The following is a 144179-nucleotide window of genomic DNA, read 5'->3' on the forward strand; positions in this document are numbered from 1 at the left end:
AGCACTCTGTCAGTGAGAAGGCATATCTTTAACATGGCTCAGGCACAAAACTCTGGCTGTGAGCACAGAAGCCCCACTCATCTGCTGAGGGGCAGCCAATCAGAAGAAGGTTGGTTAAAGGGATGGAACTGGAAGCTAAAAGATGAAAAATGCAAATGTTTGCTTTAGACAACATGAACTGAGTGGCTTAATGAAAGCCCAGCACTGAGGTTTTGCAGACACGTGACCACTAACTTGACGCTAATTTGTCCAACATTTTGGACATTAATAAGGTTCCAGCAGAAAAACTGGAAGAAGGCAGCTTTTCCTTTAAGTAAAAGTTGTATTTGCATCACACTTTTTCAAGTCATAGTACCGCTGAGCTAGCAGAACGTCAGATAAGAGACAACAATAAAATAAATATGGATTATTTTGACTTTTGATGCAAAGCTACTCAGCTCTAAGAATAATTGATATTGAAAATATTGAGGTGGAAATGACCAAAACAGATCCCCTTTCACTGATAATCAAAGAGTAAGTCAACTCCTTACGTCCAAGAAGGAACTCTTGATGAATCTGTAGGTGGAAGCTCCTGCAGGGCCTATCAGGATATACTGATATCTCTAAAGACAAAAATACTGTATTTACTTTGGAAACTGCAGTAGCCTGGGTCATTAGGGCAAAAGCAGTTATGATGAGGACGTCTGTAAATAGTATTATTAGATGTTGTGTGTTCATGTGAACACCAGATAATTAATCATAATTGCTGCTCCCTTTTTCTGCCCATTACTTTCACTTTTCTGCTCACTAATTGCTCTAAGTAAGAGTAAGTCAGGAGGAAATATAAACCTACACTCTCAACTTCACTTTTCAGTCATTACTTTGGAAAACTTCAGAAGGGAAATGTTTGGAAACCAAAATAACAGGCCGTACAAACCAACTGTGTTACATGGAAGTGAAGTGAAGTGAAGAATGGGGTTGAAATTAAAACTAAAACTGCAGAGATTTTTTTTATGAGCACCTCTACATCCACCCCAGAGGTGTTTGACAGTATCAAGTAAATAATGTCTCAAAATGGACAAAGGTGAGCTGCACCTTTCACTGCAAGGTGGATTAGAGCCAAATGAATCAATCAGAAGTTAATACCTTCCTGGCTAGTCCTAACCCTGTTTCTGACACACACACTCTCACACACACACACACACACACACACACACACACACACACACACACACACACACACGCACACTATTGCCTACACTACTGCCAGATAACCCTGGAGTGGAGACTGATTCATGAGGCGAGTGTCAAGTACAAACCAAGGACACCTGAGCACCTGCTTACAGCCAGTACAGTTGAAGAGGGTGACACACACACATGCACGCACGCACGCACGCACGCACGCACGCACGCACGCACACACACACACACGCACGCACACACAAACCTAAGCTTATAATATAAACTTATATAAAACACACCTGGCCAGATATGTGCCTTTGGGCTCTGGTGGAGTAACAAACTAACAGGCACTCACACAAACGCGCACATACAAACATTTAATGAGAAGTAATGAGCAGGTCCTGAGGCACTGATCTCGTACAACAGAGGCAACCTTGTGTGAAAAGCACTGCCTTGATAGTTTTAATCTGTTGATTGGAAATCATTTACAGCAGAAAACACAACACATTGATTAAAAGGCTCATCGTGTTATTAAAAGGGTGGTGATACTAATACTACTAACATACTACTGTTTTACTTTATTATTATTATTATTATTATTATTATTATTATTATTATTATTATTATTATTATTATTATTATTATTATTAAAACAGCTACAGACAAGAATATATTAAAAATCCACTTTTGTATACAGGTTACACAAACTTACCCCCAGGACTAATTATTAGATGTTTTTATATATTTTAAGTGCAGTAAGAGGAGAAAGTCTGTGTGCAGGAATCATATCAAATGTTAAATTCATACAAACAAATTAGCATTTATTTAACTGTGACAAGGTTAGCAGAGGCTGCAGAGGTTAGCAATGTCACTTAACAATAAGAAGGCTCTGGATTTAAACGGTTCGTGTGTCTTGGTCATTGTCTTGTAATTAAGATTTGAGATAAATAAATCTTTGAGTTCTGATTAAGTGTTGTAAATGAATAATAAAAGAAAGAGATTAACACATTTGCATCATTATACTGAGGAACAAATTTGTCAGAAGAGCTGTAAGAGCTGTATCCATGAGGTACAAACCACAATGGTCCAAACAAGTTCCCTTTCACGGGTATGCAGTACTTCAGAGGGTGCCACTGCTGTACTCTTACAGGTACAACATGCATTGTTTTAAAATATGAAGTATAATCAATAGTATATTTCTAAAACTGTCTGCTTCGTTCACAAGTTGGTAGAAACCAAAGAGAGCTAAAAGGAAACACAAAACCTGACAACGTAATTGAACAGTGACTCACAATTAACACCATAGTTACGCTGTAGCTTCTGAATTTTAGGAAACTGCTCGAGCTTACACACAGTGCATTAGGAACCTGATATAACTGATCCCAAATAACAAAGCACAGCACAGCATAGCATATACAGCCTCAGCCTGAGAATGGCCAATAGAGAGTCAAATGAATAAGAATACTACTTCCACATGTGGACCAGCTTTGACACGCACACACAAACACACACAAACACACACACACAGATTATCAGGGCAACTGCCAGCTGACACTGGTGGATAAAATCCAGAATTGGCCCAGAACTGATTGTTTTCTGGGGTCCAAGTAACCAGATTTGCCATTTGAGGGTTTGGGTTTTTTTTCCATAAAAATATTTACTGAAATAATAATAATAATAATGTTAAAATGAGTTGAAATCTCTAGTGAGTTGCAGTAACTCCTTTATTTTGTTAATATCCCTAATATCCCAAATCCCTTTATTTCAGCAATGGATGGGTCAAAATAATCTCTTCAGAATCGTCTGTTTTTAATTTTTTCAGGCACCTGGTACCTGCTTACTCACTTAATCTGGGTGGCTGCATCTGTTTACTTGGTAAAACTGTGCAGAAACTGTAGAGAACTCTTGCTGGTGAGATTCTTAGTGTGCATTCAGAGTCTAAATGTGATTTACAGTCAGTGGATTGACTCGTGATCCAGGCACTGAGAGTTCACTATTAAACCTGGAACCACATTCATGACCAATATCACTCACACAAATACACAGCTTATCACACTGTTATCACTAACACATGCACACAAAAAAGTAAAAGTGTGAAACACGTTCTCTCCTGTCTCCCTGGTAGGGTAGGAGAGGTCAGAAGTTGGCACTGCATCAAATTCATGACTGTCTCCTTCCTCACTGGAAAAAGGGGTAGCGTCCGATGGCTTCACGGTGAGGAGACGATGCCTATATAGCAGCTTAGTACTGTCATCCGGATTAGCGTGTCATCAAACAGCATTAAGGTCGTTGATCGTCGTGTGACAGTCGGGAAGGGCAAGCCAATTATGTGAGGTGGGAGACTGAATCAATGAGAACAGCACATTCACCAGGTTCTGTACTGCAGGACAACTTCAATATCTCCACCTGCACTGTCACAGCTGTTCTCTTCACTTGTCCGTAAATAATGTTGGATTTGTTTCTGTTCATTCATCATCAACACATGCAAGGTTCTGCAAAAATCTCCTTTTTGTGCTCTCGGACAGGTTAGTACGGTCCATGGCTGAGAGCGTACTGTAACTCCCCTGTAATTCAATGGAATTTTAATGTAAGTAAAAATAAATAAAATAGAATAAATAAAGATGTAAAAAGTGCAATGTATCTTAATTAAGGAAATTACAATGAAATAATTCAATTCTTTGTATTACTTATAGTATTATTAGTCTGCTTTAATGTAAAATTTATAGCTGTGCAGGACTTTACTCATGCATGATGTAAAATTACTCATGCATGAATTTAATGTACTTATAGTAGAACTATTTCTTTGTTTTGTGTAAAACCCAGACTTGTTCTAGTGTACTCTACTTTAAGTATTTATAGATAGATATAATTACAAAATAATTTAAAATGAAATTACACTTAATTACATGGGAATAATGCCAATATTTGTGGTCTGTATTAAAAAGTGTTGTCAATCTCTGTCTCCATTTTTCAACAGAGCCTATCACAGTTTGTCTATTTCAAAAAGACAATCTACATCACTGCACACACAGACAAACAAACACAGTATTTAGAGGACATGCAAATAACAAACATTAAAGAAGCAAAGTGATTGTTTAGATAAATAAATAAATAAATAACACAGCTATAACATTAGTTAGCGAGGCAGCAGTTCGTCTTTGTGGGGTCTTTTTTTTTCTTACTCCCAAAATATAAACAGGAATTATGGTTTCATAACACCATAAATCTTTTGTGGTAGACTTATGAGACCTCCTTAAAATGATCCTGCTGCACAAGCACACACACACACACACACACACACACACACACACAGTGTTGTGTTCTCAGGTCTGCAGCGTCACAGCATCTCGTCCTTACCTGCAGGCAGGGAGGCTGTGGACAAGCCAGGAGGGAAACAAAGGATGTTTTTTTTTCTCAAAAACTAAGTTGTAAGACACTTCCTAAAACTCCATTTGGGTCCAGACTCCCAGAGGCTTGGACCCAAGTGAAGGATGCCAGGATGTATCTATCTGGACTTACAAAGAGTACTGACACTGTTGAGCATAGCAGGATAGAGAAAACTGAAAAGTCATCACTAGGAAATCTAGTGTATGCACTTTTCTAGTCATAAAAGCACTTTAGAACTATAACTATAGTGTATATTCACATAGCAGTTTATTCTCTACATTGCATCTACCTCACATCCACGGTCAATTTACAATGCATGCAATTAGACTGTGTCAGGAGGCCCATACAGGCACATGGAGAACTCTACATAGAAACACTCGAGCCAGGATTCAACCCAGGAACCTTTTTTCAGTGACAGGACAGCCCACTGCAGCAACATGCTGAAACATGCAGAAGCTTAAAAGAATTCTAAATCAGAGAACACAACCTGAATCGAGGACATTAACTGAATTAGTATGTGTTCTCACATTGAACTTCACAGCCAGGAGTTTACATGACAACAGTCTGTTCCTAAAATGGAGCAAACAAAGCATAAAGGGAAAAGAAACACAAAGAGAAAAGATGGAAAGACAGACGTGCTGAACAAAGAAAGGGCACAGGCTTGGAATCTGAGGAATATCTGCAGGACAAGAACTTCAAACTGAAAAAAACAGTCTAAATCTTCATCACTGCAAACAAACAAACAAAGAATCACGACAAAAACAATATTGTGCTGCACTGGATCACATTTCACATGCTGGACTCATTGTTGCCACAGGCAAGCCAGGTTTCTAGCTGAGGTGGAAGTGAGTGGCTGCCTTGGGCCATGAGTAGATATTTACCTGACTATTAATGAAGAGTGGACTCTCAGAGCCCAGGAGGTCACAGTTCCTCACTGCCAGTATCCACTGGGATTAAACCATTTCATCTGACTCATTGGTTTTCATGTGAAATCCTGGTGGATGTCATTAGAGGATTCCCTGAACTTCCCTTAAAACCGAAGAAAGAGAGAAGGTAGCTTTGTTCGGTTTCATCGTAGTACGTTAATTATGTGTGAATATACAAAATATTGAATATTAAGTATTTTCATGCTGGTGTAACCACAACTTCCATTAGTGGTAATCTGTGTTACATAAGAGGACCCGTAACATTAAGAATGATCTGAATGATCCCTCAGGATACTTGCAGCACACCTGCAGTAATACTGTGGTAGTGATGTTATTCAGTACCACCTGTTGGGCAAATTTCAAAGTAAAATGAATTGCTGAGATCATGCTCAGTTCTAATGCACACCTGCTTTCACCCTGTGTGCTCCAACGATGACATGGACACAGACTGTGCCGTTCAACATTTTATTTTGCTTGAATACAGGATTTGGTTTCTGCAACACAGGCAAATATGGAACAGCAAGGAAATATATGTTCAATAAGGTGATAGTGCATGTAAAGTGTGCTGCGGACAAACATTACTGTCGCCCTACGGTCACTGCAGTTTGAGTTATTATGGGCACTTTGGAAATAAACAATGTGCAAAGGAATGCTGTGGTCACTACTATAAAGACTTGAAATTAATCTATGGGTTATATATACAGACAAGAAAGGTACACTGAAAAAAAGCATCTGACATCACTAAGATGATGCACAACTTAGCTAAACATATAATCTAGTTTTCTGCTAGCTTAATTAGCACAGACTATCTTAATGTCTTCAACCATCATGCAAAAATTATTTGCAATAAAATTGCACAGTATGAAGTCTTCGCTCTAAGACTGCAGAGTCTTCAGCCTTCGGGCTCCTCTTCTGTGGAACCAGCTCCCAGTTTGGATTTGGGAGAAAGAGACCCTCTCTGCATTTAAGATTAGGGTTAAAGGGCTGGATCCAGTGATCCTATATCATTCCTTAGGTCTAAGCCGCTGAGGGCTTCCGATCATGCACTGTGCTTCTCCTTCAGTCATCTTTTCACTCACTATATGTTTATACAGCTCTCTGCATTTAATCATTGGTTGTTATTAATCTCTGCTTCTCTTCCACAGCGTGTCTTTGTCCTGTCTTCCTCCCCTCACCCCCCTGCTGATCGTGGCAGATGGCCACCCCTCCCTGAACCTGGTTCTTCCATAATCTTCTTCCTGTTAAAAGGGAGTTTTTCCTTCCCACTGTCACCAAAGCCTTTACCTTACAATATAAAGATTCCCTGGCACGTGTGATGGGTTAGAAGAACACAAGGATCTTTTTTTGTTTCCTCCTGACAACAGATAGACAGGAAATAATGCACAATGATCTGAACTGATGCATGCAAAGCAGTGCACCTCTTCTGTACACTACTTTTAGGTTTGTCACACTACTGCTAGAATTTGCAGTAAAACCATTCATAGCTCATTCCATCCACCAGTGTCGCACTGTTGTATAACAAACACTGCAGTCTGTAAGGGTCACCAGCAGGGATTAGACTTCCAGTGTTATTTCAGTGGTCAGCCTCCAGATGAGCCCACAGTCTCCAGAGCACCAGGAGGGTGATGAGATTCAGCTGAATATATATGAGCTCATCTGAAATTCAGGTTTGAGTTCAGGGAATGGTCAGGGAAAAGGTCAGTGTTGTCAAACCTGGACTGGACACATTTTGTTCTTAGACCTTTTGTCAGTGACAGCTGAGGGAAGGAGAAGTCTGTGATTCTGGCTGAGAAGCAACATCCATGGCTTTGTGTGAAATACAGAGGCGTGTGTAATTTTCACAATATGCTATTTTTGACATCCGTTGCTGTTTTCCTTATATTCAGCATGTTGTGCAACATTAGGCTATTATTGGTATGTGATTCATGCCTGAGAATGATTCATCTTTAATTCACTTTAGTAAAGATGCATGCTATTTTTTTCCAAGCAGCTTCTTTTTTTTTTCTTTTGTTGTTGGTTTTTGCTTTTGTGAAAACAAAATTAAAATAGATTAAAATAGATACTCACTAATGTGTGAAGCATAGCTCCCACCGCCTCTGTGCTGCTGACAGATTCACACCAGCAGCTACTTTAAATTTCTTTTCATATTCTTATTATTTGCGTTCAGTGACAAATTAAAACTGATTTATAAACATAATTGCTGTTTCTGACCCCATTTTCAGGAGAGAATTAAAGTAATAGTGATTTGATATCTATTTCATAAAGCATAAAAAACTTTTTTTTTTCCCTGATAATAAACAGAAAGTGCAACATTTATGGAAGATTTTTTTTATCTTTAGAATTTTGTTTCAGCAGTGAAGTGAATTTTTATTGCTAAGAAATCAGTCTCTCTCTCTCTCTCTCTCTCATTGGATCTCTTCATGCCTTACTTTTTCTTAAAGATGCACAGCGGGCAGCAGTTTTCAGATTTTTATTCCTCACATTTCCACCCACAGGAAGAATTATTAATAGGACCAAAATTAAGTGCTATTTAAAAACACTTTCTTAAAATATTTTAACCTATTTTTTCCAGGTGAAATGTAAAATAATATTCAGGAAGGAAAGTTACCTGATCCTTGAATTTGAATGTTTATAAGACATAAAAACATTGCATCAAGATGACACAAAAAAAGCTGTTTAGCTCACAGTGATGTAATCACTCCGCCATTGCTGGTCCCAAGCCCGGATGAAAGAGGAGGAGGGTTGGGAGTGGAGTTAGCATTCCCACCCTGGAAAAACCTCAACCGCTACAGAAACGCCAAAAAATAAAAAATAAAAAAACAGGGACTAGAAATCTCTGGAGATCTCCTTGGTGGCCCATACCCTGGGAGGGGCGACAGGCAGTAGTAGTAGTGATTTAATCAACCAGTGTTAAGTGTTCGCACATTTTGATTGGCAGCAGTGCTGCACCTTGGCAGGAAATGTCATGTGGCGTTGACGCTTCTCCTGTTTTATCTTTCTATAATAGCCTTTGGATTTGATAATGGCTGACATAACAATTTTCTTGACAAAGCACACACGAGGAGAACAAGACAACAAGTGAAAACAATCAGGAAATCAAGGGAGGACAGACAGGAAGTGAAATTAACACAGAATCAAAAGGAAACTAACCTTCAAAGTAAAACAGGAAATGAAAGAGGCCAACACAGACATGGATGTGAGCCAGAGGGAGGTACGAGCAGTTACCAAAGGCACTGTTACAAATGGCAACAAAAATAATGACAGGCATGAACTAAACACAAACAGTAAACATATATGAATAAGAGCTGTGGGCCACTGCTTGCACTGTCATCTCATGTGAGGGCCACTTTAGAGTTCAAGTAGTACAAAAAAAACAACCAAACAAACAAGAAAACACCCACAAATATTTCTGAAAATGTTTTGTTTTGTTTGTTTTTTACATTTCAAATATTGTATAATAAGACAAAGCTGCAAATGTGAACACATTTTTTGTTTTTCTCACTCTTAACTAACTGAAGCCTTTCATTGAACTACCAAATAAACACATTGGTACTCTTTTTCTTGCCAGACACGTGGCAGCACTTCTGCTACAATTTTGTTCATATTTATCAAAATAAAAATGCAGACATAAGTGTACACATTAGTTTTTGACTCTCTCACTGAACTAACACAACCAATCCCTTAACATGTTTGTGCTCTCTGCTCATATTGCCTTCATTTTAAATCATTTTTTGCCTTTTAACCCTTTATTGACCATGGGACCACCGGCGGGCCCATTTTACAGGTAAATTTGAAGGGCCGGTCAATAAAGGGTTAAAGAACTTATTTTAACATTGCACTCAACAACAAACAAATCCTCCCTAACAAGAAAAGTAGCTTCAAGGGTCAAATTGTATCATATTTCTTCACTACAACATACGTGGGGGTGACTTGGGCCACAAGTCGCCCCCGGGCTGCAAATTTGAGACCCCTGGTATAAATAAAGTAGACAGGGGAACCTACAACTTCACATCAATCTGACAACCAGACATGCTTGTGTTACTCATTCAGACTCACCTCAGAACAGGAAATAACACAAAATGTAACTAAGATTCAAATATGTTAATTAAGAATTAGAAGCCAGAATCCAACATCTTAGGGACCAAAACCAGAGACTAGCACTCAAGTTCCACTCAGTGTGTTCATTTGGTTCTGACGTTCATCAGAGGAGAAAATGGTGTAAGCTGAGTCAGTGGTTCTGCTCACTGACCTTTACCTGTTATATGCATTTTTAGTTTGAATGAGCTCGGAAAGAAGATGAATGCAGGAAAATGTGTTTGTCCTTCAATTCTTTTTTGGCCAAACAGTTTAATTTTTTTAATTATATTGAACTGAATGTGTTTAAAATATGTGAGTTACTTTGAGCAACCAAATTTGTTCTGTTTACATAACAACAACAAAAAAAGTTTCTTTTCAAAAATTGTGGCCTTTAGAATAAACCACTGCTTAAATGTTTGTCTTCTTTCAACTAAACCACAACCAGTGCTTGGTCACTAAATTCATTTCAAACTGAATCCTTACTATAAATATCAATAATAAATAACTTTATAAGCCTGTTCAGCTTTTAAATTTGATGGACGGGAGGAATTGAGACTTTTTCTTTGCAAAAATATATTTAAAAAATCTTTTTCTTAATACCTCCGTAACACTCCTTCATACATAAGAGCTGCTGTGACACGTAATTACACAAGAAAAAGAAACAGTAAAATCTACAGTTTTCTTACTTCGAGCCCTGCATGCAGTTGCAGTGCAGATGTGTGTGCACCATGTTTACTTCCTTACAAAGAACATGTTAGTGTTTCTTTGCCAGTCCTTATATATATATCTCTCTCTTTAACAATTTTTGAAGTTTTGGAAGTGAAAATTATCACTTTTATGGAAAAATGCCTTGTTAGCTGACTCAAATATTAATCCAAGACTGATATAGCAGAGTATTTGTGAGGCAGTCTCAACTGTCAACATGGTTTGGTTACCATTGTGAGAAACAGAAGCACATACTATAGCAGAGGCCGAATTTAATTTCCTTTCCTCAGCGATTCTGTCTAAATAAATGATGATAAAGATCATTGTTAGCGAGAGCTGGAAACTGTTAGCAAACCAGGAGCGTACACACTGTAAAATGTAATATTGTGTTTAATTAAAAATATTAAATAGGCTGAACTCAATTTTTATCAATTTGTTATTAGAACTCAATTTAAATAAGTTACCAGTACTTTTTATGCAAAAATGCTGATAAACTCGATTAATTTGAGCTGTCCTAACTTAGAAAAACTAAGTAAGCTGGAAGTTTTGCTTCTCAGGGCGGAAGGATGAAAGATGTGTTTTGAAAATGCCACGTGACTACCGTCCCCCTCCCTCCCGGATCAGTCCGCATGTTCATGGCGCCAGCATTTGTTATGGAATATATTGAGCAAACCTGGAGATATTATTGTTGTCATTGCTGTGGATCTTTACTGACTTGGTGAGTAAATGTTTACTCTTATTCAAACTGATTTTGTGGCTTCTCTTAGTTTAGCACCAGGTTTATAATCTTGCTAGCTAGTTAGTGTTAGCCTAGCGTTGCTGCTGCCGCTGTGCTCATGTTACTTAAAAATTAACACCACAGCCTTAAAAACCTTACATAAAACTATGTCGGTGAATTTTTTTGTTGATTGTTTGAAATAAATAAGTGAGATAAGAGCCCAGACAAAATTCTTTGGGAGGTGCAGCCGTTAGGGGTGGGGTGGGTGTGGGGGGTGGATAACGGAGCTCTCCGAAAACGTGGAAGCACTTTTGCAAATATGTGATATTTTGATAAATCAAGTAGATATTTGAGCATTACTCAGCTACATTCTCGCCTGAAAATATCTTAAAAGGTTATTTTGTGACCCAGAAAGGGTAGTCTGGTGAAAAAGAGGATCGCATTTGTCGGCCATGGTTGTCGGAGCCTGTGCGCACTTGTAAGCGCGGCAATGGCGGAGGAGCACTGCTGAAAAACGTATTACTTTTTCTGGGTCACAAAATAAACTTTTAAGATATTTTCAGGCGAGAATGTAGCTGTGTGAATTTCAAATATCTGCTCGATTTATCAAGACATCACATATTTGCAAAAATGCTCCGACGTTTTCATGCTTTGTGGCAGCTTTAGAACATCTGTGGCATCTATTAATGTCAAATCTAGCCTTTATTTAACAACATAAGCAAACTCTATGTTACAATGATTGCATAGCCATTAAGGATCAAATCAGTTTCTGAAAAATGTTCTGTTTTTTCTCCCTCTGCTTGCTTCTTTCTGTCTTTGAGGCTCGGGACCAGCACTCCTGTTGTTGGACAGAAAGACATCAACTCAGTGGTAAGTATTTTGGTTTTCCAATATATTAGCAACTGTCAGTGACATTTATATTAATCAGGCTGAACTTTAATCATACTTTAGATCAGCCTGTTTTACTTATTGTTTTGTTTGTGCTTTGGTTTGGGGAAGTTGTTTCTTTACTGATCTTTTCCTGTCTGTTATTAGACTTGAGATATGACTGCACTGTGCTGTTGCTGTGACTCCAGTTAATTCTACAAGACATGCTGTGTAAGTAAACAAACAACAACAGTTTGGTCTGCATTTCTTGAAAGTTCACATCCCCCAAACTTAGTTTAGAGGGTCTACACTGTATATAGTGAAGTCTGCAAGTTTTCTAACAGCAAAATTTGTTTTGTGCCCAAATCATTTTGCACATCATTAGAATGAAAGTTATTGCCCATGTTTGCATAGCCCTTTTTAAAATGATGCTTTCATGACAATATTGTGTGTTGCGTGGTGGTCACGGCTATCCAGACTGACAATTGGGACATTGGGTCACCTCTCCGGCGGGGAGGGAGCCTGAGATTGTCTAAATTGGAGTCTGTTTTATACCAAATGCAGAAAAAAATGTTTTAAGAAAGCAATTAAGTTCATGTTCCAAAAAATATGATTGTTTGCTTGCAGGACACCAGGAGAGATGAGTCCTCCGTCACAGATGGTTGGTCAGTGAAGATGGTCGCCTGCAGGTTTAAGCTCATTGCATCTCCAACCCACATCCACTGCAACTGTACTTAAGGGAAGTTAAAGACTTTCTTCTGCACCTACATTTGGATCACCTCGATCCATGACAGTCATTCAGGCAGTAATGCCTGGACTGGAAACAAGCCATCCTTAAAATATTACAACATTCCAGCTCCTGTGTTGGAATGAAAAACGAATGTGTTGTTTAAATTAGAGACTGCACTTGTGACAGAACAATAAATATTTTATGTTGATTATATAAGTAATGTAAGTACAAAACAAACTTGTGGTAGACCTAAACTTATTTTCAGAATAATTACATCTGAGACTTTGTTTCATTGTAAGATTATAACAGTGATGGCAATATAATTTTTATTCAGCAGAACAGTGTCCAGTATGTTGGCTGTTGTACTTTGTTGTGTTTGAAAATAAAACTTGTGCTCATTTTAACATCATTACAAAAAGTGTTGTTAATTATTTTTAGTCATAATCAGGTTACCACAAATTGTTTTTTCATTTAGTTGAACTTGAAATGTTTGTCAGTAGGTTAACAATTAGTATTGTCAGAAAGTCAGAAATATCAAGTTATTGTTAATACTGCAGACTTGCAATGTATAAGTTGTCCTAACAGTCATCCTAAGTAAGCTTTACTTAGTTTTTTTGAGGCAACGAGTTTCCATAATTTTTTTGAGTTCTGGGAACTAACACGGCTGTGTACATTTTGAGTACAGTGTACTCAAAATGAGTAAGTTGCCCTAACTTGGTCATCTTACGTAAACTTGATCCAATTTTTTTGAGTTCTGGGAACAAATGAGCTTGTACAGAGTACTCAAAATAAATACGTTGTCCTAACTTAGTCATTTTTAGCTAAGCTTTACTCAATTTTTTTGAGGCAACGAGTTTCCATAATTTTTTTGAGTTCTGGGAACTAATTAGATTTTACAGTGCAGGGTGCAAATGTCACTCAGATAACACTGTATCCTGGAGGGGACCACTGCCCTTTAATGATGGATTATCGTGAGCTTTATTATGATCTGTCGTGGCTAAACTGTGAGGAAGCATTCTTTCCGTGGATTCGTTTTCCTGCAGGAAGACAAATAAATGAGCATCGCATAAAGGAGGGAAAATAAGTAACACAAAAGTTGGATTAGGAAAATTGCAACTGACTCCTGCCATACTGTATAAAACGGGGGGAAATTTGTTAAGGGATGGTATTGAATTAAAATTGTTATTCCTTCAAAGTGATATAAGAGCCCTTGACAGTGTGTAATTGCAATCAGTTAAATTGCTTAATTGAAATGGAGAACCTTGGGGAGCTGCAATTTCCAGGCAGAGAGAGAGCAGAAACGGGTAAAGGGGCGAGAGAGCGAGAGGTTTTATTTATTTTATCCTAACCACTTCTAACTTTGTTTGCATCCATCTATTCAGTTAATTAATATTGCATATTATGTTGTTTTTCATTGTGAGCAATGTGTCAGAGTGACTTATGAAACTGCCATAAAATCAGCTATTATAATTACAATTAATTGTTTCCACCTCACCTTTAGTAATTTTAATAAGCGTTCAGTAATATGCTTCCCGAACGAGCACAAAGGTACGTTTTTAAGCAGTAGTGCATGCCCGGGTCAGTGGGACTGTTACAGTGGCTTGCAAAAGTATTCGGCCCCCTTGAACTTTTCCACATTTTGTCACATTACAGCCACAAACATGAATCAGTTTTATTGGAATTCCACGTGAAAGACCAATACAAAGTGGTGTACACGTGAGAAGTGGAACGAAAATCATACATGATTCCAAACATTTTTTACAAATAAATAACTGCAAAGTGGGGTGTGCATAATTATTCAGCCCCCTGAGTCAATACTTTGTAGAACCACCTTTTGCTGCAATTACAGCTGCCAGTCTTTTAGGGTATGTCTCTACCAGCGTTGCACATCCAGAGACTAAAATCCTTTCCCATTCTTCTTTGCAAAACAGCTCCAGCTCAGTCAGATTAGATGGACAGCGTTCGTGAACAGCAGTTTTCAGATCTTGCCACAGATTCTGGATTGGATTTAGATCTGGACTTTGACTGGGCCATTCTAACACATGGATATGTTTTGTTTTAAACCATTCCATTGTTGCCCTGGCTTTATGTTTAGGGTCGTTGTCCTGCTGGAAGGTGAACCTCCGCCCCAGTCTCAAGTCTTTTGCAGACTCCAAGAGGTTTTCTTCCAAGATTGCCCTGTATTTGGCTCCATCCATCTTCCCATCAACTCTGACCAGCTTCCCTGTCCCTGCTGAAGAGAAGCACCCCCAGAGCATGATGCTGCCACCACCATATTTGACAGTGGGGATGGTGTGTTCAGAGTGATGTGCAGTGTTAGTTTTCCGCCACACATAGCATTTTGCATTTTGGCCAAAAAGTTCCATTTTGGTCTCATCTGACCAGAGCACCTTCTTCCACATGTTTGCTGTGTCCCCCACATGGCTTGTGGCAAACTGCAAACGGGACTTCTTATGGTTTTCTGTTAACAATGGCTTTCTTCTTGCCACTCTTCCATAAAGGCCAACTTTGTGCAGTGCACAACTAATAGTTGTCCTATGGACAGATTCCCCCACCTGAGCTGTAGATCTCTGCAGCTCGTCCAGAGTCACCATGGGCCTCGTGGCTGCATTTCTGATCAGCGCTCTCCTTGTTCGGCCTGTGAGTTTAGGTGGACGGCCTTGTCTTGGTAGGTTTACAGTTGTGCCATACTCCTTCCATTTCTGAATGATCGCTTGAACAGTGCTCCGTGGGATGTTCAAGGCTTGGGAAATCTTTTTGTAGCCTAAGCCTGCTTTAAATTTCTCAATAACTTTATCCCTGACCTGTCTGGTGTGTTCTTTGGACTTCATGGTGTTGTTGCTCCCAATATTCTCTTAGACAACCTCAGAGGCCGTCACAGGGCAGTTGTGGAGCTGTTTTGCAAAGAAGAATGGGCAAGGATTTCAGTCTCTAGATGTGCAAAGCTGGTAGAGACATACCCTAAAAGACTGGCAGCTGTAATTGCAGCAAAAGGTGGTTCTACAAAGTATTGACTCAGGGGGCTGAATAATTACGCACACCCCACTTTTCAGTTATTTATTTGTAAAAAATGTTTGGAATCATGTATGATTTTCGTTCCACTTCTCACGTGTACACCACTTTGTATTGGTCTTTCACGTGGAATTCCAATAAAATTGATTCATGTTTGTGGCTGTAATGTGACAAAATGTGGAAAAGTTCAAGGGGGCCGAATACTTTTGCAAGCCACTGTATTTCCTAAAGAACCTGTGTCGATGATGCAGTATGCAACAGTCTGAGGAGCTTGGAAAGAAAAGCGTTTGGACTTCTTTCAGTTTCTTGAAGACGTTTCACCTCTCATCCAACAAGCTTCTTCAGTTCTAAGAGCAACTGGTGGAGAGTCCCAGACTTTAAACCCTATTGGGAGTGTCCCTAAGAGGGTCGTTGACTAACTATTGATCATGTGCCTCATGACATGAGCCAAGGTGAGAAAAAGTGCGTGGGTCATTATCAGCAGAGGTTTCGGGTGAACCCATTGTGAGTCCTTGTCTCAACCTATCTTGTGACCTGTTGAGATCAACTGATGCAAGATGTGAGTGGGTGTTAATGTATCTGGGAAGGGATCTCAAAACTGGATTGTAAATAGCAGTTGGTGTTGTAAGCCACCCCCTCTGTTTAAGGATGGTTGTTCACAGTGCACGTAGATGGCTTCTTTCTTCTTCCTTGCCTTCTTTGTCCAATATGTAAACACTGGCATCTTCGAAAGAGTGACCTTTGTCCTTTAGATGCAGATGTACAGCTGAGTCTTCATGGGTTTATGGAGTGGCTATTTGGTTTCTTCAGTGAAGAAGAAACTCCTCGCTGCACTGCACAGCACTATGCTGTTTAATTTGTGTTTGGGAGTTTTGTCTTTGGGATGAACCAGTGTTTGTCTGAGTGTATGGCTGGGTCTGAAGTACACTGGCATGTTGTGCTTGGAGGAGACTCTCCTGAGTTTCTCTGATATACCTGCTACATAGGGGATGACAATGTTGTTCCATTTGTCCTGCTGTTTCTCCCTAGTTGATGTCTGATCTTCTTTACTGTCTGTCTTTGCTGATTTGATGAAAGCCCAGTAGGGATGACCACATATTTTAAGAGCTTTCTTTACATGTGTGAAGAACTAAACAAGGTCTTAGAACTAAAGCTTCTCGGATGAGAGGTGAAATGTCTTCAAGAAACTTAAAGAAGTCCAGTCACTTTTCTTTCCAAGCTCCTTAGAGTACCATGACCTGGAGAAACATAGAGAAAAGACAAGAAGAACAAAATGAAATTTACTGGCTTTTGAACTCCCATTCTGAAGTCTTGAATTTAGCATTTAGCACATATTGCTATTTTTGTTTGTTTGTTTAGGAATAAAAGTGCCCATATTTGTTGTGAGAGACTGTGATATCACCTAATGCTAGAAGGAGATATAGGCTAACTAGCAGCACTGGGAACATCAGACCATCCTTCTGCTAAATAATTTTTCTTCCCCCTGGCAATGAACCAGGCTGCTGACTGCAACATCCTACAGAAATTACAGAGTCGCCTCCCACACTATATGGAGATTTGCAGATGTGGATTTGCAAAAAAGGGTGACCCGCTGCAAATGACGCAGTAAAAACCATCCTCATCACTGTTGTCTAAGTTTGATATGAAGGCATCTTTACCATTTCATATTAAAAATCGAAGCACAATTAGCCAAATAGCAAATGGAATGGCAATTTAAATCTTGTGTTAAATATTTAGCATATGTGAGTTACCTTAAGCTCTCAATTAGATTCTGTATAAGTACCATTTACCATTGAGATAACAAAAAATGTAGGCTACCTGGTGTGAGCAAAGTTTGCTGATTACTTCTTACAAAATGAAATAGTGTTAATGTGCATATCAAATGTTACTGATTGCGCTCCATTTTCCCCTCATCTTCTACATGAGGTCAAGTGATTGTGGCAGAAAGAGCTACAGAAAACGGGCACATTGGATTTTTTTTATTTCCACTTATAGTTCAGGAAATCAAACACTTGCAAAAAAATAAAAACCAAAAAACAGCCATATTATTTGTTAGTATTGTAAATTCTCAGAAATGTACCACCACAAACATTGTTGAGAAGTCTACTTGTATTTGCACTAATGTAATCTACTCCACTCTATAATCTACTCTCCTGACAGATGTTACAGGAAACTGGCTATTGCATACGTTTCTTCTACCTGACTGTAAACATATATATTTTTTCTCTCAAGTTTAACTTTTTAAAATACATTTTAGGGTTGTTTTTTTTTAGCATTATGTTGGTAATACAGCGGAGAGAAGTCAGGAATGCTGGGAGACATAGCAGGGGAAAGCCATGCAGTACATGACCCCAGGGCAGACTCAAACCTGGGCCTCTACATTAACCTTATGGCATTTGTCTCGCCTGCTCAACTCAATGAACTAAACCAGGATCCCAAGTTGAACTTTTTAACACGAGGGTATGTGGGCGCTGACACGCATTTGAAGCCAGACTCAAGTAACCATCTAAGAAAATGTAGTTTTGGCACTTCATTGTTTTCTTAATCCTGAAGGTTGCTGCTTGGTTTACATATGATTAAATCATTTTATTGAATTTGTTTGCCGCTACGCTGATTCAGAAATATACATGGGATTCAGTGGACAAAAACCTTTAATGTATTTTATTGCAAAAAAGCTGCATTAAGGAGGTTGTTTTTGTTCCCCTCGACTATAGCTGTTTCTCTAAACTCATCAAGCATTTGAATAAAAATCTGCACTTTTACTGTATTTTTATCATTCAGGCAGCCTCACTGAAGGAGAAACAAAAAGATGTTGAAGGGGTTGAGTTTCACTACATACACAATAGTGTATAATCAGGCTTTAAAACAGAGTGAGTTATGATATTTCACAGGCCACAAAGAGGCCTGTGAAAGTGAGTGTTAATGTAATAAGTAGATAAAGGCAGCAAATGGAAATCTGAAATAAGAGAGGAAGAAAGAAGAAATGTAGGAAAAGAAAAGCAAGAGTTTCATCAGAGTGTTGGGCAAATCAGTAAAAGAATAAATGGAGAAAATGAGGGAGGAGGAACAAAAAGGATAGCTCCCCTCTATTAGTTCATCCAGTTTCCAGTTAGAAGAGAGTCCTCTGATTGAAATAATACATTTGGAGTGTTAGTAATGCCACCTTAAGTGCTGCTTGAGGAGCAGGGCGAATTAATCGCCTCCCTGACTCGATCTCAGCCAATTACATTATCCCCTGATTTATGAAACAACAGGCCTGTATGCCACCATAACCTTGAGAGGAATAGACACTGAATAAAACAGTTTTTTTTTCCAAAGGGATTCCAGAAGGAGAATAAAAGAAATGTTGAACATTAATTGTTAATGAAATTTTATGTTAATAATCTAGCAGTGTCTCCGTGTTGTTTTTGAAGGTCCTGTTTTAAATTCTTGTCCTTGGTTTGGTGTTATGCAGGCATGATGTGAAAGCATATGCACAGGGCCACTGTTATGTATATTGATAAACAAAAGAGCGAATGCATTTGCCAAATGTAACAGTGGTATCCTACGCAATTAAATTGATCAATTGAAATCATTCCTTGAAGGTCAAAATGGAAATGATCTAGAATATAGTGCGTTTATGGTCTTACTGACTATAAAAACTACTAAAAGTGCTTTAGATTACAAGCTCCCATTCATTCACTCATTCATACACTCTACAAACTCTATAAACTTAAAACATGTTAATTGCCTCACATCCATTGCTAACCTTGTTGTTGTGAGGTGACAGTGTTCACCACTGCACCACCATGCCACCCAAATGTGGATATACTTTTACATTATGTGAGAGAGAGACAGGAATCTGGGAATAAATTAAAAGAGCGGGCATAGAAAAACAGCTACAGTGATATAACAGGTGCATATACCAGAGGAAAATATCAGAAACTAGTAAGCAAGTATGCCCTATGCAGCAATACATCACTGTGGAGTGATATCACGATATTGTGATTTGCAGGTATTTGTTTATGCACAGCTGCCTTAAGGTCCCACTGAGGTCTGGATGTCAACTGCATCTTCCCAACGTCTTGATTCTTTTCTTTTTCAGCCGTTCCATTGGATATTTGCTCGTGTGCATGGGATCATTGTCCTCTTGCATTGAATTTTGGCCAAGCTCTAGCTGCTGGACAGATGGCCTCACATGGACAACTCAGTGACTGTAAGGTGCCCAAACCATCACTGTGCATCCTCCATATATGCCATTGTGTATAATAGCCAAACATCTCCACTTGTCCCATATCTACCTGAAGAACAATTTCATTCCCGAACCAACAACAACATGTTGTTTACAAGCCCTTTTGTTTTCAGCTGTAACTTTATTTAAAATGAATAAAAATGCATGCAATTTTTTGTACTTTTAAAAGTAACTGGAAACATTACAAGACTAGCTATTATTAAATAAATTCATCAAAGCATGGCACAACATGGTAGTTTTGTCATGGTCTCTAGTCTGTTCTTGGGTTTTTGTTTCTATTAGACTTTTTTTCCTTGTTTGGTTTTAGCTTGGTGATTGTCTGTGTTTGATGTTCATCATAGTTCCAGTTTATGTTTGTGTTAAAGTTTGTTCCCCATTGTTTCTTGTCTCCCCGCTTAGTTATTGTTTCTCACGGTCTCCTGAGAGCTGTGTCTATTTACCTCCTCCACCTGTCTTGCTGTCTCGATAGGATTCAGCTGTGCCTTGTTAGCTTTCAGTTTTTCTCTGGTTACCCTCATGTGTATAAATAGTCCTGCCTGCTCCTTAGTCTTTATCATAGTATCTTGTTTAGCTTCCTTTGTGTTTCCTTCCCTTTTTCAAGAGGCTTTTTAGACTTTTGCTTGCTTTCACCATTTGGACTTTATATTTTAGACTATTGAAACAATCTTAATGAAAGGTTTGTTTTTTTTCTGTATATTGGCCAAATTACCCAAAAGCAGGACTTTGTACTTTTTTGTGAACTGCAAGTTTCAACTCATACCTTACAGTAGTTTAAATTCAGGGTCAGGACCTTCTGTGTGGTGTTGGTGCGGGTTTTTATCTGTATCTGAAAAACAAATGAGATTCTTATTCAAGAATTGAATAAGTTAGACTCTTGAATAAGAATAAAGTAAACACCCCTTCCCATGCCCATGTTGCCCTAACGCCTAGGTCATTGCATATTTGTAGTATTTGGTAGATTTAACTCAACTACACCTCAGCCCTTACGGTTTCTGGGCTATAAATCTGGGAGTATTAGCCTCTAAGGAATACCGGATCAACTTATGTAAGATTACTTGCGTTTGCATTTTGATAAGGATGACAAAGTGGCACAAAAAGTAGCACGTTCAAGGTTTTTTGTTTTGTTGAGGTTTGTTTGGGTTTGTTTTGTTTTTTTTTTCTCAATTTGCTGTGGCACTAAAAGCAACATAAACTGCACTATGGCTGCTGCTGCTGCTCTTCCACATGTTACAATGACCTGTGATGCACTTAATGCTCTGTATTTCATGCATCACACAAATTGTTAACACCCTGCGTAGAAAAAAAAAATGATGTTTTCTAAATGAATCCATCCATGCTGATGAAGTGTAGCTGACTTCATCAGCTCAATCTGTATATACCTCATTTTCTTTGAGACAGGAAGCAAGTTAGTCTGTATATATTTTTCTCTTAATTAAAACTCTGGGTAAAAACTTTGGCTCCAACACATACTGACATTTGGCCACTCACACCTTCTCTGAAGCACATTTGAACATTTTTCCCATCAGCACTTGGCTCGTTCTCCTCCAAATGTGTTTAAAACAAAGGGTGGTAACCGCACGCACAGAATTTTGATATATTATAAGCTGGTAGTTTTAAAATGCTCAGTGAAAACCAAAGAAAGGGTAAAACTGGTTTTGAGTCTTAGTATCACTTTTGAATGAGACAAGATTTCCTTGAAAATCAATAAGATGGTAAATTTTCTCTAATTTGGTTTCAAAAGTATTTTCCAATGCAGAGGTTATATGTGGTTATGAAAATAAAAACACATGCCACATAATGGTTCTGCTGGGTCTATAGGGAGTTCCCTAAGGTTCCCTCTGTGCTTGTGGGTATTTCTGTTCTTGTCTGCCATCGAAAACATACTTGGTTAACTCTCATCACTGCATTTTTAAACTAGTCCTCCAGATGCTTAATTGTTTGATGGCACAACAACCTCTATTACATCAGCATCATGCTATGAAATGCAGCCCTGATGTTCACAATCTTGACTTTACCAAGTGGTATTTGAGGAAAAGGCTATTTTTCTTTGTGCTTTTCTTTTTTCCAGTAGCACTGTGATTTGTATAGATTTATTGCACTTTTAAACTTTTTTGGTGAAACTTTTTCTCATATCTTTAATTGTCCAATTTTTCCAACCGTTGCTTGCGTTTAATTGGTTTTGACCATGTGGTATTTAAAGCTGCTTTTTTCATTGATTTTAAGCTTTTGCTCTTGATTGCTGAACTTCTCAGTGCACTCTTCAGGTCATCCATTAAAGCCATCATGACTTTGTAACTTCCATAAAGTCAAACTGGGGCAGGGGATCTGACTTTCAGCCTCACTGTTGGAACTTCAAACATCCAACACATACCCAACACATATGTATGTAGACAAATGTGTCAAACATTTCCTTCAGCTCCTTTTGTAAGACGACAGATTTCACTTGTAACGGCATGAGGGTTCCACATGGAGACTTTGTATGGGGAGTTTTGATGAATTACAGAGCTCTTTTTTTAAAGCATTTCTCTACAGAAAGTTGAAAGAGATGTATGTAAAGAGATGATGCTCTTTAAACCTTTCAGTTTTCTTCACTTTTATCTTCCATTGGTTCTGCTATCATTGCCACAACTTTATTTATGGGCGTCGTCTAAAGAAGAAAACCAGAAAAGTCCACGATGGCACCAGCACTTTGTCTTTTGATGGGCATTATGGGTGATTGGATTGTCTGTATCAGCGTGTTGGCGACTGAGGCAATGGAGACCCTGAAGCTGATTAAAGGTTGGCGCCATCCGCCGCCTCCTAAACAGCTTGTGACAGGCTGGAGTCCAGCAGGCTCCACGGAGGCTCCTGCTGCAGCGAGGCGGAGGTGCCATTGCTACTTAGACTGCGTGTGACAGGAGCAGCTTCACAGAAGGATGAACAAAACCCCCAGAAATCAATGGGCGCAGGTTTGCTGCAGTCTGAGAGCTGATCTGATTACTGTTGCTTGTGGATTCATGAGAGAGAATAAAAGCTAGCTCCCTAGAACGTCCTTTTCAACCACTGAAGACGAGGCTATCTGGGTTTTTGAATGGCAGACCCACAAACAGCCACCTAAACGGCTGCACGCAACAGTAAACACACAGCATGGAGCGAACATAATGGCTTGCTACAACACAAAGTCCCTCTGAAAACAAGTTAATGGCTGCTAAAGGCATACAGAGATAGAAAGGCCAGGTATCCTCACAGAATCGGGGAGAAAAGAGCTGTTAACAATAAGTCTTTAATTGTTTGACCTTTTTGTTGGGTTCTTTAAGCTCTAATGACATTGATTATTTCTATAGATATCCAAGTGAAGCCACACAACATTTTACATTCTTTGGCCACATTAAATGAAAGAAAAATACTAAAATAAAAAAGGGCCTTGTCATAGTTTTTCCTTTCTGTTCTGTCTTAACGATGCTTGTTTTGAGCTGACAGCTTTACATGAGCCAGTTTTGTTGTTTCATAAAAAAAAGGTTTTAATAATAAAACATAATAAAATATTAAATGTCTTTTAATGACTCTTAGCATTTTTTATCACATGAATGCTGGACAATGGGAGAATCTACAAAAAGTATATTAAAGATGCATGCTGCCAATTTAAAAGTGAAGCCAACGTTGAAGAAACTATGAAAGACTTCTTTACACCTCACATTAACTGCCTCAGTTTGAACCATGGTAAAAATCAGTAAAGTATAAGATACTCGTGAGCTCTTCTGTCAAGTTGAAAGAACATGTTGCTGCCCATAAATCAGTTAGTATCTGCTAAACGTCCACTTGTTTTTACAACTTTACAGTTAACTGAACATGCTCACAATGAAGAGCATGTAGAGTATATGTTAGGTCTGAAGAACACAAATGTGCTGATACTAATCTGTGTACTGTATTTAGCATAGCTGTTTCATTCTGTCTGCAATGCCTGATTGCAAAGGGAGCACTGAGACATAACTTACATAGATGATTTCTTGAAATGGAAATAGGAAATGTAGGAAATGGAAATAGGAAATAGCAATTTGAAATTTATAAGGTAGAGAAAATAGGGTGGCCCTGCTATAACCCCAACCTAGCAAACATACACTAATGCTGCAAAACACATCGCCTGTGCTGACTCCTCTCACACAGTGAATCATTAGCAAAGACAAAAGCTTGCAGTCCAGACAGTATATGTCCAAATGAACTAATAGCTTCAGTGTTTCCAACTAGTACTCTGCAGATATGCAGGTGAATCAGCTCAGTGTGAGACTTTAACAATGGCTGCCCCTGTACAGGGACTCCTTGCATTCCCCCCTGCTAAGAATGGCTGAGTTGACAGTGCAGGCCACATCAGGAAAACGACCGTTTTCGTATACACAGAGACTTACACTCAGGGTCAAGTGTTGGAGTCCATTATCGAGATCAGCCTGTAGAGGATCCAGGTGTCTAGACACAGAGTGCATTACATGATTAAGGGGAGTTAAGCTGCCGCGCAGGTCGAGTGTGTATGTGCAGACCTGTTTGTGTGTACTGTGCGAGTGTGGCGAAGATGAGGAGTTAAATTTTGTCCAGCTGCATAGAGCTCTCTTTGGACCAATCCCTGGTCATCCAATTTAGGTAGTTTCCAAAAAGACTGACAACAGCTACTGCAGCATATTTTACATATGCAAAATATATATATAAAAAAATCTTACATGGTTATTAAATCCGGGAAAAAACAGAAGTGGAAGCAAATAAGCACAAATTGACTCTAGGCTGCACAGTCTGCTGCAAAGATGCACCTGTGCAAGATGGAAATATTTCAGTTCTAGTGAAAAATTAATACTTTTCCTGAGGCTGTATGACTACACTGCAGGAATGTACAGTGACAAGACGAAATGAGAGAGAAATTTGTCGGGAAATGGCACACCAAAGTGCAATTTACTTAGGTATATATGTTTTGTCTTAACTCTTTCTCATGCACACATAAAGCTTGCTTGCTCTTCTCCACATAAGATGGAACATTTCAATACATTAATCCATGCAAGTTCAAATAAAATGTACTTTTATATTAAAGTGAATCTAATTAATTTCAACCTGAGGCAGTTCATTTTCATGAGGCATTGGGGAGACTAAGAAATTACTCTGTACCTGTTTAGACCAGTAGAGGGCAATATCTATAAAAGGGTATGGCTGGTAGATGGCAGAAGATAACCTTCAGCAATAAAAATATACTCCCAGTGTATCATAAGGAGTAATGCAGTACTGTGACAACAACCATTGTTTTAAAAGATGACTTCATATTTTGGCTCTAGTGATCTGGGCCTGTTGATGCCAGAAGCTATCATCAGTGGCGGTCCTAGCCTGTTTGGCGCCCCGGGCGAACACGCCCTCTGGCGCCCCCCCCCCCCCCCCCCCACACACACACACACACACACACGCACGACAAAACACATATATGACCCTATATATGAAGAGAGAGAGCGTATGCATAGTATGCAAACGGCTAACAAACAGACATCATAATTTGTCATACAATGAGAACAGGACAAAACAACAATTGACAACGACTAATTAATATTATATTATTGTATATATTGTTTGGAGTTTAGTCTCTTACTGTTACTATTTTTACCATTTCTTCTTGGAGGAACTGTAACCCACATAATTTCCTTAGGGATTAAGAAAGTATTCTGATTCTTAATGTTTTACATGACCTGCCATTATCCAATGACACATCTGCTTACCTGTATCTTTTGCTCGTTTCTCCTTGTAGGAGCCATAATTAAATGTATTGAATTTTAATGATCACTGGGTTTTCATTTGTTTGGTTGCTATGGTGATGTGTAACGGGAGTCACGTGGGTGCTAGCGGTGACATTAAGAGGGCGTTGTCAGTCTGTCTTTGACTGGTTTGATTTTGACAGAGAGGAGGGCTGGGTAGCCGTAGTTTTTGTTGACCGCAGCACAACAAGTTTCCCCTTGTTGCATTAGAGCTGTGATGTTTTAAGAGTTTGAATCGCGAGCCGATCACATTGCTCTGTAAACTTTTCAAGCACTTTAATAAACAAGCAAGCAATTCCACCTCTCGCATTATTGCGTACAGTTGACAGCGCGTCAGGCAAATAGGCAGGCTCCATCCCCGGCCTCTAGCGACTGTGGAAGTCGCTACACTCCTCCTCTTCTTTTCTCTTTTTTTTAAACTTTAAAAACGGGTTGTGTGAGACTTTAAATCAACAAAATATAAAATATACATTTTAAATTGTTATTGATCCCTTTACCCCTGGTCCTAAAGTGTATATTTATTTTCTTACTCTTCTTATACTTATTGTTTGTTTACTTGCACTGCTGTAACTGGAGCCTCGTCGTCTCGTCTCTCTATATACTGTATGTAGCGGAGATGACAATAAAGTTTACTTTACTTCAGCAGCGAGCAGACGCACCGAGGGCTCTCGCGCTCACTTTTCGCGTATAGAATTTCGAAAAAACATCGGTGCAAATTATAAGTCTGTATCATGATGTCTGCTGTTTTCGTGTTGTTGGTTTGTTTTTATTTTGTTTTATTTTGCAAGTTGGTTATTAGATGCTGCTCCAGCCAGCCAGAGAATCCCCCACAGCCCCGCCCTCTCCAAGCAGTAGGCGCACCTCGCAAACGGAGGGCGCCCTTACTCCCAGCAAATGGGCGATAGAAAACCGATCGGTGCCTATGCCATTCCCAATATGCGCTGGCATGATGTCAGGGCGGCATGAGTACGAGCATTTTTTTTTTTGCCGATGCCCTTGATGCCGCCCCCCACCACGATGCCGCCCCGGGCAACCGCCCGTGTCGCCCGTATCTAAAACCGCTACTGGCTATCATGCTAAATAATCAGCAAATGCTAGGAAATCTGATTAGCTTCAAAGTGAATGCAATAATTGACGAAACAGGTGTACCTCCAAATTCTTCAACTTCACTTCAAACAGCTTTATAGTTAAAGCTAAGACAGAGCTTATGTTCCAACAGGACAGTGATCCCAAATACACATCAAAACTGGTTTTGGAATAGATAAAGCAGGCTAGCATTTAGCTTCTCGCGTCTTTGTCTTTCCAACTTTCTAAGGGACATTTAACCAAATTTTAGTATTTATGCATGTATATATTAAGCCTGTCTGTATAATTAGACCCTGTGTGCATTAGAGAATGTCCAAATTGAGGTAAATCTTGTGGCTTAGTTCTTGTTTTTTAAAGTAATTATGGATGCATGTTGTACAATCATTCCACCCCCTGGAAAAAGAATAGTGCAAAGAAATCATTAAAAGCTCAAACTTACTATGGCATTCATGGTCATGATGGGATTATGCAAACTTCTGCACAACTGTATATTTCTTTTCATCTTCCATCCTGGACAACTGAAGCATTTTCCACTGCGAGTGCAGTGCAGATAGTTGGAGCATTTTAACCTCCAAGACCCGAACTCTTTCATGGCATGCAATTTTAATTTCTCTTTGTTTTTACATTCATCAGGTCCCAATCAGCCCAAATAGCAAAGAATTACCAGATTTTTTTTTAACCTGATTTTTGTTTCTGAGAAAAATGAGATCCACATATGAGGACATTCGTTTTAAATGTTGATAGAACAGTGCCAGTACAATGTCCTTGTAAGTGGCCATCAGGCCCTTGTAGAGCTAAATTTTGTATTTTGGTCCAGACAACCCAAAATGTGATGTCCACATTTGTGGACACCAGGTCCTAGGAGGATAATCTAAACACTACATGAACCCTAGTGCTAAGGCGCTAGTTGACCTCATGGGTGCAGAAAGCATAATCAAGCCTTCACAACTACCTGCATAATAGTGCAAACTTTAAGCCTCAATAAAATTTAAGCAGGTGGTTTGTTAAAAATTATAATAATTTTAAAACATTACTGTTACCCTTAAGTTTTTATGAATGAAATTAGCTTTAGAGACCAACACAGGCTACAACATGTGTTTATTTGACCCCTAAATTTGGGCAAATTAACATAGGAGGGATTGACTCTCTTTTTCAAGTCAACCCCAAGTGGCCATTTGAAGAACAGCAACTTTTGATACCATACATTTATCAGACTTGAAGGTTGAATTTCACTGCTTATGACCAAGAACCAGTGTAGCTGCAATCTTTTTATTTGTACATTTTATTTTGCAACTAACTGGAAGAATTGAGAATGACGAATCTGCATTATTGTGCTTTATAGTTGTGCAGATAATCATGGTTTTGTCTGCTGATTTCTGCTACTGTCCCAGGGCCAATAACAGTTAACCCTCTCGAGGCAGGCGTTGCCGATTTGCAACAGTTAAAAACTGACAACCTGATTACTCCACATACATATTTTATGAGTTTTTTTTTACTCAGAAGTACCACTGCAGGACTTGGTTGTGCATTAGCAACAAAAACTTAATTTGAGCCTGAGAAGGTTAAATGGATTTGTTTATGTTCTGTTAAACACCAAAAGGTCCCTCCCACAGGCAATTACAAGATCATGCTTGATTTATTGGATGTACGTATCACATTTTCTCTCAATGAATCACTTTAAGAATGTAGTCACATGCTTGTTTGGCAACTCGGATGATGGGTTAAAGAAGAGATGAGATGCAACCGTAAAGAGAGAAGTAAAACCAATGAAATTTAGAGGAAACTTAGAGGGGAGAGAAGCAGAAGGACAAAGGGAAGTAAAGGAGAACAGACAGATACCTGTAAACAGATTTGAATGACCCAACCTTCCTTGTTGAGATGCTCCACATGCCTAGACAAATAACGGCACATCAAAATTCTCCCTGGCTATGAAATCACACATAAACCTTTATCACTCTCAAGCTCTGACATTTAAAAACACCTCAGAGTAAACAGTCCCTCATATAACCAATACAGCCAAAGCTCTGTTTATGAGTATAACCAATATAAGCAAGCCTCCGTTTACGAGCCTGTCGGTTGTTGTGCATCTGACATGCTCATCGTTGTCAAGACTGTGTCTGAAAAATCAATCTCAATCTGAGCCTTCTGAAGTCACCTGAATTTACTCAAAGTCATTGGTCCATTTTACAGTCACCAGCAAAAGGTCTGGACCATCGATCACGTCCATCTGTGTGTTTACTGCGTGTATGACAACAAGCCTGAGTGACCATCGTCTGTCTGATGATTTTTGTTCCACTAGACTAACTGCAGGAAGGAATGGTGTGAACTCTGCTAGGTCAAATTTAAGCACTTCTGCTGTTATTGCAGCAACTTGTAGTTTATCCCACCAGACAGAATGTCTGAAAGAGTCCCTTCAGCCGAACCACTTAAAAAATAAATTCCCCTAACAGTGTTTAGATGTTGGGGGCTGTAGAAAACAAAATGGGCCTTTAATCTCATAACCTTTGGACAACAATCCTTTGGGAATGACTTTCTTCAGATTTACTAAAGAACACAGCATGGAAAATAAAACACCAGTAAGAACACCAATCATGTAATTACCAGTTACAACACGAGGGTGCCTTCATGTATCCTTGTAATCACTGGTTTGACTCCAGGATGTTTGCTTTAACATCAAAGATGAAATTATGTTAATAACACAGCTTAACATGATTTTTACCATAATAAGAAATAGTTAAGGGGGTGATCCTGTTTATCCTTGTACGTACGACTCATGTAGACTTTGTGAAATTTCAGGTTTCATCACCTCACTTGCTAGTTTGTTTGATGTTTGTTTTTTTATAATGCTTCTTCTAGTCCCCACCCAACGTCCAGCCTGGTCTCATGGCTGCTTTTGAAATAGTTTCGTGATTATTTCACAAACTGCTGTGAAACAGGGAACATGGACACAAATCGTTCTCTTTTTTTTTTCATGTTTAAAAGCACAGGGAGTTAAAAGTTTAACAAAGTTGGCAACTGTTATATTTTAACAAGCAACATATTTGTGAATAATAACATATTTAAAATTCATGTGAAGAACTGAGTCAACTTGGGCATGAAAGGTAAAGTAGCTCTCTACTGTAGCACTCATCCAGTGTTCAAATGCTATCTTTTACTGGCCTTTTAATGATTACATATGAGGATGGACTGATGAAAAGTACAAAATAAATGTTGTGTTCAGGAACTCAACTCAAGTCCAGCAACATGAATCAGTAGATTAAAGGTCTGACCACATCAAAATCACTGTCACTGCTCTGAGTAATTCTGTCAGGCAAAGTCAATGGAAACTGTGCAGAAAGGGCTCAAAAAGGGCTGATTAGCAGAAGCACACCTCAGCATCTGTGAGTCTCTGAGTGTGGATGTTGATAATGGGTCAGTGTTTGCTCTGCATTTGCTAATTTCATCTGTGTTTCTTCCAGTTGTTCTACTTTTCTCTTTTTGAATTTACCCTAATTGTTGTGTGGCCTTATTTTCTTTTTTCTCCCTTTGTTTGTTTCACTATGAGCTCTCTTAACACCTTTAGTAACTGAAAGACCGAAAGTGTTCAAAGGATTTTATTGCAAATTATATTCACAAGATCTTGATGAATAAAAGCTAAAAGGCTAACAATACCAAACACAAATATGCTGAGAAGAATATTTAAATTTTCCTAATTTTGTTCAGTATCTTCAGTGTCTTGCACTATCACAGACTTGGCACTAGTGGTGGCAAGTTTCTGCACTGGAACTTTAGCTTTTTAATGCTGATGTCAAATTTGAATGTCAAGTGCCAAAATGTAAACATGAAACTCGTTTGCAATTGCTTAACAGTGCAAGCATAGTTGTTGTTGTTGTTGTTGTTTGTTTGTTTTACAGGGAAGCACTGGAACAATCCCACTTCCCACCCTTGGTCATGCCTATCTGTGTTGCTGTATAGTGTAGAGTTTCCTCAGAGCAGATCTAGGAGAGCTATTCCCATCAGTCCCACTCTACAGTCTGCAGAAACTGCCTGCAATTCATCTACAGATGCACCAGAGGGCACTTTTGATGTAATCTTCTACGTAATAACAAAAAAGTTCACTAAATGTATATATTTTCCACTATTTTGCAAATACATCATATGTATTTTAGGAGATCTCTGGGGTAGTTGCCATCTAGGCCTCAAACTATGGACAGTATAGACAGTGAAATGGATGTAGCTTCTTTGTGTGAATGCCAAGGGCTAGGAATGCTGCAGAGTGAGTGGACTGAGACAGTTTTCACAGTTCAGTCTTTATTGTACACAAAGGAATTACTCGCACAAAGATTGTAACAGGAGTTCACTGAAAGAGGGGGAGAGCGATTAGTCCAGGTGATACATTCGGGGGAGAGTTCAGAATATTGCTCAGGAGGTGGGAGAGCTGGCTTGTGTTCACAGACAGAGTGACCACAGGGAGGGGCACTGGTTTGCTCACAGTGGGTGCTGGAGGTCACAGGAGGGAGGCTAGGCAGGTAACGAAGGCAGAGAGTGTACCGTTGAAAGTTTTCAGCACTGAATTACACCTTGGTTTTGGCAGGTGATATGATCCATGAAAGGGGGACTCTCCTCGGCCATGTGGAGAACACTCAAATACATCAACACAAAGATGTTAAACTAGTGAACTCAAGGGGATGCAGGAAAAGCATGGAGCCTGATTATTACGCAAGGTGTGCAGACAATCTGGGAGAGACTGGATGCAGGAGCTGGGTGTTAAGGGGTTGAGGGATGAAGTGGATGGGCAACAGGTACAAGCTAAAGAGTGGGAGATCACAGCTCCAACCAGAGGTGGAACCATGCCTGCCCAACCAAGCCTTGACCTCAGTGAGAGAGCAAAACACAAAACACAAGCGCAAACCAGAGAAGACCACGACATTTAAAAGGGAAACTGGAGCAGAAATGACATAAACATGGTTTCTTTGTAATGGCCAGTGGATTTTTTTTTTTAATCCTGATTGTACAGAAATGCTCCTACCTTTTCTGTCATACTTTTTCCAAACATACTACTAAGGATATGGTCTCAGTCAGTGGTGTGAAACATTACAGAGTTAAATAGGACATTCGTTTTGTAAATTGTGGCCCTCAAAAAGGCTGATAAAGCCGTCAGATCTACCCTCTTCTCAGGTTTTTAAAAAGCTAAGATGGCAAAAATACTCAAGTTGTAGAATCAAGAACAAGACTTTATACTTCAGTGGGTCATGTGACATGGCTATGTCCATTTTTATATACAGTTCATGCTCCAAACATATTACGGTAGGCCATTCAAACAAACCACGACAATCTCATTGCAAATTTGATGGAGTAGAGCCTTCATCTGGAAAACATGTTCAGGTGCTAATTGTACATTAACTCTCATAACTAACAGGCAGTCATCTTCTGGTATGTTTACACTCAGCAGGTAAAATACCACAAGCCTTACATGTTAGCTCTTGCTTATACTCAGCCTTCAGCAAAAGGAAAGGAAATAAGAGCGTGTACTTTTTCCACTGCTTCTCCAGCCACACCAACAACTTGTCGTCCTTGAGTTTCGATCCTCCTGGAATCTTCACCGCAATCTGCTGAAAGATGAGGTTCATTTATCTTAAGTAGCAGAGACACACAAATTGCTCTGTGAGGTTTCGCTGCTCACAACAAACCACAACCTTCCCCCAAAACAAACTTGCATGCAACATTTCCAAACCAATTACGGGCATAATTAATGAAACCCAGCACCTGTAGTGCCACAACAATCACAAGAGAGGGGACAGTGAAAAATGTAGCAATCAAATTAATCAAGCAAAAGGCACAGACCAATTACTCAGAAATCAGAGAGAGTATGGTGCCTCGCTAGGAGAACAGGTGATAGTTATCATTAAATTAGAGGGAGATCAGCAGCTCGTGTTTCTTCATCATGTGGGACCTTGATGCACCGCAGGGCGGGTGCCGCTTTTTTTGTGGCCTCTGTGGCAGACAAGGCAGCCCATATGTTCAATTGTTTAAGAGGAGGGGAGGTGTTGAGATAGTGATTAATGAAAATGTTAGTCACTCTGCAGCAGAGGCAACACAACAACATGTGGTCTTGTATCAAGACCTCGTGTACTTCTGGGCTCAGTGGTGGTCCTGTACGAAGGGAGTGGGGAAAATACTCGATCATTTCTTAGAACAAAAGGTTTTCTGTTTAGCAAATGACTCTGCAGTTTTAGATGATCAGCACACTCAAATGCATCAGCGCTAACTGCAACACGCCGACACGGCTCTGTGTGAGAGATGATTTTATACCAGAATTAAACAAACAAAAGAGAGACAATCACTCTAAAGCTGTCTAACGCACATAATAGACAATGAATCGTATCCTCCTTCTATAAAACGGAAACTTTTTCTTGTGTTTGGGACTTTTAAGGCAGTAGTGGGGAACAGTTTGCACACTAGTCATGCATTAGATGTAGGTTTCTTCGTCTGGCCTAACCAAGAGACCCACCAAGACTAAGGCCACCAAGGAACATACTTGCGGTAAATGTACCATTAGTGAGCCATATTCTGAGCTTTAATCATTCCAGATTGTTCTTTGGCACTAGCTACAGTAGGTCCTGGTATTTTATATGAATGCTAAACCAAACAGTATTTCTTCCAGGCTAAATGAGTTGGTATAGCTCATTAGCTGATAGCCCGGGGCTTGATGTTTACCCCAGAGGTATGTCATATGATTTAGCAAATCAGCCAGTGCTTCATTTATACTTCAGTTTTTACTGTTGAATTTTTCTTGAATAGACAAGTAAGAGAATATTTCCTCAGACACAAACCTGCAACTGCTGGGTTTGTGAAATTTATTGAGTATGAACAAGATAAAGATTTAATCATTCTAGATTATGTTATGTTTGAGTTTAATGGTTCATTGCCACTTAAGTGCCAATTATTTTCCACTTGAATTTTAGTTTTTTCTAATGTTGGTTGTCTATCTAATTTGTTGGGGTGAGGGTCTTATGTCTTAAGAAAATGTGCTAGTCCACACTCAGGACTGTGGTTTATGGTGGCACCTGGCGTTGTGGTGGTTGTGGGCTGTGTTCAGTAAAGATGTGCTGTGTTAAGCACGATTATCCCTTCTTGACCCACCATCACTGGCTCAGTTAACCATTCATCACCCAGTTTACCTAAGCAACAGCTCCCTCTCTGTCAAATTCTCTCTCTAAGTGTTAAATTATAAACAGTTGCTCACTCGGTGATGTTCTTTTTCTAACTTGTTGCTTAGCGGAACCACCCGATCCTTTAATCCACTAACTTATTGCCATATTTTGTTTTATTAATAGAACTGTTCTAGACATCTTGGCTTCCTAAATTAAGCATAGTGCTAAAAAGAGTTTGGTGTAAAGTGTTACTTTGTAACATTACTTTTCAAAGTAATGTATTACAGAAATCACATTACATTTTTGGTAATGCTGTAATGTAACCCACTATTGTACTAAATGTAGCAATTACATTACAGTTGTAATTATTACCCTTCATTTCAGGTCATTTTATGGAGAAAAAGTAATGTAATGAGTAGAGTAACAAATTACTTTTTCCATAATGTGTTTTAAAAAGAATGAATACTATTTAATGTATTTAGTATTTAGTTTTTCTGAATGTAGATATCGGTGTATTTATCTGAAAATGGGTTGTTTGCACCAGATCACCATTTACAAATAAAATCTGGTTTATAATCCAAATTTTTCAAAGGAACAAAAAACATCATCTTTAACCCAATCTAGAAGATAAAGGTCCAAAGAAAGTGTCGACTGTGTGAATATGAACAATAAAATGGGGTTAATAATAACATTATGTAAGTAAATCTGCTTCTGCTGCTGTCCAGAGCTGTAGAAAATACTCACATGTTAAACTTATACTGCTCATACGAACATGTAGAAATCTTTCAAGAGAAAAAAAACCCCACAACTGAAAAAATGCTAATCCTGCAGTGGAGTGATCTATATACCCTGAAATGTCATCTAATGGATTATTGGAACTCATGTGTAAAGTTAAACATGACATTTAATATAGAAAGTTTAAATATATTAAAAGAAAATCTTACTTAAGCAGCGCAGATTTCACAATGATGATGTGTTCTACAGTAGCTGACCTCAGGGTGTGTAAAGACTTCTCTTTGATACTTAAAACACGGCATTGTTGAAAACTGTCAGCAGTCCACCTGTGAATGTTTTCTGACTGCAGTGACACGCAGCATTTCAAAGGGTCAAAGACAGCAAAGAAACGAATTTGTCTGTGTGGTACGAATCTGATTAAAGCTCATATTGCAATGGTTAATAAATGGTGGATGGCTTCTGCAGCACGGAGTGAAAACAAAGGCAGAGCTGAGAGCACAGGAGTGTGAATGCTGCTGTGCATTTTAATGGTGTGAAGTGGCGGTTCAGCAGAGTAAAGTGTAAGAGGTGCTGTCCGCGCTGCTGATTAGTCTGGACGCGTGTTACAAGTCGGCTGAGTGGAAATGGCTCTGATGGACTCGGTGTAATAAACCATGATGACCTCCTGCTAATTCACACACTGCAGCACAGACCCTCTAAAGCACCAATGAAATAGATGAAATCCTGTCCAGCAGCTACTCTCTACCTACTTTGACACAAAACGGATTTTCATTGTTCCATCCATTAGAAAAATCTTGAACTTCACATGTTCAAAGTCACTCACCCAAATTATTGCAGTGCATTTGACAGTTAATCCTCTTGTCATAGGTAATGGAATGATTTAAAGGTGTAGATTTTTAAAGTACACAGATCCTTATTTTTATAGAAGTCATATTTTTGGTGATAAAATTAAAAAAAATTTAGCTGTTTTTATTCAGAACAAAGTAGAAACTGGGTTTACATGCAGTTTCAACGCACCTTCGGGGTATACTATGAGTCAAGTTCCTCATTTTCACTAAATCTTAACTACTGCAACAATCTTAAATGCTAAAACATCCATGTGCAAAGGTAAACAGGTTTATAGCCCATATTTCTCACAAGAACAAAAGAAACTATCATTGTCAACCAATTCTAAGAGATAAAGGTACAAAGGTGTCCACTGTGGGAATATGAATATTGACAGGGTTAATAATTATGTAAGTAAATGTGTATTTAATTTAATTATGCTGCACACAGCTGCAACTCTATTGTTGTTAAATGGTCTTGGGAGCAGGGACACAACAGATATATTTAAAAAATATTGTTTAATTCAGTCGGTGGTTCACTTGCAAATCATATGAGCTCAACAAATAAAAGGTTTTAGTACATTAATCATTCTCTGTTTTAGTAATATATTGCTATATTATATTTAAAGATTGGGGATTGCAGTTCCCTGTAGAGGAAATATGCACACTTCATACACAATATACACACTTTATTAGTTGCAGCTGGCTAATTTAGGGTTGGACTCCCTTTTACCTTCAGAGCTGCTTTAATTTCTCATGGTATTGATTCAACAAGGTGCTGGAAACATTCCCCACAGATTTCGGTCCATATTGACATGATAGTATAACACAGCATCCCAAAGGTGATCAACTGGATTGAGATCTAGTAACTGTGGAGGCCACTGGAGTAAAGCAAACACACTGTCATGTTCAAGACATGTTCTTCTAATCCAGTCTGAGATGATTTGAGCTTTGTTATATGCTGGAAGCAGCCATAAGAAGTGTGGGTGCACTGTGGTCATAGAGGGATGAACATGGCTAGCAACAACACTCAAGTAGGCTGCGTCATTTAAATGATGTTCAATTAGTGCTAAGGGGTGCAAAGTGTGCCAAGAAAATACCCCCACACCATTGCGTGGTGTTTACAGTAAATGCTTACCCTACCATCTAAATGTCACAGCAGAAATTGAGACTCTTCAGACCAGACACATTTCTCTAATCTCCCATTGTCCAGTTTTGGTGACTCCATGTGAACTGTAGCCTCAGTTTCTGTTCTTAGCTGACAGGAGTGGTACCAAGTGTGATCTTCTGCTGCTGTAGCCCATCTGCTTCAAGGTTTATCATGTTATGTATTCAGAGATGCTCTTCTGCATACCTTGGTTGTAACAACTGGTTATTTAAGTTATTGTTGCCTTCCTGGCAGCTCAAAGCAGTCTGGCCATCTTCTGTTGTTCAATTTGCCATTTTCACTTCACCTGTCTTTCTGATGGTGATGTTTAATTTGAACTTCAGCAGATTTTCTTCACCATGTAAACATGTTTAAATGCACTGAGTTGCTCCCATGTCGTTGATGTGACTGGCTGATTAGACATATCTATTAACAAGTATTTCAACAGATGTAGCTAGCAATGTAGCCAGTGAGTGTATATCTTCATATGGTCATCTAACTCCCACTTTGCAACGAGGTTCCAGGACAAGACTTCCAGGAATGGTGAAGCTGTTTTCTACGAGAACTGGTTTGTAGTAAAAATCTATTGCTTAGTAAGCAAACCCTGATCTTGACTTTACACATTGGGTTCTTCTAATCTACTCTAAGCACCAAAATCATTATTAAGGTCAGACAATGGTTGGACAATAGTTGGCTAAAGCAGCGGTCCCAAACCTTTTTTGCGCCACAGACCGGTTAATGTCCGACAATATTCCGACCGCCCTTAAAGGTGTCGCAGATAAATACAACAAAATAAAACTAGTACCAGTACAAAAAAAAGAAGATTTATTCATAACACAGTTGCCTTGGGTCTTTTCCCCTGAGTTAACGATAAAAACGATAAAAAAAAAATAATGCTGAAAACCGATAAAAACCTCAAGCCTCACCCCCCGCCCCCATATTGTTTTACATACAGTATAGATGTGACCAATGCACTAATGTATCAATATAGCCATTTCCAGAGTCTGCCAGTTTGTATTTCCACTTACCTGTTTCACTTGCCTGTATGGAAGATTTCATTAAACTTAGTGAGCACGAGCTCAGTGTGAATCCATTAAAATTTGGAGGTGATCCAAATCATTTTCTTTAAAACTGTTACATACAGGAGGTCATTGGCCTTGATGAAGCACACACTTTCTTAGTGGCCTTTTATTCTGATATAATTCGACTGAGTTTTGCTATAAGTGAGATGAGTTTCAACTTATACCGTTTAATTGCCCTGCAAAAAAAAAAAATGTCCACTGAAATCTGTTCAGCCAAAAAGGTATTTTGCTCTTTAACGTTTGTAATTCAAATGTATTTGCATCAGGCAGTATTTCAAAAACCAAACAAAATAAACCCAAAAGTGACTAACCTGTCTGCTTGTGACTTGGATCATTTGTGTTGCAGTGTTTTATACTGCTGAAGCGCAGTCAAAGGCAAATATTCAGGTAAGCTCACTAAAAAGTACTGCTGTATTGTGGTGTACATATCAACATATTTTTTTAAGGTTTTGCACAGAGTTTGATCATTCGGAGTAGTCGGTAGAAACAGGCATATATTCTCAGCAGTGTACCAGGCAGGAGAGGGATAGAGTTCATCGCTGGTTCTTAAATCAATCCAGGCTAGAGGCAGTTTTAATCTACCAAATATCTGGGTGGATTAAAACATAAATACTTAATCCATGCTTGCAGGTGCTCATCAAGGTAGCTATAAGTCTGCTTAGTGCCAGTTGTGCACTGTTTGTGTGATATATCACTGTTTGCTTTGCAAACATGAAGTATAGAAATGTGAAGTAAAAAACCAGTTAGGTCAGTTTAATGGTTTATCATCACCCAATTACACAGTTATATATATATATATTTTTTAAGCATTTAAGTCATATAGATATTTTGTAGTTTGGTTCAATAAAATCCTTCAAACAGTGTTTGCTTTGGGTTGTTTCTTATTCATGAACAGAACGTACAGTAAATATTTTCAGCTTTTATTCATACTGGTAGTTGTTAGATTTATATGATACTTTGAGTGTTTGAAATTCACCAAAATTTGCTGCTCAGCACAGATACCAAAATAACCATATTTAAACACCAAGTGGATTCCATTTGGTTGGGATTAGTTTGTTATCTGTACTGTACAGCTGGGTTCAACTGTGCAGACACATTCAATTTTGTGCCAATCTTTGATTCACGCTTCATAACTGGCCCAGCTTTGACACCAGGGGCACACCATCTCATTATACTGAATCACTGATTGTGAACTACATTTGGAAAAGTGACTAATTCGTTATGCTTTTAAAATTTCTCTTTTAACTTATTCTCAACTGGAACAGGAACAAATACATCATTAAATGAGCAGTGTACAAATGTCATCATCATTATAAAACTCTGTTTGATGACAAGAGCTTTCATTAAAAAAACATGCAGTCATTTGTGGCCCTACGTTCCCTTGGTACAAAAATATGACACTAATCACAGACACGATGCACAGTCAGCTCAGGGAAATCTGCTTTTTGCTTTAGGAGCGTTTTTAAATAATAACATACCATTAAAAAATAATAATTGATGAAATTGGCTCTGTGCAAATGCACCAAGCACTTTAAAAGCTTCTACCTTATGATACAACGTCCAAATCAATTTTTTATTAACGTGATAGAGAAGGACAAAAGTGGAATTCAGATGATGTTATGAAAGTTAGCTAGTGAGGAGCTCAGGCTGGATGGATGGGCAAGTAAAACAGTGAAAGTGATCCTGTTACTGGAGCTCAGCTTTTCCTAGCCATGTTCACTGTCTATGATATGAAAGATTCAAAGACTTCCTAGATAGATCCTCTTCAAACCCCTCTAGGTTAAACAGATGTATTGTCTTGTTAACTGAATCTTTAGTCACGTGGGTCTAGAGACTGGTCAGTGAGCCCTGAGGCAACCACCAGGTGCAAAGTCAAACTCTGTATTTTCCAATTGGTTGACAAGTGTCGCTGGGTGAAATCAATCCACCAAACAGGCTGCTGCAAAAAAATCTCCTTGTGATTACTTTGATAAATAGCAGACTGCCACAGTTCAGTTAGTAGTTTGTAGGTTGTATAGAAGCTGGTGAATGCTTGCAGGCAAACTTGCACTTTCTATGCAAAATATAATCTGCTAAAAAACAAAACCATACTAAGGAGGCAGTGGCGGTCCTAGCCTGTTTGGCGCCCTGGGCGAACACTCCTGAAGAGTGTACATTGTTAGGGTTGGCTGTGTGGCCCCAAAATGCAAAACTAGAAAGATGAGAAACAAAAATTAAAAGCAGCTTTATTGCTGAGCTCTTACAAAATACAAAGAAAAGAAGGTTAAGAGCAAATAATCGAACAACTGAGAATCTTTTAGGAAAACATACTATGAGGCTGGACACAGCCATGAGGGAGAATGCAACAATATACACACACACACAAAAGACAACGAGCGAACAGGCAACAGGTGGGAGGACAGTTGAAACCAATCACAGATAATGAGACAGAGGAAGCGGAATTTAATACAAAGCACGAGAGACAAGAGACTATCAAAATAAAACAGGAAATTACTAACACTGAGACCAGGATGAGGACATATGCACTTGACACAGAGACAGAAGATAAACAAACACAGAGACAAGGTTGGAGGACAGAATAGGAATACAAAAGAGTAAAAATAAAACTAGCAATTAAAGCATCCATGCAACTAAAGGCACAGATAACAGGAACAGAACCGTTACACCAGGCCATCTGAAAACCAAAAACACAGACTAAACCTAAAGAACTTCAGAGCAGGAGCACAGAGCAGCATTAAATTACACCGGAGGGAACTTGTATAAGGTAAGGGAAAAAAACAAGACATGTAAACCCTAAGAAATAACACAAAGACAAATATCAAGAATACAGAATGCAGACCCATAATACAGATGTCAAAATAAAAAATTACCAAGTTAGAGAAAATGTAAACATCCCAAAACTCAAAACCATGGGTCCAGGCTCAGGAACCATGACCTAAACACAGTAAAGTTTTTCTTTATTTTTATTTTATTTCTTCTGGGTTTTTTTAAGTGGCAGGTAATTTCAAAAGAAACAAAGAAAATAGCTTAACAGATATCAGCAAACCAACTATGTGTCTGCAAGTTGAAGCTGCAGTTGCTCCCAGAGAGAGGAAATAAAGTATTAAAGAGAGGCTTAATATTGGGGGGGGTTTTCTTATATTAATATGGCATGCAGTTCAGTTAGCTTTGCACAAAAATAACTGGTAGTAAAAATCCTCCAAAAAGCTGCTTTTACTTTTGGTACATAGAGCACACTTCAGAGTCTGCACTTTCCCACTTAAAGAAGTTGACTCGGTATTTCTGTTTTTACCAGAATACTTTTTATCTGTACTTCTTCTATTTAAGTTACGTGCAACCACATCCCAGCCAGTTGGGGGACTAAACATTGTTGCCTAGTGACCAGGCTGTCAGCTGCAGGCCTCTAGTCAGGCTTAAAGTGAAAAGCCTGACTGTAACAGTCGGCCAAACTAAATTCAAGTTCAGGTTTTCTCAAAAAATTATAATCATCATATCAGAAACTGACTGTGTGCACTTATTAATTATGTTAATGTTATTTTATATGTTGTGGTCGCAAATGTCACAAACATAAATACAAATGATTTGTTTTTCCCAATGTAACATTAGTATTTTTTCACTTCTAATCAGAGATATCTGGCATATATTTTCATCTACTATATTCTGGTTTATGTCATTTTTTTGGAAGAGATTTGTTTGATATTATTATCTGCGTTCAGTCAAAAGCAGGACAAGTTTTTTAGAGCTACCAGAACTTTTTCTGTAATTTTACACTTTTATCATGTAGAAGAACTCAGATGTATTGTTGAAATTTCAGCTTCTTTATCTTATATTAACACATCTCAAGTATTAAATGTGTCATTAAATGTCCTTTCACTGATATAAAGTGGAGTTTCACTCATCCGGCCCACTCAAGGTCAAAGTGGGCTGTATGTGGCCCTCGGTGTAAAATGAGTTTGACGTCCCTGCTCTGCCAGGACTTTTGCCTCAACTGCCGTTATGCTCAATTTTGTACTCTGAATGTTTTTACTGACTAAACTGAACCAGCATTTGTTTTGAGTTGTTTGGTATTCATGTGCACATTTTTATGTATTTTCAGCTTTAAAAATAAAAAATCAATGCTCTGATGCTTTTATCTCACAGTTTGAATTGTAAGGTTCACCAAAGTCAGCTGCTCAACACAGATACCAAAATAACTAAATTCTGGCACCAAGTAGATTCCATTTGGTTTGGATTATTTTGTTATCTGTAATGTACAGATGGATTCAACATTTTTGCCATTTTTTTGATTCGCGAGGTTCGTAAAATTGGCCCAGCTCGGACACCGGGGACACACAATCCCATTAAACTGAGTCGCTGATTGTGGAAAGCATTTGGAAATGTGACTAATTCCCATCTTTTTTCTTTTTTTTTTCTTTTAACAGCTTGACTGGAATAGGAACAAACACATCATTAAATCAGCAATGTCCCACTGTCATCGTTATGAAACTCAGTTTGATGCCAACATCTTTCATTAAAAAAACATGCAGCCTTTCAGGGTCCCGTGTTCCCTCTGTATGGAAATATGACGCTAATCATGGACACGGTGCACGCAAAGCCTGGGGAAAACTGCTCTCGTCTTTAGGAGCGTTTTTCAAATAATACCATTAAAAAATAATAATTGATGAAGTTGGCTCAGAGCAAAGGCACTAAGCCCTTTAAAAGCTTTCCGTCGTCTTACAATACAATTTCCAAATCAATATTTCATTAACTGGATAGAGGTGCAATGTTCCTTGTTAATAAAGAAGGTTTGGCTCAGCACAGAGTTAATGTTTAGCTTTAGTGAATTTTAGGAAGGAGGCACTGTAGCTTATGATGTTTCACCTGGCCTCCCACACTTTCAGTATATTCGCTACCCCTCCAGTACACAGTCTCACACATCATCCTCCCTCTTATGGTTTCTGCGCTTATGGGCCTTTTTATGACTGGTGTCTGATGTCCAGCATCGCCAGGCATCCGGTGACTTTCCTGGTGGCAAGTCAGAAAACAAATATGAGCTATTTACTTGTCAGAGAAAATGCAACACTGTAGATACAGGGTGACATTTAGAACGGCATTAGCTTACAGGAAGACACTGCATTCATTGCACTACATTAGCGTACTTAGAATTTTGGTAAAATTAGTCAGATTTATGACCGCAGCTAATAATCATCTCTAACTGGTAAAAGGAGCTGCATCGCATAAACACACAGCTGTGACAGCTACATCGGCATTCAGATTCATCCTTCTATCCATTTTCTTAACCACCAACAACAGGGCTGCAGTGGGGCTGGAGCCTGTCCCAGCTGACAGTGGGTGAGAGGCGAGAAACACCCAGCACAGGCTGCAAGTCCATTACCAGGATAACACAGAGAGACAGGCCACAATTCATGCCAACACCCACACCTACTGACAATTTAGAATCACCAGTTTAACCTAATATGCAGCAAAAACCTAAGCAAGCACCGGGAGAATGACTGCTGATTTAATGAAACTGTACGAGTTGGCAAGTTAATCCCATTTAACCTGGCTTCTTTATGAACTATTTGACCGCAGGTTACATCTTTAAATTTCTGCTTTTAAAAATGTTATTGAGGTGTGTTTAAGGTCATATGATGATATGCTTGATCCTCCACCATGTACATCTGCTGAACGATCCATCCACCCATCTTCTTATCAGGCCTAATGTCAGGGCTGGGTCTCTGGCTCCATCTGCCATTTCCTTCAGCTCTGCTGGGAGATACAGAGGTGTTCCCAAGTCAGCTGAGAGTCATAATCTCTCCAGCGTGTCCTGTGTCTGCCCTGGGGTCTCTTCTGAATTTTATCTTCCCGAGACGTCATACTTAGGCAGGTTCCATGAGGCATCCTAATGCCCGAACCACTTCAACTGGCTTCTTTCAGTGTGGAGGAGCAGCCGCTTTACTCTGAGCCCCTCCCAAATACCCGAGCTCCTCAGCGTATCTTTCACAATAACCACAAATTACCACTTTGGATGAAGCTGAATCTCACTGCTTGTATCTGCGGTCTTAATTAGACAACAGACAACAGTATTGTCTTGTTAACTGAATCTTTAGTCACGTGGGTCTAGAGACTGGTCGGTGAGCCCTGAGGCAACCACCAGGTGCAAAGACTTTGCAAATACAGAGTTTGCAAAGTCAAACTCTGTATTTTCCAACTGGTTGACAAGTGTCGCTGGGTGAAATCAATCCACCAAACAGGCTGCTGCAAAAAAATCTCCTTGTGATTACTTTGATAAATAGCAGACTGCCACAGTTCAGTTAGTAGTTTGTAGGTTGTATAGAAGCTGGTGAATGCTTGCAGGCAAACTTGCACTTTCTATGCAAAATACAATCTGCTAAAAAACAAAACCATACTAAGGAGGTTTTCAGTGCAGCACCTCAGTAGGTTGTGGTCAGTAGGTTGTGGTCAAGGTCAAGCATCCAGCTAGCACTACTGAAGAGTGTACATTGTTAGGGTTGGCTGTGTGGCCCCAAAATGCAAAACTAGAAAGATGAGAAACAAAAATTAAAAGCAGCTTTATTGCTGAGCTCTTACAAAATACAAAGAAAAGAAGGTTAAGAGCAAATAATCGAACAACTGAGAATCTTTTAGGAAAACATACTATGAGGCTGGACACAGTCATGAGGGAGAATGCAACAATATACACACACACACAAAAGACAACGAGCGAACAGGCAACAGGTGGGAGGACAGTTGAAACCAATCACAGATAATGAGACAGAGGAAGCGGAATTTAATACAAAGCACGAGAGACAAGAGACTATCAAAATAAAACAGGAAATTACTAACACTGAGACCAGGATGAGGACATATGCACTTGACACAGAGACAGAAGATAAACAAACACAGAGACAAGGTTGGAGGACAGAATAGGAATACAAAAGAGTAAAAATAAAACTAGCAATTAAAGCATCCATGCAACTAAAGGCACAGATAACAGGAACAGAACCGTTACACCAGGCCATCTGAAAACCAAAAACACAGACTAAACCTAAAGAACTTCAGAGCAGGAGCACAGAGCAGCATTAAATTACACTGGAGGGAACTTGTATAAGATAAGAAAAAAAAACAAGACATGTAAACCCTAAGAAATAACACAAAGACAAATATCAAGAATACAGAATGCAGACCCATAATACAGATGTCAAAATAAAAATTACCAAGTTAGAGAAAATGTAAACATCCCAAAACTCAAAACCATGGGTCCAGGCTCAGGAACCATGACCTAAACACAGTAAAGTTTTTCTTTATTTTTATTTTATTTCTTCTGGGGTTTTTTTTTTTTTTTTTAAGTGGCAGGTTATTTCAAAAGAAACAAAGAGCAAAGAACAAGAAACAAAGATACACTGCTTGTATCTGCTGTCTTAATTCTTTGTTCACTAGGAACAGTTTAAAGCTTAGGTGAGAGAATAAGAACGTAGATGGACTTGTAAATCCACAGTTCTGCCTTGGTGCTCAGCTTTCTCTTTGCCAGAGCAGATCAGCACAGCGTCCACATTACTGCACCAGTTCATCTTTCAAATTCCTGAATCACTCTTGTTACTCTTGTTCCCAAGACCCACAGATATTTCACCTTCTACACTTTGGAGGGACAGCAACTCATCCATAGCCCAGAGTGGGCACTCCACCCTTTTTCAGCTGAGAACCATGGCCTCGGACTTAAAGGTGCTAATTCTCATTCCTGCCGCTTCAGCTGGTGCTGCACACTATTGAGGTATGAGTTGGAGGATATCACTCAATCAAGCCAGAAATGTGCAGACTACTTCCTTGCACCATCCTCTGATCTTTGGCTGTGCCTCCAAATTCTGTCCTCATAAAAATTATGAGCAGAACTGGTGACAAACTGCAGCTTTAGTGAAGTTCAAAAACAAGTCTGACTTATTACCAGATGCTCTGAGTACAGTCTGAATAGTACATGGTCTGAATAGCATTTAACAAAAGGCTCAATGCCAAATACCCCATACTCTGAAAGCATCTTCCATTGGACACTGCATGGGTTGTGTATGAATATTCCAATACACAAAACACATCATGTAGACGGGTTGGGAAAACTCACACATATCATGAAGTCTCCTCGAGAGGGTAAAGAATCAGTGCAGTATTCCCAGACCAGGATCTATCCAATAAGAGGAAAAACTGTAGTAGAGAAATGAGAACCAGTAGCAGACATGTAAATTTCTCCTTCTGTTTGTGACAGTGTTGATGAATTGCTTGTTGCTGTGGAAATACCGTCTTAGACAAGGGAAGGTTGGAAGAAAAAGTAAACACATTATGACTCACCACCACTTGCGTTTATAGCATTATTATTTTCCACAAGTATTAATTATAGTTTCTGAGACGTGTTTCCAAAAGCTCTATCACCAAGATTTCAAATAAATACTGTCATGTTCTGGGGGTCTGTAAATAATCAAACCACTGCATTCCTGCTGTCGCCCAGGGACCTCCTGCAAATGACTTGTTTTCATTCCCTTCCATCAGCTATCAAAGCACAGAAAGACAGAAAACACAGCAGATGCACACTTTGACTGTTCTCCTGTAGAGAAAGTCAAATGTTATAAAAAAATAAAAATAAAAAAAAACAGCAGAACAACTTGTCATCACATTTTTATACCAACATTTGACAGATAATTAACACATTTCACAAGTACAATAGAAAAAGATACAAAAACTGACTGTTGCGCATTAAATGAATCAACAATACTGTGCGTGCATGCCAAGTTCTTGCATGTTGAAATACATGCGAGTTTCTGTTCAGTAAAGGAGAAAACAATGAACTGTAGAGCATCTGTGTGGACATTTGATTAAGTATTGTGCAGCTGTAATGAAATCTTCCAATGCACATGCACACTATTTGAATTACCTCAAAGTCAGTTTTACTGTAACAGTCTTTAATAGTATGTTTCTCTCTCTCTCTGCCTGATGCTCATCGTCTCTGTATTATACCACTTTGTGCTGAGAGCTGCAGCACGCGTGACAAATTGAAATATTGAAATTCATCTTGATGAATTGAAAGACATGCGGTGCGCACACCCAGTAGGATTCTGTCAGATTGGTTTCTGTGTGTCGCTTGGTGGGTGTGTCATGTGGGATGCGATCGCTCGAAGAAGCCTGAAAACACACGGAGGGAAGCTGTCCTCTGCCCCATGTGAAGCGTGACTCTCAGGCCTTGAGTTGCAATATGCAGGTGAAGTCAGTCATGATGCAACAGTGACACCCAGTGCAAGGAAAATACTGGAGGAAACACATCAAGTATTTACTGGTCATTGTGGATTATGGAAATTATTGATAATGTTAAAGTTATCTCATGTTTTAAATCATATAGCAATTTAAACATGCAATGCCTGAGCACTTTAAGCGTGAGGGGTGTGACTAGATTTTATAATGAAAATAAAAAGTGGGTCATACCTTTTATCACCATAATGAATCATTGTAGGGTTATTTTAAAGGACCGGCAAGCAGAGGGGTTGCTTATGTTGGCCCGACTAGGTTTTTAATGATATTCAAACAGTAGATCACTGACACTGTGGACAAAGTTAGAAATCGATGTGATCACTTCTAAAACACTTAAAGAAAAGAGAAGACTGCAATATAGCTCTCATTTGCTGTTCCTTTGCATCATGTGTAAAAACAAATACCTTTGAATAGCCAGAGTGCTTATACTTAAGGCAGATATAATATGATTTAAACTGGGATCAGACTCATATTAATCCAGATGCACATGCTGGCTCACTGGGAGAATTAAGGAGGAAATAGTGATATAGAATAGAACGGGAATGAAGTTTTTGATTGTCTCTGACTCAAGAACACACTGTACTACCACATCTGCGTTATATACTAAGCTATTCTATATAGTTCACTATACTGCAAAACTGTTAATATTTCATTTCTCAAAAGCAACAAGTATTGAAGTATTGCAATGACCTCATAATTCATCAGCACAAAATCACTTTATGTAGTACTTTGTAAAAAAGCTGTGAACTCAAGTGAGGCACATTTTCCCTGACGAGTGCAAAGACTGAATATAAATGTGTAAGATGAGAAATGTTATGCTGGTTATTTTGGTTATGGAGCCTTTAGACCATGATTGCTGTCGGTGTGTAATATGGTTTTATACGGTTTAGGCTGTATGACATTGCAACCACAGATGCAAAAGTGCACTAAACCTGTATTCTCTCTTATGGTCAGTGGGACAAGACGCAGATATCTGTATAACCAGCAACAGGACAGCTGATTGTAGAGATATCTAAAATGCCTTCCCTGCTCTGTGTTAATTGCAATTAGCAATTTTCCTGCTGACACTATGAGCTTATTTGCTAGTCTCAAGTAACATTGAACATAACACATATTGATTTTGTAAATCATGGTACATTTTAAATGTATAAAACCAGGATATGCTCTACTGTGCAACTGACAAGTCACTAGCCTTTGACTGTGCATGCTAGCCTTTCACTATTTCACATCTGCCATGTGGTTGCGATGTCCTTTACTGCCATCATTTACATACAGTCTATGGTACTTATTAAGTAAATCTATTCACCGTTTATTTTCCACATGGCTGTGAAATGACAAACTCAGAGGCATCACCAATATTATTTTTGTGGATGCAGATTTATTGTATTTCATGTGTTTTAGAGCAGCGGTCCCCAACCTTTTTTGCGCCACGGACCGGTTTGTGCCCGACAATATTTTCACGGACCGGCCTTTAAGGTGTCCCGGATAAATACAACAAAATAAAACTAGTACCGGTACCAAAAAAAAGAAATTTATTCATAACACACGTGAAAAGACCCAGGAAAACCGAGTTAACGATAAAAACGATAACAAAATAACGCTGAAAACCGATAAAAACCCTGAAAACCATACATTTCACAACTGAGCCTCAACTCTCGCGGCCCGGTACCGGTCCGAGGCCTGGGGGTTGGGGACCGCTGTTTTAGAGTAAAAAAGTCTACAGGAACATAAAAAAAAAACTACAATTAGAAAAAAATGATGGCAGTATACTGTAAAGTATATATTCTGTATAGAATATAGAATACAGTATTTTTAAAAGACAGCAGATACACTGTAAATCTAAAATATGAGATATTTAGCTGGCAGCACTTTACTCTTAAAGTTTGGAGTACCCAACAAGGACTGGGAATCTATTATACATCTGTGTCTGATAATTATTATTTCATGAACAGAAACAGTTTTAAATGACGAGACAAAGGAGCCGCCTGACAGAGAATCATCTGCCAGAAATTATTCTTATTGTTATGCTGTTTTTATACTGCTGTAACAAATTTTTACAAACATGGGACAAATAAAGCATTTCGCATTCATTTCCTATTCATTCTCATTTTAGTCACAACACCACAAATGCCTTTGAGGAGGGATTGCCCAAAAATCTGTGCTGCTATTTCAGTTTGAGCAATTAGATTTTTTTTTCCAGTCGCAGCAGAACAGAAATCTTACAGCAGACCAAATAAGAGGGGAAAAGACGATGGATGAATGTATAGATGGACAGGGGAAGTGGATTACGGTACCATAAAAGTGTGAGACTCTCCATTTTTCAATGGTGGAAAACACCGGAGTGCGCTCTAGCCAACAAGAATTCAAGGTGACCACACTCACGGTGCAGTTTTTCAGCCCGCTCCTAACCTGCGGGGAATATTTAATGTTCAAAAGATCATAAGATTGTAAGTAGAGTATCCCTCATGTTGAAGAGTGAGGAGACTGTGTTGGAGGCTTCCTATTCATTCCAAAAACAAATAAGCTGTAACAACAGAACAGATGAGGACTTAAGTACTTCACTTTCTGCTTCCTCTCTTTACTCTAAGAACAGATGCGTCCCTGTCACAGAATCACAGAGATAAAGACTATAAGGTAAGGATGTTGTTGCTGTTTTTGTCTTCTTCTTCTAGGGGGAAAGAGGTGAACGTCGTTTCATTGGAGGCTGTCCAGAGAGCTAACAAAGTGTTCCATGTCTGGATTTGTTTCTCAAGGGCAAAGCATCCAGCGCCGGCCAGCAGGCAGCCTGCTCTGCCGCTTTTATGCCGAAGATTTCATTTGGGAGCTAACACTATTTTGCGGCTGTCGTTCTCTGCACACTGCCACCGCAGAGAGGCTGGGAAAAAAAAACATAAAATGGAAAAGTTAAAAGGAAATGAATAACACCCTCAGGCACTCCCCACACAACTGGCTTCTGATTTCTATTTGTTTCTCAATCCGAGCCTCTGCTGAGCCGCCCAGCACACTGACCGACAACAGACATTAAAAACAAATGAAAGAAAGCATCATGGCATCCCATTCTTTCATCAAGGTGTGTGTGTGTGTGTGTGTGTGTGAGGTGGTCTGGGTTGTGTAGCGCATACGCCTGTGTACAGAAGTGTTTTCAATGCACAATTTCACCCGTCATGAATAATAAACTCCAGACAACTTAAATTTCTCCTCAACTTAATTCCCAGTGCTGGCAGCACGTTTGCTTGTCTTGTTGCAGGATGAGTTCATGCTTGGAAAGAGATGATACATAATTCACTCCATGTAACCACCGAACTCCAACATGGCATCCCTGTGGAGGGGCGACAGGAGGGGTGTTGCTGTATAGAATCATAGTTCCTCATTTTTGATCATTTATTTATGTGACGTGTGAAAACCACAGCACACACAAAAAAAACCTCATAAATATTTCACCATATCAGTCACTTTGGACAAAAGGTATTAGGATTCTGGAAACCGTGCATAACTTTTGCATTGACTTGCGTGCTGTTGTGGTTATTGGAGACTAGTCTGAACTGATTCACATGCAGTTTAGTTTAAACATTATTTAAATCACCAAACCAAGCAGAGTCCACTCACTGTGAGAAGTGGATTTCTCTGTCTGTGCTGTTACTGATGAGCCTGGTATCCTGCGTAATCCTGCACCACCACCTTTCCACACGTTAGTCTTCACGATCATAAATACTGATTAGAAGTTTTTTATTTCTGGGAGCTAGGGGAAGAAATTCTGGCATGCTCGTGGGAAACCAGAAAACTCTATCAGGAATAAAAAAAAAATTTTTTTTAAAAAAACCCCAAAAGGAAAGACAAACTAAGACAAACTTCCTGGTTCAATAAAAAACTCATTTTTGTATCTTAGCATTTCCTTAATCTCAATCCTTCTTGCACATCGACATCAGTAAGATGAAGCAGATGATGATTGACTATATTTATTTATTTTTTTACTTTTTATTTGTATTTGTTGATGACCCTCGCAGTAACATGTGCATTTCCCCAGCGTGGGATTAAAAGTCTTTGTCTGTTGGTTTATTTACCCATAGTCTAAATCTAATGTATGTATGAAAGTGTGTATGTTGGAATGAATGTAAGACTGTATGTGTGGATCATGTGTTTTAAAATCCACCCCAACAATATAGGGGCCACATTGAAGCTCAAAATTTAACAGTGAGGTAATGGAACAGACAAAAAATGGTCTGGTTAAATGTGTTTTGTTTTACTGAGTGGTAGTAGCAAATAGCAGTGCCTCACAAATCCTTAAAGAAGTCCACTGCCTGTGCAAACACAGCCAGTGGACCAAACCACTGTGAGGTACATGAGAGGGGTGTGGTGCCACCCCAGCTGCACTTTTAACTCCACCCCTGCAAAGATGTAGCTTTTTATAAGGTTTTATAAACGGATCTACATTTACATACTATGACTTTGGCATAGTGGAAGAAGTATAGTCCCCAGCATCCATTTCCAGAATGTTTAACAGTAACAGAAACAGGATCAGCTGATTCAATTCTGGTTCACAGGGACCCTGGACAGGTCGCCAGTCTGCTGCAAGGCCAACACACAGAGACAGACAAGCATTCACACTCATATAATAATTATAAGTGATGATATTGCTAAATCCACTTGCTTGTCATGCAAATGAAAGTCACCGGTTGTTACCTCTTACCTCTAATGAGGGATTTATGGTCTCCTGTTTGTGTCTGTTTGATTAAGCAAACAGAGGAATTGTGGGAATTCAACAAATCTCCAGAGCCCCTGTGACAGCAAACAGCTACAGCATGTAGATCTGGCCAAGGCACTACCACACCAGGACCTCAATGCTGTTCAAGATCTCTCTCACCCACACACTAATTACACTTGTACTCAAACGTCTATTAATCAGCAGGACTGCAGTCTAACCAGCATGGCTTACCAACCAGATGACCTTCTCCGGGTCACCAGGCGAAATCTTATCAAATATTTTGTACTCTCTAATGGATCGCTGCTTAATTAACTGACTCTGTGTATAAATTCATTAACCGAACTTTACTCAGTGTATTTAAAACATAAATAATCATTAAAACAACTCCTTGCTTAGATAGTACTTCTGTTTTGACTCTTTACATCCATGCACTGTTCGAGGACCAGCTTCTCCAGAGACTGTGATCTGCTCTCCACACTCTGCATCATCCTTCTGGGTCATTAAAGCCCTCGCGTCTCCTCCTCAAATGAAATAGCTTAGCCTCTTTTATGTACTGCTGACCTGGGATGTAGAACACCTCGCTGGCTTCCTACTTGCAAATGGACAGGTGAATTCCTCAGAGCTAAAATGAGAGCTGCTGATACTGGGAGGTGCTGAAAGGTCTCTGTGGGGCAGTAAATGATAAACAATGTATTTATCAGCTTATCTAAGAAATGCAGATTTGATTATAACATGTTTAGATGCATTGATGCTGTCTGGGTGTATGTCACCACCTGGAATAGGCTCCTGTAACCTGTTATAAGATGCATCAGCAGTTAGGTTTATTGATGGATGGATAACGTCATTGATTAGTGTCAAAAATGAATATTGTCTGGTGCAAAATTAGCAGATATTGTAAAAATCAAAGATGAATGTTTGTTTCCATCACAAAAACTCAGTATGACTTTATTGATAGACTTAAACTAGATGCCTACTTGTTCTAAACTGTAAATAAAATCCAAACATGTATTTCTTGTCTCTGTGTGTGTGTGTGTGTGTGTGTGTGTGTGTGTGTTCCTGTCTAGCTATCTTTGTGAGGACCGAAATCTGCATTCTACTATACTTGTGAGAACCAGTAGTCACTTGTGAGGACGCACAACCCGGTCCTCACATTTTTGAAGGCATTTAAAGGCATTTTTGAGGCTCAAAATGGGGTTTTAGTGTCAGGGTTACAATTAGGTTATGGTTAGGTTTAGGGTAAGGGTTAGGGTTAGGCATTCATTTTTAATGGTTAGGGTTAGGGTAAGGGGCTAGGGAAAGCATTATGTCAATGAGGGTCCTCACTAAGATAGCTGAACGGGGTTGTGTGTGTGTGTGTGTGTGTGTGTGTGTGTGTGTGTGTGTGTGTGTGTGTGTGTTGGTACACTGTAAAAAAAGAACATTCAGGTTGTAACCTCAGCTGAGAGAGAATGAAGAGAAAAAAAAGAGGAGATGAAGCCTGTTGCTGTTTTCTGAAGTCAGTGCTTTTGTGTGTGTGTGCGTGCTGTGGGACCAAGACAGCCTCCAACCTGAGATTGAGGGCACTTGTCCGCCGAAATTGGGGCCAGCAAATGGCATTTTATTTGAAAATGCACTCAGAACTGCTCAGACCTGATGTGGGCTTTGGAGGGACAGTGACAGGCAAATACACAAACTCAAATCATGGACAGGAACATAAAAGCCAATTAGGAACAGCAGAGACCAAGGCTCTGGGCTTCGACAAAACACTGCGACCTTTCGAAAGTACAAATTCCCAATGAGGAAACACTTTGATGTCTCCTCCTGAGCGTCATTTCCTACGCATTCAATTCAATTTATTTTGGAGAATAGCAGACATTAATGACGAGCGTGTGTCTGAGAAATCCAAAAGAAAAATGCAAGCAATAAATAGATGAACACATGAAAGACACCGCATTAAGCAAACATAATTGCATTCCTTGGGAGCTTTAGATAAGAAAGCAAAGGCAGCAGAGAAGTGGAATCAAGTAGCAAATTGAGGTTGGACAGTTAACAACGAGGCCGAGCTTTATAAAGACGCCTGTTGCTACCTGTGAAATCTCATTGTAAACACTGAATATTTTTCCTCCGTTCTTCAGACGAGGCTTCCCAGCCAAGCCACTCACTTTCAGCTTATGGATTCCTGCAGCTCTAAGAGTGTCTGCGAGTCAGACTCTCACAGAGCTGGGATCGAAGTGAAGGGATGAAGACCAGCGATGCTGGCAGATTTGCTTCAGGGGAGGAGCCGTAGCAACTGCTGTCACCCTAACATTCTTACCAGATACAGAGGAGGAAGGCTGTGACAGGGTGACACTTGGGGTCTGTTTTCACCTGGGCATGCACTGCAGGGACTATGAGATTTTCTTGAGGTGCTGTAGGATGCTTTTTCCACACATGCAGCTATTTCGTGGCTCACTGTGCGCAGCAGTGGGATGAAAGGCACAGCTGAGGGAGTGTCACTGCTAAATCAGAGGCAAATTGCAGTGTTCATGTCAGACGTTGCTATGGTGTGTGCAAAGCTGTTAAAAGTAAAAAATCCTTTTTTTTTTCTTACCTCTACTCACAAACTTCCAGGAATGTGCAATAGCTTTTAAATTGGCTGCACAGCTGGTTTTCAGCTCTAGATGGCTACAGCACCAACAGATTACTTTCTAACAGATGCTGTGGCACAACACTACCCCCAACAAACGCTGTGAAATCTAAAGCAATATATTTGATGTAGAGCTAACTGCTTCATTATAAAGTTATAATTAGAATATTTAATTTAATCTGTTCAGGGTTGTGGAGTTGGTGAGAGCTAAGTACGCTCTGATCAGGCGACCAGCCCAGGGTTAACACACACACACACATTTACACTTAAGTTTAGAGTCAGCAGTTAATGTAACATGCATATCTTTGGACTGTGGGAGGAACCCAAACTTCTCAAAGAGAACCCACTCAGGACCAGAGAGGACATGCAAACCCCACACTGAAAGGCAATTTCTATAAAGTAATAGAAAATAATTCTATAAAAATGATCATATGTGCATCGCTGACAAGCTTCTGATATTTTGTTTTTAAATGTTATTGTGACATCCTGCAAAACTGCATTTGTATGTCTCCCAGCAGCAAACTTTTAATTCTAAAACAGAATTTTTATTTATTATGAGGTTGCAGGTGTGGACGAAAAGAAGGTCAATCAAAAATGCACAAAACTTAGTTTGAAATGTGTGTTCAGCTCAGCACAGTTACAGCCAAAACCAATACGAGCACTGGAGTTGGTACTAGCCTAAAAAACTGATGTTGATTTGAATTAGCATTTTAATACAGGATATACATTAAAATATATTATTTGGGATGCATATTTGTCAGTCAGAACGAGACACAAAAATATTTTTATTTACATAAGATATTTGGGGCTAATCAGGTGTTTTATTCAAACCCTACTGGAATATACCATCAATATTTTTGATGTTATATTGAAACTTCTGACCGTACCAGCCCACATTTCACTGAACCCTTTGACTTTATAAGCAGATGTTGAAGATGTGGGAATTTCTACCTAATAGTAGGAACTGAAATGTACTCTCCTTCAGTTATATTAATCATATATTTACTCAATAATACACATCTCACTTGTATAAATTCAGCCCTTTCTTTCTACAAAATAAAAGCTTGTTTTTCTGAAAATACACTTGATTACTTTAGGCAGATTATGAAGCATAATAAAAAATAAATAATTCAAGTCTTTTCTTATTTCTGCACGCTAATTGTATTTTTCATAAAAATATTGTTGTAAAAATAAGGCTCAGAAATTCTCTCATGTATTTATTTACAGAAAAAAATGATACATACACATAAAAATGGTTACAGTGAGATTGAAATGGTGTCAGATGTCTGCTCTACAGACTGTGGATGATGGTTCGGTTCTTCAGGGACTGGACGTACTCTTTGGCCTGGTCAAAGCTCGTCGTCTTCTCAATTTTGGGTGGTGCGCCCTCCACCAGCTTGACGAAGTAGTGACAATAAACTTTGTCCATTATGCCAAACATACCCCTGCCGTGGTAACGGATCCGTTTCAGGTACTTGCCTTTGCCGGAATACGACTCAGCTGCAGGTGCGAAGAAAGGACGGGAACAGCGTGAAGTTGAAAGACGGCAAAAGATTAAGAGGAAGAAAAAGAAAAGGGATAAGTTTTAATTTGGAAGAGTGTCCCGTGACGAAAACAGGCCAAAGTAACGAAGGCTGTGCCGGTGGACTTCAGGCTTCTCTGTAATAATGTTTGCAACTCCACATGAATTACTCTGCACAGCATCTCATCTTAAACAAGGCAACAAACTACCTGCTTTCCATTACTAAAGGTCATTTGCTCACTTTTAAAGGCATCTTCTTGCCTTTGGTGAGAGTGTGTGAATTGATTTGACATTTTCAAGTAGTTTCAGAAAAAAAAAACAATCTTTGAAAAATGTTCCAAAAAGTTTAAATATTTAAACAATATTGCATCTTTAACTTAAAAGCATGCATATTTAGTGCATGTTTTTGTTCTTGAATACTTTATGTTAGGACACAAGAGCCTCATAGAGGTTAGCACACTGCATTTACACAGCAGACCATCTACCTAGAGGCTTTGCTCTGGTACTAACGTGCAGACATTCACACTCACCTACATACAGGTTGGATTTGTACTCTACATTGTGATTCTTCACTGCCATCTCCTGAGCTTCAAGAAGGACCTGGAACACACAGGCAAACATTTATTCATAAACTTCAATCTCATAAAGGATGATCTCAGAATGATGTGTGAACACAGCTCTAACATCTGTAGCATAAGCAGTGAAACAAGGAACGCTTTAATCCAACAGGAATTTGATTAATCTTCACTCTGGGATTGTGCGCACACAAACACACGGTAACAGCCAGTTAAAAGGGTGAACATGCAGCTCCAAACCTCTTTCATTATTTTTGCCCCTTTCTTGTCATTAAACTCCAGCTGTGCAATGGCCTCATCGATGCTCATCCCTCTGATCTGGAAAAAAATTAAAAAACACCTGGACTAAATAATCAAATAAAAGTTTCTGCACAGCTGTTAGGACAGCAGGATGCTGGACTGCTTTTTAACTCCGGCACTGAGCTTAAGCCTACAAACCAGAGCAAGTCTATGAGCAGACGTGCCACAAACACAGTGGAATGTGTGCACATACACAGTCTAGCGTTTTGAGATAGAACATATTTAAAAGAATCTGATTGTCTTGGACTAATGTGAAGTATGAAAAACATACTGAATATATGATGATCATGACACAAAAAAGTGATTTTTTAAAATTACAGTGTTTTAAATAAAGAAGCTGAAATAGCTCCTTGAGCATTTCTGATCAGATGACAACTTTTTAAAATATGATGCTAACTCTAAGTTCACTTCATTACTTATGGCTGTACACTACAGAGCAGGATGGAGCTGTTGAATGGTTTGAATATATAGTACGTCTTACCATTTTGGCCAAATACCACATTTTGTCTTTGCTGTACTTAATCTGCCTCCTACTGTGGTGAATCTCCTGTGGGAAGAAAAAACGTCTATCAGCTCCTGTTCAGGACATCTTTTCACTCTGCATCATACACTGGCAGAAAGACTCACTGCTGGTCTGCGAGGCTCATCAGGCAGCTGAGGTGGATACACTTTCAGGTTCCTCCTCTCCCAGGTTTTAGATTCCAGGGATGCGCTGGTGTGGAGACATGAGAGCTGCTGGGAGCCACCACCTAGAATCTGTAACCTGGGAACATGGAGAAAAAGTTTCTGAGGTGGGTTCAGTCCAGTAGTGTGAGGCAGGTGTACACCACATCTGTCCATCTGTTATTTTCCACTTATTTAAAGCCAAGTCATTGTGGCAGCAGGCCAAGCAGGGTAGTCCTGACATCGTTCTCCCCAGGAAGAGAGATGAGGAGGATAGGAGAGGGGGAAGGAACACTCCACTTATCAGTTACTCCCCCTGGAGGAACTGGAAAGTGATGCTTTGTAATAAAGAGTTTCTGGTGTTGTTAATATTGTTTCCACTATTGAGCCAGTAAGAGATGGATCCTGTCTTTGGTGCTTTGGGGTTTTCTTTTATTAAACTTATGTATGCTATTTACTTTTCTCCCCCCCTTTCCTTCCCTTTGGTAACTGCACTCAACTTCACTCAGATCAAATCCCAGTCAGACAGTCATGGGAGGCTTAAGAATGGATTTTTAATTTTTTTTTTTTTTTTTTTTTTTTTTTTTTTTTTTTTTTTTAAAATAGCCTGCAGTTCATTAGCCTTCACAGTAATTTTTTTTAGCCTCTGCCCGTCTAAGTGCATTATTCCGACATGCTTCAGAAAGACAATAATAGTCCCTGTTCCTAAGAAACCCCAGCCCAGCTGCTTAAATGACTTTTGCCCCATAGCACTGATGTCTGTGGTCATGAAAGGTGCTGAGAAACTGATCATAACTTTAATCACTTCCTCCCTGGCTGCCACTCTGGACCCTCTAAAATATGCGCAGATCTGATGTCAAAGAATGACAAATCTGACTGCCAGGATGAGATTAACCACCTGTTGACTGCTGTAAGGGGAACAACCTCAAGATTAATGCCTGTAAGACCAATGAGATGATAGTGTACATTAGAGCAGGGCGATATGACCAAAAATATTTATCACAATATACATTTGAAAATTTGCGATAACGATATAACTGACAATATAATTGACACTAGACAAAATACTTTACAACTCCACAACTTTATTAGTGCAAAAAAAACCCCAAAACAAAACCAAAAAACCCCATCAATGTATTTTCACTTAAACAAGCAGCTGTTTTTTATGTGCATTAAAGTTATATAAAAATGTAACAGTGCAAATGCAAATTCCTTGCTGACAGTTTAACCAAAAGGCATTTCCAGTGGAAATTGGCCGACATATCCTCAGCATAACCATGTATAATATCCACAAAACTTAAAAAGAGGTTATACACACACAATATGGGAGTATTACGTTGAAGCACATTACGTATCACTCCGCGACGCTCCTGCCTACGATAGCCGTAATGCTCCGACAATCCATCAAGCGGTGCGGGTTCGTAGCTTAGCAAAGTCGTACTAAAACATTTGACAGATTTTCGAGCGCCGTGTACCACATAAAATCATTTCGAGGTCAGTAAACACAACCAGAATTCATACATAAGGCACACGGGATTATAAGGGGCTCTGTCGATTTTCAGAAAAATCAAAGGATTGATTTTAAGTGTGCCATATTTTCCAAAAAACACGGTAATAACGACGGCCTGCTAGCATGCTCTACCAAAAATAGTGCTTTGTTGTGTATCTGACGGACGAAAGCTAAACCAGTTCCACACCACTGAAGTTGCAGCATTTTTACAAACCAATTCTGGTTCATCCGTTTCATTCAACGATCCGCTTTCACCCTTCTCATTCTCCGTCACCGCCATGCTTTTTCCGCCATGTGCGTATGAAAACAAAGGGACTGCGCATGCGCGTTTTACCCATATTCTATTGCAATATTTCATTTCCTTATCGTTGCCCAACATTATACCGGTATTACCGTGAACTGTATGATATGGCCCAGCCCCAGTGGACATTAACATGAAACAGCAGAAAAGTTTCCACCCTCTAAGCATTAAAGGAGCCCTGGTGGATAACTGGATAACTTAAAATACCTTGATGTTTACATCATCCTAGACACCCCACTGGTAAAGAAAGCCCATCAATGCCTCTACCAACTCAGATGATTAAAGAACTTCAAATTTCCACCCAGGAAAAACTTCAATAGAGAGCATCATTCCCCAGATAGGGAGGTGCACCCGACGGGACATATACATCAAATGCTGCAGATCTGAGTCAATAGGATCTCACCAGATCCCAGCCACCCTAAAAGACTTCTCCAAACTTCCATCGATGAGATGCTACCATGTGCTGCTGCCAGGACAGAAGAAATTGAGGAGGTGCTTTAACCCTGAAGCTGAACCATGTTGGGATTTTTTCCACTATGCAATGCAAAAAAAATGCAATAATTTATCTATGACTATCAAATATACAATAAACATAACACGAAATATAAAATATTAGAAAATATCAAGAGAAAGTAACGGTCCCCTGGAGTTGTGTCACTGGTGTTACAGTGTAAGAATTTCCTAAAGTTCTATAAGGAATTGCTCGTGGGAAGAACAGAGTCTCTTCTGTCAGGTTTATATTGTTGATTGTCATTTATGCTTAGAAATATTTAACCATATATGCTTAGAGGTGTACAGTCGATTGTGTAGTGATAGGATGTGTGATCCTTAGGAGTCTGCAAAGACTTGGTGTGCATTCCAGAGTGTTCTGGCATGCACACTCACATCTTAGGGTCATGGGAAGAGGTCGGATCTTCTCTTGCTGATATTTGGTATAGCAAACACATTTATATCTGTTTTAGTATAAGTGCCTTTTGTTTAGATGGACTTCTCTGTTGTTTCATAATTTCATATGAAGGTTTTAGCTGAACTCGATGGTGTTGCTGTGTGTGTGCGTTTTCCATATTCAGCTTGTTAATAACTTTACATCCATCAAATTTCCAACAAATATTTTAACTGTTAAGCAAATAAATTGTTGCACAAATATCATACAATCACAATTACAACAAACCTGACTAAAAATAATACGTCATAATGAATCATAATGAAAGATCCTTATTTGTTGCATTATTATTACTATTATTATTACTGATAATAATAATAGTATGGTATGGTATGAATTTCAAAATCCTACGTCACCTTGCTCTTGATATATCGCATTCATGCGATTTTCAGAAAACTTGACCTTGAGACCAAGGTCACTGACATTATAACTTTTCTGTGATTTTGAATAGATACACTTATCGTATCAATTTTAGAATCCTTCGTGACTTTGTTCTCAACTTCTTGCATTCACAAACTTGTGTGTCCAAGCTGCCTTTATGGCTGAGAGGTAACACTAATAATACTACTAGTAATAATAACAATAATAATAATGTGATCACTATATGTGCTATAGAAATTAAGGAAATAAAATATTTAATAAAATACCAAAGGAGTAAGGTAACACCTGTGACAGAAAGTCAGCACATGCAGTCTGTAAGCAAATGTACAAAACATTTTTTTCAAATCATTAAGCTGAAATTTTTGTGAATACATAAATTCAATAAGCTAAATAAAGGTTTAAAGGTTATAAAGAATTTTTTTTCCATATCCTATAAATCAGACATTTCAGTTTAATGACCCTGTTCCACATTAGCGTGCAATATAATGCAGTTAGAGTTGACTGGGGAGTAAATAGTAAGGGTGTTGCTGGTTCTGAAGTGCACTGGGATGTCCTATTTGTAGAAAATATATGTGACTTTCTCTGAGACAAAAACTGGTTTATCTCAAGGACAAAACTGTCACACAAGCTAAGCCACACAGTGCATGCAGTGCAGCAAGGAGTGCTCAGATCTGCACACAGGAGAAACCCAACAGTCGGTTCACAACAGGACAAGACTCGACTGTACATGTGCACCAAAAGCATAAAGGTCACTCTTTCAGTGATGCCAGTGTTCACATGATAGTCATGGTCTCATGATGGGTGATCAAAAGTGGATCAACTACCCTCAGGACTACCTTCAAAGGATATAACCCCAACTATAAAATTAAATAAGCGGGACTATACATCACCATTTCTTTCTTTCTTTTTTTTTTTAAATAAACTGAAGCAACATCATGGAGGTGAAACGTCTTTACAAACCTAAAGAAGTCCAGTAGCCTTCTTTTTCTCCCAAGACTAACTATGCTGAGTTTCTTGGTTACCTAAACTTGAAGAAATAGCGGCTGTAAAATTAAGATAACCTCCTACACTGTCTTCAAATGATACCCGGAATTCCCACTCTAATGATGCAGGAGAAGGTAACATAAACAGCCAGTCTGAGCTGGATTTGTCCTTCTGCAGAGAGCGTTAGCGGTACAGCTAACCTGCCACTAGTATTGATGCACTTACCGTGAGAGTAACACCGAAGGTATACTCCTAATAAAAGAGACACCTGAAAACAAGAAGAGATCGCTTTACTTAAACTGTAGACGAGGTTTATTATAAATACAACGAAACTGTCAACTATTGGCTAATATATCTGCATTTCTCTCACCACGTCCTGTCATTGCAGCCGCCATGTTGGTTTTTTACGACATTTATGACTTCGCTTTATGGCAGTGTCAATATTAGTCTATTGCGTTTTCACAACGCATGTAATTCCTTTACTTTAGTTATTTATCGTCATTTAAACATTGTATTAAAAGGGAAATGAATATATAGCTTTTGTTTAAGTTTTAAATAAATGTCGGAAATTATTGCTTTTAACCCAACAACGGGGGATTTTAGATTGTCCCAGCTAGGCTTCCGTACTAGGCACCGGTAGGATTTACGACACCATGCTGTGTGTACGGTCATAAGTGTTGTAGCTACGATAGTGCAGGTAACATGTGAGAAGTTTGGATTAGGTGTCTAGGACTTTATTAAAGAAAAAAAAAACTATTTTTAAAGTATCCAGGGCGTCATGCGAGAACGGTCGCTTCCCGCCTCTCCCAACTGGTACTGCTCGCGCTGCAGTGATGTCAGCAGTAGCGGTTTGCTGGGCGTCGGGGCCAAAAACATCATCTACTTGATAGATGTGTCTGCATCTTCGTGCAGAGTGGCAGGTGAGTGAGCAGTCACCGCTGGACACCACACATAGCACAGGCTTGACCGTGCCGTTCATGTTTGAGTCCCTGCAGCCAGAAACACCGCGTTAAACTCAGGTACAACTTATCTGCCTGACCAAATCAGAGAGATTAGAGCAGCGGTCCCCAACCCCCGGGCCTCGGACCGGTACCGGTCCGTGAGTCGTTTGGTACCGGGCCGCGAGAGTTGAGGCTCAGGTGTGAAATGTATGGTTTTCAGGGTTTTTATCGGTTTTCAGCGTTATTTTGTTATCGTTTTTATCGTTAACTCGGTTTTCCTGGGTCTTTTCACGTGTATTATGAATAAATCTTCTTTTTTCGGTACCGGTACTAGTTTTATTTTGTTGTATTTATCCGGGACACCTTAAAGGCCGGTCTGTGAAAATATTGTCGGGCATAAACCGGTCCGTGGCGCAAAAAAGGTTGGGGACCGCTGGATTAGAGGATCTCGGGCTGTGATGGGCTGGAGTGACCAATGAACAGTGTTGGGCAAGTTACTTTGAAAAAGTAATTCAATTATAGTTACTTCTTCAAAAAAGTAACTGAGTTAGTAACCGAGTTACAATATTCTAAAAGTAATTAATTACTTGAAAAGTAACTATTGCGTTACTTTAAAAAAACGTTTAACCCTCTGGGGTCCAGGGTATAATTGGCCATTTTTTACTACTTTTGATTTTCCCTTCACATTTTACCTTTAAAAACTATTTACTTTGCCTTGTTTGGTATCATTCTTTTTAGCACAACCTCATGTGCCTGAATTTACAGTTATGTTTTTATTTTGACATACTGTATTAACACAATTGATCTAAAATCAGACAAACAACATAAAATCAGAGTAGAAAAAGTTATATTTTTACTGTAACAACCACAAACATGTTTAATGAATCATATTTCATAACTTCAAATGCAAATATTAATTGTCAATTTTAAAATCATATGCACAAGTTTTGCAAACAACAAAGTTATTTGCAGCCATTTACCTTTTACCCTTTTTTAAAATAACCATTTCAAACTATTTACCAAACAATCAGCTGTTCTGCATTCAATAAGATGCCACACAAATTATTTGTGCCACTCCAAATATTTCTGTCCACTATAAAGGAGAACATCACAGCCTGATACCTGCAGGTCTGACAGCAGCAGGTGTATCACTCCTGTTTTTTACTTCGAGACAGCAGTCGCCTCATTGTTCTGACACACAACACAAAACTATCCACAACACTACTCACTAACTACACAAGACAACACATTAACTACACACCCCAAACACGCTAAACGTCACAAATTTCACATCTCAAAACTCGCTCTCTCTCTTTTTCTGCTCTCTCTCTCTCTCACTCCTAAAACTTCCCCTGTTTTGTTTTGTTTTCTTTGCTCATAAGCAGAGAGTGCTTGCTAGCGCTAACGTGGCGAAACTGAGGAAAAAACATATTGTTTATCATGACTCTGGTTTTACGTGGCCTATCGACACAATTTAAAAAACTGGTATATATCACCTTGTTGCTTTGTCTTTAAGTGGTCATGTGATTGGCTTACCACGACTACTTTATTCTTCCTCAGTCAAACAGCAGCACTCATGCGATTGTTTTGCCCCCTTAGCTCCAGGTGTTGTGCTAGACAGTGATCGTGATTGCCCTCCGCGGGAGCGCGCAGCTGCTTAAAGCTGTACTTACGTAGTCAGCTACTTCCGTGCAACTGATATAAGATGCGGTAAGCTGAACACAGCTTCAACCGTCTGTTTGTTGAAAAATAGTAACGGACCGCGTTTCCTTGTTAGTAACTGTAACGGCGTTGTAACGATAGGAATAGTAATTAGTTAGATTACTCGTTACTGAAAAAAGTAACGCCGTTAGTAACGCTGTTACTTGTAACGCCGTTATTCCCATCACTGCCAATGAAAGGATTTTACAACATTCGATGGAAATAAAAATGATGAACTTACCAAAAGCACCCCAAAAGTCAGTGTGGAAAAAATGCAGTGACAGGCTAATCCATTGTGGTAGTTTGTATGGCCCTCATGTGCTTGAATTAATTTCTGAGAATGTCAGGGCATGCTCCTAATAAGATGATGGATATCCTTAGATATCTGTACCAGGAGCTTGTCCTGGTGCTAGTTTGTACACCCAGGTAGCGTCAGGTTGAAGAAAACATAATGGCCCAGATGTGTTTTAGTGGATTTAGGTGCGGGCCAGTCAGTGTTGTTTCTTCATTCTCCAGGAACTGCTTGTATACTGCCTGTATACTCTTACCACAAGAGGCCGAGCATTGTCATGCCGTTACCTAGCCTGGAGAGGTCTGTGCGTGCCTCCAGGGATAGGTCTCCCGAGACCATCACTGGCCCACCACCACACTGGTCATGCTGAATGATGTTACTGGCAGCATAACGTTCTCCACAGCTTCTCCAGACCCTTTTATGTCTGTCACATGTGCTCATCTGTGAAGACCATAGAGCACCAGTGGTGGATTTCCTGATTCTGCGATTCTCTGGCAAATGCCAGTCAGGGTCCATTAAGTAGAAGGCCCTGTAGAGCAGCGGTCCCCAACCTTTTTTGCGCCACGGACCGGTTTGTGCCCGACAATATTTTCATGGACCGGCCTTTAAGGTGTCCCGGATGAATACAACAAAATAAAACTAATACCGGTACCGAAAAAAAGAAGATTTATTCATAACACACGTGAAAAGACCCAGGAAAACCGAGTTAACGAAAAAAACGGTAACAAAATAATGCTAAAAACCGATCAAAACCCTGAAAACCATACATTTCACACCCAAGTCTCAACTCTCGCGGCCCGGTACCAAATGACTCACGTACCGGTCCGTGGCCCGGGGGTTGGGGACCGCTGCTGTAGAGGACATTGGCAGTGTCCAGCTCTCCTACAGTATCTTTGTGTGTCCTAGAATCTCCTCCATGTTCTTGAGACTGTGCTGGGAGACACTACAAAGCTCCTGGCAGTGAAACTTAGTGATGTGCCATCCTGGAGAAGTTGGCGTACTTGTCCAGGTTCTATAGGGTCCACTGTTTTCTACTGGTACTGACACTGACCCTAGCCAAATGCAATGCTAGTAAAAAAAAAAACAGTCAAAAAAGATGAAGCGGGAAAAATATAATTGGCCTCCACTTGTAAAACCACTCCTGTTTTGGGTTTGTCTCATTGTTGCCTCACCTTTTGTTGTTGTTAAATGAGGGTGTGCAGGATGATGAAGGGCACAGGGTGGTCAGGCGGGCACAGGGTGGTCAGGCAGGCTCAGAATAGTGGCTGTTTTTCACCACAAAGCCCTCACTAAAATAGACATATTGTAGATTTTATTTTCTTATTGAAATACCAATAAAAGTCCTTCATCAAACCATCTGTTTGGATCACTTAAATGTGAAGAAAATCAATCTTTTCCACTTCTCCCACTCACCACTGATTTACGAAAGTGCCAGCACAACTAAATTAAGAAGAAGCCAAAAATAAAGGCATGTGTATGCAGATGGACTGTTTATTTAGATTGGCACTTTAAATCCGGCACAAATCTGTGCTCTCTTTCTAGCAGTGATACTTTTAGCATGCAGGGGTGAGTCTAAAGATGCAGGGGTGAGTCTAAAGATGCAGGGGTGAGTCTAAAGATGCAGGGGTGAGTCTAAAGGGGGCACAGAGGGCATCAAGTTCAGAGCTTTAGTAGATGTTTACAGTATTTTATACATTTCTAATGTAAAGTTTGTATCTAGTAAAACCTCATGATTTACTATTATAGATTAAGTTAGAAGCTGAAAGCAAAAAAGTAATAATTATTAGTATATTTTCTCCAGTTTATCTTGGGTTTATAACTGTTGGAAGCTAAAATCATAATTGAAATTAAACAGATTAATCCTCCAGTCGCAGTGAAATCAGTGTCCTTTTCTGTGTGTTTTTCAGGTGATCTCGTGGGCCATAAGGACTTGGTGTCCGGCTTTTCGTTTTGCCAGCATGCAGGGCAGAGTCACATCTGTGTCAGCTCCTCCAGCGATGGCAGTATCCGTTTCTGGGACTCCAGCAGCAAGACTCTTATTAGGGAGCACGCAGCTCATCAGGTGAGTGTCCTGTTCTGCCGGTCCACTAACACAGAAACAGGTTTTGTGTCGTGCTTGCGCCCCCTACAGGATGTTGTGTGCTCTACACCAGCAGCAGAGGGAACTTGGAAGCAGCTTGTATGTGCGTTGTGCCGTCTCACGTTGTTTTTTTCACATTTATATGAAATGGTCCAATCTCCTTGATGAGACTGGACCCCTGACCAGGTCTGGAGAAAGAAAGTTAAGCACCAGAGTTCGACAGGACTCAGTGGGATGCGCAGCAAAAACATTGTCTGCAGCAGCTCTGTGATTTTCTCTCGAGGGCATTTTTAAAACAGTTGTCAAGGTTACTGAGGGCATTGCATATTTATTTTCCATTATTTGCTTGAGCAGATGCCTTAAAGCAGTATTTTGTCTGTGGATTAATCTGAATAATAAACAGCATGTAATGACATGTTGGTTAAATATCATTGGGAAGATGTTTAAACCCAGAAAGGATATTTATTTGACAAATCATGAAACACATAAAAAACATTAGTATATTGATTCATCATGCCAAAATGTTAACAAAGGGTTTTACATTTAGATTATAATATCTGGTGTTGTTGTATAGTATTTGCTATAAATGTCTTTGGAAACAGCTCACTGCCCGTCAGCACGCACCTGACTAAGAAGAACTTGTGACACACACTCACTCGGGTCTCTTTTTGTGCACAGAGCTCCGTATCAGCGCTGCACTGGTCCCCTGTGGATAAAAACCTGGTGGTTTCTGGGGATGAGAAAGGCGTGGTGGTCTGTCACTGGTACCACACAGGTGACACGACCAGCTTCTTCCCTGAGCCCAGAACCATCTTCTGCCTCACCTGCTCTCCTCATACCTGGAACTATGTGGCTGTTGGGTAAGGATACCAAGAAAGACGACCGCTGGACAGATTAGTCTGCTGGATCATGAACATTCATTCATGCAAGCACTTTGCATGAATGAGGGTAGTTTTTCTGCGTTTTACCAAACTGACTGTCAAAGGTTACATTAACATTATAAAGTGAGTGAAGTGGGTCTACTACTAAGTGATTCAAAGAAGTTTTTATCCATAAAAGAGAGAACTCGCTTTAAATCTTTCTGAGCTCAGGTTTTTTTGAGGAAAAAAATGTCTGAAGAAACATTTTTAACCAGTCGAGCATCTAGATTACAGTTCTTTTAAAGTCTTTCACAAAGCTGTAGGTAACAGACAAAAATCTCAATAAATGTGTTTTCATGATCATTTGAAGTCTTGATTGTAAATGAATCTAAATTTAAATTCAGTGAACATGATGTCGGTAACTGTGACAATGCTGCTGTAGGTACAAAGATGGGATGATCGTGCTGATTGATGTGAGTAAGAAAGGCGAGGTGATTCACCGTCTCCGTGGACACGACGATGAGATCCATGCGCTGGCGTGGTCACCTGTGGCCTGTGAAGATGCCCTCTACACCAGACCTGAAGACGGTGAAGGTAACGTTGTGTTTCCTTGTATTATTGTTGGGTCTTTAGCTTACAATAAAAAGCACCCTGAGGCAACTGCTGTTGTGATTTGGGCAGTATTTAATTTATTCTCTTTTATTTTTCTTTTTAAAATATGTTCGTTGTGCACGAAGAAGCCAATTCAACACAAGTATATGAGACTTTTTTTTTTTTCCTCTCATGTAATAGCAACCAATGGAGTGTCTGGAGGAGATGGCTGCTATCTCGCATCTGGGAGCAAAGACCAGACTGTAAGGCTCTGGAGTACAGCCAAGGGAAAAGGTGGATTTATGTGTATTTTTAAGGTTTTTTTTTAATTGATGCTGCAGAAATCAGCCTTGAAGAAGAAAATGTTTCATTCACTATGAGTGTTTAATATTTCACTTAAATATGAGGGTTAGAGTTTAGGAAAAAAAGCACAGTATATACAAATTCTGATCACCTCTGAAGCTCGTGTTAGATTTTATTTCCCTCCCCACACGCAGCATAAAAAGCTTAAGCTCTTTTTTTTTTTTTGATAACTCCATGATATGACAAAGGTTTACTGCAGGTGATTAGATCATACCTGGTGTAAGACGTAATCCTTTTAGCATCTTCTCCTTCACCTTGCAGGTGTCATGACTCTGAAGCTGCCCTACCTGAAGAGGAGAGGCACCGCAGTCGACCCCGGGGTGAAAGAGCGTCTCTGGCTCAGCGTTCATTGGCCGAAGGGACGGCCGACGCAGCTCGTGTCCAGTTGCTTCAGGTACACTGTGTGTGCTATCAGTCAAATGGTTTAAAGAGGGTTTTTTGGTTGTTGATTGAGTAACAAAATGATCACGACAAGAAATGATTGTAAAACTGTGGCCCGTTTTGAATTTTTCCTCATCACTTTAACATTTACATAACTTGCCTGCTTTAATATTTTTACACAGACTTTAAAACTGACTGTTTTTTTTCCCTCAGTGTCAATGAAACTGAGATGTAGCTGCAAGCAGCAGAAATTGAAGATTGTTATTTCAGGGTTGTAATAAATGGGAGCAAAATCACTTGTAATGGCTTTTTAGACCTTTTTATTTGGCCTCTAATTTTAGGATATTGTCTGGAGGTGTGTTTGTCGAAAGTCTCTTGGCAAAATGTCAGGAACAAATTGAGCAAAATAGAACATAAAACAGACCCATTAAAATGTAAAACGGTAAAGTGCTTTGTCAATGCCAGATTTAGTACTCGCGTTAATTTCCTTTTTTGGGCTTCTTCATTTGCTGTATCTAGGAGCTTGGGTGATAATTGGGTTGATAGGCTTATTTTGGTGTCTCCCCAGTGGTGAGTTGGTCATGTGGGATTTAACCAAGACAGGGAAGCAGAGGTGGACCCTGTTCGGCACATCCTCAGAGGGTCAGAACCACAGCAGGATCGTCTTTAACATGAGTTCGGCTCACCTGCAGGATGGCAGAGAGCTGCTCATCAGCACCTCCATGGACAGAGAGGTGAGTGACCTTTGAACTTACAGTACATGGCCTGTGCCAGTATGGAATTCAGTACAGGCCAGTGGGTGTTTTTTAACTGTAAAGCTCTTGCGAGGATAGCTGCTGCTGCCAGCCCGTATCCTCCTCTGTGGAAAGTAATCGAGCAACAAAACCCAATTGGCAGTGCTCTCACACGACTCAGGAGACCTCCTTGTTGGCCAGAGGGAGAACGAAAGCCAAAGGCAACAACCGTCTGACGCCGCGGTCTGATTAATCTCCCAGCACTAGTTAAGATTCACTCGAAGCAGCTTTTTTAGCCATGAGTGCACTGCTGTGTTCCAGCATTCATCTGGCCTGTTTTTTAAAAGTGGGAATTTTGCATGAAAGCAAATAAGGATTTCTGACATTTATTATTAAACTGCCTTTAAAGAGGGAAGTTCATTGAAAGCTGGTTCATTCTTCCAGGTTAAGTGCTGGGACCTGGCCTCTCTGGAGTGCTGCTGGACTCTGCCCACCCTGGGCGGTTTCGTCTACGCCCTGACCTTCTCCCCCGTGGGTACTGGATGTCTGGCACTCGGTGTCGGTGACAACATGATCCGGGTGTGGAACACGCTGACCACTCAGAACAAGTACGACGTTAGGTCCTTCTGGCAGGGGATCAAGTCCAAAGTCACAGCGGTAAGGAGTTTCTTTTTGCAAAGCACAGCTGATTTATGGTTAACTATTAGTGACAGTTTATACCCAGGAAGAATATAAATGGTTTACTTTACTTTAAAGTCTGTGTGTGTGTGAGGAAGTTTTCTGAAAGACGTTAAAGGATGAGATCTCAGATCAGTAAAGAAACAACTTATTGGATGAAAAAACAATTTGTCGGCTGTCCAAGTGTCTGCTTTAAAAATGATCCAGCGGAGCTGCTGATGAGACTTTGAGAGGACATTAAAGTCAGACTTATGTTATCGGCTTTAAGCAGCCTTTAAATGTTATTTTGTTCTTCAAGCTTCCATCATGTCTGAGGTTGATGATAGTGGCTAAATTATTACAGGCTTGTTGCTGTTCGCTGACACAAAAGATGAAGTGCATAAAGTGTTTCATTTGTTGTAGCTGGCGTGGCATCCGACAAAAGAGGGATCTTTGTCTTTTGGAACAGATGATGGGAAAGTTGGTATCTATGACGTCTTCTCCAACAAGTAAGGTTCATTTCTCTAAGATTAGCTGTCTGACCCCGCCCCCATGCTTATCGTGTTTATTGCTTGTGCCTGTTTCATGCTGTTGCCTTGATAGACGATTGGTGACAGCACATACAGAAGCATATATCAGTGTGCGTCGGTGGTATTCAAAACACTTTCATTGTTTATGAAGAAGCGTATGTGTTAAACTTCGGTGATACATGCTGTGTTTTTCCACAGAGGATCATTTATGTTCATTTGTAAAAGATGATCTTTGCTTGATTCCCTTTTCAAAACATCATTATGTGTCTCACTTTCTTTTAATTGGCTGCCCCTCGTCTGGCTTCCACAACTGGAACTGAGGGCTTGTATGGAACACCACCTCCCCTTTCTTTTCCCGAGATTCCCAAAACAAACTTCAAGCCTTTCCTTTAAAAGCAAAACAAAATAAAACTGATACTGTGATCTACAAACTGCATTAGGCTGTTAGACTTGCCTAATTGTTAATCAAATTTGCACATATGAAAGAGCTTGCAGTCATTAGTATTTACTAAATACTGATGCTTTGGAATACTCCTAAGAAGTAATTTCAGAAGTGTTTTGATTTTGGCACTGGTACCAATCTCTGGGGCATCAGTGAGTGGATTACAGGGCTTTGCCAGTGTCTGAAATGACCATATAGTGAAATCCCATCAACCGAAGTACCCAAAGTATAAGGAAACCACCCATTTAAAATGTGGCAGCTGTAGCTCAGGAGGTACAGCGGGTTGTCTGCTGATCCGAAGGTCGGTCTGGCTCCTCCAACCTGCATGTCAGAGTGTCTGTGGGCAAAAAGCCGAACTCCAAACGTTTCCTCTGATGCATCTGTCTGAGAGTGCGTGAATGTTAGTTTAAGTGCTCAGGCATAGAAAAAAGCACCTGTAAAAATGAGAGTGAATGAGGCTGGTGGTAAGAAAGCACTTTGAGTGCTTAAATTGACTAAAAAAACAAAAAAATCACTGTATACATATAAGTCGATTTGCTTTAAAATGACTTTTTTCATGCACTGATCTTGCTAACTTTCATCCACCAGTATTATACCAGCATTTGACAGAAAAATAGGGAAACGCAGAATAAATCAACTGAATAAACAAATAGAACTTTAAGTAATTTGTAAGGAAATTGCTTTCTTATTAATTTACATGCAAAACGTCAGAACTGTTGTGATTTCAGTTGGAGTTTGACTTTGAAAAGTTTTCTGAAAGTCACTAAGTCCATCCTTTGCTTGTTTTGTGGTGCGAGTCTTGTGGTTTCTTCTTATACTCCCTTGAGGCCTGTTTTCCTGCAGCTATACACATCACACGTCCCTAACCGAGCGTTTGTTCTGCTTCATCTCCTCCCAGGCCTCCTCAGATATCGAGCTCCTATCACAGAAAAACGGTGTACACGTTGGCCTGGGGGCCCCCGGTCCCCCCGATGTCATTTGGTAAGTTCTTAATGAACTCTTAGCAACTGCTGTTGTTTGCTCTGAACGCTCTGACCCAGCAAAAAGCCTGGCAGTGGGACACCAAAAAAGCAGAGAGTCAGCGAAAAAGCCAACCATCTCTGCACGCCTTTTCGTAATCGACCCTGTAATTGAGTGAGCTGAGAAAACACTTACTCCTCACCTCCTTCCTCTTGAGCCGCTCGTGGGGAAATCAAGACGTAGGAAGTTAATTTTACCAGCTGTCGGCAGATGACATTTTGATTAGCGTATCAGTCACTGGGCTTCAAAGCCATAAATGTAATTGTTGCACTGCCAAAAATTCTGCTGATGGCTCCTAAACAAACAAAAGTAGCTGCTAATTAGTTTACCCGCAGCATTGGCACCAGTTCAGCTCCATTCATGGACTTGTGATTGGTTCAGATTGTCAGGATGACTTACAATAGGTGTGCAGAGTAAATCAGGACCAGCTGCTTCTCAGGGCTGTCAGCCGCCATGCTTCCTTTGCTCTTTACGTTAAGGCTTCTACATACCTGGTGTTTACAGATTAGTCTATCTTATCTATATTACCTATAATAATGCCTGTGTATATATTGAATGGGTAGTTATAGTAACCAAGTCTTTAATTCATTTATATCTTTGAGAGTTGTGGTCCTTAAAATGTTTAAGTTTGGCTCTCCTGTGTTAAGATTTCAGTCGTGAAGTCATTTCAAGTTAAAGATGCCATTACAAATTTACGATTAATGAGGTGTCCAATTAACTAATCATTTAAGTTCTAGTTAAACACAAAGTATTTACTGTAATGCAGTAAAATGTCTTTAAGTAATTGGCTTTAACACACTGTTATGTAGCGGTAAACGCTATCAAAAAACACTTGAAACCCACAGTTTGTTCACAGTAGACCCTCCGTCATGAAGACACTGAGTTTTATGTTCTGTGTGGCGTTCAGGGACAGCAGGAGGAAAACCTTCCTTTAGTCTGTACAGCTGTGCCGGCGAGGGCGTCATACTCCAGCACGATCCATACAAGCTGAACGGAGAGGCGTCGGACATCGACAAGCTCATCAGAGATACTAACGACATCAAGGTGGGAGGGGCTTTGATGTGATGATGATGATGATGTAATTATTCAGGCCCTTTATCCTCAGATAAATAACTCAGATTTGGAAGAAGTATTACTCACTGATCTTTTTTGATCCTAACGATTCTTTCTTTAACATGTAGTTATCCATAATGCAGTGGTGAAAACCACTGTCACGCACATGAACGGATCATATTTGTAAGGGGTGGGGTAAAAAAAATCAATATAGGATTATGTGGGGATATTGTATGGATCCAGGGATGACAAATACCAATATTTTATTAATTAAATTAAAATATTCTGGAAATATTACGCACATGAGGGCTCATCTCATTCACCACCTCCCTGAGATAACGTTAGCTTGTAACACTGGTTAACACTGGACACACTTAGAGCTAATTGCAGGATCATAGCACATTCCTGGTTCTACAAACTTGTTTAATCTGTTTTTATATGCACAACATTGCTCACTTCTCTCTTCTCCACTCTTTGTCGTGTGCTCCCAATACGATGAAATCCTTCACTGACAAACGTGGATGCCCTGTGAAACAAAAACTAGCCTTTCTGCAAAAGCGCCGTTAATTTAGAATTTCCCTCTTTTTTTTTTTCTTTTTTTTTTTTTCATGTTTCGAGAGGATGGTGAATAAGTGCTGCTGAGATTAAAATATAATAAAGCAAATCTTCAGCAATCTATTGCTAATCACTTTGGTGGTCATTGATTCCTGATGTCATTCCCAACAACCTAACTTTGTACTGAAATAAGATCAGTTATCAAACAGGACTCTAGAAATAAAAGCCTCTGTTATAAGCTGCATTGCAGATAAAGGCACAAATAACCCAGCCTGACACCCTCCTCACCATCATCTCACTTCCAGCACCAAGCAAAGAGAACTTTGTGTGCAGTTGGTAAGATGGACAGTAAAGCAGTCACATGTATAGAGACATGTTTTTGTTGCTTTGTAGTCTGGTAGCAGGACTTTTATCTGTGCAGAGATTTCATTAAGCCCTCAGTGAACCAGCAACATGTCAGGCAAAATAAAACCTGACACAGTAAGAAAGCTGACAGCACAAGTTCACTCTTCAGGTCCTTCGTGCCTGCAACAGTTTGTTTCATGTCTGCTGCTGAATGTAAATAAAGGAGATTTGAATAAGTTATAAAGGTAAAATTTGCTTCCCAACAGCACAAGCTGTCACCACACACCGACCTCAGCTGGAAGCCAGATGGGAAAGTTGTTGCCATCGGCAACGAGGATGGGTGAGTGAACGGTCGGGCGTGACCCATCTTGTAACACACCATCAGCAGCCTGCGGGAGTCCTCTGAGGGTCCAAATGTCTGCTGACAGTGTCTGGACTCGAGGCTACAGAATAATGAATTTTGTTCTGTTTGAACTGTTGCCCCCTCTTATCTAGGTCGCTTTCAGGGATTATGATTGGGTGCCACACTGACACATGTAGATGTCTACACTTCCTGAACCAGCCAGGTTCAAAGCAAACCACATTTGATTTATTAGATGCAATAGAAAATGGCTCGCAGCTTGTTTGTTTCACTTTGTGGATCGTCATACGTCTTCACAAGCAACTGGATTCATGAACCTACAGAGTTATTACACAACTCTGCACAAAGTTCTCACAGGTTATTAAAAAGTCCCAAGGATGAGGTCATAAAATGTGTTTTCTGTAGGTGTTAGAATGTATGGATGGTATGTTTAAGATAATAAAAATTCAGGAGGGCACTCCTGAAGTAAGGAGATGCACTTTAGCATTTTTTCATTAGTAATGTAATGTGACTAATAATGGTCAATATTCAGCTGTAAAAATTTAATTTTTTGCAGATATCTTGGCTATGTTGAGGTAGCTGATGTCTAAAAAAGCATATCAACAGCTGGTAAACCCACTGTACACAACCTGCCAATAGATGAAAAGCACAGCTGGTAGCTGGTTGGTAAACAAAGTCAGATATTTCTTCTGTAATCTCATATGTTGCATCCCGTACTGCCTTCTTTGTTTGCTTGTCATCTCGGGACTACAGTTGCTTTTCATTTCTGCTTGAAGTGTTTTTGTGCTTTTTGCGACCAGCTGACCAGCTGCTCTGTGCTGCAGGTGTATCGACGTATATCAGGCTCCCAGTCTGAAGTTGCTGTGCAGCATCCAGCAGCACCACAAGATCATTAACACGTTACGGTGGCATCACGACCACAGCTCTGCACCCGAGCTGCACTGCCTCCTGGCCTCGGGCTCCAGCAACGCCATCGTCTACGTGCACGATCTCCGCTCTGTTATAGGTGGGCAGAGTCCTCTTTAACATGTAGTATGTCAACCGAACTGTACTGCAATCCTCATTATGTCAATTTGGAAGAATCTAAACTGTCAGTGAAGAGCTAGTAAAAAGGTAAATGACATATTTAAGGCTTTAATGGCTATGTTTGTATTTACATCAGTGTTTTGTTTGTTGTGCAGAAAATCCTCCAGAAAGCCCCGTGGTGCTGACGGAGCCCTATCGGAGGTTGTGTGGCCATACGGCTAAAATCACCGGCATCGCCTGGAGTCCGCACCACAACGCTCGGCTCGTCACCGTCTCATATGATGGCACAGCGCAGGTCAGTGGATGGGTGTAAACCTGTAAAAGATGGTGGTGGATGCATAAGAATCTCTACCTGAACACGTTGGCTTTTCAGTTGGTAGGCGTGTTTTTATGCTGCTCTCAGCATGTCGACACATCTTTGGGTTTTATTGTTGAATATTCTTGTTCTTTAGGTGTGGGATGTTCTGGAGGAAGCAGCTGTCTCTAACTACAGAGGACACGTTGGTTATCTGCTGTGTGTGGACTGGTCCCCTGTGGATCCAGACCTGATCTGGACTGGAGGGAAGGACTTCACCTTGCAGGAGTGGAGCGTCTCCAAACAAGAGTTCACAAAGCCGCCTAAAGGTAACGCCAGAACTGTAACCAGCACAAAACGGCCTTTCTGTCTGACCAGCAGGCCGTGACACGCGTATGCTTTCAGGGAAAAAGATGGTCGACTTGAAAGAGAAGATGAAGGCCAATACGAAGCAGAAGAAGAAGAACAAGAAGGCTGGGCCATCGGGGGCCGAGGGAGCTGCACAGCCGGAGGTCAATGGAGCGCCGGTGACAATCGGAGAGAGGGCAGTGATGGGACAGGGGGTGTCAGGTGAAGATGATGAAGATGAAGCCAGCTCAACAAGCAGCCCAGCACCTTCACCAGGTAGCAGTTCAGAAAACAGCAGTTGCCATTTGAAGATTTTCTGCTACTTTTGCGTTGCAGCTCAAAATATTTTTTGTCTTTCAGCCACATTTGAGATGCAGAGAAAATCCTCGGCTGCTGTAAAGAGTAAAGACAAGCCAGGTATGCACAGATGTCCTTTTGAAACTAGTGTTTGGCACATTTCTGTATGTAACCGTGTGTGTGTGTCTATCTTAAGACTTAACTGGGCTGAAGAAGAAAAAGCCTCGCTCCATGTTGCCTCTCAGTACATCCATGGACCATCGGCCCAAAGACGAGCTGCTGCAGGACTGCATCACTCTGGCTTCTGTCAGACATGACGACAGTAAGACCACCATGCAGTTTATCGTTTTAGACAGTGATTACTGTAAAGACCATACTTTTAATAACGTTTTATTTAAAAATGTAACCCTTTTAACCTTTTTTTCTGCTTACATGAAAGCAAAATGAGGCTGATAAGCAAATATCATCTGGACTGTTCAATGAGCATGTGCATTTTTATTCCAGCACCTCCCACAGGCTGTGTCCCAGGCCAGGGAGATCATATCCATCTGGGCCTGTTTGCTGACAGACAGGCTTTGTACCGCATGTTTGATGCAGAAGGTACGCTTTAGTTTTTCATCTGAGTCATTAAAGTTAAAGTGGTGAATGTGTGTTCAGCTCTTGGAACAAGCTTTAAATGGAGAGGAGTTCTTTTACATGATGTGTTGGATGACTCCTCCGTTCTGACGTTGATGTTGCCCTTCAGAGGAGGGCCACGTGGAGGCGGGTCACTTCGACTCCGTAGTGTACCTGCGGCTGTGGAGCGGGGACCTGGAGGGGGCACTGCAGCTCGCCACAGAGAAAGGAGAGCTGAACGACCACCTGCTCTCCATCGCTCCTATGGGTAAATGCAAGAATATTGACTTAACCTGAGACTGAGCCTTTGCAGAGTGCGTGACACTGGCACAGGTGTAGGCAGAGAAAAAAATGTATGGGTCCTCAGGTGTATCATCAAAGTGTTTATACTATATCTGGGACCCATAACGTCGTAACAAAAGGACTAACATATTTTATTATTTCATGTTTATTCATTTATATATTTTTTTGCATTCTCTTCTATATTCTTTTCAACTGTGGCCACTTCCACAGTGTCAGTGACTTTGATCAACAGAAGCCCACTAAAAGAGAAATGTTAAAAATGGAGAGTGTCCTCTTCATGCCACCTGCAGCTGGGCCCTCTCTCTGCTGTCTTTTTTTTTTTTTTTTTTTTCTAATTTTCTTATTTTAGACTCTGAGGAAAGGCGAATGTCTTCATTCACACCATTGTTTGTTTGCTTTCTTGACTCTGGTAGTTGTTCCCTGGTTCCTCCTTCCCACTGAAGGCTCAGTGACTCATATGTAGTCACAGTTATACAACAGCCACAACTGATGCTAATATTTATTTCAGTCTTATTTTTCTTTTGTTTTTATTTTTCTGAAGAAACTAAGAAAAAGATTCATTTCAAGTCTGTTTTATTTATATAGCGCCAGTTCACAACAATAGTCACCTCAAGGCGATGTAGTATAATACAATAATACAGAGCAAACCCAACAATCCGATAACCCTTTATGAGCAAGAACTTGGTGGCAATAGGAAGGAAAAACTCCCTTTTAGCGGGAGAGAAATATAATAATAACTAAAGATTAAAAGCAGAGCAGGGTATAAACACAGAGTGAGTGAAAAGGGTGAGTGCAGAATAAACAGTGCATTATGGGATGCCCCCAGCAGCCTAGACCCTATTGCAGCATAACTAAATGAGGATTCCGGGTCACCTGATCCAGCCCTAACTATATACTATATTAAAAAGGAAAGATTTTAATTTTAAAAGTAGAGATGGTGTCTGTCTCCTGAATCCCAGCTGGGAGCTGGTTTCACAGACGAGGGGCCTGAAAACTGAAGGCTCTGCCTCCCATTCTACTTTTAAATAGTCTGGGAACCACAAGTAAACCCGTAGTCTGAGAGTGAAGTCTTCTGTTAGGATAGTATGGTACTATGAGGTCTTTTATATATGACACAGTTTGATTATAAGATTTTTTTATGTGAGGAGAAGCATTTGATTTGACATAAATTTGATTGCGACTTCCAGAAGGAGGAAGAGAAGCCAGTGTGGGGGAAAATATGCTCTCTCTTTGTTGTCCCTGTTAATGCACTCGCTGCAGCTTTCTGGATCAACTGAAGGGTTCGTTTTTGAACATTTAGCCAGTGCAAAATGTATGTGAGCCAAGGGATAAATATCAGCCGCTGACAGGGTAAATGTCATCTTATGGCCATGTCAACAAATGGGGTCAATATTTGCTAAAAAATATAAACGGCTCGGTTTCTTTACCCAGCTCTTGATCCACTTTCTCTGCTTTTGGTGTAATGGGAAGTGTTTTATTTGCTCCTCCAGCTGGGTTCGTGGTGTGGAGCCGGACAGTGGAGGCCTTCGTCAAGCAGCTGTGTCTGCAGGAGCAGTACCTGAAAGCGGCGTCCCACCTGCTGTCCATCAACAAACTCTACGAGGCAGTCGACTTGCTGCGCTCCCACAAGCTTTACAGGTTTGCCTTTATTTACTGTTGCTTTGTTTTGTTCCTCTAAATAAAAAAGTTCTGTTCCAGGTTTGTTTGCTACAAAAATACAGCAAAAGTAAAAGTTTTCAGACTGTATTCTGGTGATGTTTTGTTCATCTGTTATTATCAGGGAGGCCATAGCGCTGGTTAAAGCCCGGCTGCCAGCAGACGAACCTCTCCTGAAGGAGCTGTACACTTGTTGGGCTGCAGTGCTGGAGAAAGATGGGCATTTTTCTGCAGCAGCTAAGTGGTGAGAAGTGGAAAGTTTAAAGTTGCTCTTAATGATTATTTAAATTGCTTTGCAAACATTGTTAAATGGGTCCTCTCTCATTCGTTTGACATCATCTCCCAGCTACCTCGCTGCCGATGCCAGCTTTGACGCAGCCAAGGTCATCGCCAGGAAGAATGACGTCTTGTCACTGAGGACCGCGGCCAGTCTAGCAAGAATCTCAGGAGAGGCCTCTCTGGCTCAGTCTCTGTCGCTGAGATGTGCCAAAGACCTGGCAGCCGCTAGAGACTGGGTTGGAGCACAGGAGGTCCTGAGTTTGCAAGACAGCCTCCTGGTTAGTAGTCGGAATGTGAATTTGGGTTTAGAAGATGAACTGAAAGTCTGTGAAGTCATCACTGAAGTGAAACCTGTTCCAACCTTCTGCAGGTCCACAGGCTGCATCTCTGTGTGGCTGAGCTGCTCTCTGAGATGCTGGGAGACTCTGAAGTTAGTCCTGCAGCATCCTGCGCCTCCAGTCACCCGTGGGCGTCACCGGGTGAGCGTCACATTAGCATCATGGATCGAGTGAGAGATGTGTGGGAGGAGCAGTTTGCTGTTTCACGTCAGAGCGTCGGGGCTCTTCTGCAGGAGCTCAAGTCTGCAGAGAGCCCAACGCCCACTGCTAACAGTCCCCTCAGACAGGTACAGACACAAACTAGGTACATAATTGATGATACGGCTGGAAACAAATGTATTATGTACAAGCATGCACAACAGAAGATATAAAAAACCAGCTTAAATATGACGTAGAAGCATATTTGAAGCAGAGAACTGAAAGAAAACTAAAGGAAGTCTTTTAATGAATTTAGACTAAAATCTTGTCCATGTGCCTCTCCATCTGTAGGTCCTGCTGCATTCATCCCTCCACCTGACCTGTGCTGTGCTCAGCTGGTTACTGGCTGATGATGATCAGCTGGTGAAGGAGCTGTGGCACGCAGTGGCTTGGCCGAGAGAGGCCGGACACTTCTGTGTCTCTGCAGAGCTCTGCAGGCTGCTGTTCCCAGATGGTACGTCCTATTAACAGAACAGTGAAGTCATCTGTCCATCAGGGTACATCATATCAATCCTAAATGTGGTGGCTGCACTACTGAGACAGAATAAGGGCAAACTGACATTTTAGCCAGAAGATGAGCATTTCTTAAGTTCTGTCGCAGTAGTTTTGGCGACACCTTGTGGTGATAAGTGTTGTAACATCTGAGCTTAGATTCTTGAGTCTTTTATGTATGAATTTAAATGTTAGGACAGTGTAAAATAAATGTGTTTGACAGACAGCAGCTTTACCTTGCAGTGTCTCTCACAGGAGTAGACTGTATTTTTGGTGGTAGCAGAGGCAGGAGCGGCATGTCTGCATATACAGTGGCTTGCAAAAGTATTCGACCCCCTTGAACTTTTCCACATTTTGTCACATTACAGCCACAAACATGAATTAATTTTATTGGAATTCCACGTGAAAGACCAATACAAAGTGGTGTACACGTGAGAAGTGGAACGAAAATCATACATGATTCCAAACATTTTTTACAAATAAATAACTGCAAAGTGGGGTGTGCGTAATTATTCAGCCCCCTGAGTCAATACTTTGTAGAACCACCTTTTGCTGCAATTCCAGCTGCCAGTCTTTTAGGGTATGTCTCTACCAGCTTTGCACATCTACAGACTGAAATCCTTGCCCATTCTTCTTTGCAAAACAGCTCCAGCTCAGTCAGATTAGATGGACAGCATTTGTGAACAGCAGTTTTCAGATCTTGCCACAGATTCTGGATTGGATTTAGATTTGGACTTTGACTGGGCCATTCTAACACATGGATGTGTTTTGTTTTAAACCATTCCATTGTTGCCCTGGCTTTATGTTTAGGGTCGTTGTCCTGCTGGAAGGTGAACCTCCGTCCCAGTCTCAAGTCTTTTGCAGACTCCAAGAGGTTTTCTTCCAAGATTGCCCTGTATTTGGCTCCATCCATCTTCCCATCAACTCTGACCAGCTTCCCTGTCCCTGCTGAAGAGAAGCACCCCCAGAGCATGATGCTGCCACCACCATATTTGACAGTGGGGATGGTGTGTTCAGAGTGATGTGCAGTGTTAGTTTTCCGCCACACATAGCGTTTTGCATTTTGGTCTCATCTGACCAGAGCACCTTCTTCCACATGTTTGCTGTGTCCCCCACATGGCTTGTGGCAAACTGCAAACGGGACTTCTTATGGTTTTCTGTTAACAATGGCTTTCTTCTTGCCACTCTTCCATAAAGGCCAACTTTGTGCAGTGCACGACTAATAGTTGTCCTATGGACAGATTCCCCCACCTGAGCTGTAGATCTCTGCAGCTCGTCCAGAGTCACCATGGGCCTCTTGGCTGCATTTCTGATCAGCGCTCTCCTTGTTCGGCCTGTGAGTTTAGGTGGACGGCCTTGTCTTGGTAGGTTTACAGTTGTGCCATACTCCTTCCATTTCTGAATGATCGCTTGAACAATGCTCCGTGGGATGTTCAAGGCTTGGGAAATCTTTTTGTAGCCTAAGCCTGCTTTAAATTTCTCAATAACTTTATCCCTGACCTGTCTGGTGTGTTCTTTGGACTTCATGGTGTTGTTGCTCCCAATATTCTCTTAGACAACCTCTGAGGCCGTCACAGAGCAGCTGTATTTGTACTGACATTAGATTACACACAGGTGCACTCTATTTAGTCATTAGCACTCATCAGGCAATGTCTATGGGCAACTGACTGCACTCAAACCAAAGGGGGCTGAATAATTACGCACACCCCACTTTGCAGTTATTTATTTGTAAAAAATGTTTGGAATCATGTATGATTTTCGTTCCACTTCTCACATGTACACCACTTTGTATTGGTCTTTCACGTGGAATTCCAATAAAATTGATTCATGTTTGTGGCTGTAATGTGAAAAATGTTCAAGGGGGCCGAATACTTTTGCAAGCCACTGTATGTGAACAGGGTGACCACACTGAGCTCAGTGGCCTTTCTCGGCGTGTAGCAGTGGTAGCCTTTTGCATTGCTCTGTAGCTGTTGCAGATACTGATTAAAGTGATCATGGAGATAGCAGTGGATTTACAGAGTAGAACCAAAACTACCTTCACCAGTTGGAGTCCAAACAAGAGGCCAGCCATCCTGTAGGGAAACACCACATGGGAAGGGTTGAAAGAGAATGGGTCCATGGGTTAAAAATAAAGCTGGAGAGAAACAGATCTTCAGTCCCAAGCTTTACTTGGACAGGTCACCTACATGTATCAAAAGCCACTCAGTTCAATTTTATTTATATAGCACTAAATCATAGCAGTCACCTCAGGGCACTTAAATATTGTAATGTTAAAAGACCCTGAAAGAATACAGAGAAAACCCAACAATCAGACGAGCCCCTGTGAGCAGTTTGTATGTTTTACTCTTTTCTGCTTTAAAATATATAAATAAATAAATAAAAGAATAAACAGGTTAATCTGCATTAATAATGAATACATTTTCTGAAAATTGCTTTTCTCTCTGTTGGTCAGGTGATGTCAGTGTTAGTTCTCGGAAACATCCCAAAGCGCTTCATCACACGGAAGAAGCAGCCAAAGCTGCTGCCAGCAGTCTGCAGGCTTTTGTCCTTTACCACCACCTGTATGAATGCTGGTGGAGGACCTCGGGAGGCAGCCGGGAGATCCAGAACGGCCTCTCCCTGTCGGTGGCTGACTCGTCTCCTGAAGATGAGGTGAAGGATGAGGTATCAAATGGAGGGCTGTTGGAGTCGGCAGAGACCCACCGTCCTGTGAGTGGGAGTTTTCATAAACTGGGCTTAGATCCATTACTCCTTCTGTGTGAGCCTCACGCTGCCTGCCAGGCCACCCAGAGAGCTGTGAGAGAGATCCAGCAGCAGCTCGCCGCCATGGTGCAGCAACACAGCCAGACCCAGGGAGGGCAGCTCGACTCTGGGGAGAAACGGGATGACAGCCCTGCAGTGATTTCCACCACCAGGGAATTCTCAGACAGTCAGGACTCTGCTGAGGCTGAGCAGGGGTGAGAGCTTTGTGCCAGCTTCTTATGTTTTTATTGTTTATATGTGATTATCAGACCCATGATCATAGCACTATAGCCATGATTATAAAACTGGTTTTACTGCGCATCACTTTTTCTTTGAAATCTGGCAGGGCCATGTCTAAAACTAACCTCATTCCCATCAGTCTCAGCCATCTCGTGGTCTTTTTTTCTTTGTGATTAACTTTGATTGCTGAATCAGGCGGCTGTTTCTTCTCCCCAGTTCTGAGGACCCGGAGACTCTGCTGTCATTATCCTCGAAGATATCCAAGCATCAGAAAGAGCTGGCTGAGCTGCCAAACACACTCAAGGTACAACCAAAGCTTACAAGAGAGAGTCGTCTCTCCCAAAGTATCCTGAAGGCAGTCATGGAAGTAAACCTTTCAGAGAGGATGTTAATGTTGATTCTGTGCATGCAGTATTTGTCATTTCAACATGACAGTCAAGTAGTAAGATATACCATGGACTTTTGTGCTCCCTCTATGATCTCCCACCTACAGGGAGAGATCACAGAGGGAGAGGGGAGCAGTTTCATGTGTCAGTTTTGACCTGTTTCTCTGCTCACAGCTCTACCCTCAGGGTACCTGCTGGCTATCCTATCATGCTCCTTGTAAAGCATTTCTGATTAGCACAACCAGACAGTTTGACTTCTTAACAGCAAGAATGCTTAGTATGAAAAGTTTAAGTTGCACAAATAGTTCACTATGTTGCAAATTTCTCTTCACATGTCACAGGAACTCTTTATTGTGATGTAAGATGCACTTCAGTTTTTAGATATGTTTTATTATATTTGTAATTTAACCCTGGAGAACCAATGGGGTCAGAGCCGACCCCATTGGTTTTCTAGGGAAACCTCCAGGGTTAATATATTATTAGGATGAAACACTGATCCCCAGGGCTACAGAATGAATGTTTTTGTCTTTCAGGTGTACCCTCACCCAGATGTTGTGGAATGCTGTCTGGTTCTTCTGCATCTCAGCAAATCTTCAATGTCTTTCTCGGACTCGCTCCTACAAGAAGCTAAAGATCTGCTTCGTAAATATGGAACAAGTCCCTCTGTCCTGAAAGCCTCACAGCGATTCCTCATCTGATTCATTTGCTGGCAGTTTGGGGACCCGCCTGATGGTCTGACTTCATGTCTCCGCTGCTACACTGACTGTTTACCTGCATCCACATGAAGCATGCTCAGATGTGTTTGGTCAGAGACCTCAAAAAGCACGTGGTTCCAAACTGCGGACTTTACACACTCATTCAGATATGTTTCTTTGAGTTGTTTTCTGATACACTCAAAGCAGCATTTCTGCAGTTTTTTTTTCTACAATAAAAACAAACTTAATAAAAAGTCCTGAGTCAGCTTGATTCCGGACAAGGGTGAAGGGTCTTAAGCCAAACAAGGTCAAATTATTTCTATAATAGTTACAATCACAGACTGATGGATCTACTGTATATTGATAAGAATTGGGCTGGACAGAGTAATATCTATTATCTTTGAAAGCATAAGAACATAAATGTCCAGCTGGACTGAACAAGAGCCCTGAGTTTAAACCCAGTGGAGAATTCACCAAAAGAGATGATGGCAGAGGTGACCGTGTGGGGAAAGTTTTTAAAGCCTTATTTTGGAGCAAAATGACCAAACAGTGTCTTCAGTTTCACTGGTGTTTCTACATATTTAGTCCTAACTGTAAAAACCGATGCATAAAATATCTGCCGCTTCTAGAGACTGAAGTCTTTAAAAAAAACCAAAAAAAACTTATTTAAAATGATCATGGAAAGCTTTCTAGGAGTAACCTTATAGAACTGGGTGTGCATCAGAAGGTAGTGAAGGTGGACTCTCACTACGCAGCTTTCCTTGGAAAAACTCAAAATACTAATAGTCGTCTTAGCACACCTTTGATATACACACTGACATGTCAAATTTCGTTTTCAATGAACATCTCCAAAAGAACATGATCATAGAAGTCTTTGTTGTATTGTACAGGCTGCTTGGACTTATTTCTTAATTTTGCCTGTAAAATTAAAGCTCACCTTTCAAAAACCGAATGGCTTAGGAGTTGAAGCAAAGATGGTAAAATCTAGGAGGAGATGATTTTCCTGTTTTCAGAAAGCTGTACATTTGTGCTAAATGCTCATCTTCTCTCTCCAAAATCATCAGAATTTTCTCTATTAGCACAAACTGTGATGGAGTCCATCTATATATCATTAACCCTTCTACACACAGACATACACTGTGTTTCTGTAAATCTACTTAATAAAGAAAAGAGCAAATGCTTTCTGCTTGCATTGAAAATACAAAACAATTTAATGTACAACTGTTTAAAACAATGAAGAATGTAAAAAAGAAAAGTGACCACAACACCTGCACAAGTGACCGTGGACAGTTTGATTTGAGGGTGAATGTACAGGACAGCAGTTTGGCCAGTGAAGCATGTGAGTACCCAAGCACAATTATACACTCCAACTCCCACTGTTAAAAGTTTCTCAAAGTGGAAAAGAGCTAAAACATTTATTTGCATCAAAATTATACATTTTAATTTACAGGCCCTTCCAGCATTAACTTAAAAAGAAAAAAGGAAAGAAAAAAAAATCCCTGCAACAAGAGAAGAGTCCGGCTGATGAAAAAGACCCGACCTTTTGTGTCAATGTTTGGTCTAAAAATCACAGTATGATCGAGCAGCTGGTCCCATGCTGTAAAGAAAGATGTCACTGATGCTGTGAGTGAGAAGAAAACAAAAAAGCTTTTTTAAAAAAGTCTTATGAATATATGGCCATATACTCAAAAGTGACTAAAAAGAAAGCGGTGAAGGAGCCACTGTTACCGAGTCACTTGGCAGGGCGACGCTCAAACAAATATGCATTTAGTAAAGTCTTGCCGAGGGACGTCTGAGAGCATGTGGTAGGGGTCTGCTGGTTGGGTTTTAAAACAAGTGCATGTTCCACTTGGAGGGTCGAGCGCTCGGTCAGTGCTTGTTGTTGGTCTCCTCCTGGCCCGAGCTGGAGATGGCGTTCTGGGGTTGGGTGGAGCCCGAGCCCAGGCCGTACAATCTCCCACAATACTTTGCGTCGTCGATGTTGTCTTCGAAGAAAAGCTGCAGACAAAATATAAAGTTTCACTGACATGACTCAAACACTGTCTCAGGTGTGCAAACAGGAATGTTGCTTGATCAAAACTTTACACTTGCTTAATTTGTATCCGATTTCCATTAGTTTAAATTCATATTTATTTTCAAAGAAAGGACATTTGGATTCACAAACATGCTAAATAAGTCCAGTTTGAGTTTAGTGAATAACATTAAATATTTAAAGTGGTAAATTACATTAAACTACTGTAATATCTGATCTTTTGACTCAGGTCTCCAAAGTAACTCAAAGTTCGGATAAAAAGCAAACACGAGCATTTAATAATGCTGCAGATGCCATCGTGAGTTCTACCAGAGATCAAACCGGTATCTGTGACAGCGTACCTCCTTCATCCTGAAGAATGCCATGCCTGTGAGCAGTGAGTCGGACCCAGCCTGATGTTGCCGTCCAATCCTCTTCAGCTCCAGTTGGTCTGCCACTTCCTGTAGCCCTCCCTGCAGACACACCATGGTCAGATATCTGTCAAAACTCATCCTGATCTGACAGATGTCTTCTATTTAAAAGCGAAGCCATTAACAGCTTCAAGTCTAGCCGAAGCACCAACTCAGATGTAGTGACTCAATTATCCAGGTTTACCTTCAGGTTCTTGCAGCTTTTCATCAAGTACTTGACGTCATAGATCGCTGGGAAAAACAAGTTGAGGATCTGAAAGAAGTCGTGCTCCTCCTCGGGAAGGCGTGCATCCGTCAGGAGCTTCACCAGGTAGCCAAAGTCATACCCACTGAGGAACAAAGGACAAGAGGACAGCTGGGTTACACTGATGAAGTCTAAAGAATTACTTACAGTGTTCTCTGCAGGAACGAGACTGTTATTTAAAATTATTTCCCGAAATGAAATTGAGAAATTAGGTGGACTGTGTCTTGGAGAATGTAACAGATGTCTAAACTTATCAGGTTCAGCCTTTTCATTTCTACCAGTATCCACAACTTTTAGTCCCAGGAGCTTTCTTTAAAGGAAGTCAAATGTTCCCTTCTTTCAGCTTATTGCTTCTTTGGGACACTAAAATTATTTCTCAGAGTTTAATTTAGATCCCGGTGGCCATGGAATCCATTTTCTTCAAACCTCCTGCTCTTTGGTTAAAGTTCCTGGGATAGAAACAAAGCTAAAAGAAACAGAGATTCAGAAACTTGTTGAAGACCTCACAGATGCTGAAATATCACAGAAATACGTCTAAGAAAACGGTTCAGTTTGCTTTAACACTACACATGCTGATCTTCATTCATGGTTTTAGAAAGGTCTGCAGAGAGCAATGTTACACCATTTATTTATTGCTAAAATCATTTCTTTTTATTGTATACAACTAAAAGGTGGTGTAGGGTGCAAACACACGACTGACCTGTGGAAGGAGAGCCACTTGACGTTTTCACACAGCACCAGGCCGGACGTCATGAGGAGCTCAGCAAAGTAGAGCGTGTCGATCCCCTCCTCTTCGTGTTTTTTAAACTGGAGGCCAGAGTTCTGAAGCAGGTCTATGGAGTCCTGCGAGTACATGTCTTCTCTGGAAGGAGAACCGGAGAAAAACACATTTAGACAGTAAATCCACACTGTTTAAAAAAAAAGCTTCAGGCTTTGAAATGTGCCTTTTTAAACGGCCAGCAGGTGGCGAATCCCGCAGCTGCAAAAAGACCTGCGGTTGTATAGACATCTACGGGAAAAAAAACAACCCTTTGGCTCTTTTGATCTCATCAGGAAGTCACAGAGCAAATTGTCAGTTACTATTTCAAAACTTACTAAATATGACATAATGCTCATTTTGTATTGTCAAAGAGGGCAGCAAAGCAGGGTATGTCTGAAACTGTCAGCGTGCAGTTTGACCCTTAACTACAGGACTTTAACCAGAAGGTGCTGTAAAAGCCAGCTGTGTCCATCTTTTACATACAGTCTATGAGTGCAACAATGAATTTACAATTGCTCTAACATGATTTCAACTTAGTTCCAAAGACATGTAGACATATGGTGGAGATAAAGTTATATAATGCAGCAGGTGATTAAGTCAGCCCTTTTTCTCTACATTCAGTCACAGTCAGTACACTAAAACGTTCAGATGGCTGCAACACAATGAAAAGAACGAGGATTTAAAGAGAGTCCACTCACGTAAGGTTAAACTTGAAGTTAAACTGCCACGTTGTTGTGCCAGGGGGATAATCCCCTTCCTCATTCATGAACGTGAGCCCGAGCTGGATGATCTTCAGGAGGTCGACATTGCACCTCAGCAGCTGGTACTGGTAATCCACTGTGCTCCGAAACTCTCCAATCGGTCTGACAACAACTCCGGGGAACTCTGTGTCCTGGTGAACAATATCAACAAGTGTTTGTTTACAGTTTTTCTTCAGTCAGAAATCTGTCATTACTCACTGAAATAAGAGCCTGACAGCAGTGAAAGCTAAGGAAATGAGTAGTCATGAGTCCTTTAAGGACATTTAGGTAAATTTTACGATTAAATATGAAAATAATATTTGAGATCAACTGTCCCCCCCCCCCACAGAAAACATCAATAAACGGATATTTTAAAAATAAATAAATGGGAGCAGGAAAAAAAGATACCAATAGGGCAGGTATCTAGCGCAGAGACATAAATGTCATTTGTAAAACCACATCTACTAAATTAAAAAAGACTATATCACAAAATTCACCTCAAAGTCAACTGTGTAAAAACATTGGACAAAGAAATTAGGCCATCACTCCAGAGACTCACCATTGCAATGTAATTGTAGCTTTGAATAATCTGCCGAATCTTCCTCATTTCGTCCTCAACATTGCTCGCCCAGACCTCACAGATTATCTGACTGGAATCTGTAAGTGCGGCTGGCATGTTGGCAGGTCAGGTGAATAAAGCCCAACAAAAGCACTCGTTACCGAGGCGACGGGCGGCAGTACACCGAAAAAGGAAAAAAATAAAAATAAAAAATAAAAAAAACACAACTCTGGGGGAAGATTAAAAGAAAACTGGTATCAGAAGAGAAGGCAAATTAATGCTTGTAACACGAGAAAAGAACACACACATATGGGAAAACTTTTCATTTTCACATTAATAGAGAGGTTTGTAGTCAAGTCACTTAATTATCTGTATTCTGGTAAATTTTATTCATCAATTTGTACATCAGTTCATGATCGTAAGGTTGCCAGACAGTCAGACACCTGAGGTCGGTCTTATAAAGCAGGATTGGGGCTTATTAACACAACTTCAGGGTTAACTCAGTGTTATGAGGCTAATCCAGTGCTAAAGAACTCACGGCCAAATTTGTTCAACAGGGTATGTTTGAGATATGAAATCCACGCCTACTGACAGTTCAACCAATTCAATCAGTTCTCTGGAAAAATCTTTGGGAAAACTAAAATAAACAAAAAGAAAAAAAAAAGGTTGTAAAGATCCACGAGACCTCAGTGCATGAAGAGTCAAGTTTTTGTCTTTCCGTGATGAGAAATTTGGGTTCTCTTGATTTTTCCTTGACAGCTATGCAAAATTTTAACACAACTTTATTGCAAATTACAAATTTGCACATAGGTTTAAGTCTACGTCTGAACTCTGTTTTCATAATTATCATTTACCTATAAAAACCAGAAGTGAAACAATGAAACTGTCGCTTTCAGCTTGTAGTAAGTTTTTACAGTGTTCACATTTTCTAATAGTATAGTTATGACCTCCATTGGAAAATTAGTTGTTCTCCTGCTTATTTATCAGTATGATTGGTTATATGCTGCCTCCACCAGCTTTTTTATGTAAACATGCTTTTAACTAGATAGAGAAACCCTGGGTAAACTTGTCGGGTTGATAACTACCTCCGACCACTTAGTTAGATTGCTTATATTAGATAAATTAATCCAGACAACAGAAATAAACTGGGTACAATGGTTATACCATATCCGATGAAGCCAGTACAAATTTTTGTGTGATAAAAACATTGTGACATCAAGCACAGGATGATCCCATGCGTTTAGTGCGCATACGCTGTTGTATACAACCAGGCTATGAAGGCACATGAGAGAAACTAGCAGCTGGAAATGTGACCCAAAAATAAACAAATGACTTCTTCATCAAGCACAGCTTGAGCGCTGCATAGTAACAATCCATATGACAGGAAGAGCAAACAATGGATGAAAATTAGTGATACGGTTACATGGTGACAGAGGGGCACCTATTCCTCTATTTTTCAAGTTGCAGGTGGATCTCTAAAAACATTGTGCAACTCCTGAAAAAATATGGTTACTTTACTAAAAACTTAAGTGTTCAGCAGTTATACTTCCTCTTACAGTTGAAATAGTGAAATAAATACTATAAACGGTGCTTCAGCTAGTCATATGTCGTCACAAGCTTCGTTTTGAGGCAATCTAGATATACATGTGTGAGGTGTCCAACACCTATGCACACAGGTTTTCATGTGATTGCACGCACAATCATGACTGGTCTGCATTTAGTTAAGGCCAAAAAAAAATCTGTGTGATTTTATGTGCCACAAATCTTATGCCTTTCCATAAATATGTAAAACGTTAGTAAATTAAACCCACTTTAAAAAAAAATGTTTAAAATCAGTGGGTTTTTTTGTTTGTTTTTTTAGCAAATTCCCGGTCAAAATCTCACTGGTGGACTTAAAGAGAATAAATACATACATATACAGATAAGTACGTAAATAAAATCCTGAACTTTACTACAAAGACTACGATATGCAACGTAACGTAAAAATTTTAATATAACCACTAAAAACAGTAATCAGTACTATAGTCATATGGGTGTGAAACACAAAAAAACAACCGAGGAATGTGGCGTTTAAACACGCAGCACTAAGAACAAATCAAAGATATTTTAAGTGAAGGCTCTTTCAGCCTTCTACCCGTTTTAAGTGTGGGTTATTCTACACATCCAGTTTTTAGAAGTATAGAGCTCATGAACTTAGACAATGCTCCAAAATAACTACCCAAATAAGTACCCTGTGCTGACCACCGAGCGGCGACACTTTCTTCTTGAAGGACTTTAACCTGTTACTGAAAGGTGTCCCATTATAGTGATGCCTGCTGTTACAGTGACAGGTATAAAGCGCCTTTGTGTTACCATGACATCATGAAGAACTCACATTGGCTTTTGTTTACGATACTAGACTAGCTAACCCAAATGCTAAAAAGGAGAATGAAAATGAAAAAAAGCACAAGGGTCTTTTTTGGGGGGAAATTGTCGCTAAAAGTTCGAGAGCTTTTAATAACGTGCAGTTTAATTTTTTTTTTTAATAAAACTGACGACACTGCAAAAAAATATTGAAGCTAGCACGGCGTTTAGCACGAATGGCTAACGTTTACGAGCTAAGCCTCGAGTTGTAGGGAAAGCTACCATCACGGAAACGGAGATTACATAAAAGCAGCTCTGCTTTTCTACAATTTTATAGTCTCACTATAGTTGCACGCACTTCAAATACACCACAGCGCTGCTGTGGAAGAATAAAGAAAATAATTTACCTGAGAATTTCTTCAACGTACCCTTCCAAGCTAGGTGATAGCGCCCCTATCTTCTTCTTCGCTTTCTTTCTGCTGTTGCTGCTCCTTCCTCTTTGCGTTTATTAGGTGAGAACCTTCAAATGGGCACAGCGCCACCCATCGAACCGGAGAGTATAAAGTGATAAAATGACATGCTGGGGTACATTTGTTTCCATTTTTGGATATTTTCATCTTTATTTATTTTTTGCTTTCAAATATATTTTTACTTGGAATTCCCTAACGTCTAGATGGTTTCACTTCAGACACTTCAGGATTACCTTTTACATTTTTTGTTGTGCTTTAACTCAAATATTCATATATCTACTTCCTATAACATATACACTAATAAATTTCACTGGTAATCTAATTGTAATGTTGTAAACTGTGAAAGAGGTGCTTTTACATTGATCTGGATAATCCCTCCACCATAAGAACTATTTTCTACCAAAGACACAACCACAGTGAAAACAGTCAATTAGCCAGACTGAAAAATTGAAATTATAATTTCTATAAAGGATTAACAAAAAACATGTCTGGTTTCTCATCATACCAAGGATTCTGGTAATTTAGTCACGAGAAGCTAAAGAAAGTATGCGCACACACAAAAAGTCAAACACCACTGACAACATGTAAACCTGCAATTTAAACACAAAAAGCTTGAAGGAAGCACATTTATTTGAATCTCATCTCAGTAATATGCCATAGCGTACAGTATATTGCTCCATATTACTCCGAAACCATAAATTTACATGCCCACAACACTCAGCTGTTAGCAGTCCTCTATCTTCTTGGCAGACAGAAGCTTTCGTGTTGGATAGATGACAAAAGGAGAAAGCAGGCTTATAACACTGACACTTACAACCATCATGTTTGTATACCTCACTACTGAGTTTTATTCTGCTGTGCACTGCTTTTTTATTTCATTGATTGAAAAATGGATGAAACAATGGTTTTCTACATGGTACCTACAGGCTTTGGGGATGGACAGTAAGGACAAAGCAGACATGGAGTAAATTATAAGCTGTGGCAGGACAGGATGTTCAAACTTTTTTGATCGTCAACATTTGAGCTTGCACATTTTTGTACAAGAGGTAACCAATCAATATAAAGTTGGTTCAAAGGGAGTTTCAAGTTAAATGATAAACTGTACAGTATAAGAAAAATGAGGTTCATTTTGAATTTGTGAACAAAGCTGCTTAAAAAGAGACCAAAAATATAGAGCAGGAAATGAAAATAATACGTCCCTTTCAAGATTAATTATTCCATTTCTCCTAAACAAACTGTAACTCTGAATCTCAACTCAGCATCGCTTAAACATTTAGACGATTTCTTAAAGGTTTATTTAAAATGCTCTTACAGAATGCAAGGGCATTAATGTAAAATATTCAAGCTATGTGACCAGCTTGTTGGTCTTTTGTTTAAATGCTCCACGATCTTTCTATCAAATCTAGTAAAAGTGGTGCAGTCGTAAAATAAATGTTGACTCAAAGTCTTCTTTAAATCTGAGGCTGTCTATAGAGAAAAAGAGACGTTGGCTAGAACGAGTGCTGACATGCGATGGTGCAAAATTTAAAATTGATACTGGATGTAAATCTAGAAGGATGTGGGTTTAAAACAAAGGGAAAGAAAACTCCAAATATCATCCTTCAGTTGGCCACAGAGCAACAGAACTGTAGGCTTATCACATTCAGTCTGCCCCTGATTTAAGGACAAGTTGCCAAAAACTAAAATTATTGTGTGTCTTGAAGATTTTAGCAAACACACTTAGAGTCCAGCTGCTCCAGGACCAGCAATGATTTGCTTTGAAGTAAGAGTGAAGCCTCGTGTCTACATCTTACCATTTATTTTGTTAAGATGTTCTTTTGGAAACAAGTTATCACTGGTGTTTGGTGTCCTGTATGAGATGCCTGAACTAAGTGAATGAATAACACCCAAGAAAAGGTAGTGTATTTTGTGCAATGAAAGTAAAAATTGTTCTGAGTTCATTATAAATCCACACTGTTCTTCTTCTTCTGTACGCCAATGACTTCATATAACATACAGTCCAAATAAACCAGCAATGCGCAGAAAGGTAACACTGTTTGACAAGAAGACATTTTCTCTCCTAAGCTCAAAGTAGATTTTGTCTTGAGCTGAAAAACCAGACAACTTAAACATTTTAAAGATATGTCAGTTCTCTGCTGAGACTCTGAGCCCCAGCTTAGTGGCTGTAGTGGAGGGCAGAGGTCAGAGGTCAGGTCAGTGGGTCACTGCTCCGTAAGCTGAACTCTCCTCTCGATGTGAGATATCTCCAGTATCGGCATAAGGAGCTGGAAGGCATCCTGGATGTAAGATGCACTGTTGGATGCCTGTGTGGGATTTGAAAAAAAAAAAAAAACAACAAAAAAAAAAAAACAACACGTTAGTATGAAATACCAATTTCCAAATGTCCATACTAATGTCTGTTAATCTGTATGGGGTGCAATCATAAAGTTTTAGAACTCAAATTTCTACAAGCAGAGATCCTGATGAAGCAGGATGAAGTGGTGTGGAGGAACTAGCCAACCAATTTTAAATCAGCTTTTGCTTTTTATACGCAGAACTTGGTCACACTTTGTATAAAACACCATAAAATCAAGTCCCAGCACAGTTTTCTTTGACTAATGTAGCAGAATGTAGCTTTCGTGTTGAATAGCTGTCAATCTTCTCCTGACATCTAGTCATGTTTCAGTCATGAGCAGAAATAATTTTTCTTTGACAAAAGTCTTAATTTACTCTAATATCACTGTAGCACAGTCCTTGTCAAGACAACCAAAAGTTAAAGTGCTCTGAGCAGCAGATAAATAAATTGTTTTGTTTATTTTAGCTATAGTAAATATTTTTGATATACCTTTCTTACAATTAGGTAACAACGACAGTCAGATAACGGATTCTGTTCTGTTCTTCTGCTGAAGCAATGAGCTGACACGACTTCTTAGTTTTAAATTACAGCAAATGATTATATTGAGGTTCCTCCATAACCCTACTGGCTGGAAAAATCAGACATCTAAAGTGAGTCAGCAGGAATTTTACAGACAACACAACTAAGAAAATACAGACTAAATTGAGAAGGTTCAAGAATTGACCCCTGTGGGACACCGAATCAAATTTAAAAGGAAAGACGAGAACGCTTCTTGTTTCACACGTACGGACCTTTAATTGACATACTGAACTGCGAAGAATCCCAAAAGACGAGGATCTCTATAAAGTAGCCAGTGCCAGAACCCCTGGTGTGTTGTATGTATTTGAAAAACAAAAACATCTTGGACAATTCATTAATGAACATATGTTGGCTGCAGTAATGTGACACAAACCTCTAAAAATACTCCTGTTATCAGGGGGTTGAGGACTTCTCCCTTCTCGTTAGACTGTAAAACAGAAAAAAATTAAATTAAAATGATCTCTCTGTGGAACAAAGAATTAGTGGTTTGGAAGACAAAGTGATTTGGAAAAGAAAACACTGCAAAGAGAAGCATAAATTAGGGTTTGACATAAAAACAGAAAAATGTGGATGGAAACAAAATGATGAAGTTTGTGGCTAATGCAGATCTCCTTCTAAAATGATATTTATAATATAATAACTATGAGACATTATCAGCTGAACTGCTTACTATGATTCCTTATCAACAGTGTGATAATATGAAGAAATAATAAACACGTGGAGGTCAGATTAACAATAAATGACATCAGTGGAAAATAAAACATCTGTTACTTTTAAGACTAATAAATATACATAGTAAACATGAAAATCTAAGTGTGGTGGGGCAAATGCTTTACAAGCATCAGGTATCAGTGACGCACTGACGTTAAAACAGATGGATAGCATCTTGAAACTTACCCCTGCTGCTGTCAGGCAGGAAGTAAACTTCTTGGACAGCAGTGAGATTTCTTTACACAGGACAACAGTTAACCTGAGAACAGACAGCATGACAAAGGTATACATTTAATTAAAGTGCACAGAAAAAGTGAAATATCCCCACCCCTGAGTCCCCCGCTCATGCTGTCTTACTGTGACAGGACGCTGGCCTCTGCACTGCCATTGGAGAAAAGGATCATCTCAGCTAGTTTGTGGAAAAGCTCGATGGATCTGGCCGTCAGCTCGGCCAGACTCCTGATAGCTGCAGCATGAACCTCCTGACAAGATTCAACACACACACGATTGCTACTTGGTCAAATCCTGCAGTCAAGTATTACCCTCAAACGTCCAATACTTGCAATGTCGGACACTGAAAAAAATATATATTTTGATGATGTCAGTAAGACATACCTCCACACTATGCTTCTTCACATGCTCCTCATTTACATCTGTTTCCACATGCTGTTTGGTCAGCTCATTAATCAGGCTGGAGGAGCTCTTACAGGCCTGTTGGATGTTAGCAATCATACTTTAACAGGAAATTGGCGAGTTGCGAATTAGCAGTTACTGTAAATCAGAAAGTGCCCAGTCTAATAGATTTAAAAGCTATGAGTGTATCTGACATATTTCTGTTACTTTTCCCATCAAATTAACGACAAGGGAGACAAGTTAAGATCCTTGTAACATTTCGAATAATAACTCAGAAACTGGCAGGAATATGATTTTGCACAGTGAATTGTTTGAGCTGTACCTTGCTGAGTTTGTCTGCAGTTGCAGAAACACTGAGGCCCTCCATGGCCTCCTTTAACTCCCTCTCAAACTCTGATCCGTCTTCATCTGCAATTAGAAATGCACCATTGTTTATTTCAGGTTCTTCTTGCAGCTGTGAAACGTTTATAGCTCATTTAAAAGACATTACCTTTACTCTCATCAACTTCCTCATCATCGAACTCCACCAGGGAGAAGGAGCTTTTGATTTGGTCAAGCTCATCTCTGAGCTCAACTAACTCGTCTCCTGATAGAGTCAAGAGCACTGACTTCACCTACAGCACACACAAGAGAAAATACACACAATGACGCCTTTACTAGATTCCCCTGAAATGTAAAGCATAGAAACAGTGTCTTTGTATGTTTTTAGCTACAGCAGAAGTGATATTTTTGGCAGAGACTTTCATTGTACCTTTGACTCACTCTCTCGAGACAGAATCTCCAGAGCTTCAAGGTGTGACAGACCCTGAAATTCATCAAACAGCATCCCGTAGTGAGCGACCACCTTCTTGTCTGAATTTGCCGAGTCCTTGTCTGCTGACTGCAGTTCCTCTCGCTCCTTTGCCTCCCTCAGCACCTGAGAAACAAAGAGTGCCAGAGTTGAGAGAGTGTGACACATGAAAGGGACACGGCTCCAGAAATCTATGTCAGCCACTAAGCTTTAAAGTCTTCATATATATGTTCCCTCTTGTCCATTAAGTTTGAGTGAGATTTTAGGATTTTAGCTTGTTTTTGTATTTACTACCTACCTGAGAGAGAGTGGCGTTCCGTCTCATCAGTCCTTTGGTCTTTTTAAAGCCAGGATCACCTTCTGCTATCACATCCATCGTCTTCTTCCCAATGAACTCAAGAGCATCTAGACCTCCTGTTATCATGGTCTTACCCTGTGAGGAAAACCAGTTTAAACTTTTCTTTAAAATGTGAGCTAAAATAAATTACTAACTTTTGTCAAGTGAGAACAGTCGCACCAACACACAGGTGCTCTCTGGTTTTAAGCATCAGCTTACCGTGCTCTGGACGACGCTACTGAGTGACGACAACATTCCCATCGCACTTCCCACTGCTGACGATTCATCTACTGCTTTGTCGGGCTCCATGCTGGTGCCATCTACAGGAGAAGACACTAACGACATAAAAATCAATGTCCAAGGATTACACGAGAGAAAAAAAGATAATTAAAATGGGTCAATTCAATTAATTTCATTTTCATTTGGACAAATCTTTCCTTCACAAAGCTATGGGACTTGAAGGAACTCAGTAGCCTAAAGATGTTTAAATCAAAATGAAAGTAAAACTCTATTAATTTGCTGCTGTAACATCAGAAACGGAGTACTAAAGCAAATATATCCACTTAACAATCCACAGGATCAACAATTTTCTGCCACACTCTGCCAGCTCTCGTCTTATCTGAAGTACCGGTGTTGCATTTTGCTTTTATATTAATTTTGAATTCTTGGCAGATCTCCATCAGCCAGTCCTCTCTGACTGAAGTGATCAACATCTGATTGGTTCATTAGCAGCAGATGAAAAGTCAAATCAAATGTGCCCATTAAAGTGTTTTGATACATCTTGATCATCTTGACTGGAGAGCCTGGCTTTATTGATCCTCCAGGTTATAACAAATATTTTTCATATTCACAATAATGTGGCCTTACCCTTCTGTTTCTCTTCTTCCTCCACCTGAGCTGACAGTTCGGTTGGACTGGGGATTCCCAGTGATGTCTCAGCCTTCTCGATCACCTGAGTGAGACCTTGGCCTAAACAGACAGAAGACATCAGTACATATAGCAGAGAAGCTTTAACAGTAACAGACTGAAAAAGGCCAAAGCAAGACTACGTTTAAACAACAAATGACTAGGTGTTGTACTATTTTTCAGAGGAGCCAACTGTGTACTTGTAAAGACTGAGTGATGTGTTAGATACTCACCCACAGTGGTCACAGTAGCTGTTGCTGTGGATAAGATGGATTTGCCCCAGCTGCCCCAGTAACCCCAGCCACCCTGAGACACGGTCGACTGATTGGATGTCTGAGAATGAGGACAGAAGGAGAAAGAAGAAAAGACACAAAACAGATGTTGTGAATGAGTAAAACAGAAAGATGACTTCAACAAGTGCCTTTTAGTGGTTTCACAGAAAAATCCACTGACACATTAAAGATTATGACAAACGCATCTTGTTTAAAACTCACATTTCACACAAGAATAACTATCCAACACATCAGACCATTTAGTCTAAGCCCATTAGGTTGTTAAATGATCCAATAGATAATTTGATGACATTGCACATCAGCAGGGTCATTAAGAATCTCTCATGTGAAAGTGTTATTGCACCCACGCTCATCAGGTATCACACTTCCCTGTGATATAGCTTTACAGTGTCAACGACCAAACACACAAGCTTTTTTTGAAGATGTTTATGTGACATGATATGTTCTGGGAGGCAGAAAGATACTTTTATTCAAGTGGGAAATTTCAGTGTGTTTGTGTTTTTTTTAAGTGCACTTTAATGAGTAAGGTGAGATTACTTTTGTTGATGTTTGCACAAAATCTTAACACAAATATCAGGCTATTGACATGCAGGATGAAAAAGAAGTCATGATGGAAATTATGGCTTCAGCTCTTCTCTTTTTGCAATCATCTTTAGTTCTTCGAGTATGAGCAGTACTTCAATTTCTACTACCTTTGCTGGCTGCTCATCCTCTTTTGGAGTCTCCTGAACTTTGGCCGCAGGCTGGGTTTCTGGCCTCCTCCTGGCTTTTCTCGTCGGAGCTACATCAGTGGAGATGTCAGGTGTGGATGGAGAGGAGCTGTCAGGGGTTCGAGCGGGAGAGGAATTCTGCTTTTCCGGCGCTGCCTCTGCACCCTCGGCTGCTGCACAAGAAGCTTCACTGTCTGACATGTTATCAAATGTCTCAGTGCATACCTGTAAAGAAAGAGGAGGAAAAAAAGGCACTGCATAAACTCTGGCAATAAACAAAATGATTTGATTGTTGCTTTGGATAGTAGCGGAAATGCCAGGTACTGGTTTGTAGTTAACTCTCTTGTGCACTTCTCACCTCATTACGTGTCAGTCAACCTTTCAACTGAAAGTCAGTCAACTTCACTTGTCAGTTAAATTTTTTTGTTTAATTATTATTAGTAGTAGTATTGTTATTATTATTATTATTATTATTAGTAGTAGTAGTAGTAGTAGTAGTATTCAGTTTCAATCATGAGTAAATTCAGTTCACCTCCCACTGTTTCATTTGCTGAGTACCACTAAGAGGAGTCCGGGTTCCTTTTTTATTTCCACACTAACTTAAGCACATTAAAAAAGTACTGAAAATTTTACCTTCATATTATGAATATTTTCAAATTAAAAATCCCTTGATGTACATGGGCTGGGATTTCAATTTGTGTTACTTTTTCAGAATTTTTAAACCTTCATAACTTTATAAGTACATTTATATCTTTATAAGTTTTTACAGTTAAAAAGAAAAAACAAAACAAAAAAACCCAACGACGCTTAAACTCGGATAAGATCTGCAATCGAAACATTTCAACAAAATCACAGCTTCAAAATCAGGATTTTATCAAAATGTACGTACAAAAGAAATGAAAAAAGAAAAGAAAGGTAGAAAAAAGAGACCTTTCATATGAAATTAACTGTTTTAAGCAACCATCTATCCCACATAGTGATACAACCCTGATAATTTCACCCAAAATGCAGTTCTACCAACTTTTACCCAAATGATAAGATAATGAGAAAACATTTCAAACGTCCAGGATGCCAATAACATTTCAATTTCTCTATGTCACGAAAACGAAATATTAGGGGGGGGGAAATGACACATTCTAATGTCAGGGAGATAATCACTAATTTCCAAAAGACTTACTCTTAAAACAGTGACTCCAGTAAATCAAACTTGTGAGGGAATCTCTGCGTCTTTTCATAAAAACAGAAATATTTTCACCAGGGCATCACAAGAGGAAGAAACACTACATACTGCTCTGTTCATAAGCTGTTCTACTCATAAAAACGAGGTGCACTAAATGTTTCTTTAGCTTGGCCCTTAACCAAGGCTTTAACCAAGTTTAAAGAGATGTATTTTCTTATGGGTTTGAAGCAGAAGCTTTTCACATCTCCAAACGTTAAATCGTGGAGCAAAGCCGAAGCCAGTTTGTGATGCCAGAAGCATAACTGTCAGGACAAATCTAATTATTCTTACAATATGAGATTAATGCATTAATCCGACTTTGCATTGCTTTTAGCTATCCATGGGAGCTGGAGGTAGTGATGCTGAATCATATATAAGTACATAGAAATTCCAAAGTGGCAAAGAAAACAATCATCACACAGAAGAAAAAGTAGGAGTTTGTACAAATATAAAGATAATCCATAAAAATGTGTATGTCACGTTTTCTTGTAGTCCGTGGTAATATTTTAGCGCTGGGATATCAATACGTACTGGATGTTTACTGGATTTACTGTCAAGTTCTCCCTTTCAAAACGCTTGCTAACAGTTTAGGAGAACATCTAGTTCGTGTCTTGCAAGTATCGTTTACACGAGCGTCAGCTGTTTTTTAGCATCGACTGCTGGTTCAACTATAATAAACTAATAATTTAATGAGAAAAAACAAGCTAACTTAAGTTCCTTGCTATTAACTCACCTTTTCTCCTGCTCAGCTGTCAAAGTCGTAATGTTAGCAGGTGACGTTAGCTCAATCAGCTAATAGTTCTAGTAGTTTCCGCTTCCAAATTAAAAATAAGAACCGCCTTTTATTGTGTCGGTTTGCACTTTAGTATCTACACCTTTAGCAACTTCTAGTTTTCTAACAAACACTTTAATGGCTCAGGTTTTCGTGCTGTGGTTTTTTCCACCAGGATTAGCCACGTCATATTTTGTTTTCAAAGTCTAGCTGTTAGCCACAATGAAAACCACGAATTCCTGTTATTCTCTTCAAAATAAAAGTATGTGGCACATTGATGCTCACAAATTGACTGTAAAATCGAGAATAAGTTCACGTATTGATCTTTATAGAAGAGAAAAAACAAATGTGCTCAAAGTTTAATTTACAAAAAGTACAAACTCGAACCGAAAAGTTAGGTTAATAGTTTAGGGTTCAGTTTTTGCAATATTATTTTGAAATGAATCAGTCCCATTAGGGGGTCTGTCGTCCTGGATTAAAAAAAAGAAAACAAGACTTCCGGAAACGTCAAAATAAAATGCGCTTAGTTAATGTATTGCTACTTTAATAATAATAATAATAATAATAATAATAATAATAATGTTTAATTATAACAACAATATACAAATACAAATGACTATTATATCCCTTGTTATTACTTATTGAAAAAATAGAGAAACACGATTAAAGATAAAAACTGCTAATGAATCACTGAATAAATAACAAAACGTTCAGTACATAAACTGTTTGACTTAGATTATTTCTTATAAATCGTGTAAAAATGTAAAATAAATAAATAAATAGGCGACAGTGACGTGAAGTCACCTACCTGCATGGAAGAGTTGACAGAAAACCACACCCATTCACTCATACCTGTACTAGGAAGTGAATGGGTCGGATGGATTGTGCTTCCTTGGCTGGCACACTTCAAGGTAAATTACTAAAATAATTTTAAAACTTCACACTGCAGGCGAAAGCGCATCAAATCCGACTTTTTTGACCCTGTGCGACCCATATCCGATCATGGTATGACAGTGTGAACAGCACAAATCCGATATTTTCAAATCCGACCTGGGTCACTTTCGTATGTGGTACTGAATCCCATACATATCTGATGTTTTTTGCCACTTGCTGATGGTGGATTTGGCTGCCTTGGTTTCTGTGGGCAACAGGTGGGAATTTAAATGGTAATGTATGGACTACTTCGAAAACCATTATCGTGCCTGGGACGCTAGTGCGGTAACAAGAGCCAGTTTGTTATTTAATCAAGCTGTGTCTGACCTATATTTCTTGTGTTATATTTCTGTTTAAAACTCAGTGTATTATATCACAACAGTACCTTTTACTGATACTTTCAGTCTGTAAAGGAATTGCACACTTTTCTGATAATTTATTCTGAATTGTTAGTTTAGCGCACTCATTAAGTATCACTGTAAATGTGCCTCACGCCTGTCCCGTTCGCCCTATACTTAATGTAATAACCGAGATTTCTTTTCAGTACACTTACACAGGGTTTAGAAAAGATAGATAAAAAAATGAGCTAAAAGTGCCGTCAGAGCAAAATAATAATGTTATTCAAATAAAAGGGTGATGATTTTGTAATTTAAATGTTGGGACATGGAGAAAAATGAGATCAAGAATTCAACAAAGTGCTCTGAAAAAAAAGATTAAAAAACAAACGAACAAGCAAAAAAAAAAAAAAACCTCACTGGAAGAAGAGCTTAAACACAACATTTAAACTCAAATGATTTCCTTTTAATTAAAATTGTCCTGTAATGGTTTTATGTCCAGATGATTACTGCATAAAATACTAATATACTAAACATTCAAATTTATGAAATGCAGACGTACATATTATAAAGACACTAAAGAGCTAAGGGCCTGTTGTCATATGACGCTACATCAGATTTGACCGTTGACTTTTCCTGTTTTGCAGGTTTGTCTCGTCCCAATGTGAGCTGAACCTGTGGCTCTTTTCAACATGTTTTTGCCTCATAATCCTCACCTCTCTCACTGGCTCGCCACATTCTTACTGCTCAATTGCTGGAAAGCAGGTGGAGCTCACAATGGGTCAGAGGTGGTGACCTCAATGCAGCGGGCTAGCATCCCATCCATCGTGGTGAAGGAGGGGTCGAGCATGCTGATTACGTGTAACGTGACCGGGACCCATGATAACATCAGCTGGTACAACTCTAAAGGACCCCTGCAGGGTGACAACGCAGGTAGGATGAGGAAATGAAGCACCGAGATTTTGATCAGCTTCGAGTTCTTTTCGTCCTGCATGGCTTTTTTGTCTGAAAGCAATCAAATGAACTGAAAAACATACTTTCAGAGTTAGTGCTCATGCTGATATTTCAGTGGCATTTAATTCTGAAAGTGAAAAAAAGGTTTTATGTAAAGTAAAACTTTAATAAAGACACATAAGCACTGCCTTTCAACCAGCATATCAATCACTTAGTCAATCATTGTTACTGTTTTTACCATGAATAATACTTTAGTCACAAACAGTATGTGGAAAAAGGAAGTATGCTTCATTTCATATATAACATTTTGTGTGTTCAGACACTGAAAACCCCCTGCTGACCCACACCATGTGACACACTGTATCATTATTTATCTAACACAAACTGCAGAAGCAGTGTGTGATGAATTAAGTACATCTCACGATTTAGTAGTTTGCTGAACCACCTTTAACAGAAATAAATTGAAGGTCCGTTCATAGCAGTTTAGTCCGGTTGAGGTCCGGACTTTGGCCGGGCCGTTGCAACTTGTGGATTTGCTGCTGTGCTTAGGATCATTGTCCTGTTGCATGAGCCAGTTTTGGCCTAGTTTTAGCTGTCAAACAGTTGGCCTTTAGCAAACAGTTAGTGTGAGGTGTTGAACAAAAATCAAATACAGCTTATCAGCACAAACATGATGCTGGGTATTATTGCCAAACACCTCCACGTTGGCCTTGTCTGTCTAAAGGACATTGTTCCCGAAGTCTTTGAGTCTGTTCAGATGTATCTTTGCAAACCTAACCCGTGCTGCCATTTTAATAATTGGACTTCCATGAATTTTAACATAATAATCTGAGGCCTGGAGAGTCTGAGACTTAAGGTTGGATTTGTCTCACACTACTTCTGCATTTTGGCTAAATTTTTGTTTAATACATCCCGATGTGCTGTAATGTGTTACATGATGTTGTATTTAAATAATTGTAGACCCAGGACACTGGCATTGAATAAAACCATCTTCTGTATTTGTACACTTGTTACCATGTCACCAAAAGGTCTCTGTAGGTATTTTAATTTTCAAATACTTAAGAAATCCAGAAATTGTCATTCTGGTTGACTTGCTGAACTATTTGTCAGCAGGTGACAGAGATGTGTACTGATTAGAGTTTGAAGAAAAAGAATGACTGCCTTCTATTTCTTGTCTTTGACAAATTGCCTTAGGTAATGCTAGCATTCAGTAAATACTTGCAGCTAAATACTGAGCAGATCTTTCCTTTTTTTAAACATTTTGACACGATAGACTAATTTTAATCTGGTTTTGAGGTTTTTTCAGGTTACAAGTATCAGAAATGCTGCTGAATCTCAGTTTTTTTTGACTCCCAGAGAGTTTTTAAAAACGAAGTATTGAAATTTCATAACTACCATCAACTAAATCATTCGGATGCTGCTGATTAAGGAGATGAAGGAGATTTGAACATTTTAATGAGAAACTTTGTGGTAAAAGTAAAAATGTGTTGTGCGTTATTGCTGCAGGTGGAAGGTGGCAGATTCAAGAGGAAGGCATCCTGAACATCACGGAGGTCTTGTTTGAGGACCGTGGCAGCTACACCTGCGTTGCCTCGAGTGCCAGCGGCGGCACCCAAAACTACACGGTGACTCTTCGCGTTGCCTACTCTGACAGTGGCTTGGGGCTGCATTTCGTCGTTGTGTGCCTGGTGGCCTTCACCATCACCATGATCCTCAACGTGGCCCGCCTGTGCATGGTCAGCAGCCACCTCAAGGAGATGGAGAGGGTCATCAATGAGTTCTTCCGGACAGAGGGCGCAGAGAAGCTGCAGAAGGCATTCGAGGTCGCCAAGAGCATCCCCATTGTCACTTCAGCCAAGACGGTGGAGCTCGCCAAGGTCACGCAGTTCAAAACTATGGAGTTTGCCCGTCACATCGAGGAGCTGGCCCGCAGCGTGCCATTGCCGCCACTCATCCTAAACTGCCGGGCGGTGGTAGAGGAGATGGGGGAGACCGGGAGCCCTGCATCAGAACACATAGAGTCGACTGTGGCGAAAGGGAACAGACAGATTACTGCCCCCCCCAACCCCGACAAGGATGGAGAGGAGCAGGCACTGCTTTCAAGCAAAGGGCAAAGGAATGATGGAGGTGGTGACTACGTCAAAGTGTCCGTCCATACAGCTTCTGAGAAGACCGTCAGTGAGGATAGAGGACCCGCTGATGTGCTCCAACCAGGCACACGAACATCTGTGTGTTATGACAGTAACATATGACAAGTAATGTGAATCCCATCAAAAACTAATTTCTGATTGCAAATTAGTGATCAAGAAATTGTTAAATTGTGCAGCTGATTATTAGATAACATTGTTATCTCCTCCCTTTCTTATTTAATTGTGTCACCAAGTCTTGTATTGAAATATCTTGTTTATAATAAGTTATGAATTCATCTGTGGACATTAAAATACTGTTTTCCTTCCTGCTTAAAACTGAATTTCCTTCATTTTGCACATATATTCCTACGTTATGCTTGCAGTAATCTCCCTTTTTGCACATAATGCAGCACACACACACACACACACACTCTAACGTTTGTTTAATTAGTGATGATGAGGAAAGTGCAAAAGGTCCAGCTTTGTTCTCAAGAATTAAAAGCTGTTTCCTAACAGTTCCTCGGTCTCATTTTGCCTCAGTTTGATACAGCAGAGAATAGTCATTTTTTTTCTCCTTTACCCTCCTGAATATATTGTATTCTTATTTTTTTCAACCCTGGGTGTTGGCTCACCTTTAACTTTGCCTTCTTTGAGTTTTTCTGCACACAGCCGATGAAGCAGCAAGCGCTCATTATCCTCTTTCAGATATCATTTGCTGCTCTTCACTTGCGTTCGCTTTGACAGTCAGTGAGCTTCCACAGAGCAAAATGCTGCAATGAAATGTTCTCTGTGTCGATTGTTTTCATGTCAGCGCTTCCTGTCACTCACTTGAAACTCGAAGGCAGATGTAAAAGCCGGAGAAATAATCATCCCAAGACTTATTCCTGTGTCACATATGTGTTTGTGTAGTTATTTGTGAGTAAGGCTAATTACAGGTTGGGTTTTTTCAAAATTGAATAAGTAATATGAAGCATTAAAGGGAAAGTAGCATAAATGATTCTTTTAAAAAAAAAAAAAGTATTTTTTTTTTAGAATAAGCTGCAAATCTAGGATGCAATCATCTTGGCTGTGATGAAAAATTCCTGATTGTTTAATGGTCATATATATAAATCATTTCCCGATCTCTCTATGCCAGCAAAAACATTTTTTATTATGAAGTCAGTTTATATTTATTATAACTTTCTGTGGCATAGTGACATTCAGCATCTGCAGAGTCATTTATTTCATTGTGAAACTTCAGATTAATCAAGTATAGAAGGGAAGCACTGATATGTCTGGTATAAGATGTTCACTGACATGCATAGCCCGTGTATGTATAAATATGTATATATTTTTCCGATTTGAAAAACAATTCAACTTAAAGATGTTTTCAGTATTTTAGTCTTTTCCATAGAATCTGTAAAGGCTTTTATAGTTCTGAGATTTCACACCCTGAAACTAAATCAGCTGTTAAGAAAATGTTGAAAACCCTTCACATAGAGCTTCTTACATGTCTGTAACACATGTCTGTGTCTTGTGAGTAAATAGTGAGTCATAGTGGCACCCATACTGATTTAAGGAGTGTGACATGTGAGATTGACAGATTAATGAAGTACAAAAGGTAAATAATGACTCCTGGCACAATTCATTGTTTTCATTAAAGCTTTATTAACAGCACATAAATGTGTTTGGCAGTGTGCCTCCAACACCAGTATTAGTATTTGTTTCCATGGTATCTGTGAAAATATTTACAGCTTTGCAAGCTTCTTTACTGCGTATGTTTAACAAAAAAAAAAAAAAAAGCCTGTATTATATAGTATGAATCAGCAGTGAGTCAGTGGCAGAACCTGAATTGTGTTTGCACATAATACTACTGCAGTTCATAAAGGGAAAGCAAAAGCCTGTAATTCACAATTAAAATATGTAAATGTCTGGTAGTTATTTATGTCCATACAGGCAATGCTCCAAATGAGCCACACAGTGGAGCTGTTGGGTTAAGCATCTCCAACCCTGCTACTTTCACAAGCTGTAACACTCCTGAAGGAAGCTTGTGCTTGCTAACAGATGTCAATGAAGACTTGATACCAGCAGAGAGAGATTTAGTGCTGGTAGCTGAACTGTCACATCTCATGGGCAAAGTGTTGATTTGAGGCCCATGTGTCAGTGTCTTGCTTGGATTAAACACTGGATCCAGTTTAGAAAGCTGTTCTTCTTGTTGCAGATCTGTCATTTTGCAGGAACTTTAGGTGAAAGTCCTTACATCTGGGTGAAGCTGGAAGATCTGGTAAAATCATCCTGACACATGTAAATTAATAAGGCTGGATTGTTATCCATTTTTATTTAAATGGAGCTGATCTGGTGTGTTAGCTTGACTTAAGGCCTTGAATTCAAATGTTCCCCAGGCAGTGATGCCTACTTTAATCTCACTATTTTAAAATCTTTAGAATAACTGGAATATCCTCAGACTTTAAAATAAATGAGACTGTACAGGGGTGTGCAGGTTAACACAGGAAGACGTATGAACATTTATCCATGCTCGTTTTTGTGATATCACCACTTTTAAGGAACCAAATCCACCCAGATACATAATGGACAGATTAATGGATCTGTAAAACATGGTGGAGGCCCTGTCATCAGCTGGATTTCAGCCAGTGGTGTTGGGATCTTGTCAAAATTGTAATAATTTTGAATACAGAAAAAGTACCATAATTTTTTTATGAACCATCTGGAAAGCGTCTGATTGGCAACAGCTTCATTTTTCAGCATCACAATGATCCCAAACACACTCCCAATGCAGTAAAATAATACCAGAATGGAAGTGCTATCAGCCATGGACTGGCCTCTCCAGAGCCCACACCTCAACATTACTGAGGCGTTGTGGGATTATCGTTACAGAGAACGGAACAAAAGGCAGCAAAGATCCAAAGAAGAGCTTTAAATGTCCTTCAAGAAGCCCAGAGAACTATTCCCGAAGACTAGTGAAAGAAATGAAAAGAAAGCTTGTCAAAGAGAATTCGGACTGTGTTGAAAAATAAAGATCACACCAAATACTGACTTTCAAGCTCACTAGAACTACACAAACTCTGTTTTTGCTTCATATACTGTATTTCCATGTTTCATGTTCCTAGCAACATATAAAGAAATAAAGGATGGCTCAAGACTTTTGCATTGAACTCTATATTTTGTGGAGGTGCACAGTCAAGTACAGTTTTAAAGCAATTATCACAGCTTATATAAAAGATTAACATATATGTGGGTAAAGGTGGAGTGAAGAAATACCTTTTTCACCATAGAAAGTACTTTTGCAAATTATTTGAATAAACTCTTTATTCTTTTAAGAACAAATGTGTATAAAGATAAAGGTGTAGGTGTTCTCAGGTCACATAAAAACATAATGACACCCCTATGTTAACATTTAAAGAAAGCTAAGGTTTGCCAGTTTCGTGACAGAGTTGTTTGACCACAATAACAGTGGGCATATTTGGCACCTACCAAACACAGCTTTTTGGGAAATGGACCTCACACCGGCCATGAAGCATGACAGGGGAAATGCTGCCTGAGGGACTGGGCAGCTTGCAGTCACTGATTCAGCTATGAGTTCTGTCTCATATCAAAAACCTGATTGAAGGAAATGTGAGGCCATCTGTCCAAAGGTTGCATTTGAACCATAGGTTTGTGTTTTCAATTGTAAAATGATGATGATGATGATGATGATGATGATGATGATGAAGCATATTTACCAATGAATGGCTCAGGAAAACAATTTGCAGGTAAACCTTCTAACTTTTTGCTGTAACTTTGGAAAAGTGGTTAGAGGTTTTGGAAAGCCATCCCTGGAGTGGACAGTTGTGAAAATTAAAGATTATTAAGACAAAGACAACACCGCATCTATTCTTTTAGATCCGCAGTCTGGTTATCACAGAAAAGCGAACGCCATTTTTCTGCACCTCGATTGTCTTTGTGAGACTCCTCAAGCTCGTACAGTTACCAAGTCCGCCCTACCCGTGAAATATCAGTTTGGCGGACATCCCAAATAACAATAACCTTGGGCCTCCGTGTTGAATAACTCAAAAAAATCCATCCTTCTTCCTTTTCCTGTCCTATCTGGAGGCGAGCTTATCTAAATAGAATTGATTGGCCCGAGCGATCATTCATCATGTCGAGCCAAAGCAGACGTTTAAGGAGGGGGGAAGGAAGATTTTAAGGACAGGATATTTCCAGCAGGCTCCGGTGTCATTGAGGTAAACTAAATGAATCGATTGGACCAAAAAGGATGGCACTTTCTGCGTGTGCGCGTGTGTGTGAGGGAAATACAAAAGAAAAAAAAAACATTCCTCCACATACTTGAGCATGTGTGTTTGATTATGTATACATACTTAAATGAATGAAGCCGGTGCATGCAGTAAATTTGGGTCTCTTGAAATTAAATTGCTCATTAAATCGGGTTAGAAGAAAATGATTGCTAATTCTATTTTATTTGCAATCAGCCTGAAGGAGCTTGACAGAAAAAAGGAGCGCAGGACAATAGCTGATAAATTAGATGACACAATGAGAGAAGTGCTTGTTATATCTGTTCATTAGATGCAGCAGGCATGATTATCTCTACTATTTGCTCTCTGTATGTGTGCTTTCCCTTCATCTTGCATCCTCTCAGATTTGAGTTGCTTGTACACTGAAGGACAAAGGATACTCAAGACTTCTTTTTCCGCTCTGCTGTACTTTTATAACAGCATGTTAAGGATATCTGCCATTCCAAATCTGCCTCAATCAAAGCTTCACACTACATTTACCTGCATTACACTCGTTAATGTTAATGGCTGGTGAGGTAAGGGTTCTGTGCATGCCAGTCAAGTTAATTGTTACTAACATGGAGAAAAAAATATTTGTAATGCTTCATGCTGTGAGGATATTGCCATGTTTAAAAGCTCTGTTCTCTAAAATGTCACCGTGTGCTTTTGCATTTGTGTTTTTCAGCAGATTAGATGGAGTAGAACAGACCGTTAAAAGCAAAATATTAACCACATTTGTGTGGTCTATAGCATCGGTTTTGGCCATGTGGTGCCAATTTATAGTAGCTGGTATAAACGATCTATTATATATCTGTATATTATTATAAAAAATTTGACCTCATTGACCTGAAAATGAGAGCGTAAAGCAAAATCCAGAGATTTTTTTAAAAGTTTTATTAAACATGAGCAGATGATCTTTGTAGATTATCTACAGTATAGTGGCACACTGTTGGGTGTTTCTAATAAACATAGTCAAAGTTTTAAATGATGAGGTAAACATATGAAAAAGTGATCCTTGTGTACCAAAGATGTGGCTTCAGAGTGTTCTGAATGTAAGACAGAAACAGTTTGGATGGATGGATGGATGGATGGATAATGAACACAGTAGGATGCTGGGCTGGAAAGACAGAGAAATGTCAGCCAGGAACACTGTAGGAGTCTCTCTCCAGTTTGCACATTTGGTAAATACTGCACATTTGTGGAAATAAATGTGGCTTCCCTATTGTTACTAAGGTGATGCTACCACGGTATAATTAATTCTTGTGGCAGAGATTCAACAAGGTGCTGGAAACATTCCTCACAGTCTTTGGTGCATATTGACATGACAGTATCACACAGTTGTAAATTTACTGGCTGCACATCTATGATGTAACTCACTTGTTCTATCACATCCCAAAAGTGAACTCCTTGCCATGTTGAAGAAACCAGCTTTGAGATGCTTTAAGCTTTGAGACATGGTGCGTTCTCCAGCATTCTGCACTGTGCTCATTAAGAGATGGACAACAGTGCTAGAGTAGGCTGTGGTGTTTGAACGATGCCCAGTTAATACTAAAGGAGCCCAAAGTGTGCCAAGAAACATCCCCTACATGATCACACCCCCACCAACTATCGACACAAGGCAGGATGGATCCATGTTTTCATGTTGTTTACACCAAGTCCTAGGCAACGTTTTTCTAGTCTTCTATTTCCCAATTTTAGCTGTCTGGAGTGGCACCATGTGTAATATTCTGATGCCCATCTGCTTCAAGCCTTGACCTGTTGTGTGTTTAGAGATGCTCTTGTGCATACCTTGGTTGTATTGAGTGGTTATTTCAGTTACAGTTGAATTCCTATCAGTTCGAAGAAGTCTGGCTATTCTCTTCTGACCTCTGGCATCAACAAAGCCTTTTCTCCCAGAGAACAGCTGCTCATTGGATGTTTTTCTTTTTCTTTTTTTGTCCCATCCTTTGTAAACCCTAGAGATGTGTGGGAAAGTCCCAGTAGACCAGCAGTTTATAATACTCAGAATAGCCTACTGCTAAAAAAACATACCATGTTAAAAGTCACTAAAATCACCTTTATCCCCCTTTCTGATGCTCGGCTTGAACTTCAGCAGGTCATCCTGACCTTCTCTAAATGACTAAATCCAATAAACCCCTGCCAATCGAATTGGCTGATTAGATATTTGAACAGGTGCAACTACATGTATAAAGTTTTACTGTGTAAATTTTGAACAAGAAAGGTTGCTAACAATTTATGAACATTTGCATTTTATTGAATTTCTGACCACAGTGATTCAAGATCATTCAACAGACATGAATGGCAACAAAATTAAATAAGACCCCAACATATCATGTCAATGCCTAAATCAATCAATCAAACAAACAACACTGTCAGCTAGCTAACTATCATTGGTATTGGAAATGATGATGTTATAGGGAGAAAGACATTTAAGTTTGGTTATTTGGTGAGTTTCCAAATAACCAAACATGCCATAAGAGTATTATTCAAGCACTATTCCAATTCCAGTCCATTTACCTCCTACCATTGCTTTGGTGGCACCTTCCATGACCAATGAGGGTGAGAAGTGTGCATCACTCCACACTCAGACTGTTTTGCACCATGGAGAAAGCTACTTCTTGTACTTTCTGCCAGTCCTGCTTTTTTATTTATTTATTTTAACAAAGGGCTGCATAAAGGAAGCTTTTATACTTAGGCTACTTTTAAACTGTATTCTTGTTTTTGCATTTACACAAAGCATCCCAAATGCAGGCTAGACATCCTTATTTTCAGATAATAATAATAAAAAAAAGCCAGCGTGTCAAAGCCTGGCAATGGAGCCAAGCAAACGTGGTAACAAAGGGAAGGGGGACTGATATCTGACCCGAATCTCTGCAGGGTCTCACTGCAACAAACCACACAGCTGTCAAGGGCTAATGGGAAATAATGGCCGAAGCAACATCATAGCAGCTCACTGGGGACTGGGGTGAAGGTATTGGGGTCACGTCTTCCAATGTCTCCTTGTATTCTTTGACAGATACAATCTGCAGAAAGTGAAAACATCTCGAGGGAAAACATGAAAGTGGCGAGTGATGACGTTGGCCAAATGAAGGTCGCACTGAGAGAAGTCAGTGGGAGTGATTGTGTGCCCATGAAACTTTTAGGGAGTTGTAGGTCAGTCTCCTGTTGGGCTATGCACACTGCGCCATAAGACTGTCACAGTAGAAACTTCTGGGTTTGTCCGAGAGGTCATTTCTCTGATATTTTTCCTTCCTTGATACAAAACTAAATGTCCCAAGGGATGGATAGAAAGTAGCGCACCTTTATTTGAGCTATAATTTCCAAAGCATTTTCTAGAAACTTGCAAAAAGAATGAAAGAAACAAATACAATCACCCACTTTTGTAATGAGGGGTTGTATATAAGTATACTTGCTAAACATTGTATCCATTTTCTCTGTATGAAGTACAAAACTTAATCAAATGGTTGGTGCATAAGGAAATGATGCAAAAAGAAAACCAAACATATATTCTGACCTCACTTGTGCTTTTTAGGTATTAATAATGACACATACTGTAACTTGAAAAAGAGCAATGAAAAAAACAAAACAGAACAAAAGCCAAGAAATTTGCTTGTTTTTTTCCCCTCCTTTTGCACCGAGAGCAATTTGATTCCCAAAAGTAGCAAACATGGCTGCTTTCAGGCTATAATTTCTTGCATTATGTGAGTCTTACCAAGTCAATACTTAAGAGCATTAAATCACAGCTCTGGGTGGTGTAGAAATCACCACAGAGGCCCGTTCCTTTCCATTATCATTCTTCAAATCAGCAAAGGTAATTTTAGTAATTTTTGTAACGTCTGTTAAAGCCTACAATTTAAAAGCAGCCAACGGCGATACTTTATGGGTCACATGGCTATTTTTGCATTCATCCAGCAGGCAAAAATCAACAGGCTTCACGTCCACAAAGTTGCAGTTTTAAGTGTATTCATATTTCATACTTATTCGATCTTTGCTTCCATTCATGTGGCCATTATTTTTCTTTTTTGAATGAAAAAAATCCCAATAAAATTCCAGATTGTTTAGAAATGCAAAGACGTTGTTTCAGCACAAATACATTTTATTGTAGTAAAGTGGTTGTAGAGTTAGCCATCAGTGAGCTGTCGCTGTTGGAGAATACATGTTTGTCATATGTTTTTTTTCTTTTTGAGTACTCTTGACCCAAAACAAAAATGACCTGGATTAGGTTTAGTCTGTCACATACCAGTCCTTCATTTCCTGGAAAATCACCCACCAAATGGGCTTCTATGTTGTTTTTCATGCTTTTCTCATCACACACACAAATATATATATGTTTGAATGGTGTCTGATACATGAACTGAATTTCACAGGACATTTCGACATTTTTCACACAGACATTACATAGCTTTTTAAAATTCTTTAGTAGTAACTGAATTCTAGTTTTTGAATAACTTTGTACTGATAACTGACATGTGTAACCGACTGAGACGAACTATTGTCCTTCAAGTGGCAGCTGTGATGTTAATGGCTAGTTTTTTTTATTTTAGTTTCATTTAGCAAACCTCCTCTGGTGTGTAATTTGGAATTTAAACAGTCGGTTTTGTGTTGCAGCTTTTGTTGTTGCTTTTGCACATATTGTGCTCTCACATACAAACTTCACACCACACTAGCTCAGCTAACAACATTCTGGCCTTGTAGTTATCAGGCCTGCAGTGACGACTCTCTGGGCTTCACTTGGCAGGGCAGGTAAATTAGATGACTCGGCCTTCCTCGCTCCGCACGTCTCGACTATGTGGCTGTTGGGCTAAAGATCGTTCCTCGGCACAGACTCAGGCAGATTTACTGAGTGCCACACACCCTATAAATATGCAATAATGAAACTTATGAAATATTTATTGACCATCTTTTTGTCAGACAGGTGGGATATGCTCCTCTGTGAAATAAGACTCTGGAATCTACTGGATAACATTACTGTAATGACTGCGAGTTACTATTCAAGCCACTGTTCAAATGGAGGGTTTTAGCTTGGGTTATATTAGCATAAATCAGCCTAAACCAAGCCTTCAGAGGCAGTCTCAGGCTGCAGAGTGTTCATTCAGGGCTTGCCAACATGGGCTCCATATGAGCTGCATGGCAATATCATTCTGTCATATTTAGGTCATAATAAATGGCAAGTCAATTATACAGCCTGTGCTCAGTCTTCAAAGACACCACACATTACTATCACACTATACGGTGTGATGTTTCACGATTTCAGTAGGCTTTAAGGGAGTGATGGAGAAGTAAAGTCAGTAAAGTTTTTGAACAGTAATGTGTTTTTTTTTTTCATTTCTGTTTTGTACGGAGGATTGAAGCTGCCAAACACACATGTGAATGAATAAATAGAAAAGTCTATTATATATTATTACACTATTAAAACTGACCAAAATAATGAAAAAAACAAATGCATTTATGCTTTGATTTCATTTGCCTTTATTTTAGTTACATTATATATTATAGTTACTCTTTCTCTTTTATTCTCTTTAGTTACTTTCTCCCTGTATTCTTTTTAAACTTTGCATTTCCCCACTATGATCTTTCACTAAACTTTTCTTTATGCATTCCTATTTTATGCCGTCTGTCATTCACAGTGTGTCAGGGTCAAATTAATGTGGATAAAGACAAAGGCAAACTGATTTGAATTAATTCATTTCTCCCTTTATTTTTATTTTTTTTTTAAATAAATTGTATTTTTTCTTGTAGTTTCAGTGCTCCACAGTACTGCAGCATATTACAGTTTAAAATAAACAATAGCTCTGAGATTTAAGGGGGTGATTTTTGTGTTTTAGTTTGCTTCGATTTAGATAAACTGTGTGGAGCTTACATACTTACACACAGTGTATAAAAAATATCCTAAACATACAGACTAGGCAAATAGTGGGACTTGGTTTCCTGGCCAAATAAGTCACATGATCGTAATCACATCATGTGTTTCATGGCAACAGACCAAACTGAAGGCGAAGCCAGTGAAACAAGCACAACACATGAATATGCCTGTTACAACAAGCCTGATGGAGCTACAGCAGGGAAGATATTCTGTGTCTGCTGATATGTGTGTGTCACTGAATTCACATGTTGACTACAAAAGATCTCACACTGAAGGTCTACATTTATAATTTCATCAGCAACTGTTTTTTCTTTGTCTCTTATGCGTGGTCCCCTGTGGCTGTTTACTACATTTCTACTCAAGTCAGATTTGCTCAGGTACATCTGAGCTGAACATAAACAAATAAATTACAGCTAATGGTCAACACATAATTACTTTCATTTTGTTGTAATCTGAAGGGCTGTGGGGGCTTAAACGAGACAAAAATGTCAAAAATAATTACTACTATAATTACTACCACATGTGTGAAATTAAATCATACTTAGGTTAAGAAATCTTGAGTTATGGCAAAAAAAAAACCCCCAAGTGTTGGGAAGCTTTTAACATCTAAAATCTAATAAGTCCATCATGTACTTCTATCCTTGGCTTTTGCTTCCTGGCTCATTAATCTTTGAAATCTTTGCTCTGAAGGATTTAAGCCATTTCTGAAGTTTGTAGTCTTTATGCTTTCTTTTTATGAATCCTTTTTTCTCCGGTTTCCTTCTTTGTTGTTTATTTGGCCTTGGGTTTTCAGACAGACAGCAAACAGAAACATGGAGAGTTTACTTCCTGTCTGAAAAGCCAGGCTTCACTGACTGACCGGTCAGGCTGATAATGAAAGTGGTTGATTTCTCCTGCATATAGCAGTTTTGTCCCTTTCCTCTCTGTAGCGCCACAATGAGATGTACCAGAGAAAGACTGCTGATACTAAGGCCAACTTGTATTTTGTACTCTGACGATGAGAAACAGCCATGTCTTTTGTTTTGTAAAAAAAATGCAAAGAGAGGGGTATCTGATCAGTTTCATTGTATCTAAACACTGGATCTAAGGGACCGACACTACTCTAGTCCATTTCCATTAAACATAAAAAATATGCCATTTCCCCCCAAACTTTGCGTTGCAGAAGTCTCTCAAAGAAATCTCTTTCTTTATAAAGGAAAGGCTTTCTGTAGCCTTTCAGGACTGTTAGAGTGGATTCATGCAGTGAAGATGGCTGCAGATGAGGAGGAAACGAAGGTTAAGTTTTTAGGATTAAAGGAGCGTGCCCTTGCGTCATTCAGCGAGCACAAAGAAAGCCGTCTTGTCCTCGTCATACCCATGAGAAGTCCTGTCGCTTTAATGGCCCATTTCTCCACCATCCACAGCCTCGTGCTCATTTCTCTGATGTTCTTGTTAAGCTCCCCTGAGTGGCTGCTCTTGTATGACACTGACAATTTATGTAACGTCTTATTTCATGTCCAACTGCAAACCTAGGAGGCCACTGTCTGTTAGTATCAATTAATTTATGTGGCAGAAGTCAGAACTGATTCACATGAATCGTGCTGAAAAGACCAGAACCGCTCGCTTGTGCAGAAAAATATCAGCCCATTTTTCTTTCACGTGGCGTGTCGGATTTCTAGCAGTTAGGACGTCATTTTTTTTCTCGAGGTTTTCGTGTGACTCAGAGCTCCATTGACTCCCCGAATGAGGAAAAATCATACCCTCAAAACTCAAATGGATCTTGGCAAGGATGGAACGACCATCTCATCTGCTGTAATGGTTTTATTTTATCGTTTTGTGTCTCGCAGCTGAATGGTGCCGCAGACAAATGCTGTCAGTGTGTGTTTGTTCATTTGGCAGCGCTTTTAACACATTGAGTTTTTTAGGAAGCTTTTATACGAGAAGAAACGCCACATGGGAGCAACAGCTTGTGTAAACAAAATCTTAAGCAAAACTACCCACCCGTAAACAACAGACAGCCTCAAACTCATTCACACACACACACACACACACACACACACACACACACACACACACACACACACACACACACACACACACACACACACACACACACACACACAAACCCATGCATATTCCCAACACAAACACGTCTCCTTTGCCCTCCACCTCCCACGGCGCTTCACAAGAAAAGCACTTTCTTAAAAAAACCCTCCTACAGGAGGTCTCTTGCATCTTCACACCACAGGTTTCGATATCATTAACAGACGACTAAGCTGCTGAGACAGTAAAACCAATTAGGAGTCTGGATATGCCAGTGTAATTGAGAGACAAGACAAGTTACTTCAAGCTGTGAAAGCCTGGTGATAGTAGAGTGGAGTAATTTTAACAGTAACACCTAGAGAAATCTGCCACCATAAAATGTGCACAGAGATACTGACGTATCTTAATGCTGTAGACATCCAAGACAACTTTGTATAGTTAGTTGAGGAAGATTTCTGACACTTGAAAATGACATAAAAGCTGCACTTTAAGTGTAAATAGTAGGTATTTTACAAACTGATAAAAAGGCGGCTCATGGGCACATGAGGCTGCCCTTAAAAATGAATTCATCCCTACAGATGAGTTGTTAAACTGTCCAACTACAAACAAAAAGCTGTCTTTGTCACTTTAGTCATTTTCTTTATTTGTGAAAACTGTCCAAGGTTGATTTTTTTTCTTTAATAACCAGCATATTTAAATTTGAATTAAGACTTAAAGTAATTTTTAGGGTGTGCCAGGTGTTTAAAACTGCCAGCTGTTCCTTAAAAAAAGCTCCATCTTTGATTACCGACACTCTTGCATTTTATTTGTATGTTACTTGGCACTGATTGTTAAGTATCTGTCTCTGCTGGATCAGCTGACAACTTGTCTGCCCTCTGAATATGGTCACTTCTGACACCAGGTAAATGCTTTACGACAGCAGTCCTCAAATGGATGTCATTGCAGTGGCTAGATCCATCTTTTTAATAACCTCTATGATATTTTAGTACATTTTCCTCTGAAAAAGCTTTGTTTCAACTGAATGCTCTCACAGGAAGACACTTTTTGTCTGTATATTGTGATAACACATGCTGAGAAGATTGGTTTGCTGGTCAAAAGTTTAAACAGTGAAACTGACCCAGGTTCATTGTTTTCTCTGTGCCAGCCTGTCCTCTGTGCTTCTGCCTAAATTCCATTCATCCAATCACAGCATGCGACTCCTCGCCGAGGCAGGCTCAGACGCTCTCCTGCAGGGTTCTCGGCTTCTGCGTCATTCATGTGTCCATGGGCACTAAAGCAGGGGTGTCAAACTCAAATGCACAGTGGGCCAAAATTCAAAACTGGAACAAAGTCGCGGGCTAACATTAATATTTATTGAAAAAAAGTCTTCCTCCAGATATAAGAATCAATCTTTTCTTATGGACTCAAACAAGTTTTGCTGAAAAACTGAATATGGAACAAGCAAAGCTTAATATTAAACGATATATATATATATATATATATATATTAGTTTGACACCTATGCTCTAAAGCAAAACTTTCTGAAAAGACTGAGTCATATCATATTCATGGACTAAAACCTCTTCTGACCTTCTCTGTGTCTAACAAGCAGGCATGAGAGTGGCGTTAACACACAGTTGAAGTTGGATTAATCTTTTTAAATCAGACTGCTCTGTGGTGACCTCCATTTTAACCATATATATCATAGACAATAACAAGCAGTTTAGTTTGTTTAGCTTATTTTTTCACAAGCTTCAAATCAGGGAAATTCAGGGAATACTATAGACTGTATAAGAAAGATGGACATAATCACCACACCACATTTTCAATTCTGATAACCATGCTGCTTGCTTGGAGTTGAAAATAGCCATCTTTTGTGAAGCTATCAGCTAAGCTATCAACTAATGCTAGCTAGCTTGTTTAGCAAGCAGCATGTCAGCAACTTGTCCATAAAACATACAGATGCAATGCAACCCCCCCCCCCCCCCCCCCAAAAGATGCTTATTAATTAGTACTAAAATAGTGCTAAAAACAGGAATTTTAAAATGATTCACCAACAAATGAAGAACAATCACACACAGGAGATATAATTCTTTTTCAAACAACTGTTAGGAACAGTTGTTTGAAAAAAAGGAACCAGCAGGACAAAACAGTACAGGTACAAATGCAATACAGATACAGCCTAAACAAAAGACACAGTAGGAAGTCTTTTTTCTATAGGGGTTTGTTAATTTGCCCCAAATCATTGTGCTCTCTTGTAGGGATCTTAATAAAACATGATAAGTTACTGTACCATCACTTTAGTATAGAGTACTACATCTGTCATGTCCTGTATTTATACTACAACTGTTGCCTGCAAGATTCAAAACACAAGAAAAAAAATTTAAATTAGCTCCACTTGTATCTTTGAGGTCTTCCTGAAGGAGAAGCACAGAAGCAGCTTGTCTGCTCACCTACAGCACTGAAGGCTCTGTTGTCTTTGCACCTTGCGCCGACATGTAGTCAAACTTGTTTTAGTACAACCACCTACAAGTATGTTCCAGTGTATTTGTTGCACACTGTGTTTAAACTGATCCTAATATGCCAAAGACCTCTTCTTCGCTTCTCACTGACTCCCATACTGATGTGTTTTATATTGATTTCCTGACTAACCGGGTTTCCTTCTCTTCTCAGTCTGTGAGCATCCTGTGAGTCAGTTAATGGTGCGTTACTAACTCCGGCCCAGTCATCCTTTACATGCTGCTCTCACAAGAACCCCTTCACCCTGAATATCCATCACTGCTGGACTGTATAGTAGCGGCAGGCCTGCTCATAACATATTTATGAATGCGGCCCGAGGGAGGCCCGTGCTCTGAATAACAATATGACGTTCAGATGTCGCATTTTTATCCGTTTATCACTTTTTCTTCCTCCTCCTTTTAGCCGTAGTTGTGATATGGATTAAAACACATCCATAACATTTCCTACTGACAGCTGCTAGTGAGGTACAAGCTAGTTGACCTCAGGAGTAGAGAAGTTAAAGAAACCAAAAAAACTCTCCATTTAAAGCAAGCATCCCCACAAAGAAAACCTCCACTGTGTGCTGATTATTTAAAGAAAGGTTTATGGTAAAGTGACTCTGAATTATATGAAGGTTAACTTTTTTGCTTTTTGATGCTTCATGGAGTGCAAAGAAGGGTAAGTCTAATTTATACACAGCTCCTGTACTCCTGTACATGAATATGCAAGATTTTTGGTACTGGAAGCTTTCTGGTTTTTGTTTGTAGTCTGTTTGTAGCTCCAAGTAGTGTTAACTAATCATGTTTGAGCAGGCTCTGGTTGCATGCAGGGAAACAGTCTGTGCTGAGGGCAAAGGAGGCAACGCAATTGCCAATATGCCATCCCATAAACATAGCAATTGTCTGCATTCATAAAGGGAACAGGCCAGAATATCTGTTCTCCACTATCCAGTTATCTGCTGGCTACACCAGAAGCACTAAAATATAGGCCGTAGCCTGCAGACTGTAGCTGGTGGGTTCCCAGATTTGGGTAAGGCAGAAATTCTGCAATTTTAGCAACTGTTGCCATAACGCTGTGCAAGAACATGATATTTTTACAGCTTCTGACTTTACACAAGATCTAAGGGAGAAAATCAAACACTATGAACATCACAAATTTCTGATGAAGGTTATTTTCATTGTCAAAAAGGAGTCAGCCAGTAAATGACCAAAAATGACCAAAGCTACAAGCTACTTTTTTGAATGTTTTATAGCAACTATCATTTTTTTTCCATTCTTTCTTTGCTAAGACCATTGAGCTCATTTAATTTGCAACCAGATAAGAAGATGTTGCACTAGTTGCATCTGTGAAGTCTATGAAGGTAAACGGAAACTGACACCAAATAACAGTTTAGTGAATTCAAATTCCAATGTGCTATACTGACATGATATTCCCTAAAAACAATACTGTCGAATTATATAAAAATACGATTTAGTGAAGTTAGTGTAACAATTTTTCAATAGTTTTTCAACAGTTCTTCAATAGCCAATGGTGATACCAACCAACCACATCCATTTTTGGACTCTACTAGAGCAGCTTTGCTTGATTCACAGTCCAAAATAATCCTTATTTATCTGATACTGAGCCCTCATCCATTGCCCAAAACAAGCGGTTTTAGCGCCACTCCTTTTTCAGTTTTCTTGGTTGTCCCTCATAAATACATAGAAGGAGGTGGGTGGGGTTAATGTGGTCACACCTAAGTGGTTGAAATGACGATAAGAAGGATATCCCCCTCACTGACATCATACAGATCAAAGAGTAGAAAAAAATGCCTGACAGTCTTAAAACTGAGCTTTTTTTCTAATAATGATTTCAAACCTCACCCCTTGCAAAATATAGCATCTTTTGACAGAGAAACTGTCCCTCAACTTAATGTTGAGCTCACTTGGGTATTTGAAAGAAGTTTGTTTACTTAGTCTATGACAGCTCATTAGTACATTAGAACAATCCCTGTCTTCCAAAGGAATACACATAAAAAAGAAATAAGAAGAAAAATGTGTTAGCTCCAAAGTTTACTGAAAACACAGCTGTGTACGTCTCAGTGTGAAATTAAAATGCAGAAAACACAAATGTTATTGTTACACAGGAGCCACAAGATTGCTGTGACCTGGAGAACATTAACAAAATGCACAGTGTGCATCCATTCCAAAGTCAGAAATACAATATCATTATTCCTGTTTGAAGGCTGAATGAATCTCACCTTGTGGTGTAATCCCTCTTTAGTTTGGAAGGGCCTTCAAAACTAGCAGATACGAGAGGTCACGGTGGACTACTACACTCCAGCTATGTATGTATGGTGCTCAGAACTTGAACGCATAAGGAAAAAACTAACTGATGGAAAACCACCAGAGACAGGACTACAGAGGACTGCAAATCTATTCTGTCACATCAGTTTTTGCTCAGTATTACTTCTCTCTCTATGAAAGTGAATCAATTCATCACTATGTTGGAATTAAATTGTTCCTCAAGGAGCCTTTACCCTTTCCAGTGTTACGTAGATATCAGCTGGATTAAAAATGGCACTAATGAGGCTTGGTGCCCTAAATAGATTTAGGGTAAAGTCCCGAGCAGAGCTTGTGTTTCAAAAGGCTGTAGGTTACCTGCGGATGAAGGGACTGCGGGTTCGTCTTTGTGCGGCTCTGACTTAATCAGAATAGGCGAACCTTGCTTTGATCGGGTCATGTGGCATTTCTTTTTAGATCCACATCAGATGTGTCAGTTTAAACAGTGATACAGCTGTGATGAACAAAAGCGCACTCTGAGCAAAGACAAAATCTTTTGATCTTACAATTTGCTTTTTTCATAGTCGTGGACATGACAAGCATTTGCATGTGGAAAATTCCAGCTGACAGGGCCTGTGACAAGACTACCTATTCTTTAAAAGGTGAGGCAAGTGCTCACAGTGCAGCCATTATCCTCCTACAAATGTTTAATTATACATGAGCTACAGTGCACCACTACCTTCCAATGATTAAAAAACAACAATAACACAGAACTGTAACTGCACAAAACATAAAGACAAAAACTTTGTGAGTGATTGCATGTGTAAGCAGACTGTATTCACATCAGTTACTGCACCATGGTTTACAATGGCAAAACAGAACAAAACAAAACAGAAAAGTATTACCAATGTTCAGTCCTTTAAATGAAAAATTGAATACTTGGGTATTCAACAAATCAGACCGCTTGAGCAGGTATATCCGTTTTTGTAAATATACATAATTCAGAAACATATACCTGTCAGCTTGAATGACTAATATCCCTCACTGTTGCGACTTTGCTGCCAGACTGCAGCTTTGTATTGTGAGGGGTGTGGTAACGACAGTGTTAGCCTTGTGTCAGAATGGCGAACTTGTCCAGGGTGTACCCCGCCTCTCGCCCTTGAGTACCTGGGATAGCCTCCAACGCCCCCTGTGACCATGATAAGGACAAGGGGAAGAGAATAAACGGATGGATGGTCTGACAAAGATTCTGTGGAGTCTTGCTGGATTGCTGTGGACACAACTCTTACACTTTGTAGTTAAACAGGAAGCAGCACATCGGCTGAACACTGTAAGAGATAAAAGAAGACCGGACATTCAGTTCTTACTCTGACCAACTTTACATCCAAAAATTGCAGAAAATAGCTAGTTGTGATGTTTATGGTTTAGAGTTGGATAAGAGCAGTGCTTCCTAAATTGATTTGACACGTCAGAGAATCAGTTTATTAGTGAGGAGCATATAATGCGACAGCAGTTAAAATCCATCACTTGTTTGAAGACAACTACATAAATCTATCTGAAGAAAACGGTCAAATAAAAGATGGTTAACTTTTCCCAACCAATGAACAATAGATTCGCATAGAAGTGAAACATTACTTCCGAGTGAAACTAGAGCACAAGATCTAACCAGAAGCAGCAAGAATGCATCTAACAAGATAATGGATGCAAGTTATATGCTTAAGCGCCTTAAGCATAAAGGTGTCATGCTCAAAAGTGCCTTCATCTGACATTACATTAAGAAGACCTGAAATTATTTCAGATGACATAGAAAAGTAGACATGAGTAGAGATGAGCTGTGAAATTTGGCTTGTCCTTTGTCCATTGGGCACAAAAAGTTTGAAAACCTCTGGGAAAGACAAGCTCCGAAGCTCCCAATTTAGTATTTGGAACAGTGCAAGTAGTGGCCCAAACCTTCATGTTTGGACCACATACATGATAAGTCTGACGTTAACAGAAATAATACTACAATAGTATTATGTTCTTAAAATAGTATGCTTGTTGGTTGTATCTGGAGTCATTGGTGATGATTTAGGAATGCGGAAATCTTAATCTTGGAACACGGTATCCATGTTTAAGGACAGATTGGTTTAGGTAGAAGAACCACATGACCCTGTGGCAAGACCTGACCTGAGAGAGAAGTGAAGGCTAATCCAGTCCAATAAATATGGAGGATAATTACATCTGAATCCAGTAATACATTAAAAAAACAAAACAAAACTCAGTTCTCTCTTTGTCTCCATGCCCTTTCATATGATACATTACTCAATATGGTTTCTTGAAATATTCCTTCAAGGTCAACCTTGACCTTGGGCACTAACAAAAAGGTCAACCTAGGTACTCATGTCACCCAAGGCCTAGTATATTATTGTGAAGTTTAAAGATGATCCATAAAAAAATTGTAAGTAATGTAAAGTTTTTACTGATTTTCACATTTGGTGTGATCTTGACCTTGAGCCGATTTTCACCTAAAGTAAATCAGCTTGAGTTGTTATTCGTTACACAACTTTTGAAATTTATATCTTGAAAACTTTAGACAAAACCAACAAACAAGCAGACAAGCAAAAAGAATCAATTACATTCTCCCAGCTTTTTGGGGAAATGGGGGGTGGGCAGGTTGACTAAAGTTGTTCCAAAGCCTTGCAGCTAGTTTGATGAAAAACTCTTTAGCCTCTTTAGCACTTGTATGTACGCTGGTTATTTTCAACAGGGGCTCGACCTCGACTCACCAGCTTGCTTGAGATGCAAGTCTGCATGACAGGTTGCCGTGATTTGTCTGGTCTGCTGCCCACCACTCCTTGAAGCATCTTTAACCTGCAGTAACACCCCGTCTCTCTGTCGATTCGTCAAGACATTTATGTGTACCTTCAGAGAAACAGTGTACCAGTGTTAAGTTTAAGTACTCCATCCTAGGTGCTGTCACAGCAAGTTTAGAACAAATATCAACATAAGTGAAATGACATCTGGAGGATTTCAGGCACTTCAGCTCCCAGCAGCACCTGCACAAAGTCACACGGCCTGCTAGCTTTTGTTTACTTCAGGGCCATATGCCGAGAAATACATGTAGCTTTAAGCATTCACATTTAGACAGGCACACAATCACCTCTCCCTGATGCGTATGCACACACAGTAAATACATTCACCGTGCATCGGCGCGCATTCCTTATAAAGCAAAGGAGGACAGTTATGTTTTCATCATCAGCACCCAAATCCACAGGAGAGGAAAACAAAGCCAGATGAACACATGGTGCTAAGAGCAGTGATGGATGGCAGAGAGTGGAGTGCAATACAGAAGCAAAGAGACTCCAGAGATCACGATGACAAGGCTGCAGGTTTTTCCTTCACTGTTTGTTTTCCTCCAGATGCTGCATGACAGACAACCCCTTCCTTTTACAGAAATGCCTTTCATCATTAATTAAACATTATCCACCTCAGCCCCCGAACATAAGAGAGTAAGTCTTGAAAGTTTTTTTTTTTTTTTACGGCAGATGTCAGATGTTTGTGATGTGCCACTGTGCTCGGATGTCACCAGAGGAGAGTGAACCAGGTGGCGAACTGTAAGAACGCAAGGAGAAAATGTAGATTTCTGTGAGATCATATTTTGAATAGAGAGGAACAGGAAAAAATTCACATATAAGTAAGATTCCTCTTCTTTGCAAAAAAAAGAAAAAAAGAGAAGGAGCTAGTTTCAGTGATTCAAAGTTTCTTTTCATCTCACTAAAGGCATTAAAGATCAAAACGTGTTGCCTGCAACTGTAGACCACAACATGAAGGCTATCAAAGCTTCTCAGAATGCCAATGATCAATCACACCACGGCCCGAGTTGCCCTTTTCTTTTATTGTGCGCACGATGCTGCTTTTATCCTGGCCCCGTATGGCACCATAGGAAAACATATCAATTTAATACATTAATGTGGAAGACGTCTGCTCAGTGTCAGAGGATAAAAGCAGAAGTAAAGGAAAACATGACAAAGGAAGTGAAAAGAAATCGAGCAGAATTGAAGGAATATGTACCCAGAGCTATTCACAGAATGCAAAAGTAATGGCTACTTTCTTAGCTAAACCTTGGGAGCTTTTAAGTCTAATTGCTGCGTTATGGTATTGAATCAGTCAGCATAAAAATAGCCAAACATAACCCAGGTTCATGAGAGCAACTCTCTTTGTTTGAGCAACAGCAGATTTTTATGATATGAAAAATGAAGCGGATGAAAAGCTCTTACCAAAAGCAACCGCAGAAGAAATGAAACAACATTTCTTGTGCATTTCAGCATTTCTCTGTTAGTTAACGCGCAGACAATGTCTATGGCTGTTGTCTGTGTTTGATTTTCAGTGTTTATATGACCTGTGTAAAACCAAAACAAACACATAACAATTCTAAGTTATGATTAACAAAGCCAAACTCTTTTGATTTGAATATCTAAATTAAAGGCACAGTCCCAGTCTTAATAGCATCATAAACATTAGTTACAATCACAAAGGCTTCTTATTACTTAGCTGCACTTTTACTAATATTTTAATGTTCAAATGGGGCGTTCTACGTGCTAAATGTATGCATTTTATATTTCCCCTGCAACACAAAATAAGATCTGTAAGTGAAGAAAAGCAGAAATGTCCTTTAGGAACTCATCCCTTTATCAATTTTTCCTTAATGAGGTAGCAAAGAGAATATATAATCACCATGATGGAATACAGACGGATGTGGTTAAAAATACCCATTGAAAGGACTTCTGGCAGTTAAAGACATTTATTGCTGGAGCTGCTCATCATTTTAGCGGCCGCATGGATTTGACCTGGACCTGATGAGCTTGTTAAGTTGGACCTGGAGCTCTATCATATTCTGAGGGCTGGCTATCGGAGCTACTCAAGATGGAATAACAACTGTACTGCAGTTATAATAAGCTATTTTTATTTTTACATTCGACAATCAACAGTGTTGAAAGAACAAAAATGGGAGGACCTGACTATTACAGGTTCACAGAAGTGAAGTTGACATCTGAAAACTTTTCATTATAATTATAAGACTTAGATTTAAGACTGTTGTTGAGACAGTCCCTTTAGATACTCTAAGAACCACATGCGTTAATTGCAAACACACTGGATTAAAGGTAGGATTGAATGACAGCAAATATAATGGATACATTGCAAAGAAAATGAACTAAATATTAACTGCAACAATCAAGACTTGAATTTAGAGAAAGCATCTGGCTCTTGGACGTTAGCAACTGAGGGTTACAAGGTGCCTGTGAGGGGCTTGTTCCATGGATGTTTGCTTGGACATATCTGAGGAGTTGGGGTGGGGGTGGGGGGAGTCGTCACCTTGGAATCTTTTTCATATTCCTAGTACTGTTACTGAGCAATACTTGCAGTGTGGGTAGTCTATGTAAAGGTAATGAATAAAAACCAGGAGTCAAGGATTCTCAGCAATATATTGCCTTGTTATGACATGCTTACTCTGCCAGGGGTTTTAATGTTGTGGATGATTGGTTGAAACTGCAACCAACAGACGGTAGACTGTATATAAACCAGTTTATGAGACCAGAGATCACCTGTATGCCAACTATAGGTTTCTTGGCTCAACATTAGTGTTCTGGTTGCTGCCATGTAGGTTGTTTTGGAGCCAGAAATATTTCTGGATATAATCCTGTGAAGAACTAAGTACACCCTAGTTTTACCAACCATAACCTAAAGTAATCAGTATCTGAATTATTTTTATCAGTCTCACACATCGTTCATTCTTTGCAAAACTGCTTTTATTAATTGAGGTTTGTGGACATTTGTTTATGCACAGCTCTCTCACAGGTCCTGCTCTGCTGACGGCTGGAGTTTTGGGCAACACCCTGATTCTTTTCTTTTCTCTGTTTAGCTGTTGACATCATATTTGCTTTATTTTCCACTCAGTGCAATCCAGTTTGGTCATTGTTCTAGAAGTCTTGTGGTTTGTTCAGATGCAACTGTGCAAACATAATTTGTGCAGTGATGATCTTGTTAGGGGAAAGGATGCTTTTTCCTCACAACCTTTCCTCACAAACCATCGATTTTTAGTCTTTTTCTAACTGTGATCTTTAACATTAAACACTAACTGATGCTGACACTAACTTGCTTTTTTTGCAGTTTGAGCACTGAGCTGTTGTGAATTTGCTCCTGTGAAGATTGCCAACCGTGCTTGCTTTGTTTTCCAAATGTTATTAATCTCTCACTGTAGAATCATGAACTTCAAATTGACTGAAAAAACAACTTTTTCCAAATTGATGGGCAGCAACCTTTGTTGATGTCTTTCCTACTTGACATTGTTTTAAAACACTAAATTCTCCTTACCAGCAAATACCAAAACTCTGTGATTTCACAGAGGACATCTGTACAACAGAGCGGACCAAATTATTTGTCAGATAATCCCGGTAAAAATGCTCCAGTAGACACCCAGAGCACAAACACAGTCAGGAGGTCCAGTTCAGTGACTTGAATTATTGGAAGTGAGGCCCAGCAGACAGCTATCGCCTACAGCTGCCCGTGTCAGTTCATCTGTCAAAGCACTAAATTTTTTCAGCCCCTTGAGGTTACTGTGCGTGTTAAACCAGACTCACAACCAACTACAGGACCTTACCTTGGCTTGACCCAGAGTCTACGATCATGGAGTCTGGCAATTTCAAGACAACACCATGTTTCTCTGAACTTAACTTTGTTTGTATCATATCTTTATCATTACGATTCATCAGTGAACTAATAAATAGCTACTTCAGTTAACAGTCCACAGCCAGGCTACAGGATATTACATCCAAGTGTGTCCAGAGGTTGAAAACACACAAACTGGAGGCTAAAGTCAAGGTGAAATAATAACCTGATGTCAGGAATATAATGTGTCAGCGGTGAGGGCAGAGTATTAGGATTCAAGTCAGTTTAGGCCAGTTTCAGGTCTCATCAGTGTGCAAAGGGAGAAATATATTTTGTCCTGCAGAGGTCAGGACTCAAAAGGTGAGTGGTCCTAATTGGTAGTGAAGTGGAGAGCAAAGTGCTCTGACTTATAATAAAACATGCCAGAGTCAATCACCTCAGCTTCACTGCAACCAGGGGACACTTATCACTATTACTTGAATGGTTTTGATTGATGACTCACACACAAACACACACAATCCTTGTGTCTTGACTGCGCACTCACCTTGTGAATACACTGAGAGTCAGAGACACTATCCACCACTGCCACCACCAGTCCAAGCCACTGTTAACAAGAATAGAAGGAGGGGAAGGAACTACCTGCAAGATTCACAGTGAGAGAACAACAAATTTTACTGGTGTGAAGTAAAAATATATATTAAAATATATATATTTTTCACTACATGAAGTTATCTTTTATAACAACTGTTCAGAGGGATTTTGTATATCACTTACTCACAGTGTTGGGGAGTAACAGAATACATGTACCCGCATTACGTATTTAAAATACAAAATATGAGTAACAGTTACCGTTTAAAAAGGTTGTACTCAGAATACAGTTACTTTGTTGAAATAAAGGGATTACACAGCAGTCTTTTCCTGTTTCATATGTTAGGCTGTCCACTCTCTATTTCTGGTAATTCCATGCCGGTGGAAACCCAAACAAAACACACATGAAGAGGCTCAAATGCCTGTGTCTCAATCTTGCGGCCTGCATAATGACGTGAAGAAATATTTTAAAAAAATTATTGTTCAAAAAATTATTTAATATGAAGGCAATAGGCAGAGTGTTACAGGCATAGTCCTAAAGAATGTAGCCTCATGGGCAGAGTAGCCCAGTTGTAAGTAAGCTATTAAGACTCGACTGTACACTGTGTTCGTGTTTTCGTCCGAAACATTAAGTTCCATTGGAGCAGCCTTTCAACGCCTCTCTCTGTCTCTCGTTAGCAAAGTTGACCCAGACAACAAAGTAAAGCTAGTTTTCGGCTACGAGCCCGACACAGAACCCAACGTATTAGCAAGAGGTCCCTTTACTACGGTTCGGAGCCGCGGACCTGTTTAGTTTTCTAGAATAGTTTTCTATAAGAGATCACTGCAAAAAGTGCAGCCTTACCTAATGTCCACCCTAATGTTACTCATTTTATATTAAGATTTAAAAATCTAGTTGGTATTGGTATGGTGAGTATCCTTCAATACTAGTAATAAATCACACAGCAATAGTACATTCATGTAGTTGTAAAAAGCTTGATAATATATTAAGTAATCCAAAGTATTTAGAATACGTTACTCTCGTTGAGTAACATAAAGGAATACGTTACAAAATACATTTTGGGGCATGTATTCTGTAATCTGTAGTGGAATACATTTTAAAAGTAACCTTCCCACTGCTTATTCATTAAAATTTTCTTCAGCCATAAAGTGTGCATCATTAGAGTAGGTGGCTACTGCCATTAGCCAGCCACCCTAGGCCTTACTGCTGCTAATTCTGACCTTTACCTCTTGATCATATCTGGTTTGTTCGTCCCTTTTAAATCCCTTTTTCTTTTCTTTCCTTTTGAAAAATTGTAGTTATTGAAAAACATGGCATTGGCTGATATGTGATTAGTTAGGACATCATACTGTCTGTGCTCCAATTTTGGTGAGTGAAATTGTAGTGTTGTATTCATGTTGTGTTTCCAATTCAGCTAGCAAACTATGCTTGCTAGCATTAGCTAAAACCTTAGCACTCCTCCATCCAGCCAAACCCATATAATACTCATATACATCTTTTCTTATCATATGTGTGTTCCACATATAAAGACACTTACTGAGTATTTTTTGTGTTTGATGTTTTGTTAATTTTAAATATTTCTGACTGATATTGTCGTGAACTGAAGGTTCGCATTAGGAGTGGACCCAAATGCAGAAACAACACACAGGGGAACTATTTACAAGAATCTCCTGGACAGGAGACCGGCAGCCACAGTAAGAAAAACCCCAGACACTCCCACAGACCATGACACATATGTCTCTCATCAAAGTCAACACAGAGGTATGCAAGCATTTTTATGGGAAACAAGCAGAAGGGTGTATTCTTTATTTCAACATATAGGATTTGTAAAGCTGATTATTTTGAACCTGCATTGTTTATATCCATGTTTGGAAATGTGGTCTGCTTTTTTCTGTCTTTCATTGACACAGGGCTGGTTTTCTTGGCCCCTATCTATATATCGAGTTGCCATGAATTCATGCACTCACTGTACATACCCATCCTTAGAACACTTACAGTCATCGACAGGTTACCAATCAATTGTGGTTCAGCCACAAGTCGCACTGGAAGTACTGCAATTAATGCACAAATGTGCTCTCACAAAGACCAACTCATGAATCATTGTTACTTAGATTTGACTATTTTTCTGACCTTTAATGTATTGATGATTGCTAATAGGATGAATGGCTCCTTGAAGTACTTCTGTTTGACACATTATTCACTAACCATGAGCTAACCAGTTTGGAAAAAAACACTTCAAGATCGATCACCACGCCCTGTAGTTTGAAAACTAGTTTCAAGTTCAGTGATTAGACAGATGTTGTAATGTTAAAGTGTTTTTCTTCCTTCCAGCAGTGGCACTGATTATGCAGAGGAGAGCCATGAGCCTTGCTGCCGATACAACTCATTTAATAGCACACTCTATGCTTTCATGGCCCCATTTAGATGATTGATTCTGGGCATCTCAACCGGCTCAGCTATGTATTAGTGATGAATGGCACAGTGATTTAATGTTCTCTTGTGGAGGCACTTGGCAATCAGCTTGTTCTGTAAACAACACAACACCTGTATTCTAATGGTCTTTCCATCAAGACAAAAGAATAGTGAATGTCAAAATAAACATAATTTCACAGAGAAGCATTGTCTGTTTATGAATACTCCAAATCAATTCTCATGTTGTTTTCATAGGTCTTCATTTGCTGAAATATGCTTCCTACTCACTTAAGTATTTTACCAATGGAATATAACATTCCTACTTATAGTATGTTATGCAACATTACCTTTTATCTTTAATGTAACACAATTTATGAGATTTATGGCAGGATTTTGCATTAATTATCCTTAATTAAGTATCTCCTAATGTCAGGTATTTGTGGGTTAAATCTGCACGCTTGAAGGAGATTACTATAATCTTATCTGATCCAAATGTGACGCAAGATAAAACACAAAACCCTGAGGGTACCGTGACATAAAAGCTCTGTTCTCTTAGGCGCAGTGCACAGTTGTGGGATTTATTGTTGAAGCATCACATTGGTCATTGCGTTGCATGGGCTGTCAACAACATTTTTTGCATCATAACACATTCCTAAATGTAAAGGACAAAATAATTTGTTCTCTTTTCTCTGCCTTCTGTGCAGGCAGATGGATAAAATCCTCGGAGCAGAAATTCTGATGCAACAGTGCCGGGTGAGAGCTTAACACGGTGTTTGAAACCGTGGCTCATCTGCTGTCTGATTAGGAAAAGACAAAATCTCTCATTCTCTGTCTTTCTCCCTTACTGAATGTAATTAATAGGACTGTGAGTGAGTGCTCCCTGCTAACTCCTTGCTAAGTCAGTCAGCTGTGTTGGATCAAGGACACATCTAAAACCTGCAGGACACTGGCCCTCGAGGCCTGGAGTTGCCCCACCCCTGACCTATATGGTCATCACTCCCTAATTTATACATGTCCAAAAATAAATATTCCTTGACCAGCTGGAAGGGGCTGTTGGCAGGCACTGAAACCAACTACTTAAATCTCATTCAGGCATGCTTAAAGACTGATATGTGACTACATAGTAACCACTCGTCGCTAGGGAAAAATGTGTCTTCCTCAACCATGTTGGCATCAGTGGTGCCACGTTTTACTTTGAAGGCAAATGGTCGCATTGTCGCCTTTTTTCTTTTTTTTTTCACTTCACTACTGCTTAGTGGTTAGTTGGCAAGTATTTGCAGACAAGTTAACATCTTCAGTGAAAACCATGGCAATCTTCTAGCGACCAATGTGATCACAGGGAGGTCTGTGGTGGAGCACTATGTTTGAATTGATCTCACTCAGTGGCAGCCAGAAACCGCAAGCAAACACTTCCCAACTGGTCTGGCAATACGCATTTTTTCCGAGCAGTCATAGTTTGCCTTGGGGTTGTCGACTGGTCTCTGGGCCTCTGCGAGTCCTAACCAAATAATGGTTTCATGAAATAAATATTTTCAATTGATTTCAAATATTACTCCACTGTGACTTACTGTTGATTGTTACTCGATCTTATTCTTCAGATTTTAAATACATTCATTCTTTTGAGATTAAAGTATTTCCAGGGCATTCACTTCAAATGGCATCAAGTACATTTCTGTGCACTTCGTGTGCTTGGTATTTAGATCAAATAAAATGAGAAAAAAGCCATACCAAAAAAACAGGTTTACATTTGGCTGAGGTGCAAAAGTTCACCCAATAAAGCTGAAAAAAGATAATAAAAAAAATTTCAGTAAATCGTGACTAATCACGACATTCTGATTCACTCTCTCTGTGTTTTCTGGCTACATGAAAGCATTACTACAGTCCCCTGGAAATTTAGGACAGCATTTTGCATCATGATTCAGAGAATGAACAAAGAGTCTGTGATTTTGCTTAATCATACGTATGTTTCCTCCAGACCTGCTTGCATAGAAGCATCAGACCCATTAACACATTTCTGAGAAATTTAGCAAACACAATAATTCCAAGAGGATAACCATTTGCATTTTGAAAGGCTGAACTGCCAACCTAGCTGAATGCTCTGATTTTATAAAAGAAATACATGATTATCCAAAGCTACTGTCCACACTCTTGTGATGTATGTTTTTCATCACCTCTGCTTGATGCTTTCATAACTGAATTAATAATACCCTTATACCTGAACTGGTACGCAATCAGATAACATGCTGAAATCAATGATACTTCTGAGACAAAGAGAAAGAGCAAGGTCATTATCAAAGTTAAGAGCCAGATTTATTGCTGTTAATTAATGCGACTTTTCTAGCAATCTTTGGTAAGAACACACAAGGCTCAGTCTATTATCCCAGGGCATTTTGGGAATATATCAGCATATTAAGTGGTTGACATTACAATTTATCATCACCACTGATTAGTGCCGGCATCTCATAATACATTTGGAAGTCATGAGAGAAGTCATTTAGCTACAATTTGAATAAAGAGGCAAAAGAAAAAAAATGGACCAGAGAGAATGAAACATTAAAATAAACCTCTTTCAGCAAATTACCTCTTCTTTTTTTTGTTCTAAAAGCCACATTAGTCACACGCGAACTTCAGATGAAGGTACCTGTGTGGATGTAGATATGACCTTTGCTCTGCTCAGATGCCTCCAGACGGAGCTGCATTTAATTTATTTGAAAATACTTTTGCACACATCCTGAAAACAAGGCTGTAAATCGCTATCAAGCTGTCTTTTTGAATAATTTGATGCTAAATGAAGCAAAGATGGATTTAAGCAAGAAACATTTCTGCGCCTGAAGTGTGGTGAGGGGGTGGGATATTCACAAGATAAAGAGGAATTAATATTCAACTACAGTAGAATATTTATTCTCCTGAGCCATGATGTACACATGATGTACTTTGTCTTCGGCTGTGCCTTGCTTGGGGAAGAAACGTCTTCAAATATGTGTGCGTGACCTTTTCATTTTAATGATTTATTAATTCATTTTAATAGCTCAGATGGTCATCAGAAACATACCTCTGCACAACCAATGTGCAGCGATGCATACGATGTCTGCTTTGGGTTGATTTTCAGGAATCATGCTCATTTTAACGGAGTAAAACCAAAAAGAGCATGCATCATTATCCTAACATGAGCAGTTGAGCAAACAATTCTGACCTCAATAAACATCAACACATAATTTAAATTGTGGAGGCAAACACAAGAAAAAAAGACCCACACTTGTTGGATGCATTAAAGGGGTTGTTAAAAAAAGAAAGACGCTTGCTTCTTTTTTTAGAGGGCGAGACAAATGCACATGTTGAACATGCTGAGGGGGCGTGTAAGATGCTAGAGACATAGCCTGGGGGTGTAGGCTACAAGCCAGATGGATGATGGCTGTGGCCCAAATAGTGAAATAGTGGCATATTTGAAAAGGACAAGGGCACAATTTAATCAGCATTGGTAATCCTCACATTAAGCTGCACTGTCAGTACAAATAAGAACAACTTTCAAAGCCATTGCCACATAAATGCGCATTTTATTGAAGAAAAAAAAACAAATATAGATAGAGTTTTACTTTCTGCTTAAATTGACAGCCAGGTGGTAAAATACTCCAGTTTGTCAACTTTTAGGGACTGAGAATGACGGCACATGCGGGGCTTGACGATTTGCAATTCTGAAATCATTTTTCTGTTTTCTTAATGTGGAAAACTCAGCAACAGGTGTTTTAATACCTATAATCAAACTGAAACTGCACTCCACAGTTACAAATTTAATTGATTTAACTCTGTACCCAAGCACTTTCAGTAGCCATGTGACATCTTTCACCGTAAAATAACATGCATAACACTGACAGTAAGTTTATAAAAACTTTGAGAATCATCAACAAAATCAGAAAAAGAAGACTGTTGACTTAAGCATCTGTAGCATACAATTTTCAAGCACAATCACAAGATAGAGAAATAAAAGCAAGATAAGGGAATGACGACGGGAGTAGAAAAAATGTTGGAGAACACATTGGGAATGCCGTTATGGCGTAGAAGCTGTTTTAAAGCACCTAAATGGATCTTTGGTGTCTGCATGGCTGAGGAGGCTGTTTACACAATTTGCTTATGGATGGATATTGTAATATAACACAGCAAATATGCCGCTTGAATCAACACTATCATTTCTCGCATGTGGGGAATTTGCTGAGATTAAAGCCTTTTCCAATAACAAATGGCTTCCGTTTTATATAAATCAATAACTTGTGCGACATATGCTGATTTTGTTGGGGTTTTTTTCATCTAAATTATCAACCAAGATTACCATCTGTGTTTCATTAGGCACTATGAAACCGCTTTGATTGCAATATGTGAAAAGATGAAAGAGAGTTAAATCAACACATGGTCATGTGACGTGTAGAATAGAAAGCAGCTATTTTCACAGCGCCTCTTGTTCAGTGTGGCGTGGAAATTGATTGGATTTGCCTTGCAGCATGTTGCTGAAACAAAGCGACCAGTTGCTTTGGGGAACCACTCTGCCTTCTAACATCAATCAGTGATATACATACAGATACACTTTGATCTGACGAACTCCAGCAATGACACAAACCTGGTTACATTTAAAATATAGAGATTATCATACTACATTTCAAAGAGAAACAAATATAATAGATACAAATTGAGCTGGAAGCTAATGCTCTTACATGATCCGCACACTGCACAAGGATTGGCTTTACCTCAGAACAATGACATATATTTGGGGCTAATTTGGGGTACTTTGGACATTTATGGTTCAGTTGAAATACTGTAAATGCAGACCATCTATCCATTTTCTTAATCTCTCATCCAAGTTGAGGTTGTAGGAGCTTGAGAGGCCAAAAAGCAGGGTGCACTCTGGACAGGTTGCCAGCCCATCACTGTATAATTCAGGGACACAGACTCACATCCACAGCTATGGAGACCACAAAAAATTCCACACAATACAAGCCACACGCAGGCAATTAAGATATTTTTTCAAAGTGAGCCGATGGATTTTTTGTTGGATTATAGCAATTGCTCCATAATTAATACAAGTGCAGTAAAACAGCTCTGCTACACCACACATGACTTTTGTGGTTTGTAATACAAATATGACTATATCTGTAATATACAATACTGAAATGTCTGTCAAAACGGTACAATTATTAGGACTCAAAAAGAATCTTTCATCAACTGGCATACAGACAAAAAGGCATCTGCAATGTGCACATTTATGCACATGATGCAGTTATTATGTAACTTCAGTACATGGATGGGTCATGATCTGACAGTAAATGACATTTTGTGTTCTTATGCGCATCCTTTAGGACAACTGTAATACACATATCCGGTTTACTCAGTGGAATAGTTTGTAATAAGCCACTCTACACTGGATGAATCCTGCACTCCACCTGACAGGCATTTCTGTAACTCTGACATTAAAGCGAGAGACTTCACTAGAGAATTGTGAGGGTGAGAGATGGTCTCAAAGTTAGAGAGAGAGTTGGTCAGAGATGACTTCTTATGTTGTTAAATCTAACATTTGACACCTTTCCTCAGTTATAGTTGGATAATGTATATAAAATTGCCCCAGAGGTGAAACTGCCTTAGAAACAAATAATGACTTAAACCTATGTGTGTGTGTGCATATTTAAACAAATAGCACTACACCTCTGGTCAAAACCATAAGTCAAGGCCACATGCGGTCTGTGTTGTCGTGTTACAGCCTATACAGGAGTGTAAACTACATTACTTGAGGTCCAGTAGAATGTGGTGGAAAGGTTTAAAGAAAATAAGATGTTTATATAGTTATCCATCATTCAATACCATTAAGGGCTATCTGATCTGTTGCACAACACACCAAACAGCTAGTTCTGAAGCAGACTGCATCTGATCTCAGCATCACTTACTTTGTATGTGATGAGACAGAAGACATTGAGACAGTCCACAGAACATGTGAATGTATAAAGCTCTCCAAAATGCTTCAGACGACTTGGGAGAACTGGTGCCGTTTTAGAACTCTCTTGCATGATCCAGTGTGTAACACACTGCTCTCTTGGATTTGGACATTAATTCTCATGGCATTGTGGTGGCATTTCTTTACACAAACTGTCTGTCTTTCCTCAATCGAGATAACAGCCAGTGGACACGTCACACACACAAATTTCTGCTGCTACACTTTTTCTTTTTCTTTTGTTGGTTGATTAGCAAATTAAGTCCTCAGCAGAAATCACAACCTATATTTCTGACACTATATTTCTGAGCTATTTTCAGTTGTCTTGTTGGCCACTGTGTTACAGTGGCCAACTTTGGATCTCCCCTTTATCGCAAAGTAGAACCAACAAAAATATCACCAAAATTATTTATCCAGAAGGTCAAAAGCAAAGGTTGGTCACACCAAATACTGATTTGAGTTACGTTTTCACATTTCATTGCACTTAAAAAACAAGCAGGATCCAAGGCATTGAGAATGAAGGGATGCATACAAAGGCAAAAAGCAAAAGTAACCAAAACACACAAGGAAAGTGACCGACAAAATAACAATGTGAAGACCTAAGCAGAGACAAGAAGAGCACACGAGGAAACAAAGAAACACACTAACTACTTGGAAATGGTCAAGTACTAAGAAACATGGAAGGAGAAAAGGTACAAAAATAAACAAGAGAAAAAGCCTTCAACCAAAACAGCAACCAAATATCAAAACCATAACATGCCCAACAGCACACCATCAGAGATCAAGAACAAAGGCAAAAGTACCAGTATAAAGACACTGAGAGTGGGTGTGGAAGTCATGTGAACTGAGCCAGAGTCTGGGGTTCATCTAGTGTTGGAATCAGTAGTATTACCAGTTGCAGCAGATGGGTGTGCCAGGTTTGTTCCTGTTAAAAGGGAGTTTTTCCTTCCCCCTGTCACCAAGTGCTTGCTCATAGGTGGTCATCTGATTATTGGGCTTTTCTCTATATTATTGTATTGTCTTTACTTTCCAATATAAAGCACCTGATTTGGCGGTGCTATATAAATAAAACTGTTTCCTGTATCTCATGTCAATTCAGTTCAGTTCAGCACATAAAACACAGCTCAGACCAACATTGTCACACAAATGAGGAAAAACAATTTTTTTCAAGTTTAGCTTTATGCACAAAGGATCTCCCAAAGACATTTGAGTGAAGATAATGTCTGTGCATCAGCTTCAAGGTGATTCATAGTTCAGACTCTTGAGGACCAACCCCAGGGTCAAAAAAGAATAATGTTATTTCAAACAGCTATATTTGTTAGTGTAATGGACATAAAAGCTTGTTGCAAATTTTACAATCCATGGCTGAACATTAAGTTTTACATACAAAACTTACTATGTGTACAAGTGCCCATTGTGTGTGTACAAGACAAAGGACCATATGACAGTCACTGTTGTTAAGCTACCTACCAGCAACAATGTGAAACTCATGAATCCCCCTTTCTAACAGTATGTGTTTCAATGGTCACTGATGACGAGCTGCAGAATTAAAATCAGATGATTCTTTTCATACATATATATATGTATATATGTAAAAGGATGCCGTATGGAGCTGAATCCAGCAGTAGAGGAATTATTTTCTAAAGAAAGGGCATTGCAAAATAGACTGTGGTTGGCTTCACATATGAGTGTTGAGAGATGCAGTAAAATACTTACATATAATGGGAAAAAACGCAACTTTACACTTCATCTCAAAGTGACCTTGAATACACACACAACATTATAAATTAATGTCTGACAGAAAACAGTTATTTACATTGGCAGCTTCAATTTGACTTCAGTCAAATGTTACGAACAGTGTGTCTCTGCTGCTTTAGAAAGATCTTTACTTACTTTAAAAAAAAATGCACATAAAGGCCCACTTTTAGCACCTGCACTCTTACAGTGAGAGTCACACTCCACTGCAATCACAGCTCACATCTCTGCCAATTTTCACTACTTCTCTTTTCACTTTCCTCCCCCACATGAACTGTCTGTCTGTCTGTCTACCTGAAAGCAGCGTCATCATGAGTGCTGACTTCCTCTAAACCCATTGTGAAGGAGCATCCCACACACACTAATGTTGGCAGAAAGAGCTAGACGGGGACCAATTAGAATCTCTGCGCTAGACTTAAACCCCTGAGAGACACGCGGTGTCTCGGGGTTTTCATTTACGGTGAAGAACTTGCTTTAGCCCAGTGCAAGAAAACTCAAAAGTTCCTTGAAGAAAAAAGAAATAAAAAGGAAACTAATCCTAATGGAGCATATATGTTTTTTTTCAAGTTGGGAAAAACCCAACCTGTCAATCAATGCCAAGCGCTTCTGCAACAAAATCACAGCTTGCAGCTAATTTATTGGATTTTTTTTCTTATATTGTGCCAATTAAAATTTTTTTTTTACTTTTCCATATGGTGCCTTATAAGCTCAAAGATGTACATTGGGTGAATATTTCACCCTGGAACTTCAGACAGCTTTATATACAACAAACGTTAGATAGTAAATGGCATCAACCTTATGGGATGGGACTCACTTGTTGAAGAAAAGTGTGGATTTTTTTTTTTTATATTAACAACAAATTATTAGCCAAAACAACACGTCTGCTTCTTAAAAGAACTGAACAATTGGCCACAGAGATTTTTGACAATCCTGTCATAAAAAGATTTTAAAGTCATGAAAAGGTCCTTCTTTATACAGCTACTCTGTAACCAGCCTGCATTGTAAATTAGCAAAACTTAAATCAGATTTTTTTCCTTTTCCTTTTTTTTTTTCAGCCTTAAAAAATGTCAGCAGTTTGAGTTTTGAATGATAGAAAGGAAAGAAAAATGTGTAGTTACTCACTGAGGTTGCGGCTGGTGTGATGTGTTAGCAAATAACATCACATCACCTCAGTCCTGGTTTGACGCCGATGGCTTCCTGTGCAATTTAGAATTGATTTTAAGATTTTACTGATCGCTTTTAAAGCTTTCCTGGATCTAGCCCCAAGCTACATAGCACAAAGACAGAATCCACTGAGCCGGCTTCATCCTTAGATCCTCAGCTGAGGCCCTTGTGACTGTTTCAAAGTTGAGACTTAAATCTGAAGGTGACCGCACTTTTGCCATCAGGGCCCTCAACTTTAGAACAAGTTGCCTGAGGTCATCAAGCTCACAAAATCAGTGACTTGCTTTAAATTTCTTCTCACAGCACAGTTTTATAGGCTTGTGGAAGATTTTTCCCTTCTGGTTTTTATCTGCCAGTTGTAATTATTATCGCCTCCTTCTTTCTTTCACTCATATATTAAAATTTTAGTTTCATCTTTTTCCCCTTTTGGGTAAATGCACAAAAACAATGAGAAACCTATGTCTAGCTGCCAGCTGATTTCTAGGGTATATACATTTTTGTATTGCATTTACTTAGTAATGCAAAGAAAATGTAAATAGCTGTATTTATACATTTCTTTGTTTTTGAATGCCAGTGCAGTAGTCCTACAGTAGTTGATGAACGTACCTGGCAGTATGTTGGTACAGCTGACTGTTAGAAGGGTTTGAAGATACAGTGCTGAATCCTGAATACAACCAATCAGAAGAGCATAATGCCTATACAGTGTGAGTCATCTTTGCAGGCGTATTGCTGTTGTAATAGGAGCAACACATAATGAAATCTTAATGTTAGGTACAGTTATAATGAATTTCAGTGTAGCGTTTCAGTATGTCATCATCTTGAATCATATCGTGGTTTTTCTAATAATTTCAATAATTTAAAACTAAACTGAAAACATGTACACACACCGACTATCTACTATCTACAGGACTTCAGCAGTATTAAAGTTTAGTTTGACTGCAGACAGTTGAAGGCAGAGTCAACCCTGCAGGGAGAAAATAACAACAACCATATACAGTTGCATCCAACCTGTTGAAGGCTCTGCTGCTTAACTGCACACAAATAAGAGCAACTGACAGATTCCATCTGTAACATCCATCAGGAAAATAACACCACAGTGCCAGTAAACACAGCCTGAAAGCATGCCATTATCCTCTGATATTTTGTTTTTCTAGCTGTGAAAAGACAAGAGTTCAAGACAAGTGATTTAATCCAAAACAGCGCAGGAGCTAAAAACAGAATGTGATTGACACACATGGCCATACAGTAAGACAAGACTCACAAGACACACAGGCATCCATATGATCAAAATGAAATGTTCTCTGCTGCGGCTGAGCAGATGTTTGTCTCACAACCTATCTCCTGAATTAGTTACCACCCATTTCCTTCTGCTGTCATCTTCATCTTTTTTCTCCATCTTTTCCTGGATCACTACATTTGCTTTTGCCATCATTTTGCACTTTTAGTCTCCTTCGTTTTTATTGCGTTTTTTATGTGTACGTATAAGGGTTTGGGGTTTTTGTTTTTGTGTACATTTTGAGAAAAATTGTGTTTTCTTGACAGTTAAGTGTAAGAAATGCTCTGAGAGTGCTGACAGTAGAAAAGGGTTGTGATCTGTTGAAATCTGCTCATTTTTAAAGCTTATTATAGAGAGCCTAAATACACAAATGTTGTCCAGTTATGAAATGTCCTGCTGTGGAACATAATCTTGTGACTGACTGGACAGAAGCTGCAAACCCCATAAGAATAAGGTCAGACTCTTCAGTTTAGTAAGAAAACACTGACAGGTTGTAGAGTGCAGCAAATATTTTAAATTAAAAATAGAATAATTCTTCAAATTTTTATGCAAATGTAAACAATTCACCAAATTTGAAGGTTTAAAAACAATTAATACCTTTTTCCAGTGGAAACAGTCAGGAAGTGGTTGCAAGTGGGTTTTCATGTGATGTCATGCACGTGTTGCTCAAGAGCTGTCCACCATTTAGGACATGATACCGCTACCAGTTATTAGGTAAAAATGTGAATTCTCCAACTGGTTGGCTGTGGGTGGTGGAGGTTTCTGGCTGCCGCTGGGTGAAATTGGATGCAAAGAAGGAGCTTGCTTCGGTTGCTTGCATATTTACAGATCGACATATTTTCTGAAAGTACTCCAAAGTACTAGCTGAGCAGTAGTAGTAAAAGTAGTAAGCTTTTACTTTGACTTGTCTTTAAAAACTGTGGAAACCAATATATCATCTTCCTTTAGTCACTTCAAACTACAACCATAGCAATATGCTAGCTACTAAAATAATCCCAAGGAAATTTTTCTCAACAGCAAGGGGAATATACATTTTCCTTTAGTGACAGCTGGTTGCCAGGGGGTCACTGATCGGTCTGTAGACCTGTGTGACTGGGACGTTCAGAGTCATTTTTCCAGTGCCTGCAATCATCCTCCAGCAAATACACACAAATGGTTGGTGAATACTCGTTTTTCTCTTGTGACCGATGGCTGCCAGATGGTCACACACCACTCTCTAGGCCGATGTGACTGGGGCGGTATTCACTCGACCCTATATTGTCACCATGACTGCCACATGCCCATAATAGTGGACAAGTTAACATCACATGGTTACAGGTCACGTGTCTGCAAAACCTTAATCACCCAGGCCTAAGGCTTGGCTGACAATGGTAGCAACATGTTGCTAAGGGACATATGGGGGCCAAAATGGTGATGTTGGAGAACATAATGGCACTGTGTGTTGTCGGTGCATTTCTCCGTCACTTTCTGAGGATGATCACATAGTTTTGGCTATGAAGACTACCATTAGCAATATAGACATTTTAGCCTTTTTACAAAGTGAAAGACAAATGTGATGAAAACATGTTATTTTTCTGTGTATACAAGAGATTGGTTTGTAGACTAGAATGTGGATCCTTTGACAGACTTTATTATCTACAAACATGTTATATGTTACTTGTCAGATAATTCATGAAAATGCTTTAAAAATCACAAATATAGTCAAGCGAAGCTAGTTAGAGCAAAGCCTAGCTAAAAAATGCCTGCATCAGCAACCGTCTGTCAGCCATTGCACTGCTGCCTGACTAAGCCTCCAATAAAGTTTCATGCAGCCACTGAGTAAAATAATAATCTATCCCCCATTAATGAGGGGAAATAGCGATAGAGCCAGGCTGCAAATACTTCCTGTATTTCATTCACTTATGACGTTTACATTTTCTATGCTAAGGTGAAAGAAATCTAAAAAGTCACTATGGTTGGATTTGTGCTCAACATTTACATTGTAATGCCAATTTTGTTATATTTAACCTTCCTGTCGTGTTCTTTGATCTTTGTTATTTTCTATGTTATTCTGGCTTTACAGTTGTGTATTTTATATCTACACATATGATAATACTGTGTTATGTTACGTGAGTCAGTGCGTATTGCTGTGAAGTG

At 39.5% G+C, this 144179-nt stretch overlaps 5 protein-coding genes across 6 annotated transcripts; 2 read left to right on the forward strand and 3 right to left on the reverse strand.

Moving 5' to 3' along the window:
• Positions 1 to 55353: 55353 nt before the first annotated feature.
• mrpl22 (mitochondrial ribosomal protein L22) lies at positions 55354 to 61741 on the reverse strand. The gene is made up of 7 exons (XM_063486751.1): positions 61701 to 61741; positions 61556 to 61598; positions 57176 to 57311; positions 57030 to 57095; positions 56489 to 56566; positions 56204 to 56273; positions 55354 to 55651 (listed from the first exon to the last, which is right to left on the reverse strand). Exons 1-7 carry the CDS (start codon positions 61723 to 61725, stop codon positions 55443 to 55445), a joined length of 627 nt encoding a protein of 208 aa, XP_063342821.1. The 5' UTR covers positions 61726 to 61741; the 3' UTR covers positions 55354 to 55442.
• A 267-nt stretch (positions 61742 to 62008) lies between these two features.
• On the forward strand, positions 62009 to 85268 carry gemin5 (gem (nuclear organelle) associated protein 5). Its single transcript, XM_063485588.1, has 28 exons — positions 62009 to 62250; positions 66172 to 66326; positions 67023 to 67204; positions 67647 to 67798; positions 67997 to 68089; positions 68420 to 68552; positions 69108 to 69273; positions 69718 to 69930; positions 70354 to 70439; positions 71801 to 71883; positions 72830 to 72966; positions 74142 to 74215; positions 75061 to 75242; positions 75418 to 75557; positions 75715 to 75886; positions 75963 to 76181; positions 76266 to 76322; positions 76399 to 76524; positions 76707 to 76802; positions 76948 to 77085; positions 78611 to 78758; positions 78901 to 79020; positions 79123 to 79333; positions 79426 to 79680; positions 79883 to 80045; positions 82536 to 83040; positions 83282 to 83369; positions 83985 to 85268. Exons 1-28 carry the CDS (start codon positions 62109 to 62111, stop codon positions 84147 to 84149), a joined length of 4401 nt encoding a protein of 1466 aa, XP_063341658.1. The 5' UTR covers positions 62009 to 62108; the 3' UTR covers positions 84150 to 85268.
• Positions 85269 to 85546: 278 nt separating this feature from the next.
• Positions 85547 to 91722, reverse strand: cnot8 (CCR4-NOT transcription complex, subunit 8). The gene is made up of 7 exons (XM_063485589.1): positions 91642 to 91722; positions 88892 to 89120; positions 88291 to 88484; positions 87533 to 87694; positions 86773 to 86917; positions 86520 to 86630; positions 85547 to 86144 (listed from the first exon to the last, which is right to left on the reverse strand). The coding sequence occupies exons 2-7, from the start codon at positions 89006 to 89008 to the stop codon at positions 86016 to 86018; spliced, it is 858 nt and encodes a 285-aa protein (XP_063341659.1). The 5' UTR covers positions 89009 to 89120; positions 91642 to 91722; the 3' UTR covers positions 85547 to 86015.
• Positions 91723 to 92316: 594 nt separating this feature from the next.
• On the reverse strand, positions 92317 to 101198 carry fam114a2 (family with sequence similarity 114 member A2). Of its 2 annotated transcripts, none has more exons than XM_063487970.1 (14): positions 100951 to 101198; positions 98981 to 99223; positions 98229 to 98328; positions 97957 to 98058; positions 97309 to 97409; positions 97051 to 97185; positions 96714 to 96878; positions 96453 to 96576; positions 96285 to 96370; positions 95945 to 96040; positions 95687 to 95811; positions 95516 to 95588; positions 94992 to 95045; positions 92317 to 94007 (listed from the first exon to the last, which is right to left on the reverse strand). In XM_063487970.1, exons 2-14 carry the CDS (start codon positions 99197 to 99199, stop codon positions 93906 to 93908), a joined length of 1482 nt encoding a protein of 493 aa, XP_063344040.1. In that variant the 5' UTR covers positions 99200 to 99223; positions 100951 to 101198; the 3' UTR covers positions 92317 to 93905. The 2 variants fall into 2 exon arrangements, with proteins under 2 accessions (XP_063344040.1, XP_063344039.1); XM_063487969.1 differs by having other exon boundaries at positions 97309 to 97424.
• A 1751-nt stretch (positions 101199 to 102949) lies between these two features.
• mfap3l (microfibril associated protein 3 like) lies at positions 102950 to 105463 on the forward strand. Its single transcript, XM_063488326.1, has 2 exons — positions 102950 to 103190; positions 104718 to 105463. Exons 1-2 carry the CDS (start codon positions 102950 to 102952, stop codon positions 105461 to 105463), a joined length of 987 nt encoding a protein of 328 aa, XP_063344396.1.
• Positions 105464 to 144179: the final 38716 nt, after the last annotated feature.

The sequence above is a fragment of the Pelmatolapia mariae genome, linkage group LG10_11 (assembly GCF_036321145.2).
Source record: "Pelmatolapia mariae isolate MD_Pm_ZW linkage group LG10_11, Pm_UMD_F_2, whole genome shotgun sequence".
Classification (NCBI taxonomy): domain Eukaryota; kingdom Metazoa; phylum Chordata; class Actinopteri; order Cichliformes; family Cichlidae; genus Pelmatolapia; species Pelmatolapia mariae.

Coding starts and splice junctions, on each gene's coding strand:
- mrpl22 (XM_063486751.1), bottom strand. CDS start 61,725: ATGGCGGCTGCAATGACAGGACGTG. Junction 61,599..61,700: donor GGCTGCAATGACAGGACGTG/GTGAGAGAAATG, acceptor TCTTGTTTTCAG/GTGTCTCTTTTATTAGGAGT. Junction 56,567..57,029: donor TGTGGTATTTGGCCAAAATG/GTAAGACGTACT, acceptor ATTTTTTTCCAG/ATCAGAGGGATGAGCATCGA.
- fam114a2 (XM_063487969.1), bottom strand. CDS start 99,199: ATGTCAGACAGTGAAGCTTCTTGTGCAGCAGCCGAGGGTGCAGAGGCA. Junction 96,041..96,284: donor CTGCAGACAAACTCAGCAAG/GTACAGCTCAAA, acceptor AACATCCAACAG/GCCTGTAAGAGCTCCTCCAG. Junction 94,008..94,991: donor TAACAGGAGTATTTTTAGAG/GTTTGTGTCACA, acceptor AATCCCACACAG/GCATCCAACAGTGCATCTTA.
- cnot8 (XM_063485589.1), bottom strand. CDS start 89,008: ATGCCAGCCGCACTTACAGATTCCAGTCAGATAATCTGTGAGGTCTGG. Junction 86,918..87,532: donor AAGTGGCTCTCCTTCCACAG/GTCAGTCGTGTG, acceptor TTTGTTCCTCAG/TGGGTATGACTTTGGCTACC. Junction 86,145..86,519: donor CATTCTTCAGGATGAAGGAG/GTACGCTGTCAC, acceptor TTTTGTCTGCAG/CTTTTCTTCGAAGACAACAT.
- gemin5 (XM_063485588.1), top strand. CDS start 62,109: ATGCGAGAACGGTCGCTTCCCGCCTCTCCCAACTGGTACTGCTCGCGC. Junction 76,323..76,398: donor AAAGAGTAAAGACAAGCCAG/GTATGCACAGAT, acceptor GTCTATCTTAAG/ACTTAACTGGGCTGAAGAAG. Junction 83,370..83,984: donor AGCTGCCAAACACACTCAAG/GTACAACCAAAG, acceptor TTTGTCTTTCAG/GTGTACCCTCACCCAGATGT.
- mfap3l (XM_063488326.1), top strand. CDS start 102,950: ATGTTTTTGCCTCATAATCCTCACCTCTCTCACTGGCTCGCCACATTC. Junction 103,191..104,717: donor CCTGCAGGGTGACAACGCAG/GTAGGATGAGGA, acceptor TTATTGCTGCAG/GTGGAAGGTGGCAGATTCAA.